The sequence below is a fragment of the Bubalus kerabau genome, chromosome 2 (genome assembly GCF_029407905.1).
Source record: "Bubalus kerabau isolate K-KA32 ecotype Philippines breed swamp buffalo chromosome 2, PCC_UOA_SB_1v2, whole genome shotgun sequence".
NCBI classification, from domain to species: domain Eukaryota; kingdom Metazoa; phylum Chordata; class Mammalia; order Artiodactyla; family Bovidae; genus Bubalus; species Bubalus kerabau.
The window spans coordinates 39,055,093-39,198,802 of NC_073625.1; the positions used below are offsets into that span (position 1 = coordinate 39,055,093).

The following is a 143,710-nucleotide window of genomic DNA, read 5'->3' on the forward strand; positions in this document are numbered from 1 at the left end:
GTGACGCGAGGTAACCAGCAGGAGCTTTCCCGCCAGAAGAATAAGAAAAGGCAGAGCAGCTCGGTTAAGGGAATGTACTGAGCTGCTGGGGCGATTGTTCCCCAAGCAGAGGGACATGCAGATCATGCAGCAGAAGCTAAAAAGGCAAAAGGGAAGGGGGAAGCCAAGTAGCTTTGTGGCTTCCTGTGCAACCCTCTTGCCCTTGGACTGTGTGCCTGAAGCCAGTGCCCCCACGCTGGTGTTTCCTGTCGCAGGGCTCCTGGGCCCCACGACCGATGGTGTTCCCTTTGCCCTGAGTCTGCAGCGGGTCCCTTTTGTGCTTCCTTCCCCTCAGGTAGCCTCTCTCCCTTTCAGCCACTCCCAGAGGGTGAGGGGGTTATCCTTTCCCAGTCTTTTTTATTCCTGTGGAGTTCACCCCAAATCTTTAAAATTAGCTTTGTAATTGCAAAAAAAAAAGACAAATGAAACATCTAATATTCACATCAACGTTTACTCAATTTAAAAAGTAAAATTATAAAGTTCAAGACACCTTACCCTATTGCCAGGCCAAACCACTACATAAGTTTATATGGACTTTTGTTCTGAGCGATATGCTGAACACCAGCTTTAAAAAGCAAACCATCCTAAAATCCAGCTGTGCTCCTCCTCTCTGTAGGAGATGGTCAGAGAGGTGGGGAAGGAATGCCCTCATTGAGGGAGATGCAGCTTTGTTGGTGGCTGAGGACCAGTCCCCTTCTCCTCCTGACCCCAATCCCTTCCAGCATCAGGGTCTTTTCCAATGAGTCAACTCTTCGCATGAGGTGCCCAAAGTACTGGAGTTTCAGCTTTAGCATTATTCCTTCTAAAGAACAGCCAGGACTTATCTCCTTTAGAATTCCATAGGCATTTGAAAATCAAAAATATTTTTTAATTTGCTAATTTAAAAAAACTGTACCCTCCCAACTGACATCAGGGAAATCAATTTTCAGACTCAAATTCACTTACCCAAATTATTGTCTTCTCTCCTGTTTTCTGAATCTTTCATCCTCAGTGTCTCATTTTTACCTAGTTAATAATAATGTGAAATATATTTTTCAATGAACAATGAACAAATAATTTTTTAAGCTTTCAGTGCCTACAGACAATAGCATTGAGTTTTCATAACTGCTTATCCAGTATCCCACATCAATCAGAATGTTAAGATGCTAAATTCCTTAGAATTTGAATCTTCACATAATATTAGTATTCAGAAGGATGTATTTTATCAGCCTCTGTTCTTAAATTTACTGAGATTAAGTGATCTAGATCATTGTATTTGTGTGTTCATTCACTAAGTTGAGTCTGAGTCTTTGCGATCTGATGGACTGCAGCATGCCAGGCTTCCCTGTCCTCCACCATCTCCCAGAGTTTGCTCAAGGTCATGTCCATTGAGTTGGTGATTCAATATAACCATTTCATCCTTTGATGCACCCTTCTCCTTTTGCCTTTAATCTTTCCCAGCATCACAGTCTAAATCTAGATCCTTATTTGGCACCATACCTAAAACTGAACCCAGAGTTGATTAAAGATTTGAAGATAACACCTAAGAATGTAAAACTCCTAGAAGAAAACAAAAGTAATATGCTCTTTTTCATAGTTCCCAATCAAGGGAAAAGGGGGTAAGGAAAAAAAAAATTGTGTGCATATTCAACGGAAATCTAATCAGCCTTTAAGAAAAGTTCTTTTCCAGAACATGGATAGACCTTGTTATGATGCTAATGAACTAAGTCAGAGGCTGAAGGCAAACACCAAAGGACTTCACTCCTGGGTAGAACAGTAAGAACAAATAAGAAAGAAACAAACCAGATGACAAAAAGAAACACACAGATATACACAACAGAGTAGTGAATACCAGTGAGGAGGTTTCAGAGGTAAAGGCATGATGGTAAAGTCATCAAATGTGTAGTGACAGTGAGAGGAAAATTTGGGTGGTGAGCATGTAAGGTTTACTAAAGTTGATGTGTGAAGCACATCTAACCTTAACACACAATGTTAACTCAATTTATAAACTTAAATTATAAAGACACCTTACCCTATTGTCAGGCAAAATCACTATGTATCTTTACTATGGACGTCTTTTTCTGAGCAATATGCTGAACACCAAATTGAAAGCAAACTATCCTAAAATCCAGTTGTGCTCCTCCTCTCTGTAGGAGATGATCAGAGAGGTGGGGGAGGAATGCCTCTACTGGAGGAGATGCAGCTTTGAAGGTGGCTGAGGACCAGTGAAGGAGGAATGTCCCTTTCCTAGCTGACCTGAGGCTGCTCCAAGGTCGCATGACCTTGTTGAAAGTTTCTTAGCCAAGTGACATCGTCTATTCCCTTTGGTCTAACCACATCTGAAGACATGTTAAGAGAAAGAAATAATTCACAATTTCACTCTTGTGTGAAACACAAAAAAAAAAGAAAACAAGCAAAAAGAATTTTAAGGAAGAAAAAAGTTGACAGGATAACAAGTACAAAGATACACAGACCTGAGTAGTGGAAATCAGAGGAGAAGCCTCAGACAAAATGGGGCAGCAAATAGTAACAGAGGAAAACTGCATGTTTGGTGCTGAGGACATGTGTGCTTCACAGAAGCTGAAATGTATGGCTGTGCATCTATAAACTCAATAATACTATAATGGAATGATACCTAAGTTTAAAAAATTTTTAAATTAAGTTGAAAGAAATTAAAGAATCAGTTCCCAACTGTCTAAAGCCACATCAGTATATAATTTTACTCTTGTTGTATTTCCCTGAGGGACTAGCCGAACACCAAATTTAAACCACACAGCTGTGAACCTCTAGTCAGCTGTGAGCCTCTAGTCTGTTAGCACATGCTCAAAATCATGAGTGCTGGACACTCCAGCTGAGGAGATGCACTTTCCAGGGTGGCTGAGTAGAGTCAGTGGGGAAATTTCCCTTTCATGCTGACTTTATACTATCCTAAGGTCACATGACCTTGATGAGGTTTTCTTAACCAATCAAGGTTAGGTAAGCTATAATCTAGGAGGTTGAAAAGAGTCACACATCTTAGTGACTGAACAACAACAATCACCCTGTATCTATCAACATCTTGAAGACACATTTAGAAGAGAAATAGCTTACAAATTCATTTATATGTGGAACACTAAACATATATTTAAAAAGCAAATAAGTAAAAAAAAAAAAATGAGGAAAACAAATGATACAAAAACAAACACATATTCTCAGAGAACAGAGCAGTTGATGTCAGAGGGTAGCAGCAAGTGGACAGCCAATGAGTAAAATAGGTCCACAGAATGGTAACAACAACAAAAAAAAATTTTTGGTGCTAAGCAATTTTATGATATGCTGGAGCTGAAATATATTGTTACACACATGAAACTTGTCTAATATTGTGACCAGTGATAACCTAGAAAAGAATAATTAAATTAAAATTTAAAGTATCTGTGGCCCATCACTTAAACCACATCAATACGTAATAATATCTGGTTTACTGTCCCATTTCTCTGATGGACAGGCTGAATGCCAAATTTCTTTTTCATATAATAGTAAGTTTATTCAAGTCAACAGCACTAAGCAGGTGTATCAAATAATGTCAAAATGGACAAGTAAGTGAACTCCAAATTTACATAAAACAACCTTAAATCCTCTACTCTGCTGCACCCCAGCTGGGTTGGTCCCTAACCGTAACCCCTGTTGATCAGTAGATGTTCAGAATGGCAGATGCTGGACACTCTTGAGTCCATTTGAAAGTGGTTGAGGAGGACCAGTGGGAAATTTCACTTTCCTACTGCCTTTGATTCTGCTCTGAGGTCGCATGACCTTAATGAGGTTTTTCTTAACCCAATCAAGGTTATTTATCAACTTTTGACCCTTTCATGTCTTGTAGACACATCTAGAAGAGAAATACCTTGTGAATCCACATATATGGAACACTAAAAACAAAGAAAAAGAACACATACAGTAAAAAATATTAAAGACAGTCAATGGCACAAAAACAAATCCATATATTCACAGAACAGAGCAGTTGATAGCAGACAGTAGCAGCAGAGGGATGGCTGATGGCTCCTCTGTCCATGGGATTCTCCAGGCAAGGATACAGTGGTGTGCCATGCCCTCCTCCAGGGGATATTCCCTACCCAGGGATCAAACCTAGGTCTTCTGCATTGCAGGTGGATTTTTTACCATCTGAGTCACCAGGGAAGCCCCGAAATAGGTCAACAGGATGGTAAAAGTAAAACCTCTACTTTCTTGGTGTTGATCAGTTTTATAGCATACTAAAACTGAAATATAATCCTACGCAAGTAAAACATGTAATATTGTAACCCAATCATACCCTAGAAAAATAATTAGTTTAAAATTTTAAATTATCCATGCCTCAGTGCATAAAGCCACATCTATGCATATTTTGTCTATGTCCAGGTTCTCTGGGGAATACACTGAACACCAAAACAAATTTAAAAAAAAAAAAAACAACCTGAAATCCAGCTGGGTACCTCCCATCTGTCAGTAGACGCTCAGAATGGTAGGTCCTGGACACCCTCCACTGGAGGAGATACAGCCTCGGAGGTGGCTGAAGGTCAGTGGGGAGAATTCCCTTTCTTAGCTGCCTTTTTTACTGCCTCTGTGGTCCTGTGACCTTGTTAAGATTTCTCCTGGCCAATTAAAGTCATGTATCAGCTTGTTTCATCTGTGCCTGAAAACAAACTAGGAGAATCTTGATAGGAACAATAGGAACACACCTGATCCCAGTGGATATCTGGGAAGACTCCCTGGAAATTTCAGTTCAATGTAGGTATGTATCAAAGGATAACTTTCCAAGTCCTGCAGACAAGTGGGGACATCTGCTTTGTGACAGTATTTCTTTCTTTCTTTGGAAACAGACATTGCACTAGTTATTTTCAAAACTGACTTGTGTTAAGGCTGATAGTTTGGGGCATTTTATATTCCTGCAGCTTTATTCCATGAGCTTATGTGGTAGTAACAAGGCTGGGTTCCTGTTTAGTGAGAATGCTGGGTGCATAATTCAGTAATCAGCTAAGTAAGACAGACAGTATGATCATGGAAGGAAGTTTTCATCCACTTGGCTCAATTCAGAGGTTTGGGGGCAAAGTAACAAAGAGATTTCTGAGGTCTAGGAGGGAAGAGATGTCTGTTTCTTGAGCCCTGGGTGGTTTCTCTCTGCAGACATAGGTTGAAGGGCTCAAATAATGTAAGACCAGATGTCTCTGAGACTCCCCCAGGACCTTGCATGAGCAGGGTCAATATTCTGGGAAACCTGACCAGTGGAGCTGAAGATCAGAGCTGTGTCACCCCCAGGGCCTGAATGGGGTACATGGGGATAGAGGGACATTGGAATGAGTGGAGTTGAGTTGTGTACAAAGAGCTGTGGAGAAAGAGGGAACTCAGAGAATGGGGCTGAGTCTCTGCCCACTTTCCCAGAGTGTAAACCTGTGTCCTTTGTTTATAGGGGCTCAAAGAAATCAAACAGCAACTCTGAGCTTCTTTAGCCATGGACTTTATTGTTTGAATATTTGCAATTATTATTCTATACACAAATGTTAATTTCTTACAAAACTCTGTATTCCATATTGCTAGGTCACTTCACTCTTCATTTTATGTCACATTTCCATCAAGAACTATTTCCGCAAATCACCATCTGCCTGATTGTGTGTTGTTGTTGTTCAGTTGCTAAGTTGCGTACGACTCTGCGATGCCAGACACTAGTCCACCAGGCTCATCTGTCCATGAGATTTTCCAGGCAAGAATACTGGAGTGGGTTGCCATTTCCTTCTCCAGGGTTTCTTCCTGGAACCAGGATCGAACCTGTGTCTCCTGCATTCACAGGCAGATTCTTTACCATTGAGCCACTTGGGAAGCCTGATTGTGTGTTACAGTTTTCTTTCAGGGGTTCCCCCTCCCATACATGATCATTTTTTTCTGATGTGAAATCTAGCTGTAGCTCCACTGTGGTTTTTAGGATTGCTATATCCTCAGTGTGAGAATTTCACATTAACTGAAAAATAAGTGATCACTGAAGACTTCTCTTCCTTCTTCCTTCATGACACTGAGGGTGTGTTATATAGTCTGAGCACAGGTGAACCCGTGGGCTGGCTCTATGGAGAAAGAATTTCTCATAACTTTCCATGAAATCAATTCTCAAGGATAAATTATTTAGAAGTATGCTTTGATGTTGCTCAACATACTTTGGTGTTTCTCAAGTCTTAATCTTTGTTCTTATTTTAGTGCTTATTTTCACTGAGTTGCTTGTGCACATCAAGCCTGGGGCTCACCTGAATATATGTTAAGAGTGATTATAGCCCCAGTGACTCTCCACATCGAGTGTGTGTGTGTGTATTAGTTGCTCAGTCGTGTCCAACTCTTTGTGACTGCATGGACTGTAGCCCACCAGGCTCCTCTGTCCATGGAATTCTCCAAGCAAGAATCCTAGAACGGATTGCTGTTTCTTTCTCCAGGCCACATGGAGCAGCCTCATACTGAACAATTAATCGTGAAAGAAGAACTAGGGTTGCTTATCCTCTCCTCACATACTCTAGGGTCTATAAAGTTGGAAGATGCTGCTGAAAACACTCATATTGTGTTTACAGAGTGAGTTCTGCTAAGTTACCTGAGGTCAGGCAATTGACTAAAGGCATAGACAGCGCACATATAGGTCCACTTCCACAGGTGATGCCTGTCTGGACTGTGGATGGAGTATGACGCCTGTAGGAGCCTCCATGTTGATTAAGTCACCTCAGGTTAGAACATCTATGGAGGGCTCTTCTGCTTTTCTCTCCTGTGCTGGGTTCCCTCGTGTTGTCTAAGGGAAAAAGCAGGAGCAAAGTGTTCTCCACCGAGCTGACACTCATAGGGCTGCTCTCTGCTCTGGGTTCTCTCGTGTTCTCTCAGTTTATTACGTTTACTGAAGGCCTTCTTACACACATGGCAAACATGCTTTCACTCCTGTGTGGATTTTCTTGTGCATACAAAGCCCAGAACTATAATGGAAGAACTTCCCACACTCAAGACATAGATATGGTTTCTCTCCAGTGTGAATTTTATTGTGTGAATTAAGGTCCCTTCTTTGAGGAAAGGCTTTTCCACACTGATGACACTCATAGGGCTTCTCTCCTGTGTGAGTTCTCTCATGTCCTTTCAAGGAGGAATTTCGATTGAAGACTTTCCCACACAGTTGGCATTTGAATGGCTTCTCTCCAGTGTGAATCATGCTGTGTCTCTTGAGGCTAGCACATCTACTAAAGGCTTTACAACACTGATGACATTTATAAGTCTTCTCTTCTGTGTGACTTTCCTCATGTTGTTTCAAGGAGATATTTTGATTGAAAGCCTTCCCACACAGTTGACATTTGAATGGTTTCTCTCCAGTGTGACTCTCCTTGTGTCTTATGAGCTTAGAGCAATGACTAAAGACTTTTTCACACTGATGACATTCATAGCCATCCTCTCCTCTGTGAGTTTTCTCATGTTCTTTCAAGGAGAATCTTCCATTGACGATTTTTCCACACAGTCGACATTCAAATGGTTTCTTTCCAGTGTGAATCCTCTTGTGTTTGCTGAGGCTACTACATCTACTAAAGGCTTTTCCACATAGAGGACATTTATAGGGCTTCTCTCCTGTATGAGTTCTCTTATGGTCTTTCAAGGAGCAACTTTGACTGAAGACTTTCCCACAGAGTTGACATTTGAATGGTTTCTCTCCAGTGTGAATCTTCTTGTGGCTGCTGAGGTTAGAGTAATTTCTAAAGGCTTTTCCACATAGAGGACATTCACAGGGCTTCTCTCCTGTATGAATTCTCTAATGCTCTTTCAAAAAGAATCTTTGATTGAAGACTTTGCCACAGTGTTGACATTTGAATGGTTTCTCTCCAGTGTGAATCATCTTGTGTTGTCTGAGTCTAAAGCAATTACTAAAGACTTTTCCACACAGAGCACATTGACATGATTTACCTCTAGTGTGAATGTGACCCTGTCTATTAAGGAATGACCCTTGACTAAGTGATTTTTCACACTGTTTGCTGACATTATGTTTCCTTCTTAAGGGAACTGTTGAATATTGAGGTGAAGATTGAGGAGTAAATTCATCACTCAGATCAGTACATCCAGCAGAATTCCCTTGCGAGTGAGAAACCTGCTTTGGAGAAGGAGATATGAGACTGTTACTGGTTTGCCCGAGACCAGGCAGACATTCATTTGTCTGCATGTTCACCATAGAGCATCAGCTGGTAAGTTTCCTGTTAAAATGTCTCCAGTGTTAGATGTAAACATGTGTTGTGCTACTCCCCTGCAGGCACAAACTTTTGCTTTTATAGTTTCCTACCTCAGATATCAGATTAATTTTGAAGATGAGCAATGTTTGTATAACTGGCTTTTTCCCCTTAATTCACTGGTTGTGGTTTTGAGCTCATATTGATTCTTAACTGATTTCAGACTACCCCAAATTTTTTTCAAAAAGAGCTCAATCTCAAATTACACATAGGCAATGGTTCTCAATTGCCAACTTATCTCACTGCCAGGTCTTTAATTTGGATGACTGGGGTTCCCACCCATGAAACTTACCATTGCCATGGCAGGGGATATGTGTTTCCTGTAGACACTTGGCATGAGTATAATTTCTTGTTGTCTAAGGGGTCTTTCACTGCCTAAATAAATGGAAAAAATATAGATTTTAGAATGGCATTCAGTCAGTCAGTCAGTTCAGTCGCTCAGTTGTGTCCAACTATTTGCAACCCCATGAATCGCAGCACGGCAGGCCTCCCTGTCCATCACCAACTCCCGGAGTTCACTCAGACTCATGTCCATCGAGTCAGTGACTCCATCCAGCCATCTCATCCTCTGTCGTCCCCTTCTCCTCCTGCCCCCAATCCCTCCCAGCATCAGAGTCTTTTGCAATGAGTCAACTCTTCACATGAGGTGACCAAAGTACTGGAGTTTCTGCTTTAGCATCATTAGGAAAATAGAAATATAGATAAATACCAAGTCCTCCATGTGAGTATGTTTCAAAAATAGGCACTCACATGGAGAAACTGTGTATATAACAAAGAAATACTCAAGGTAGTAGAATACTTTAAAAGTCATTGTCTATTAGACAAAACCAGGATTAAAATATAAAAATGTAGTGTGGGGAAGAGATAGTGTGTCAGAAAATGATGGAAAAAAACATTAAATGAGAGGATCAGGACAGGAATCACTATGTGTAAGTTTAAGTGCAGCAAGTCCACAAGTATTTAAAGAAAAGAAAGTGGCAGGAAGACACATGATTTGGGATAACAGGTGCACAAAATGGTAAAAATGTGAGGAATATGCCCCAATGTCCTCACTTTCATTTAGGATAGATCACTCATGTCTCATGGAGAAGGCAATGGCACCCCACTTCAGTACTCTTGCTTGGAAAATCCCATGGATGGAGGAGCCTGGTAGGCTGCAGTCCATGGGGTCGTGAAGAGTTGGACACGACTGAGCAACTTCACTTTCACTTTTCATTTTCATGCATTGGAGAAGGAAATGGCAACCCACTCCAGTGTTCTTGCCTGGAGAATCCCAGGGATGGGGGAGCCTGGTGGCTGCCGTCTATGGGGTCACACAGTCGGACACGACTGAAGTGACTTAGCAGTAGCAGCACTCATGTCTCAAAACCTTCAGTTCTGCTTCCAAGGACTTAGTCACTCAATGACCAGAACCTCTTTGCAGTGAAGCCCAGGCCCCTGATGTTCACCTGGTCTTTGACCTTGGAAGCCTCCTGCTGCTTTACTCCACAACTCTTTTCCCTGTTCCAGCTGGGAAATCACATCTGATTTGCTGATCTGATAGCCTGTTTGATTTAAAAAAAAAAAAAAAAGTGTGGATTTTGAGTCTGGCCTAATTATCTTTTGGTATGCTGAAGTCCAAGGTAAGGGTACTGAGGAAAATAAAGAGATAATTGAAGGTCAGTGCACGCAACAACATCTTTACTGGACAGAACAGTGAAGGTCCTTCAGCAGACCAGGAGGAAACCCAGAGCAGCAGCAAGAACAGTGAGGTTGTCTAAGGGATGATGCCCATGTACCAGTTCAGAGAGAGGACACAGAATCCTCAGTCTTTTGCAAATGGGAAAGATCAAAAGACTCTACAGTGGGCTGAATATGTCAAACAGGATCCAGTAATGATCCACCTTATAGGAAGAATCAAAATTATGTCATATACAGGACTCTGCTCTCAAGCCTTCAAAAAGTGATTCAGTTCAGTTCAGTTCAGTCGATCAGTTGTGTCCGACTCTTTGCAACCCCATGAATTGCAGCACACCAGGCCTCCCTGTCCATCACCAACTCCCAGAGTTCACCCAGACTCACGTCCACTGAGTCAGTGATGCCATCCAGCCATCTCATCCTCTGTCGTCCCCTTCTCCTCCTCCCCCAATCCCTCCCAACATCAGAGTCTTTTCCAATGAGTCAACTCTTCGCATGAGGTGGCCAAAGTACTGGAGTTTCAGCTTTAGCATCATTCCTTCCAAAGAAATCCCAGGGCTGATCTCCTTCAGAATGGACTGGTTGGATCTCCTTGCAGTCCAAGGGACGCCCAAGAGTCTTCTCCAACACCACACTTCAAAAGCGTCAATTCTTTGGCACTCAGCCTGCTTCACAGTCCAACTCTCACATCCATACATGACCACTGGAAAAACCATAGCCTTGACTAGATGGACCTTTGTTGGCAAAGGAATCTCTCTGCTTTTGAATATGCTATCTAGGTTGGTCATAACTTTCCTTCCAAGGAGTAAGCGTCTTTTAATTTCATGGCTGCAGTCACCATCTGCAGTGATTTTGGAGCCCAAAAAAATAAAGTCTGACACTGTTTCCACTGTTTCCCCATCTATTTCCCATGAACTGATGAGACCAGATGCCATGATCTTCATTTTCTGCATGTTGAGCTTTAAGCCAACTTTTTCACTCTCCACTTTCACGTTCATCAAAAGGCTTTTGAGTTCCTCTTCACTTTCTGCCATAAGGGTGGTGTCATCTGCATATTTGAGGTTATTGATATTTCTCCCGGCAATCTTGATTCCAGCTTGTGTTTCTTCCAGCCCAGCGTTTCCCATGATGTACTCTGCATATAAGTTAAATAAGCAGGGTGACAATATACATACAGCCTTGACATAGTCCTTTTCCTATTTGGAACCAGTCTGTTGTTCCATGTTCAGTTCTAACTGTTGCTTCCTGACCTGCATATAGATTTCTCAAAAGGCAGATCAGGTGGTCTGGTATTCCCATCTCTTGAAGAATTTTCCAGTTTATTGTGATCCACACAGTCAAAGGCTTTGGCATAGTCAAGAAAGCAGAAATAGATGTTTTTCTGGAACTCTCTTGCTTTTTCCATGATCCAGCGGATGTTGGCAATTTGATCTCTGGTTCCTCTGCCTTTTCTAAAACCAGATTGAGCATCAGGAAGTTCACGGTTCACATATTGCTGAAGCCTGGCTTGGAGAATTTTGAGCATTACTTTACTAGCGTGTGAGATGAGTGCAAGATGGCAAGAATACACAGAAGAACTGAACAAAAAAGATCTTCACGACCCAGATAATCACGATGGTGTGATCACTGACCTAGAGCCAGACATCCTGGAATGTGAAGTCAAGTGGGCCTTAGAAAGCATCACTACGAACAAAGCTAGTGGAGGTGATGGAATTCCAGTTGAGCTCTTTCAAATTCTGAAAGATGATGCTGTGAAAGTGCTGCACTCAATATGCCAGCAAATTTGGAAAACTCAGCAGTGGCCACAGGACTGGAAAAGGTCAGTTTTCATTCCAATCCCAAAGAAAGGCAATGCCAAAAAATGCTCAAACTACCGCACAAGAAGTGATTGGAACAGAATAATTATTTGTAAAATATCAAATCCTTTTACTTATGCATTAAAATATCCACTGAATCCCCAGTTCTGTTCTGACTCTAGAGACTGAGTCGCAACAAAGATGAAACCTTGCCAATAAAACCTTTCAGTGTGGTGATGAAAAGTGTCCCATAAAGAAACATCTTCCTTTTAAGTGGTCATGAAGAATATCAGAGAATGAGGAAACAGTTGCAGTGGGATACAAGGAAGCTGTTTTAAATGCTTGTTCAGCGAATGAATGAATGCAATGGACACAGATGCATGTACATCTGTGTTGACAGACTCACCTACAGAGACCAGATGATGGATAGTTTCCATCATCACATTTCTGAACAGGTTTTTCTGGGACTTGTCTAGCAGGCTCCACTCTTCCTGGGTGAAGTCAACAGCTACATCTTCAAATGTCACCAATTCCTAAAACATCAGGGATATTCCGATTTAGACAGAGCAGCCTCTACTGCTGTGAAGGTTCAGCTGAGGAAGGATGGGGACTGGGTGGATGATGATCATGTTCCATGTGGGGTTCCCCTGGTTCCCTGCAGCACTGAGCTGGTGTCTGCCTTTCAGGTACATTCATGGACACCTATACACTCAAGAATCCTTATTTTACAGAAATATCACATGAAGTGTGTTTTAGTGTAATTTGGAAGTTTTTCAATAACCTTGTAATTAGGACTTCTAGACAGGTGATTATGAAATATTCACTTGAAAATGTATAATTAAGTTTCTCTTTTTTATTAACTGGACACATTTCCAACAAGACAAACAATAACCATGATGAACTACTTTTAAACCATGGCTATTGGTTTAAATTATGTCCCTTGGTGCTTCCCTGGTGGCTCAGAAGGTAAATTATGTCCCTAAGGGAACTTTTGATTCTCCAAATAGAAACTGTTTTCATAACTTGTTATGATGTTGAATCGCCCAATATATTGTGGTATGAACTGTTTCTGGCCTAGCAAACCTATGTTAAATACAAAACATTATTCTACTAATCATGCAAATGTCAGAGAATCATGAAGAGCTGTCTACAGTGTTCTCAGAACCGAACAGGGTTCATAAAGAACTCATACAGAATACCAGGAGATGTCTCTCTCAGCACTGTGGGACTCAGGTGTTCAGAACACACTCTGAGGTCAGACAGTTCAGGGGCATGAGTCATGGACTCTTGGGCTGGAGTGAAGGACAGACTGAGACTGGCTATTCCTGTGGTGGGAGGACTCCCACTCTCAGCATTCTCAGGGACCTTGACCTTAGTTATCCCTATTTCTCTTGTAATCTAACATTGCCTGTATGGTGAAGGATGAAAGGAGCCTAGTTATTGGCTTGTTTTCTCCAGTTTTTAAAAAATCTATACAAGAGCCTAGTTTAACTCTATCTACTCTAGTCTTTCTCTTTTCTTTGCAGACAATACTCTTCCCTACACATTCCTTCCAGACTTCCCTGGTGGCTCAGTGGTAAAGAACCTAACAGTGCAGAAGACTCAGGTATGACCACTGTGTCAGGAAGATCCCCGGAGAAGGAAATAGCAGTCCATTTCAGTATCCTTGCCTGGGAAATCCCATGGACAAAGGAGTCTGGTGGGCTACAATTCATGGGGTTGCAGAGTCAGATAAAACTGAGCAATTAAACAGTAACAATAGCACATTCGTTTCAGTTCTCAAATATGAGTACAAGTCAGACATCTTGGAATGTGTAGTCAAGTGGGCCTTAGAAAGCATCACTACGAACAAAGCTAGTGGAGGTGATGGAATTCCAGTTGAGCTATATCAAATCCTAAAAGATGAGGCTGTGAAAGTGCTGCACTCAATATGTCAGCAAATTTGGAAAACTCAGCAGTGGTCACAGGACTGGAAAAAGTCAGTTTTCATTCCAATCCCAAAAAAAAGCAATGCCAAAGAATGCTCAAACTACTACTGCACAATTGCACTCATCTCACATGCTAGCAAAGTAATGCTTAAAATTCTCCAAACCAGGCTTCAACAGTATGTGAACCATGAACTTCCAGATGTTCAAGCTGGATTTAGAAAAGGCAGAGGAACCAAATATCAAATTGCCAACATCCACTGGATCACTGAAAAATCAAGAGAGTTCGAAAAACATCTACTTCTGCTTTATTGACTATGCCAAAGTCCTTGACTATGTGGATCACAATAAACTGTGGAAAATTCTTCAAGAGATGGGAATACCAGACCACCTGATCTGCCTCTTGAGAAACCTGTATGCAGGTCAGGAAGCAACAGTTAGAACTGGACATGGAAAAACAGCCCGGTTCCAAATAGGAAAAGGAGTACATCAAGGCTGTATATTATCACCCTGTTTATTTAACTTATATGCAGAGGACATCATGGGAAATGCTGGGCTGGAAGAAGCACAAGCTGGAATCAAGATTGCCAGGAGAAATATCAATAACCTCAGATATGCAGATGATACCACCCTTATGGCAGAAAGTGAAGAACTAAAGAGCCTCTTGATGAAAGTAAAAGAGGAGAGTGAAAAAGTTGGCTTAAAGCTCAACATTCAGAAAACGAAGATCATGGCATCTGGTCCTATCACTTCATGGCAAATATATGGGGAAACAGTGTCAGACTTTATTTTTGGGGGCTCCAAATTCACTGCAGATGGTGATTGCAGCCATGAAATTAAAAGACGCTTGCTCCTTGGAAAAAAAGTTATGACCAAACTAGATAGCATATTAAAAAGCAGAGACATTACTTTGCCAACAAAGGTCCATCTAGTCAAGGCTATGGTTTTTCCAGTGGTCATCTATGGATGTGAGAGTTGGACTATAAAGGAAGCTGAGCACCGAAGAATTGATGCTTTTGAAGTATGATGTTGGGTAAGACTCTTGAGAGTCCCTTGGCCTGCAAGGAGATCCAACCAGTCCATCCTAAAGGAAATCAGTCCTGAATATTCATTAGAAGGACTGATGCTGAAGCTGAAACTCCAATACTTTGGGCACCTGACTCATTTGAAAAGACCCTGATGCTTGGCAAGATTGAAGTCAGGAGGAGAAGGGGATGACAGAGGATGAGATGGCTGGATGGCATCACGGACTCAATGGACATGTTTGAGTAAACTCTGGTAGTTGGTGATAGACAGGGCAGCCTGGTGTGCTGCAGTCCATGGGCTCCCAGAGTCAGACATGACTGAACAGAACTGAAAATGTGTGATTTGGGGAAAGAATGCTAATGATAGTTTGTTGACTTTTTCAGTAATTTTCAATAGTGCATATGTACTGAGTAGAGGTTAAAAACTGAAAAAAAGTAAAATGATTCTCTTTTAGTCCCAAACCTGAAAGACAGGAACCTTCTGTTCCTGTCAACACTGAACAGCTTCACATCAGGTGGTATAACACTAGATTAGCTACACTCAGGGCTGTAACCTCTGACTCTCCAGGGCTTGTGATGTCTTCTCCTCACTGATCTCTACTACTTTGTCATTACTGCTCCTAAGCCCCTCATGTCCAAAAATAGCCAACAAATTAATCTTTCGCCAATCAGGACAAGGGTTGAATAAGTAAAAAGAAATTTTATTATCTCTTCTGTAAACACACAAGATTAGTGCAAGCTCTCATAAATTTGTTTACTGTAAAGAATGAGATTAGTTTATTATTATTGATAGACCTGACCAATGATAACTATCCCAGAGTCCTGGACAAAGGTAATTTGAGCTCAGATATCTGAACCCTGCCTGCTTGTGCTTGGAACATAGAAGCCAGTGTGGAAACCTTGTCCATCGAATGGCACTTGGGGTGTAATTTCAGGAGGAGGCATCACTACTTACCAGGGGCTCCATCTTCAACAGTTCAGTCACCAGGAGCCTTTCTCACGATTTCACTCACAACCAATCCAAGCACGAGGCAGGTCAATCTGAGGATGAAGAAGAAGCCTTGAGACTCCAGACTTCCAGACCCATCAGAATTCAAGCCCCAACCTTCACCTGGACATGACCTCCAGCCCCTCAAACCAAAATAAGTGATGCACCCTAAGAATCTTCTCTGCAGGATCACAGGTAAGATGGCAATAGCCGTTGTGAAATGAAAATATCTCCTGCCATATTAATAAACAAGAAATGTCACAGCCATCAGTAATTTCTGGCCTCCATATGTGAATAGTTCAGTTCAGTTCAGTCGCTCAGTCGTGTCCGACTCTTTGCAACCCCATGAATCACAGCACGCCAGGCCTCCCTGTCCATCACCAACTCCCAGAGTTCACTCAGACTCGCGTCCATCAAGTCAGTGATGCCATCCAGCCATCTCATCCTCTGTCGTCCCCTTCTCCTCCTGCCCCCAATCCCTCCCAACATCAGAGTCTTTTCCAATGAGTCAACTCTTCGCATGAGGTGGCCAAAGTACTGGAGTTTCAGCTTTAGCATCAGTCCTTCCAAAGAAATCCCAGGGCTGATCTCCTTCAGAATGGGCTGGTTGGATCTCCTTGCAGTCCAAGGGACTCTCAAGAGTCTTCTCCAACACCACAGTTCAAAAGCATCAATTCTTCAGCGCTCAGCCTTCTTCACAGTCCAACTCTCACATGCATACACGACCACTGGAAAAACCATAGCCTTAACTAGACAGACCTTTGTTGGCAAAGTAGTATCTCTGCTTTTGAATATGCTATCTAGGTTGGTCATAACTTTCCTTCCAAGGAGTAAGCGTCTTTTAATTTCATGGCTGCAGTCACCATCTGCAGTGATTTTGGAGCCCAAAAAAATAAAGTCTGACACTGTTTCCACTGTTTCCCCATCTATTTCCCATGAAGTGATGGGACCGGATGCCATGATCTTCGTTTTCTGAATGTTGAGCTTTAAGCCAACTTTTTCACTCTCCACTTTCACCTTCATCAAGAGGCTTTTTAGTTCCTCTTCAATTTCTGCCATAAGGGTGGTGTCATCTGCATATCTGAGGTTATTGATATTTCCCCCAGCAATCTTGATTCCAGCTTGTGCTTCTTCCAGTCCAGCGTTTCTCATGATGTACTCTGCATATAAGTTAAATAAGCAGGGTGACAATATACAGCCTTGACGTACTCCTTTTCCTATTTGGAACCGGGCTGTTGTTCCATGTCCAGTTCTCACTGTTGCTTCCTGACCTGCATACAGGTTTCTCAAGAGACAGATCAGGTGGTCTGGTATTCCCATCTCTTGAAGAATTTTCCAGTTTATTGTGATCCACACAGTCAAAGGCTTTGGCATAGTCAATAAAGCAGAAATAGATGTTTTTCTGGAACTCTCTTGCTTTTTCCATGATCCAGTGGATGTTGGCAATTGGATCTCTGGTTCCTCTGCCTTTTCTAAAACCAGCTTGAACATCAGGATGTTCACAGTTCACATATTGCTGAAGCCTGGCTTGGAGAATTTTGAGCATTACTTTACTAGCATGTGAGATGAGTGCAATTGTGCGGTAGTTTGAGCATTTTTTAGCATTGCCTTTCTTTGGGATTGGAATGAAAACTGACCTTTTCCAGTCCTGTGGCCACTGCTGAGTTTTCCAAATTTGCTGGCATATTGAGTGCAGCACTTTCACAGCATCATCTTTCAGAATTTGAAAGAGCTCAACTGGAATTCCATCACCTCCACTAGCTTTGTTCGTAGTGATGCTTTCTAAGGCCCACTTGACTTCACATTCCAGGATGTCTGGCTCTAGGTCAGTGATCACACCATCGTGATTATCTGGGTTGTGAAGATCTTTTTTGTACAGTTCTTCTGTGTATTCTTGCCACCTCTTCTTAATCTCTTCTGCTTCTGTTAGGTCCATACCATTTCTGTCCTTTATCGAGCCCATCTTTGCATGAAATGTTCCCTTGGTATCTCTAATTTTCTTGAAGAGATCTCTAGACTTTTCCTCTATTTCTTTGCATTGATCACTAAGGAAGGCTTTCTTATCTCTTGAATAAGAGCTCCCTAAATTCCAATCAAGCAGATGCTGCCACCCCACCACGTTCCTCCCTCCACCCACTCCCTGCCAAGCCATGGTGATTACTGAGAAGCTGGGGAAATACAGGCAGCAAGATGAACAAGGAAACAGGATTAGCCCCAGGGAGCTGAAGTGCATATGAAGGCAAAGAATTCAGTGAGGCCAGAGGCTTGCATCTTCCCGTACACAGAGTGCTAAATTTCTAATTTGATACCTGATTTTTGATGTTCAGAGTGCCTGCTCCCTTTGTTAAAAACTTTATATAGCCTGACTTCCCCTCTGGCTTCCTTGGAGCAATCTCTCAGAACTAACTGAGGCACTGGCTCTTAGGCTGCAGTCCTCATTTTGCCCCAAATAAAACTTAACTTGCAACTCTCAAGTTGTGCATATTTTTAAATCGACAATGCCATAGGCTGCTGAACATAGAAAACTCAAGGCTTATCTTGTCTTATTTGTAAGATGTCTGTAGTTTGACCTTCTTTATTAGCATCCACAGTATCGACTACAAAATACAGTCATAACCTGAAAGTAGAGAGTTATTGTATTTCGTGGCAATGTTTAGGACTCTGAGCCCGGAGACAGCATCTCAGTAGTTCTGAGAAAACTGCTCCAAGGAGGCAGGAGGGGAAGTCAGACTATATACAAATTTTGTAACAAAGGGAGCAGGCAGGCTAAAGGGACTGAAGAACTCCCAGTGCTGGGATGCTCATCCCAGATCAGGTGAAGGTCCTTGTTGATATGTCAATCCAAGTGTTAATTTCCAGATTAGGCCTATTGATAAATAATAAAAGATTCTCTGGATCCCTTATTTTCTAACCTAATAGGATCCAGAGATATTTCCCTTGTTGCCTATTACCATACCTAGAATCACACTATTACAATTATTCTATATTATAAATGTGATCTATTTCTTCAAGATGTTTAGCTATCATTAATTTGGCAGGAGGCCTGGTTATACATCATGTAATACAAAAGACAACAATCATAAAACAGGTTATAAGTAATACTGTTAATAATGGGATGAAAGTTACAAATAGGGATTTAAGCTGTGAGCTTTCAGAATCAAACCATCTTCCTAAAACATCACCCATTAGAGGATTCATGTGGTTTGTAAACAAAACACTCAGTTTGAATTATAGCACAGGTGCCCCCTTGAGATGCTGTAAGGATATTAAAGGCCGTATCATTTTGTAAGACAGCTTTTCTTATCATAGAAACCTCAGAATTTAGTAGGCTAATAGACTGGTTGCATTAATTATTGAATGCCTTGAAAGGCTTCAATGTGAGAAATAACAATTTCCAATCCTACGGAAGGTGCCAAAATAGCTGCTAAGTGGTCATACCCATGAAATATAGATCTCTTGGCCCATTGGGCTCATATTGATGGTAAATTTAGAGTCACATCTAAGTTTGTACATAAGTGCCCAAGGGAATCCTAAAACAGATGTTTCTAGCCAGCCTGTTGGAGGCCAGGGACATAGATTGGACCCACACAGCCATGGAGTCCCGTTAGGTGCCAGCCAGTATATTTCTGGTCTTCTGACCTAATCTGTTCCATATCAGTCATTGTCTTTAAGAAGAATGGTACACTGGCAGTTTTCACGACACCCAGCCTAATTTTCTAGTGCTGTTAGGTTGATTATCTTTGATATGATTAAATTGTTCCCAGCATAGGGGGACCTTTAGGCTTAGATGACCATAGTCTGGTGTTAGCTAGATAAAATCATCCCAAAACTGAGGAAGTGTCCCTCCTAATAGTCTAGAGTTTACCTAGCCCCTAAGAGAGAATTCGTGTTTATGGCTATGGTTAGAATAAGTATGTTTGATTGGTCAAGTGAGTGGGTCCCATCTAGTGATATTAGCTGTAGCCCAAACAGAATTATAATTCCTTTATTCTAAAATAAACTTTCTAAGAGTCGTAAACCAATGAGAGCCTTGGAGGGAAGAAAGCCACCAAGGTAAACCAGAGGTACTGGATCCTGGTAATTAACCACAACAACTCAACTATTTGATTGATTTCTAAAATTTGCATAAGATTGTGCCCATGATAGAAAAACATGTGATTCATGTGTAAGAGTCCAAGAAACTAAGAATAAAACTTACAATCATATGGGTCAGGCCAACATCTTGGATCAGCTGTCTACTTCTGATGGTGTCTTCTTCTTCTCCTGGGCTTTGCTGTTTCCTTATTGTCAGAGTATCACTTTAATGTGAGTTTGAAGCCAGCAGTTCTCCCTACAGACGAGTCTGGTACAAGAACCCTTTTTAGGTGGAAAATACGAATCCAAGAGTCAATTCCCTTCCATTTCACTGCACATGAGCTAGTCAAAAGAACCAGATAAGAGCCCTTTCATCTAGTTTGGAGGGAGTCCTTTAAATGATGTCTTTTTTCCCATGCATAATCTCCTGGTTGGGCTTCCCAGATGGCGCTAGTGGTAAAGAACCTGACTGCCAATGCAGGAGACATAAGAGATATGGGTTTGATTCCTGGGTTAGGAAGATCCCCTGGAGGGGAATGGCAACCCACTCCAGTATTCCTGCCTGGAGAATCCCATGGAGAGAGGAGCCAGCAGGCTACAATCCATGGGGTTGCAAAGAGTCAGACATAACTGAAGCGACTTAATCTCCTGGTTAATCTCTCATAGGACATCTGATCTTCCTTTGAGGATCGATTACTGTAATAAGCTTCAGAAACAAGTTTAGAATGACTTGTCAATACTTTGATTAAACCCTTAAAATAATATATCTCCCTAAGTAATATAGGATCATAATCTTTCCTTCAGTCTCATCGGTCTCCCTGTAACAGTCTCAAAGGGAAACAAATGATGTTTGTCAGAGAAGATCTGAGGTTGAGGAGAACCAATGGAAGAGCTTTAGGCTGAGAAGGAATAAACATCCATCATTTTAGCCATCTGAGTTTTAGTTTAATTGTTCCATTTGTCCTTTCCACTAGCCCAGAAGACTGGGGGTGACAGGTACAATGGAAATGTTGCGTAATCGGCCAACTTTTACACATTTCCTTAACAATTTGTCCAGTAAAATGGGTTCTTTGGTCACTGTGTAGTTCAGAGGGGATTCCCCAGATGGGAATCACTCTTTCTAAAAGCAGCTTCCCTACTGATTGTGCCTTGGCCCTTCTGCATGGTTGAAGATTTGAGTACAATGTAGTTGGGAAACTTGGATATTTCTGCAACATATAACATTTTAGTATAATCACCAAAATTATGAGTAATAACACTGTATCAGGACATGTCAGATGTTAGAGATATTTGGAGTATCTGTATTAATGATATTTACCTATACATCACAATCTCAAGTTTACTTTCCATCACTTGACAGTGTTTTTGAATTAAAAATACCAAATAAAAAACTTAGCCTAATATTTATCTCTGAGATTCCTCAGAGATGTTTCTTTGAAGTATCCATCCCAGAGTCAGCTGGAAACTAAAAAGCTTAGTTAGGTTTTGATATTTGGGAAGTTTATTAGAAATATCAAAAGGATTTTAAAACACAGGATCATAGGTCACTGAAAAAATACCTATCCATTTAATCAAGGTCACAAAGAAGATAAATATAAAACATTTAAGGGCACAGAAACTCACACAATCTTTTATTAGGAGGAGCACTTATCACAGACAGAAATAAAAATTCCAGTCTTGCATTAGCTCACTTAAGAAAGTCCATTTACTTAGTTAACTTCAATCTAAATTCAAGTTAATCCTGACTAGGAATAAAACTTTTTCCTCAGGTTCCACTTTTTGTATCCAGCCTTTCATGTTTCAACTAAATAAAATTAACTAGCTCATTCTTTTTCTTTAACTAAAATGTAGTTTCATTGCTCATATCTTCTTTATTGGAAACACATTTTATTTCCTACTGTATTCTGAAAAGTTACTTTATTATTTCCAACAGCTTTAATTACATGTTTAAATTAGAATCCTCAGCTCTTAAAACCTTGATTTTAGTAAAATTAAGAAGTAAGCATTATGCAGTCTTTACATTGGCATTTTATAAATTGATGAGCTTACACATAGTGATAATTTAAAAACTAAAACATTTGTTTTCCTATAGAGAACATCTTAGGTGGTATCAAAATTTTCATTAATATTCTCAAATACTTTTAATTTTTTTTTTAATTTAGTAATTGATGTCTTGTACATCAGTGTTCAGTCACTTCAGTCATGTCCAACTCTGTGCAACCCTATGGACTGTAGCCTGCCAGTCTCCTCTGTCCATGGGATTCTCCAAGGCAAGAGTACTAGAGAGGTTTGCCATGCCCTCCTTCAGGGGATCTTCCCAACACAGGGATCAAGCCAGTGGAGTCTCCTGCATCTTCTGCACTGCAGGCAGATTCTTTACCAATGAGCTGCTCCCCTAACCCCAGAAGTCCCAATTGATATCTCAGTATCTTTTAAATAAACTTCCACCACTAAGCTTAAATTGGCCCAGCTTTAGAATCTTAAGTTACAAAACATCTGGAAAGATCATTTTAAATAGACATTTTTACTTTATGATTACTTTAAAGCTTTTATCCTAAAGTTTTTAATCTCATTTACATTTATGTGAAGTTTCATCATGTCCAGTTATTTTCTTGCAAGAGATTAGTAAGGTCTTATTTATTAAACCTAGGTATAATAAAGTATAATAGTTAATTTTGATGACTATTAATGACATCTATATTAATTTAGATCCACAAACTTAAACACTAATATCAGGTATCAACTTAATATTGAATATTTCCCAGTTCATGTGAGCCTGAAAGCCATCTTGGCCAGTTTTCTTTAAATGTAAGAGTTTATTAATATTAAATAGATCTCTTCATAAATCCAATTCTAATAAGATCTTTTAGAATTAAAAATATCTCATATGTATAATGTGTACACAAACAAACTAGAGATCTCATGGTTTTAATAAAGTTTAGATATGAACCAAGTATTACAATATTAATATAAACTTACTAGTTAACAAACAGCTGGAGTACCTTAAAGTTGCTTTCTCAGATGAGTAAGGCTTACTATCTGTAAGTTTTGGCTGAACTAACAGTCTCATCAGTTTAGATTTAAAACTGCCACTTTTTTCCCTTGGCTTGGTCTTGTAGGTCTTGCCTTTTTAACTGGGCTTAGTCTAGGTCCTTGCGGCTTCCCTGGTGTCTCAGACGGTAAAGCATTCACCTGCAATTCGAGAGACCTGGGTTCGATCCTCGGGTTGGGAAGATCCGCTGGAGGGCATGGCAACCCACTCCAGTATTCTTGCCTGGAGAACCCCCATGGACTGAGAAGCCCGGCAGGCAATGGTCCATGGGGTCACAAAGAGTCAGACATGACTGAGCAACTAAGCACAGCACTAGGCCCTTGCCGCTTGTATTCATTTTCTGGATTAAACATTTGAGAGAGAAAGGCAGTTGTTTAGTTTTTTAAAGAATTGTTTTGTCACCCTAAAGTTACTAAAATCAGTGGCAAGATTTTTATCAAACTGAAATGTAATTAACGAAGGTCTATGGAGGGAGTGGGTGCAGGAGGAGAAGGGGATGACAGAGGATGAGATGGCTGGATGGCCTCATCGACTCGATGGACGTGAGTCTGGGTGAACTCTGGGAGTTGGTGATGGACAGGGAGGCCTGGCGTGCTGCGGTTCATGGGGTTGCAAAGAGTCGGACACGACTGAGCAACTGAACTAAACTGAACTGATGCTCTGTAACTTTAGAGTTTTAATTTATCACATTATCAAAGGTTTGTATAAGGCATTTAGCAAACGCCTTTCTGAGTTTACAAATTAAACCAAAGCAAAATCACTATTTTTATTTTATTAACACTTGCATGATAGTTCCCAATTTAGTTATTTTGTATGACTCAAGTAACTATTGGTTTCCTCAGTACATTTAGTTATTATTTCCTTAGTGGCAATCTATATGCCTTGTTTACCCCACAATATTAATTAAATAAGAGCTGTAACCACCTTATATAAAGCCCACTTAAATGTACTCATTTATATACCTTTTTACCTAGATTCCACCAACTTCTGTATCTTTAGCTTCCATAAGGATCCAATCAACAAGCTTTGGTCTTAGGGGAGAGTTTAGAAGGCTTCTTCTTTTTGTTCCCTATTTTACCTACTTTTACATAAAAGGCTCTGGAATCCCCAGAGTCAAGTAAGTCAGGCCATTTAGCTTAACTGTCCCAAAATAACTGTTAAGCTATCTCAGTGTAAATTTTTCTAGCCCCTTAAATACATAACTTAAAACTGGGGTAAATAGAACAGACTTGTTTAGCTTTTAATGTTGGGGACGAGTAGGGGGTCCCCCTTGGCTCATTAACTTTAGGTAGTGTAGTAATACCAAATCTTGTTTAATAATGTAAATGCCTATTTTATTTATCCCATTCTAAATAACCATCCAAAGAATTATTTATTCATTTGAGGTGAAAGTGAAAATCAATCAGTTGTGTCCGACTCTTTGTGATCCCATGGACTGTATAGTCCATGGAATTTTCCAGGCCACAATACTGGAGTGGGTAGCCCTTCCCTTCTCCAGGGGATCTTCCCAACCCAGGGATTGAACCCAGGTCTCCCACATTGCAGGCGGATTCTTTACCAACTAAGCCACAAGGGAAATAACCCCCTTTATAAAGAAAAAAAAATTTTTTTATTTCATTGAAATAATAGCTAGACCTCTTCCCACCCCCCACCCCCCCAACCCAGTTTTTTGTTGATAGTCTTAATTGCTCTTATTAACATCTGTAGACCCCATTGAGAAGGTCTCAATGAAGCTTCCTAAACCAGTTTTTCTTGTTCAAAAAAGTTCTTTGGTTAATTTGACTTTTGTTTTATAGGTACCAACAAAACAGTTGTTTACAATGAGAACACTCTAGATTAAATAATTTGTTAGTTTCTCTAATTTCCAAAGGATCCATCATCTGGCCACCAATAAATTATATCTTCATAGAGATGCAAGTGATTAATGCAAAAAACTATTCATTGAGTGGAAAAGCTGGCTTAAAACTCAACATTCAAAAAACTAAGATCATGGCATCTGGTGCCATCACTTCATGGCACATAGATGGAGTAACAATGGAAACAGTGACAGACTTTATTTTCTTGGGCTCCAAAATCACTGCAGATGGTGACTGCAGCCATGAAATTAAAAGATGCTTGCTTCTTAGAGGAAAAGCTATGACCAACCTAGACAGCATATTAAAAGCAGAGACAAACATAGACAAAGGTCTGTCTAGTCAAAGCTATGGTTTCTCCAGTAGTCATGTACAGATGTGAGAGCTGTACTATTAAAGAAAGCTAAATGCCAAAGAATTGATGCTTTTGAACTGTGGTGTTGGAGGAGACCTTGAGAGTCCCTTGGACAGCAAGGAGATTAAAAAAAAAAGTCAATCCAAAAGGAAATCAGTCCTGAATGTTCATTGGAAGGATTGATGCTGAAGCTCCAATACTTTGGCCACTTGATGTGAAGAACTGACTCATTGGAAAAGACCCTGATGCTGCGAAAGATTGAGGACAGGAGGAAAAGGGGCCAACAGAGGACGAGGTCATTGGGTGGCATCACCGACTCAATGGACATGAATTTGAGCAAGCTCCGGGAAATGGTGAAGGACAGGAAAGCCTGGTGTGCTACAGTCCATGGGGTTGCAAAGAGTTGGACACGACTGAGTAACTGAATGACTGAGCGACTGAACAGCAACAACAAAAATGCAAAAAGATCTCTTATAGGCCTAACGTGAACAAACAAATACACAAAAGAACCACCTATGAAGATCAGATAGGACATTTACAATTCAAAGACACAGAGAAATCTGAGCTTCCCCCAGAAGGTCTTGCTTAAGGTTTTACCAAGCCAGCTTTTATTTTTTAACTGTGTGCGCATTAAAGAGCCCCCACAATATTTAGGACAAGATTTAATGTCTCCAATTAACTAGGTACTTGCAAGTATGAGTTCCGTTCTTATGTCTTTCTACAATGGAACCACCTTTTACGGCTCTCAACTAAGCCCCAAGTATTACTGAATTTCTTTCCTTCGAGCCCCCTGCCCCCAGCACCTTTCCATTAGGTGGGTAATCACCTGTTGTTGTTTTTTTTTCCCCCAAAATGGCCCTCATCCAGTGGGAATTTCTTGATATCCTTCAACCAAGCCCCACTCAGTATCTAGACTATGAGTGGGTATGCCCAGGATATTCCATCCACGCCCTGTCCCGGTATCTTTCCCACTGGAAGGGGGCAGATAACCTGCTCCACCACCAAATAAAACTCAGAATCTCAACCAGTATGAGAGATTTGAGAACCAGAAGAGACTTACGCAAATTCATCTGTACTTCCTAGGAGGTGGACGGGTGCAAGGGGCCACTGCCGGTACCAAAGCTCCTGTTCCTCATGGAGTTTCAGGCGAAGGAGGGAAGCCCACTCTGGGTCACTTCATTGGTCACCCAACTGTCAACTAAAAAATATGCACAACTTGAGATTGCAAGTTTCTTTGGGGCAAAATGAGTACTGCAGCCCAGGAGACAGCACCCCAGTTAGTTCTGAGAGACGGACTGCTCCAAGGGGGCAGGAAGGGAAGTCAGGCCATACACACATTTGTAAGGAAGGGAGCAGGCAGTTGGAAGATCAAAGACCAGGTATCAAATTAAGGAATTTAGCACTCTGTATATGGAAAGGTACAAGCCTCGGGCTCATTGAATTCATTCTATTCATATGCACCTAAGCTATCTGGGGCCAATCCGGTTTCCTTAAGGTGTGGCAGATGGCTGCCTCTTGTATACTCCCAGCTCCTTAGCAATCACCACGGGGGTTAGCAGCATCTGTTGGATCTCAATTTTGTGAGCCCTCATTCACATTTAAAGGCCAGATAGCAATGATGGCCGTGACATTTCTTGTTTATTGATATGGCAGGAGATATTTTCATTTCACAGTGTCCAGAATTATTCAATGTCCTCCTTGATTCAAAACCTAGGACAGCAATCAATCCCCTTGCTATGTCGCTTTAGTTTGCGTCTGACTCTTTGTGACACCGTAGACTGTAGCCTACCAGGCTCTTCTGTCCATGGGATTTCCCAGGCAAGAACACTGGAGTGGGGTTGCCATTTCCTTCTCTAGAGGATCAGCCCGACTCAGGGATCTAACCCGTGTCTCCTCCAATGGCAGGCAGATTCTTTACTGCTGAACCACCAGGAAGCTCCTGCAGAAACACTTCCAGTACCCAGGACAATTCAGCATGCCTTAGGGACCCCTGAGAAATACTATGTAGCAATTGGATTAGCCAGAGCACAAGAGAGTGTCCAAGAAGGGAAGGAAGATCTAGAAAAACGAAATCTGACTTGGCTATGGATTATGTTTTGTTTTGACTTCAAGGCAAATTCAGAGTGAAATGAACTGTTATTTTTCACTCTCGGGATTTTTACTCTATACAAAGATAAGACTATGTACATTTCTATTTGGTATTCAAGAAGCCCCCAGGTATATGCAACAGGGCATCCTAATGAGCAGAAAGGACCCAGGTACCAGGAATCCCTGTGCTGCATCCATCTCCCAAGCATCAAAACATCAGAGAAGGTCCATATTTATTAATGTTTTAAAATAATTAAATATCTCAAGAGGTTTATTTAATCCTCAGATGCTTATTGTAAAATATCTATCTCAAGACATGGAATAAATAAAACGAAGAAAATCGCTAGATGCAAGCCATAAGAGGAAATTAATTCAGAGAACCAGGAAATTAAGTATTTACAGCGACAAAAAATTATAAAAACATAAGATACGGATCAAGGTGTGAATAGAACTTTCCAGGGTGTAGGAAATGGTCTGTATCCACATTACAAGAGAGTAACTGCCCCACACATGGTTATGTAACACTTGAAATTTAAGTAACACTAGAGAGGTGGTGAAGTATAGCTATTTCACTTAATTAATTTAAATTTTATAGCCACTTGTGGCTGCTTGCCGGGAGCCGGCATATTGCATATTGAGTGCATATTGCATATTGAGTGCAGCACTTTCCACAGCATCATCTTTCTGGATCTGGAATAGCTCAACTGGAATTCTATCACTGCCGGGAGCCAGCGTGAGGAACTCCGCCCATGGCAAAGGTCATGAGGAAGGAGGCTCGGCATACGCAAAGGCAGGATCAAGCCTCAGGAGTCCCCCTGGAAATTCTCGAGCATCTACCCCCAAAACCAGAGTCTGCCTACTTTCTGCTTTGCGCTTTCACCTACACCTCTGACTTTACAGGGGGCTGTCCCCCACTACCTCTCTCTGAAAAAAGAGTTAGCTTACAGCTCCAGTTAATAATTCCTGGGTGTGACAGTGTTTCAACCTACAAACTTCTTTGGAAGTCCTCTAGCCTGCCTGAATAGGTTTTTCCGGCCACATGTGATTGTTCAGAGCCTCCCAACTGTGAGAGGCAGGAGATGTTCTAAACTGTCTAAACACAGATTCTTTTGAGTAGTTAAAAGATTGATTAGAAATTGTATTGGTGAAGGGTTTTTCACTTATTGAGCCAATGTTTGCTGCTAAGTCTCCATACTCCTTACCTACTGTGTCCTTGGCAGTGTATTGATTGATATAATGGGTGTATAGAAATGTAAGTAGTAGCCTCAATGTTTGTAACGTTGGACCCTTGAGTTAATTCTTTTCTTGATTGAGCCCACCTCACCTTTGCCCTATAGGAATGCAGTTTTGTCCAATGCTTTTTTGGAGGCTGGTGCCTGACTTTGGAATAATCACCTTTAGAGAAAGATAAGTTTCTTAAAATGTTAACAGGCCTCCTGGCCAGAAGATGATGTAATTCACCTGAACTTTTGCATATGATAAGTTTGAAAGCCTGGCTTTGATTAGGACCAGGAACTGCTGTCCTTGCATGACTCCACCCCTTCCCCCATTATCCTCTATGCACAACTTTAGGTATAAAAACTACTTTGGAAAATAAAGTGCGGGCCTTGTTCACTGAAACTTGGTCTCCCCATGTCGCTCTCTCTCTCAAATTCTGGCTGAGTCTCCATCTGGAGCGCGGAACCCGCCATGCTTGCTAATTATGCCTGGGCTTCTAAGATCCGACTGGGGAGGCCTCAGTGTCTCCTCTCCTTCGGGAGAACGGAAGGACGCCTGCGGCCTACGTAAGTGGTGCAAACTTCTTGTCTTGAAGTTTTATTGGTCTCCTGCGTAAACCAAGCTACTCAGCCTCTTTTCTCCACTGAATTTTCCTACTGAGCTATCCTCATTCTATTACTCTTTATATCTTTGATAAATATTTATAAATAAATAGGTCGCCGACACCGTCCCCGCTTCAAATACCCTGGATCAGCCGGGGCTGGACCCCGGCAGCTGCTAGTGACTGTGTTGTTGGGACTAAAAAGAAAAAGAGGGGGGAAAGGGGGGACACAAATACTTGGAGCCTTACAAGACCATATAGCTCAGTTGGTAAAGAATCCATCTGCAATGCAGGAGACCCCGGTTTGATTCCTGGGTTGGGAAGATCTCCTGGAGAAGGGATAGGCTACACACTCCAGTATTATTGGGCTTTCCTGGTGGCTCAGCTGGTAAAGAATCCACCTGCAATGCGGGAGACCTGGGTTCGATCCCTGGGTTGGGAAGATCCCCTGGAGAAGAGAAAGGCTACCCACTCCAATCTTCTGGGCTGGAGAATTCCATGGCCTATATAGGCCTTGGGGTCGCAAAGAGTTGGACACACGGAGCGACTTTTACTCACACCGAGCTTGGCTTCCCAGTGGCTCAGTGGTGAAGAATCTGCCTTCCATACAGGAGACAGTTTTGATCCCTGGGTTGGGAAGATCCCCTGGAGAAAGACATGGCAACCCATTCCAGTATTCTTGCCTGGGAAATTCCATGGACAGAGGAGTTTGGTGGGATACAGTCCACAGGGTCACAAAAGATTCAGACATGACTTAGTGACTAAATAATACCAAGGCCACCGTTGCAGAGCCCCGCACCAAGTGACTGACCTACCCGCATGGCAACCCTTGCCTTGAGGCCTCCTGCTCTAACCCAGTCAGCTCTCGGAGGCCATATTAGGTAAACAAACAAAACCTAACCAATTACCTAATGCCATCCTTCCAGCAGGAATTTTCTTTGTCTTGAGACTATAAAAATTGGTTACTAAGCCACAAAAAGCATCTGTTCTCCCTGGCCAGACAGGAGGTCGGCAGGCTGTGCTCCCAGTGTCCTTACCTTTGCTTTGTGTTCTGAATAAACTCACTCCTTTCTGAAATACTCTGTGACTGGAAATTCTTTTCAAACCCACGCAGAGACCACAACAAAATAGTCAAAACTAGAATTATGAGGGTGATGGAATAAATTTTGGCACAATAACATTCAAAGACCATAAGAAACTGCTGTAATAAGACAAAAGTCTAAAGACAGACAGGACTTAAGACAGTTTTAAGGGGATGAAGCCACCTCACAACTCACTGTTTGGAGAATTTACCAGAATTCAAAAATCAGAGGAGCTGGTGAAACCAAATCGATTCAGAGACAAGCCCTTTCCTCTTCCTCCAACTTCCTCCTAAACCGTTCCTGTTCAGTTTCTCCTTCTCACAGCAAATGCCTCCTCTGTTTGACTTTTTCCTTTTACTGAAGCTCTAATCTGGCTACATTCCAGGGACACGCCCTAACTAGATTCTCATAGGGCTTCAGCCTGCGAGCCACACCCTATTCAACTGGATCGGATTTTCCAGACTAATATAATAAGCAAAGGTGAAAGGATATTGTGAAGGGATTAGGAAAATCCATTCACCCTTCATTCATCCATAAATATTCTGAAAGTGAAAGTGAAAGTGAAGTCTCAAGGTCGTGTCAGACTCTTTGCAACCCCATGGACTGTAGCCTATCAGGCTCCTCAGTCCATGGAATTTTCCAGGCAAGAGTATTGGAGTGGGTTGCCATTTCCTTCTCCAGGGGATCTTCCCGGCCCAGGGATCGAACCCGCGTTTCCAGCATTGCGGCAGAAGGCATACGGCCCCACCACGGAGCTGGCGCACCCATTCCCCTCCCACAGAGGGGAGGGGGGTTTCTGCCCACGTGCTCTGGCAGTCGCCGCTGTGGTCACTGCGCACTCGGGAGGGCCAGCGGCTGGGGGGTCTGGTACCCCAAGGTACCCCAATATTTCTGAGTGCACTCTATATACCAGAAAACATTCTGTGTCTTGGAAATAGAACAGACACAATGGAATTCTATGTACATAAAGCTGGAGTTCCCTAGAGGAAACAAATACTTACAAATAAAATGAAAGATGAGAAATACAAAAAATTGAAATATAAACAATGAGGGGGCAACAATGTTGGGATGGAGAACTTGACTCTTAAAACACTGGCCATGTAGTACTTTAGAGAGCATGTTAATAATTTGTTAAGTGTCCAAAGAAAATGGGAAGACAGTTTTATACTTTATTTCTTGCTTAGCGGGAAAACAAATAAAAATGTCCTTACATAGTACAATATAGTTAATAATTTTTACTTCCATGTCATTCACAGTTTTACATTTATACATCTGAGTGGAATTCTTACAGTTGTATAAATGGCTCTTTAAACTTAAAATTCCTGATTCCCAAGAGGAAATAATTAAGCTAGGCAACACAGTAGGTATTTCATTGTATCTGAGGACATTTTGGTTATTTCTCAGAAAAATGCCTGGCAATCCTATTAGGTTATTTTGCCAATTTTGTCTCTCATTCTCTTTAAAGATTACTTCAAACCTTCCCCATTACCATTCATTCTCTATGGACTCACCTTTTTCCTCACATTCACAGGCTATATGTAAACTATTTCACAAAGGAAATAATTTTGGATATAGATACATCCTACCACTAGATTTAAATTATTTTGGTACTGTCGTTCATTATTTATGCAATCTCTTTCATAACCAGCTTCCAGCCAATGCAGAAGACATGAGACTTGGGTTCAATCCCTGGGTTGGGAAGATCTCCCAGCATGCACTCACTCATGACAGAAAAAGTGAAAGTCACTCAGTCGTGTCCAACTCTTAATGACCCCATGGACTGTCCTGCCAGGCTCCTTTGTCCACCGGATTCTCCAAGCAAGAATCCTGTAGTGGGTTGATGTTCATTCCTCCAGGGGATCTTCCTGACCCAGGGATCGAACCCAGGTCTTCTGCATTGCAAGAGGATTCTTTACCATCTGAGTATTGCCTTTAATCTCAATTTCATAGTTTATTTCTACATTTGTATTCAGTTCCTATTATCTCCTGCCTCATCATGAATTTTATGCTACTATTTACACTACTTTATTTTAAACTACTCCCTCTCTATGAAGCCCCCTCTTAGCAATATGTTTTGCCCCCTCTTTAAATATGTTACAATATCATCCAATCCAAAAGTTGAATTGAAAAGAAAGAAAAATCATCCTTGTTGCTGTTGTTCATCATTATATTCATTTTTATCTTTCTTGCTATGAATTATTTTTGTGGTTTTTCCTACACTTTGAAGAGAGACTCTCTACAAGGAAGTGTTTCCTGCTGTACCACCTGCAGGATCCTGAGCAGCATCCAGAAATATTCCAAGTCAGCCTCCAGAAGCAGAACCAGAGGTTGAGAGTATATGGGCATATATAATGAGAGAGAAGAGTGTATATTTTGCAGGCTTGTGTCTCTATTAAATTTTAGTAGATAAATTTTAAAAATTTAAAAACATCAAAAATAGAAAGAGAACCCAGCTGTACCAGTCTTTGCAGACACTGTTGTAGGAAAATCCTTACTAGTTGGCCAGTTTTGCTCTGAGCCACAAGATCATCTGAGGGCTTCCCAGATAGCTCAGTTGGTAAAGAATCCACCTGCAACTCAGGAGACATGGGTTCAATCCCTGGGTTGGGAAGATCCGCTGGAGAAGGGAAAGACTACCCACTCCAGTATTCTGGCCTGGAGAATTCCATGGGCTGTATAGACCCTGGGGTAGCAAAGAGTTGGACATGACTGAGCAACTTTCACTTTACATGAGATCATCCAGAGGTGAAAGGTTAAGGCCACTTCAGATCTTTTCAGAGTGTGCTTCTTGCCTGGACTTACACATGCTTTCTAAAACTCCCAGTATATATTGCTGCTTTTGAATGGCTTAATAACCTAAAGATTTTGAACCAGAGTTTACATAAGAATCCCTGTGATTACCAAAACCAGACAAAGATGCTACAAAAAAAGAAAACTACAGACCAATATCACTGATGAACATAGATGCAAAAATCCTTAACAAAATTCTAGCAAACGGAATCCAACAACATATTAAAATGATCATACATCATGACCAAGTGGGCTTTATCCCAGGGAGTCAAGGATTCTTTAATACCCACAAATCAATCAATGTGATACACATTAACAAGTTGAAAGATAAAAACTATATGATTATCTCAATAGATGCAGAGAAAGCCTTTGACAAAATTCAACATCCATTTATCATAAAAACCCTACAGAAAGCAGGAATAGAAGGAACATTCCTCAACATAATAAAAGCCATATATGATAAACCCACAGCAAACATTATCCTCAATGGTGAAAAATTGAAAGCATTTCCCCTATAGTCAGAAACAAGACAGGGGTGCCCACTCTCACCACTACTATTCAACATAGTTTTGGAAGTTTTAGCCACAGCAATCAGAGAAGAAAAAAAAATAAAATGAATACAGATTGGAAAAGAAGAAAGTAAAACTCTCACTGTTTGCAGATGACATCATCCTCTATATAGAAAACCCTAAAGACTCCACCAGAAAATAACTAGAGCTAATCAGTGAATATAGTAAAGTTGCAGGATATAAAATCAACACACAGAAATCCCTTGCATTCCTATACACTAACAATGAGAAAACAGAAAGTGAAATTAAGGAAACAATTCTATTCACCATTGCAACAAAAAGAATAGAATACTTAGGAATAAATCTACCTAAAGAAACAAAAGACCTATATATAGAAAACTATAAAACACTGATGAAAGAAATCAAAGATGACACAAATGGATGGAGAAATATACCATGGATATGTATGGATCAGAAGACTCAATATAGTGAAAATAAGTATACTACCAAAGCAATCTATAGATTCAATGCAATCCCTATCAAGCTATCAATGGTATTTTTCAGAGAACTAGAACAAATAATTTCATAATCTGTATGGAAATACAAAAAACCTCACATAGCCAAAGCAATCTTGAGAAAGAAGAATGGAACTGGAGGAATCAACCTGCTTGACTTCAGACTATACTACAAAGTTACAGTCTTCAAGACAGTATGGTACTGGCACAAAGACAGAAATATAGATCAATGGAACAAAATAGAAAGCCCAGAGATAAATTCATGCACATATGGACACCTTATTTTTGACAAAGGAGGCAAGAATATACAATGGAGAAAAGACAATCCCTTTAACAAGTGGTGCTGGGAAAACTGGTCAACCACTTGTAAAAGAATGAAACTAGAACACTTTCTAACACCATACACAAAAATAAACTCAAAATGGATTAAAGATCTAAATGTAAGACCAGAAACTTAAAACTCTTAGAGGAAGACATAGGCAAAACACTCTCTGACATAAATCACAGTAGGATCCTCTATGACCCACCTCCCAGAGTAATGGAAATGAAAGCAAAAATAAACAAACGTGACCTAATTAAACTTAATAGCTTTTGCACAACGAAGGAAACTATAAGCAAGGTGAAAAGACAGCCTTCAGAATGGGAGAAAATAATAGCAAATGAAGCAACTGACAAAAAATTAATATACAAGCAACTCCTGCAGCTCAATTCCAGAAAAATAAACCACCCAATCAAAAAATGGGCCAAAGAACTAAACAGACATTTCTCCAAAGAAGACCTACAGATGGCTAACAAACACATGAAAAGATGCTCAACATTACTCATTATCAGAGAAATGCAAATCAAAACCACAATGAGGTACCATCTCATGCTGGTCAGAATGGATGCAATCAAAAAGTCTACAAACAATAAATGTTGGAGAGGTTGTAGAGAAACGAGATACCTCTTACACTGTTGGTGGGAATGCAAACTAGTACAGCCACTATGGAGAACAGTGTGGAGATTCCTTAAAAAACTGAAAATAGAACTGCCATATGACCCATCAATCCCACTGCTGGGCATACAGACTGAGAAAACCAGAATTGAAAGAGACACATGTACCCCAATGTTCATCATAGCACTGTTTACAATAGCCAGGACATGGAAGCAACCTAGATGTCCATTGGCAGATGAATGGATAAGAAAGCTGTGGTACATATACACAATGGAATATTACTCAGCCATTAAAAAGAATGCATTTGAATCAGTTCTAATGATGTGGATGAAACTGGAGCCTATTATACAGAGTGGAGTAAGGCAGAAAGAAAAACACCAATACAGTATACTAATGCATATATATGGACTTTAGAAAGATGGCAATGGTGACCCTATATGAGAGACAGCAAAAGAGGCACAGATATAAAGAACAGTCTTTTGGACTCTGTGGGAGAGGGTGAGGGTGGGATGATTTGAGAGAATAGCATTGAAACATATATATTATCATATGTGAAACAGATTGCTAGTCCAGGTTAGATGCATGAGGCAGGGTGCTCAGGGCTGGTGCACTGGGATGATCCTGAGGGATGGGATGGGGCAGGAGGTGGGAGGGGAGTTCAGGATAGGGAACACATGTACACCCATGGCTGATTCATGTCAATGTATGGCAAAAACCACTACAATATTGTAAAGTAATTAGCCTCCAATTAGAATTTTTTTAAAAAAAAGAAAAGAATCCCTGTGATTGCACATGTGGAAATTGGCCTTGCATTTCTGTTGCCTCCTGGCGTTAGTAGTCCTTGCCTTCAGGGGACACTTTTCATTGTGTAACTGACACTGTGATTCCAACCATCTCCAAGAAGTCCAGGATCTGTACTTGTCATTCGCTTAAGGGAACCTGTACTCTTGTCTTCCCTCTTTGTAGTTTGAGTGCTATTGTCAGAATTATATCGTTAGTATCACTAGGATGATAATGATCACAGTTACTGTTGACATTCATGATGATTTTTATTAATGCATATGTTGCCTTTATGTATTGTGTTTCAGTTATATTCATAAAAAATGAATAGAGTCTCTTTATTCATCAAGGGTGTCTGATTTTCTGAAAATGTCTGTGAGGGGTCCCCAACACAAATACTCATACATTGCGGCTCCGAGCTCCTGATACACCTGACTGAACCCTTCGGTTGGAAGACACTCCTGAAATACACCTTGTTCCCCTTCTGGGGCAGAGGTTCTCCATGTTGGGATCTGAGGACCAAGGATGACATCATGGGCCCTTCTGAGACTGGAAAGATTCACAAGTCCCTGTGAAGCCCAGCAACTGTTTGTAGACATTTGGGATCTCCAGCTGAGGGCATCTTTATACATCTCGAGAAACCACTACATTTCTTACTTCAACTCAGGGACCCAGAAGCAGCTTTTGATGACACAGAATGTGAGGGAGTGAATGGTGGGCATAATACTCCAGAAATCTTTCTCAGATGCCCCTAACGACACAAGAACCATCTTGGAAAGGCTACCGAGAAAACTTTTCTCCCTCTTCAGAAATTTTTACTTCAGCTTAAAAGCCAGGGAACTGCCATTGGTCAAAATGGCTGCTCAGAGACAGCTACCTACCTCCTCTTAAGTAGATGAAAACTTTCTAGGTCACCTCTGGTGTTAGGAAATGTTGATACTGGCCTGGAAGTCCTGAAGAAAGTGACCAGCTCTCTCGGGCAACTGCAGAACTTTGTAAGTACTCCAGGGAATCTTGGAATTTTGTGGAATTTAGTTCATTGGGATATAGCCAATGATTTTTATTATGATCACATTGGCTTTTGTGTTTTATTGTTTGTTGGGTTTTAAAAATAATTTTTAAAATTATTTATTTTTGGCTGTGCTGGGTCTTTGTTACTATATGGACTTTTCTCTAGTTGTTGCAAGATGGAGCTACTCTCTACTTGCGGTGTGAGGGCTTCTCATTGCTGAGGCATCTCTTGTTGCCAAACACAGGCTCTACAGCAGTCAGACTTCAGCAGTTGTGGCCCATGAGCTTAGTTGCTCTGTGGCATGTAGGATCTTCCTGGACTGGGGACAGAACAAATTCTTTACCACTAAGCCACCTGGAAGCCCCTGTTTGTTGGATTTTTATTTAATTTGTTTTTTGAGGAAGATGGCAGAGGTACCATCCACCATTCTCATCATTTTATTTCAAGGCTACAAGTCTGAAACGACTTAATACTAGGATACTAGTGTTGTTAGTCCAGCTACTTAGATTAGGTTTCTCCAGTGTAAAGTTATGCTTATATCATGTCCAAAAATGTGTTGTTTTGGAAGAACTTCACTACGTACAGCCTTTGAGGCGTGGAGAGTTATGCTCCACCTCCTTGATTGCTGATATCCGCATGAATTATCAGGAATTCCTCTCCACGGGAGATTTGTACTGTCCTCCAATTTGTTTATATAGATAATCCTTTATACATTTATTTATTTATTTTGGCTACACCATGCAGCATGTGGGATCTTAGTTACCTGACCAGGGATCAAACTGTGTCCCCTGCCTTGAGAGAGCAGGATCTTAACCACTGGACCACCAGGGAAGTCCCATTTTTTATTTAAATCAGTATGAACTCTTGGATATTTACTTTGTATCCTAGGATATAGTGAGTACAACTTTATCCTGTTGCTCAAAATGTTCCAGTTTGGGCCCTTGGGAACTCTTTTAGTTGACTTCTGTTTTCTTGTGACATAATCCCTTCTATGCCTCTATGTGTGTGCGTGTGAGTGTGTGTGTGTGTGTGTGTATGTGTGTGTGTAGCTGTTTTGTTGAATTAACAGTTCCTCACTTTCTGGAACTACAAGAATCTACAAATCTGTATATTTCCTGCTCCAACCCTATGCTATGCTATGCTATGCTAAGTCACTTCAGTCGTGTCCGACTCTGTGTGACCCCATAGACGGCAGCCCACCAAGCTCCCCCGTCCCTGGGATTCTCCAGGCAAGAACGCTGGAATGGGTTGCCATTTCCTTCTCCAATGCATGAAAGTGAAAGGTGAAAGTGAAGTCACTCAGTCGTGTCCAACTCTTAGTGACCCCATGGACTGCAGCCCACCAGGCTCCTCCATCCATGGAATTTTCCAGGCAAGAGTACTGAAGTGGGGTGCCATTGCCTTCTCCTGCTCCAACCCTAGAATGAACTATTTATCCAAGGAATATGGTTTTGTTTTTATTAGCAAATATGATTTCAAAAACAACAGCACAGGTCTGAATGTGTTCATTGCTAGAGGGGAGTTCTTGTTTCTTGGCTTTTCAGCAGACAGTGTGAGGAAATTTTTGTTTGTCCTGACCTGTGTATTCCCACCTAAGTTGTGTCTATCAATCCACTGATCAATATATACAAATAGACAAAGACATGGCTTCCCTAGTGGCTCAGATAGTAAAGAATCTGCCTGCAATGCGGGAGGCGGGTCTCAAAAAGTCAGACACAGCTGAGTGACTAACACACACAGAGAGATGCATGTCCGTAAAGAATAACTGTCGTTTATATTAACATAGACCGAGCTTAATAATTCATCCTGATGTTCACGTCTGTCATCCACGGGCACACAGGCTCTTCTAGCCGGCCCCCGCCCCCCACGCCCCCCCGCCACGCCCCACCCGGGGCCCCCTCCCCCGCCCCCCACGCCCCACCCGGGCCACCCTCCCCCACTTCCGGGCATCCTGTACTGCGCCCGGCCGCCAGCAGAGGGCACCAGAGCGCGCCACGTGGAGAATGCGTCGCAGCGCGGGGAGCTTGACACCATCTCCTGGCGAGATGACAGGAGCTGTGAACCCTCGGGACCCACAGGGACCAGAAGGTATTTCTCTCAAATAGAGGGAATGTGCTTTTCATTTTCTGGACTTTTTCCGTGTCCTATTCACGTTCTCGTGCACTATAAATTAGACTCCTATGCACTATTAACCGGAGAAGGCAATGGCGACCCACTCCAGTACTCTTGCCTGGAAAATTCCATGGATGGAGGAGCCTGGTAGGCTGCAGTTCATGGGGTCGCTAAGAGTCGGACACGACTGAGCGACTTCACTTTCATTCTTCACTTTCATGCACTGGAGAAGGACATGGCAACCCACTCCAGTATTCTTGCCTGGAGAATCCCAGGGACGGGGGAGCCTGGTGGGCTGCCGTCTATGCGGTCGCACAGAGTCGGACACGACTGAAGCAACTTAGCAGCAATAGCAGCAGCACTATGAACAAGACTTCTTTTACAGAAGTATTCTTTCATTAAGTGGTTTGGGGTGAAAAATCACAGCCTGCTTTAGTATTTTTATAGATTCGGGATGGCTTCTGGGGAGAAATCTCTCTACAAGTTTGGAGGAAGGGAACCTTGTAGACGTGTGGATGGTGGGAGCAACCATGAGCGGCGGTTCGTTGCATGTCTCGGGGACGCGGAAGGATCTGGTCAGCAGTCACGCGGTCTCAGGGGGAAGGGAAGTGTTTGCAACACTACAAGTGTTGGTTTATTTTTAGAGAGTAATTTTTCTGTAAAGTGGAAATAGTTGGAATATTGAAAAATTGAAGAGTGGGTGTTTTAAAACTTCCAACCATATTTAAATATTGATTCCCCTCCCCCCACATCCAAATCAGAATTAAGTTCCCTTTACAGGCTTTAAAGAAAAATGTCTTCTCTCTCATACCTTTAAAGTAATGCTTCTCCACGTATCTCAGTTTCAAGTTGAATTATTGCATGATTAACTTTTTTTGTGTTGTGACCCAATAACAATTTTTTATAATTCTGAGTTAATTTCATCTTAGGACAGGTCTTCTGCAGAACCTCGGTGTGGTAGGAATTGTTGAAAGAAACCTAGGACACTTGGAAGTTTATAAAATTGTCATAAAAAGAAATGAAGGGAAAATACTGATTTTGAAACAAAAGCTTAGACTCAAAATGATAATCGGTTAACACTTTTTCAGAATTGCGTGTTCTTTCTTGAGACCGACAGCGGAGGGCAGGAGGAGGGGTCGGCAGGAATGGCGAACAGGAAAGACCTGCCAGGCCGCCATCACAGCCGGATAGCCTGAGACATCGCAGTTCCATTTTTTTTTTTTTTTTTTAAGGAAAAATATTTATTTATTTTTGGCTGCCCTGGGTCTTCATTGCTGCATAACAGCTTTCTCTAGTTGCTGTGAGCGGGGCTTATTGTCTAGTTGCGGTTTGAGGGCTTAGTTGCTCAGTGGCAAGTGGAATCTTCCTGGGTCAGGGATTGAACCCATGTCTCCTGCACTGGCAGGCAGATTCTTAACCACTGGACCACCAGGGAAGTCCCTAAGTTTTACTTTCTAAAATATTAGTTAAGACACACTTTATTTATACCAAAAACATTTGTAAGTTGTGATTCAATTATTCTGAAAGGGCATAATATTTTAAAAATTTGTAGTAGTGATTTACATAGTTAGGGTGTAGCTAAATATTCTTGCAGAAATGCATCCTGGGTTGACTCTCTTACTTTGCATTAAAATATGAACTCTTCATAATCACCAAAATGTTTGCTTCTTGGCAGTGTCCCCAGTGTGTTTTTATCTGAAAAAAAATTTTTTAACAATTTCAAATCAGGTGACAGAAAACCAGCTAAAGGCTCAGAGTTGCTGAATAAAGTTAGTCATTTTTGTTTTACTTCTTTTTTTTTTTCTGTGACTAAGAGAATCTCCACATGGCAGGAGTCAGGTTCTCTTAGGATTTGCTGCCAGTGAAAGTGAGTGAAGTGAAAGTCACTAAGTCATGTCCAACTCTTTGCGACCCCATGGACTATACAGTCCATGGAATTCTCCAGGCCAGAATACTGGAGTGGGTAGCCTTTCCCTTCTCCAGGGGATCTTCCCAACCCCAGGAATCTAACCAGGGTCTCCTGCATTGCAGGTGGATTCTTTACCAATTGAGCTATCAGAGAAGCCCTGATAGCTGCCAGGGATGGGATTAAATAATCCATCTGAATAACATGTCTAATTAAACCATAAAGCCCCATGCTTCTGCTTTGTTATCTTTTTAATGAGGATGTTAATATCTTCTTTATGACTGTCAAGAGCCAAAGACTTATTGCCGACCCTTCTAGAGGAGAGCCCCCTCCCCATTTGTCTTTGCTCCCTCTCTCTGCAGGTACCTGTGGGTTATACTGAGGTGGGGAGCATTACCATGTGAAGGTTTGCAGATTCAAGATGGTGGGCTTTTCTGGGGATGTTAGAAATGACTGGAGTCTCTCGGCTTCTTTCTCTTTCCTCAACTTTGTCTGTTTAGTCATTGAACTGTCCTTTGGTGAGAATATACACGAAGACAGGGCGACCAAGTTCCAGACAATGGAACCCCAGGTGAGTAGGACTTGCTCCTTCTTGTCAATTGATACCTATCTTTTCTTTTTTTTCCCCCCAGGGATGAGTGGGTTTTGAGTCTTGGCCTGGATTTCCTGGGGCCCCCATGAAATTAAATTACTGTCAGTCATTTTTCCTCAGGACTCTGGGAGGCTTAGGGCAGGTCGGGGGCTAATCGAGAAATAATTCCCTACCCAATATTTACACTGCTTTATTCCATTCCTCACTCCCTTAAGGATGTCCTTGAAGAAAAGGTAAAAAGTTGTTTCTTTGAATTTATCCCATGTTAGTGTCTGCTGTGGGCTTAGGCATGTGGTGAACATAGGCAGCAGAAACGAGTAAGAGCAAAAGTGTCTAGTCCTGCAGGGAGGCAGCTGTTTGTTTTTCAAGTGAGTTTAGTCCATCCAGTAATTTGGATGCTGCAGAGGAGGGCTCTGCAGCATGGAGATTGGGGTGAGAGAAGGCAAGCAAGAGAGCAATAAGGAATCATTATTTTCCCCCAATTTTAAATTTATTCAAAATTTTATAGCATATACTCGCACATTTAAATAACTTAAAAAAAGAAAAAAAAAATCTCCTTATCCCTTTTGTCCCCAACAACCCAGTTTCCATCTTTGTAATCAAAACTGCAAACAGAAAGAAATGTCTGGTACTGTTTTCTTATTTTGGGCTGTGCATTAAGAAGAAGGATTATATCAGCATAAACCTAGGGTCCTGTAGCAATGTTTGAAGGGCTGGAAAGATCAGGTTCCACTGAGAGGCCTCTATTTCCTGTTAGCATATAAACAGTTTGGTGGTACAGGAGGGACCGTGATAACCCATGCTTGAAGGTCCCAGAGAAGATGGAGATGCAAGGTCCCATCACAGGAGGGTCGGGGCAGGACACTCCTTCTGTGTGGCAGTTTTAGGGCCCCTTTGGGCTTTGCTTCTGAACTGTACGTCTTATTCTTGGCCATGAACATGTGAGTTGTGCAGAGATGGGAGAAGCCACCTAATTATCATGTTCTCCAGGAGGGTGTTCAGTTCTGCAGAATTTGGCCATTGCTTTGCCAGGTTATTTCCACTACAGTTACCTCATTCACTGTAATGACGTTTTGTTTTCAAAGAAAGTGAAAGTGACTCAGTCGTGTCCGACTCTTTGCGACCCCATGGGTTATACGGTCCCTGGAATTCTCCCAGGCAGAATACTGGAGTGGGTAGCCTTTGCTTTCTCCAGGGGATCTTCCCAACCCAGGGATTGAACCCAGGTCTCCTGTAATGCAGGAGGATTCTTTACCAGCTGAGCCATAAGCCACTTTGAAAACAAAGTGGTGCGTCTTTCTGTGAGTATGTGTGAGAGACACACGGCATGTCAGTCTAGAGAAATGTTTGACCAGAACCCCAAACAAGGTTGAGCTTTTTCTTACACAGCAATCTAAACGCAGCCCTACTGCATACAGTATCTTCCCATGGCACTTTGTGGGGAAGGCCCTGGCTGCACAAAATGTCCATGTTTTAGGAAACAGTGACCCTCAAGGATATCGCTATAGACTTCACCGAGGAAGAGTGGGCCCTGCTGGACACCTCCCAGAGAAAGCTGTTCAGAGAAGTGATGCTGGAGAGCATTAGTCATCTGGTCTCTGTGGGTGAGTCTGTCAACATTGATGCATTTTTAAAACAAGTATCCAGAACAGCTTCTACATATTCCCCTCCCTTCTCAGCCCTCAATCACATTCTTTCATGGTTCTCAAAACTCCTTGAAGTTAATTCGTTTATTTATTTATTTACTTACACCTGTTTTTTGTCAGCCCCAAAGAATATAGTTTTCCTGACCACTCTTCCCTGTCTTTCTTGCTTCTTTTTTTTATTTTTATTTTTTAACTTTACAATATTGTATTGGTTTTGCCATATATCAAAATGAATCCGCCACAGGTATACATGTGTTCCCCATCCTGAACCCTCCTCCCTCCTCCCTCCCCATACCATCCCTCTGGGTCGTCCCAGTGCACCAGTCCCAAGCATCCAGTATCGTGCATTAAACCTGGACTGGCAACTCGTTTCATATATGACATTATACATGTTTCAATGCCATTCTCCCAAATCATCCCACCCTCTCCATATTTCTAAATAAATGCAAGTGTTAAATATTTACTAACTAACTCTGTTTACTTACCTGATAGTTAAAAATGCATTAATGAAAATTATACCAGCGATCTATTTCCAAAGAGAAATTAGATTGTTCCTGTGGAGCTTCTGTGTTTTAGATTCTTTTTTAAAAGTAAAGTTTATCTTACTGTTGTTGTTCAGTCGCTTAGTCGTGTTCGACTCTGCGACCCCATGGACCTATCCTACTGTGGGAAGATTTAATTTCTCCATTGAAAACACTGAGGCTTCTTCACTCTAGCTTTGACCTCATGCCCACACATCAGCAAGAAGAGCCACCTGTGTTGGCCCAGTGCCAGGATGTTGTTCCTGCTCAGAAGGAACAGCTTCCTGAAAGAACCTTTAGTGTTGTCAGGGGTGCTCTTCCTGGGCTGTTCTCCGGTATTCACCATGTCCTTCCTTGGCAGCCTGCCCTGAAATGAAAGAATGCGCATAGTTCTTTAACCCTGAATTAAATCCAAGACAAAAATACTTTTCCCCCCCTCTAAACAGGGCATCAACTCTGCAAATCAGATGTGATTTCCCAGCTGAAGCAGGGAGCAGAGTTGTGGAAGGAAGAGAAAGGATTTCCCCAGTGCCCGAGTTCAGGTGAGTTCCAGGCTCCCGTGTGGTCAGTATCAGGAAGATCCTGACACTAGGGGAGCAGATGCTTGGAAATGTCAGCGGCAGAGGTTCCTGAGTGAATTCTGTTTTCAGGAAAGCGGTGGAGGCCACTGGGACCTGTACTCTCTTTCACATTTTCTTTGGGCCTCAGAAAGGAACTATTCACGTCCTCTTAAAGTTTTGTATAATGTTCTTTGTCCTGTTTTCTTACCTTTGACAAATTTCCTTCTCTTTACCTTATCAACAACCAATCTTGACTTTATTTTGTCTCTTATTTAAATCCTGAAAATACTTTTTAATTTTCAGTTTTCTAAAATGGGTTTTAACTCACTTTACCTCCTTTCCACATTCTTGCTCTGTGTCAGGGTCAGTATTTGAAACATACTCACGCAGGCCTTGCATGCTTTCAACTGTTTTCTTCCTCCAGTGCCACACTAGCATTTTTTTTTAACATTATTTTAGACAGGAAAGGTGACCCTGTGAGACAAGAAGAAATATTCCTGCAAGATACCTGCAAGGAAGACTTACTTAATTGTAAATGGTAAGTCTCAAGGGGGTGAACCCATCCCTTTTCATTAAAGGCATGGGAACTGAAAGGCTTTAGAATGTAGGACACCATGGTTATTTGAGGTGAACGTAAATGCTGCTGCAGCAGAAAGTTTTAGATAGGTTCAATTTAGGGAAAAAAATTAATTCATACTTGCAACCATAACCTGAGTACTTATAAAATAATTGCATAAACATGGCTTCGAAACTAATGAAATATTTAATAGATTTGCAGTTGAGATGTTATGAAACAGGAAATCTCTCTGTGTTGTAGAAAATAACACACAATGAGTATGTAAATAGCATTCAACAGGAGCCTATTCGTGGCATGGTCAAACTAGAAGTCGTGTAGAGAAAAATTAATGTCTGTGAGATCTCTTTAATAGCCTCTTGTCTCCTTGGAACAGGAGAGATTTCACACTAGAGAGGATATACATGGATATAATGATTTGGGGGACATTTTCACTCACAGATCTACAGTGGCAAGACATGTGCTAAATCATATGGGGGGAAAAAAACTGTAAATGTAATAAACATGGGAAAGAATTCCACCAGAGCACTCAGTTCTCTATACATGAAAGGACACACACTGGAGAAAAACCCTATAAACCTAACAAATGTGGTAAATGCTTCAGCCATCAATTCAGTTCAGTTGCTCAGTTGTCTCCGAATCTTTGCAACCCCACGGACTGCAGCGCACCAGGCTTCCCTGTCCATCACCAACTCCTGGAGCTTGCTCAAACTCATGTCCATTGAGTCGGTGATTCCATCCAGCCATCTCATCCTCTGTCGTCCCCTTCTCCTCCTGCCTTCAATCTTTCCCAGCATCAGAATCTTTTCCAATGAGTCAATTCTTTGCATCAGGGGGCCAGAGTATTGGAGTTTCAGCTTCAGCAACAGTCCTTCCAAAGAATATTCAGGACTGATTTCCTTTAGGACTGACTGGTTTGATCTCCTTGCAGTCCAAGGGACTCTCAAGTCTTCTCCAACAGCTTCAGCCATAGGGCTAATGTTTACTTGCATGAAGAATTCATGTGGGAGAGAAACCATGTAAATGTAAGGTATGTGGGAAGCAGTTCAGCCAAAGCACTTACTTATATTCACACAGAACAACTCACCCAGGAGAAAAACCCTATAAATGCAACGCATGTGGCAAAGAATTCCATCAGTGCACTCAGCTTTGTATACACCGAAGAACACACACTACAGAGAAACCCTATAAATGTCATGAATATGGGAAGTGTTTCAGTCAAAAGGCTAACTTACATTCATACAAAAGAAATCCTTTGTCTGTAATAAACATGGTAAAGCTTTCTGTCATCCTTTCCTTCATCTGTAGTCAACAAAAGAGAATCACACTGGGGAAAAACTAGGAATCCTTTGGTTAAAACTCTGGCCTTAGATAGCACGAGAGAATTCACACCAAAGAAGAATCCTACATATGAAATAAATGTGGCCAAAATTCCAGGCATATGTCCAATCCTTAAATAAAATAATCACGTTATGGAAAAGCCTTCAAATAGTTCTTTAACCTTAGTTGATGTGAAAGAACTCACACTATAAATGTAATGAAGGACTGTCTTCATCCTCAATTTTAATATTTATATACACCAGAGAACCTACACAGGGACAAATTGTGTGTCTGCAATTAATGTGGAAATGCCCTCAAAGAAGATGAGGGCAGCAGGTGAGCTAGAGCTTTCAGGGTGTCTGCTCTGCACTCTAGGTCCAAGAGAAAACAGAAATGGAGTAAACACCTGATGGAAAATATGGGAGCCAGAGAGCCTACTGGAGGAGGATGGGAGCTGGGCTGGTGGTAACAGCGACCTTCAGCAAAGGGATGAGCCAGGGTCCAGGCAGCCCGTGAGCCCTGGTTCATTCCCCTTAGGGCTGATCCCTCCACAGTTTCTCCTGATGTTGGTCTCTCACCTTCCCTTGCACTAGGAACATATGTCAATTTTCTCTCAGCACCCCAACTCTACCCTGCCCATTCTCATACCCACTGCACTCAGCTCAGTCTCAGAAGCTGTTTTAATGCCCGCCCTGTCGGATTCAGGGCTGGTAAATGCAGAGCCTGCCTTACTCCAGATGCCAGCTTGGAGTGAGTGAGATATTCAAAGGCTGATCAGTGACCTACATTTATGTGCCACAGTGGCTTCCCTAGTCTCATTTGAGAACATTTAAGTAGTAAGTGAATTGATACAAAATAGACATTTCTATCACAAAATTCATTTTGTATGGAGCATTCATGACAGTGAAAAACTAGTTGAAATGAAAACAAACAAAAAACCTCTTTGGCTTTTACTCTGAATGTGTAAACTGTATGTGATGTAACAATGAAATGGCAGTGCACGTGGGATCCACCAGGCCTGTGTGGGTGTGATGGCGGGCACGCTCACAGCACACGCTCTGGGCACTGTGGCACTCACCTGGGCCTAGTGGGCTGAATCTCCCAAAGGAAAATGGCCTCAAGTGCTTACAGTTTATCTCACCAACTATCGTACAATAATACGTTCACTCCTGCTTTCTGGGGATCAGTGGTCATTTTCTCCAACAGAAAGGTGAACTTTCTATTTCCCAAACTTCTCTAGTTTTTTAATTTGATTGAGGAGAATAACAAGGAAAGTTATGAATGATTGCTAAGTCACTTCAGTCGTGTCCAACTCTGTGTGACCCCATAGACGGCAGCCCATAAGGCTCCCCTGTTCCTGGGATTCTCCAGGCAAGAATACTGGAGTCAGTTGCCATTTCCTTCTCCAGTGCATGAAAGTGAAGAGTGAAGGTGAAGTCGCTCAGTCTTGTCCGACTCTTAGCGACCCCATGTACTGCAGCCTAACAGGCTCCTCCATCCATGGGATTTTCCAAGCAAGAGTACTGGAGTGGGGTGCCATTGCCTTCTCCGTATGAATGATTACTAAATGCTATTGTATGCTCTGTAACATAGTATAGGAATGTGTGCTGTTTTGTTATTGTCACTATTAAATCTGGATTATCGTATTTAGAATATACATTAAAAGTTTACTTTTTTGTGCCACATGGTTTGAAGGATCTTAAGTTTCCCATTTAGGGATTGAACCTAGGCCAGGGTAGTGAAAGCACCAAGTCCCTAACTACTGGACCATCAGGGAATTCCCAAAAGCTGATTTTGGAAATCTATTAGAGCTTATTTTTTAGAGAGCCAGCATAGTGGAAAAATAAATGTGTTTTGATTTATGCATAATGTACCCTGCTAATTCATGTGATAATACGTGGATTTTTATGTTCCAGGCATATAAAGAATAAAATAATGTCTATTTTTAATTCTATCTTAGGGTCTGTCATCTAGCAACATTTCATGCTAGGTTCATTCACGTACCCACATAACTGTCGATGTACAGAGGACATTCCTCCAAAAGAACTGAAATCAAAAAATTACATAAAATGAAAATTTTACATCAAAATATAATCAATTATTATGAAATTTAAAATCAATGGTATTAACAAATATTTTTTTTAGCACACATAGATTAAGTTGTAGATTAAGATAAGCTAGTTAATAGTAATAAAACATTCAGATAAAGTGTTCTTTACCAAGAAATTATATATGTAAAGTATGTCAGAGTGTGACTTGACATTTCAGATGAGAACCAATACTAGGAATTCTTCATAAATAAATGGTGGCAATAATTTTATTACATGGAAAATTAAAGCTATTAAAATATAACTTCAGATAACTCATTCTTTTGTAAATGTACACTTTTTAAAAAGTTAATCAACAAAGAGGACTTTTAGAGCAGTGAAAATACTCTGTATGACATTATAATGGTGGACACATGTCATCATACATTTGTCCAAATTCACAGAATGCACAACACCAAGAGCAAACTGTAACGCAAACTGTAGACCATGGAGGATTATGAGGCGTCAGTGCAGGTTCATCTTTATTAACAATGTACCGTCTATAGTGGTGTCCACAATGTGGGAGACTGCATGGTTTGGGGGAAGGAGCAGTCTCTGTACCTTCTCAATTTTGTTGTAAACCTAAAACTGATGTTGAGAAATATTACTTTATTTGTTGAATAAATAATATCTCACACAACTTCTATATAACTATTACTGAGAATGTTAGAAAGCATTCTATTAAAATTTTATTAACATCTTTCAAATTCTAATATACTAGTAATGTAGACTATGTTAACAGTACTTCATTATTTGATATTATCATTAATTACTGCATAATTCAGTATAAGCACATATTACATGATAATGAAATTGAAATTTATGTTTACCATTAAAATATTCCATCATTATTTAATGTTTTCATTAATTACTGTATCAATATTGTAATTACTGTCATTTAAATTCACCTTCTACTTTAATACTGGAAGTTCTAGTATAGGTTTTCCAAAATCTTATTGGTTTTTCTTTTGAATTCCAGACATGACTGTAGTCAACCTGTCATCAAATCCTGTTCTAGTCTCTGAGAGCTCTCACTGCCTGGGGGCTACAAGAAGAAGTTCACTTTGTTTTCATCTCAATCATATTTGACTTGTAACACTGTAATTAAAAGTTTTTAAAATGTGAAAATCCCTAAGAAATACTGTCTTTATTCAATGCAGTTTAACTTGAATACAACTATAGTTCTCAGTCAGTTCAGAGATGCTTTTCAGAAGGTTCCATACACATGTGATCATGAATCACCAGTTCTCTGGGCTAGTTTTCCCTAAAGGACAGATTTGTCTTCAGGAACTAATAAACTGAGTAAGGGGTACCTTTGAATATTAAATGTGGTGGTGATATTAGTCTTCTGAGTCCAGTAATCACCTGGAGGTTGTCCTCCCATATGGAAAAGGCTGGAGACCCGGTGGTTGCTCTCTTGCCGCAGTTATGGCTGACTGCTCACAAGGCTGTGACTAGACTCTGGGCGTTGTGATGAGGAGGGTCACAGAGCGGTGGGGAAGGGGAGACCCGTGCACGTGGATGGCTTTTTCTCTGATGTGGCAACACTACAGCCAGCTTTAGAGGCAGTTCTGCGTATCCTTCAATCTCTCATGTATTTAAACTTAGAGTTTCTAGATCTTACACATGTCATATAGAAGAACTTCTCAAAGGATTTGAGGATCTGCTTTCTTACCTATTTCTAGGTTTTAGTTCATGTTATTGGGGAGGCCTCTCACTGCTGTTTTCCACACAGGAAATGAAAACCACCTGCCGGGGTCCAGCCCCGGTGGATCCAGGAAATTCGAAGCGGGGACGGCGTCGGCGAGGATCAGGAAACAACTGCTTAATTAAACTTTAATTAAGGATATAAAGAGTAATAGAATAAGGATAGCTCAGTGAGGAAATTCAGTGGAGAAAAGAGGCTGAAATAAGGATAGCTCAGTGAGGAAATTCAGTGGAGAAAAGAGGCTGAATAATTCAGCCAGAAGGTGAGAGAAAGAACGACATGGGGAGACCAAGTTTTGGTGAACAAGGCCCGCACTTTATTTTTCAAAGTAGTTTTTATACCTTAAGTTATGCATAGAGGATAATGGGGGAAGGGGTAGAGTCATGCAGCAAGCCAGACTTTCTTCCTGCAAACTTATCATATGCAAAAGCTTAGGTGATTTGCATCATCTTCTGGCCCGGAGGCCTGTTAACATTTTAAGACCCTTTCTTCAGAAAACTTACTTTTCTCTAAAGGTGATTGGTCAGGAGCCACCCTCCAAAAGCATTAGATAAAGTTGCATTCCTACAGAAAAAAGGTGTGGTGGGCTATAACAAGAAAAAGAGTTAACTCAAGGGTCCCAGGTTACAAACATTAAAGCTACTACTTACACCAATTATATTAATCAATACACTGCCAGGGACACAGCAGGTAAGGGATATGGAGACTTAGCAGCAAACATTGGCCCAACAAGTGAAAATCCCTTCACCAATACAATTTCTAATCAATCTTTTAACTGCTCAAAGGAATCTGTGTTTAGACAGTTTAGAACATCTCCTGCCTCTCACAGTTGGGAGGCTCTGAGCAATCACATGTGGCCGGAAAAACCTATTCAGGCAGGCTAGAGGATTTCCAAAGGAGTTTGTAGGTTGAAACACTGTCACACCCAGGAATTGTTAACTGGAGCTGTAAGCTAACTCTTTTTTCAGAGAGAGGTAGTGGGGAACAGCCCCCGTAAAGTCAGAGGTGTAGGTGAAAGCACAAAGCAGAAAGTAGGCAGACTCTGGTTTGGGGGTAGATGCTCGAGAATTTCCAGGGGGACTCCTGAGGCTCGATCCCGCCTTTGCGTATGCCGAGCCTCCTTCCTCATGACCTTTGTCATGGGTGGAGTTCCTCACACTGGCTCCCAGCAGTGATAGAATTCCTGTTGAGCTATTCCAGATCCTGAAAGATGATGCTGTGGAAAGTGCTGCACTCAATATGCAATATGCACTCAATATGCAATATGCCGGCTCCCGGCATCTCCCCCTTTTTTATTTCTTAAAACAGCCAGATGCAGCTCAGTCGCGAGCTTCTGAATGTTCTGCCGAGGAATCCTGACAATACAAGGAAGAATGATTATGAGAAGATTAGACAAAATGTTTTTTCCAGAAATAAAAGTTAGAGAAGGTGTGAAATAAGTCATTAGCTGCTCCAGCGGTGGTAAAATCCAGTCGAGAGTGTTCCAGGGTCTGTATTTGATTATGAAGTTTCCCTAAAACCAGGCCAATGTCAGAGCTGTTCCAAACACCTGATATGATTTTTGATTTTTTCCCATTCATAATCTGTCTCGTTTACCTTTAAAGATGTCACGCATATCCACTGGTAATCAGCGTGGCAAGACAGAGCCATTTTCACTTTTAAAGCCTGTAAATCAGTCCCAATATGCATTATTGCCTCTTCCAAGGCATCTACCCTCATCTCCAACTTTCTATCTATAGCTTCCTGTGTTGCTAGAGTTAGAGAAATATTTTTAGACATGGTATCAACATATTGGGCAGTATGCAGTTGTTGAGTCAATGATATTGCTGCCACAGTAACAGAAGTAATTGTGGTTATTAAAGCTGATATTCCTAAAATAAGTAAGCCCACAAATCGTCGCAATCGCATTAAATCCTGAAGTTGTTGTAATACAGCAAGACTATAGTTATATCAATAAGTGGTTACATCATAAGATAAGGTGGACGTTGTAACACTACAAAGGAGCAAACATTATATTGAGGGTTTAAACAAGATGAGAGCATACATTGTTCACAGGTCACTACATTGGGTCCACCAGTGAAAAGTCACATGTACATTAAGTTTTCCAGAATCGTTGGTAAAGAGAAAAACATAAGGAGAGGGTAGACAAGCCAAAACAGAATAAGTAGAATTATTTTCTGGTTGGAGTTCGCGCTGCAGCAGCCTCGTCAGTCTCGCCGGGACCTCGATGTTTATCTTGCCTCCCCTTCTGGCGGGCTCCTCTTTTGTGATCGAAGCAATGGGGGAACTGGATGTCTGGGGGTCTGCAACATGGTGAATCAGCCTGTCTAAATTGGAGAATCTGCATCCTGTGGAAAAATATAAGCACATCCTCGACCGCTAGTTAATAATGGGTCAGGACCCTTCCATTGTCCTGAGAGGTCCTTCCATTTGACTAATGGTTTTGCATTTAATTGCTCCAGGCACCAATGACGAAGCATTGCAGTAGTTCCGGCTGGATCAGTATTTAGAATATTTATTACGAAAAGAGCATGTTGCAAGATTTGATGGGGAGAACTATACTTAAACTCCCCTTCTTTTAATTTTTGAATTTGGATTTTTAATGTTTGATGCGCTCTTTCAACAATGGCCTGTCCCTGGGGATTATAAGGGATGACAGTATTATGTTTAATTTGAAACTTTATACAAAATTTCTGAAAAGACTTAGAAGTGTAAGCAGGAGCATTGTCAGTTTTCAGCGTTTTTGGCAGGCCCAAATACAAAAAACAAGTAAAGAGATGTTGTATCGCATCTTAACCTGCCTCTCTGGTACGAGCAGTTGCAATAATAACGTGATAAAAGGTATCTACAGTTATATGAACAAAAGACAGTTTTCCAAATGAAGAGACATGAGTTACATCCATCTGCCAGAGTACGTTAGGTTTGAGACCACGAGGATTAACTCCCATAGGTAGACTATTATAAACAGTGGGGCAGTGTAAGCAAGAACGCACAATCTCTCGAGCAGTCTCTCTGGGAATTTGGAATTGATATCTTAAAGCAGTAGCGTATTGATGATGAAGTGAGTGAGAGGCTCTGGCCTCCTCAATCACAGTAGCCACTGTATTTCTGGTTAACAAGTCAGCCAAATCATTAAAGGCATTTAAAGGGCTGGGCAATCCGGAATGAGCCCGAATGTGTCCAATGAAAAATATCTTATTTCTTTTCCAAATTTGTTGCTGTAATTTAGTTAACAAATGAAATATGGTAGTTTTATTTTCAGGCAAAACCGCAGTTTCAATATGTGGGAACAACCTGACAATATACTGAGAATCAGAATAAAGATTAAATTCTTCATCTGTAAACATAGCAAAAGCCTCTATGACTGCTGTTATTTCAGCTCTTTTAGCTGAAGTTTTTTGTGTTTTTAAAACTTTTTGGTGATTTTTAGTTAACTATGGAGGCTTTACCGTTTGCTGCCCGTCAGTAAAGGCTATCTGAGCATTTGGAATAGGAGACTGTTTACATCTGACAGGAAAAATAACTGGGTGTCTGGATATAAAATTCAGCAAAACATGTGAAGGTAAACGATGCAAAAATTTTGACCAAAATAGTTTCCTATAGCAATCTGCCAATTTTCATCAAAATTAGAAGCACATCAACATTGGGACCTATAGATCAAGATTCCTCCCAGCTGGATGAACCTGTGGTTGACCAGCAGCCCAGTGTTGAGCAACCTCAACAAGGAGAACCACCAGCTGAGATTCAGGATATCACACCTGGAAAGGAGGAAGTACATGGAGAAGATCCAGTTAATCGTGATGAAGAGGAGGAGAAGGATGCCTCTGAAGATTCTGACCTGGAAGCTGCTCTCCAGCAATTGGCTTTGGCAAAGACTGGGGGTGAATGTGGAGATGGTCCTGATGTCAGGGAGGAGTTTGCATCAAATATAGAGCCTGTTGAAATGCCAGAAGCAGGTGAAGAGCAACCATTTGCTTGAAAGAAGATAAACTGAAGCCATCTCTGCTGTTCTTATGGTGTATATTTGACTGTTAATGTTCTGTCAATAAAGCTTCATTTTCTACTTGCAAAAAAAAAAAAAAAAAAATAGAAGCACATCAAGTTGTTCTTTATTATATGGAATTACAATTTCTGATGGCTCTTTACCAAATAATTCAATGTTCCGCTTTTTTCCTTTAATATCAAACTAGCTGTCAATCCTGAATAAGAAGCCGCTACCTTTTTAGTTTGAGTGGGAAGATGGACCCACTCTAGGGGGCCGTTTTGCTATAAAACCAATTTTTTGTCTGGCTTCCCCAATTACACCTATGGGGGTTTTATGGCAAAGGAATTGTCAAGCAGTTGTCAAATTAATTTAAAAAAAATTTTTTTTTAATTTACATTTTAACAACATAAATTTAGATATATATTAATTTAGGTCTAATGTTTAGTTTAGGTCTCTGTATAAATTTAAATAATAAATGTATAACCTCCTTATCTCATTTTGGTATACAGATATACCTAAATGCAAAATGTATTTATATATGGCAACAAGTATAAACTTATTGACATATAATATATATAAATCAATATACTTGAATTAATCTTTATAATTAACATGTTAATTAATATATATTACAGCAATACAACACACACACAGCTAATACCAACCAATACAAATCAATGTACTGCAATAGTACATGTCACACATATATAATTATACAGTATATAGAACATATATCATCACAGCGCATCAATCCATACCAATTAATATCAGCCACTCACACATTATATTACTGCAATATATATTTAATTATACAGTAAATATATAATATGCATATATAGTATACATATTAATTTATATACAAATTAATCAAGTATAGATCTATAAATAGAATTAGGTATACCTTTATTATATTTTATTTGTACCCATACCCAATTAGGCAAACTGTAATTAGGCAAATATATTTATATTATGTATTTATAACAATATATAAAGTATTGTTAATTGTACCGCCTGTTGATAACTAAGAAATTGAGAAAACCCTTCTCTGAGTATCTCCTATTTGAGACAGCAAGTCCCTCCCCCATAGGGTAAAGGGGAGCGTAGGAACTACATAGGGTTGGAAAGTTCCACAGGTATCCTCAAACTTCCAATCTAACATTTTTGAACTTTTAACTACTGTGGGGGCTTGAGGGCAAATGAAACAAAATTTGACCCCTGAAATCTATCAGGGCAACTTGCCAATCATCACTATTTTGTAAAAGACTTGCAGTTGATCCTTATTGAATGGAATTATTATATTTGCTACGTCTTTTCTAAAAAGTTCCACACTTCTTTTTTCCTCTTTTTATAATTAATTGTGCCACCGAGCTGGGATAAGATAAAACTATTTTTCTTGGGGTCACTGGTAGATGGAACCAATGGGCCTTTTTGTCACAAGCACCTTGTAGGTGTATGTTTTGTGGCAAGAATAATTTAATCTCATCTTTTGGTAATATTAATCCTAATTAACTGATCATTTAAAGTCTCATCTACTTTAACAAGAGCCGACTCTGTCTCATTAGTCAACTTTCTCTTAGAACTGGAATTAGGATCACTTTTTAAGCAATCAAACAAAGGCTTTAAATCTGCAGTAGTCAGTTTTAAATGTAGGCGTATCCAATTAATGTCCCCTAATAATTTTTGGAAATCATTTAAAGTTAGTAAACAATCTCTCCGCAGCTTCAAAGGGGCATTATCAGTTTTTAAAACTTTTGGCAGACCTAAATATGAGAAGCAAGTAAAGAGTTGTTGCACAACATCTTTATAAGCTTCTCCAGTTATCATTTTGTAACCTAAATCTGGTCTATAGCTTTTTAGATAACAAGCAACCATTTAATCTTTGCTTGAATACTTCCAGCAACGGGGAACTCACTATTCTTCAAGGTTTTAAACTCTCTCTCACCTTTTTCTCTACAGCATTCCCACCCTGCATACCACTTTCTCTAATCCTACCAACTCATTTTCAGTAGTATGTGTTGGCCAGGAGCTGGGTCAGTCTTTCCCATAAATGTTAAGAGATGTCTGTTCCTGTGTCTAATAGCCCTGACATTTTACTTTCTTGAATTAAAAGATCTTTTAAAGGCCTTGGAGCTGTAATTTCCTGCACCCAAAAGGCTAGATCACTAGATCTAAATGCTCTGCGGCTCTTAGCTTGAGAAGTCAAGAGTTTTCTTGTCTGATAGTAAGGTAAAAGCAAAAACTGTGTTATTCTTTGACCTTTATTAATTTGCACAGTTTTGGTAGGTGGCGAGATCAAAACTTCAATTTCTCCAATATAATCAGAATCTACTACACCGTGCACCACCAAAATTTTTTGAAAAGAAAGCGAGCTACGCCCTAGCACAAGTCCTACAATGCCCTCAGGCAGGGGGCCAGCCACTCCCATTGGAATGGCATGTCAGGGGTTAATATTGTTGTTAAATCCCCTTAGCCTGGGTGAGACCCCCCCGAGGGGGTTTTTTCCAAGGAGCATGCTCTAGATATTGTGCATGCAGTCTGTTTTAAAAGCTCCACTGTTCAAAAACTTTTTATCTTCTTCAGGCTTAGGCAACACTTTGAGAGGCTTTGGGGGCAAAGTGGGGAACTCTTGGGCCCTAGAAGGCGCAAACTGAGGCGGCAGCGATCGCCTTAAATCGGAAAGTGGTGTGTAAGTTGTTTTTTTTTTTTTTTTTTTTAAAGGTTTGTGCAGAGCGGGAGGGAGCTCGCCAGGGCGCCTGGTCACAGTGTCTCTTACTGTCTCTCTCTCTCCCCCTCTCTTCCTGCCTTTCTCACTTTTCTGTCCCCCTTCCTTTTTCGCTACCCTTCTCTTTCTTTCGTTTCTTTCCCTTTACCCTCTTTCTCTCTTTTTCTTCCCTCCTCCCTCTTTCTCTCTGTATCTCTTTTTCTAACTTCCTTTCTTCCTTTCTCAATCTTGCTGCTTTCCCTGATTCCTTCCTTCTCCGTTCCTCTCTCCTTTTCACTCTTTAGCTCTTTCTCTATCTTTAGATCTTTCTCTATTTTCTTTCCTTTTTTCTTTTTCAGTTTTTTCTTTTTTCTTTTTTCTTTTTTTTCGCTTGGGTGAGGCCCCCCTGAGGGGGTTTTCTGCAATGAGCAGGCTCTGTATATTGTGTATTCTTTCAAAGCTCCTTTGTTTAAAAGAATTTTTTTTTTTTTTTTATCTTTTTCAGCCTTAGGCAATGCTCTGGGAGGCTTTGGATATAAACTGGGGAACTCCTAGGTCCTGGGAGGTGCAAGCGGAGGTGGGGTAGTTGACTTAAATCAGAAATTGTTGGATAAATTTTTAAAGGTTTGTGTAGAGGGGGAGGGGGCTCACCAGGGCGCCCGGCCGCAGCGTCCTGTAAGCCCTCTCCTTACTCGGGAGGTAGAACACAGTCTCCCTCGTTTTGTTCATCAATGGCAGAAAATATGATCTGCACAGAAGGTGGAGACCCACTACCATCCACCGCTATAGCCTCTCCCATAGGCTATCCCACAGCCTCATGAGGGGGGTCCAGAACATTTTTAATCATATTTATAAGATAAGTTTTTAGTTGTTTTTTGCCTTCACCCAAGTATCTAAATTAACAGTAGCCTCTTTAACAGCTTCAAGATTACTTGTATAAAGAGTTGCCATTTTTAGTTTCAGTGTTACCCATGTCAGAAAATTAAGTATAATAGAAGATAAAGCTTTTAGCTTTTAAAAGATCAGGCTTTTTTTTGGCCTTTTAACTCTAGAAACCGAGTTTTCTCTCCAACCCCTTTGACACTTGTGCTGCACTCAATATACAATATGCACTCAATATGCAATATGCTGGCTCCCGGCAACCACCCGCTGTGCTACCTACCTCTGTGTTTTCAGATGGTGCAGGCTTTCTATCCTTGGTGTAGTCCATCATCTCACACTATAGTTATATATACAAGGGCAGTGCTTCTCAAATAAGAAGGTGGATCCTCAAATCCTGCACAGTGATGCAAGATAGTAAGAGCAAGCAGTGAGTGAAGGGTGAGACAGAGTTGTAAACTTCCTGGCTAAGCTTTAAGCACCAACACGGAGATCTGTTAATACTGGCAGAGTATTTTGTGCGGGGGGCGGGCTTTTGGTTTTGGCTCTAGTATTTAAGGAGATCTCACTCAAATCACAAGGTGGCCACCAAACTAATACAGACCTCAATAGCATATCATACATAACAAAACCTTTTACACAAAGTTCAGAAAATAATTAAACAAATAAGCACAAACCACATAAAATGTCAACAAATCTTAGGAAGGCAGGACAGTCTCATTTCTAGACACATTATAATATTCAAAATATCCAGTATTTCATGCAAAGAGACAAGAAAATACATCCCATCCTTAGGAGAAAAAGAAAACTAATGGATACTGTCCCTGAGGAAGGACAGACATTGAAGCTACTAGAAAAAGGCTTTAAATAACTGTCTCAATGTTGCTCAAAGAAGTAAACCAGGCAAATGATGCTTCATCAAATCACAAGTTTCAATTAAGAGGTTTTTGGGGTTTTTTTGGCTGTGCCCTTGGGATGTGGGATTTTAGTTCTCCATTCAGGGATTGAAACTGGGCCCTCTGCAATCAGATCACAGTTCTAATCCCTGGACCACAAGGGAATTCCCAACATAGAGATCATAAAATGGAGTCAAATAGATATTCTGGAGCTAAAAGTACTATGGGCTTTCACCTGTGTTTATTATATAAAATATTAATAGGGACTTCCCTGATCACAGCCGATCCCTCTTCCACCAGAATACCAAGATGTTGAATTTTGCTCATCATCCTCACACATGACCTGTTTTCACCCTAGTTGAACAGTACAATCACTTTTCAAAAAAATTATGTCAGTTTCACCCTGGGATGTGCTTATTTAATTGGCCTCAGGCTATGATCTGGTAATTGTGTTAGTTTGGGAAGAACACCCATCTGCTTAGTATTGAGAGCACTTCCCCTATAGATATAGGTTCAGTGTGGAAGTCTGTTGAAAGCCAATCCATTTCCAATCCTTGGGAGCAAAGCAGGGGAGACCTCCTTTGAAAAAACTTTCATTTTTGCTTGGGGAAAAGAACATTAAGTTAATGATAAGAAGGGCTTCTGTGGTGTCTGAGAGGTTAGGGGATATTATAATATATTGCTTGGATCTTCTTTCCAGGGCTGCTATGTGGGGGGAGGGCAGGGGTGGCACAGCAGTGACTCTTTGGAGGGTGCTGCTGCTGCTGCTAAGTCCCATCAGTCGTGTCCAACTCTGCAACCCCACAAACGGCAGCCCACCAGGCTCCCCCGTCCCTGGGATTCTCCAGGCAAGAACACTGGAGTGGGTTGCCATTTCCTTCTCCAGGAAGTGAATAGGTGCATAACTAAGGACTCACCTGAATAAAATGTGGAATGGGGTCATAACAATGAACTCTGCCCCCAATTAGTTCAACTCAGAGGCTTCACAGAAAAATTCTACTAAGGAGTGTTCTTGGCCTGGAACGACAGAGCTGGCTGTCTCTCTGGCCCCATGTAGCTGCCCCAGGGCAGAGACAGGCTGGGGACTGCCCAGCGGTTTACACTCGGTGTCTATGACACTGTGCACAAGGTCGGCCAGGGTCACGCGCCTGAGAAACCAGCCAGCGGGGTGAATATTGTCACCAGGGTGTGGATGGAGACAGCTGATGGTGGTGGGAAGCTGGAATGAGTGGAGCTGAGCTGTGTGGAAGGAGCTATTAGAGAAACAGGGAAGACTCAGAGTTAGGCTGAATCTTACCCACATGTCACCAAGTGCAGAGCCAGATCTGTGTTTACAGCTGCATGAAGAAAAGTAGAACTTCATCAACATACTAGATTTTTCAGCAACAGACTTTATTATTTAAATATTTACAAATAATAATCTATTGAAAAAAGTTTCGTTTCTTATAAAATTTGGCATTCAGTGTTCCCAGATCACTTTACTATCTTGTATTTATGTCCGACTTTTCTTCATAAATAGTTCACTCAAAATCCTGAATTACTTGCTAAATTGTACATTAAAAGCTCTTTTAAAGGGTTTTTCACCCCACCTTAGTTTTCTGAAATCTAGATTAAGTTTTCTCCACTTGACTCTAGGATCACTGTTTCTTCAACATGAAAACCTTAATGTTGATTATGAAATGAGGCCACTGAAGACTTTCCTTCTTTCATGACAGAGTGTTTTGTACAGTCTGAATCCACACATGTACCTCAGGTGTGGTTCTTATGAATAAAGGATTTGTCATATTTTTCAGTGAATCACTTCTTTAGGATGAATTACTTGGTATTTCTCAAGAGCCTTCACCCTCTTACTTCCTGTCATAGTGATTACTCCTTCACGGAGCTTTCTCATGCACATCGACTATGCTTGGCTTAATGTTTGTTCAGTGATTAGACCTAGAGGCTTTCCCAGATGGAGTCTGTTCATGTTGTTTACCATGAATTATAAATGAAAGCATTTTCACACTGATTGCAGACTTGGATTCTCCCCTGTGCAAATCCTCCAGTATGTTCAAAGTTTAGAGCTGTTGTTAAAGACGTCCACATTCCTTATATTTACAGTGCAAGTTCTCTCATGACATCTACGGCCACACAACAGACTGAAGGTTTTGCTATATAAATGTCACACATGTGGATTCTCTTTCATATAAATGTGCATATGTCAAATGGAGTAAGGATGACTGAAGGGTCTTCCCCACTGATCAGTGTTGTACAGTGATTTACAGCTTTCTTTGATGTGACTCTCTGATGTGTTCAAATATTAAAGCTATGGTTGAAGTCTTGTCCATGTTTATTACATTTATAATACCATGTCATCTAAGGTCAGAATACCTACTGAAAACATTCATAATTTTCTCTCCATTGTGGGTTCCCTCATGTCGCCTAAGGGCGGAACACTGACTGAAGGCTTTTCCACAGAGATGACATTCATACGGCTTCTCTCCAGTGTGAGTTCTCTCGTGACGTCTAAGAGCAGAACATTTACTGAAGGTTTTCCCACAGAGCTGACATTCATACGGTTGCTCTCCAGTGTGCGTCCTTTCATGCTGTCTGAGGTTGGAGGACTGACTAAAGGCTTTTCCACAGAGATGACATTCATACGGCTTCTCTCCAGTGTGAGTCAGATTGTGTTTTCTAAGGTCAGAGCTTTGAATAAAGGCATTCCCACAGATATGGCATTCATAAGGTTTTTCTCCAGTATGGGTCATCTCATGTCTTCTAAGGCTAGAGCAATTGCTGAAGGCTTTACCACACAGATGGCACTCGCATGATTTACCTCTGCTATGGATCTGCTTATGTGGATTAAGGTATGACTGGTCACTCTGGGATTTTTGATACTGTTTGCTGATATTGGGTATCTTTTCTGTGTGAGTTAACAAATGTTGACTCAGTGTGGAGCTAGGACTGAAATCTTCTCCCAAATCATTACATTCACAGGGATCCTCTGGAGTGTGAAATGTCTGCTTTTAGAAAGGAGATGAAAGGCTATTAGTGGTTTGTCTACATACATTCATACACTCCTTGCTCTACATACGAATCCAAAACAAATCATTCAGTGAGAGCTTCCATTTACAATCTTTCCAATATTACCTGCATACACAGTGATTTGCTTTTTATGTGTTGTAAAGACTTTCTCTAAATAGTATCCCAACTTCAGTTTGAGCTTATAGGTTAATTTTGAAGACTGCAATATGTTTCAAAAACTAGACATATGAACAATATTTATTCATTTGCCCACCCCCTCTTTTGTTTTTTTTTTTTTTTAAAGATCTGAGCTTATGGTTTTGAGGTCAGGTTAATTTCTCCACTAAATTCAAACCATTTAAAACTTTTTGCTCAGATATACCTTAATCCAAATTATTAATACCCACTGCCAGGTTTTTAATGTTTATAACCAGGGTTAACACTCAGGAAACTGACCATTGGGATGATTGTAGATGTGTCCTTCTTGCTGATATGCTGTGTGGCTAACAATTCTTCTTTAAAGGCACTTTCCCTGCCTAAAATAATTGGGAAAAAAAATTAGAATGGCATTAGTGAAATGAAAATGTTGAAAAACTCTGACCTCTATGTTTCAAAAACTGGTATGTCGATGGAGAACACTCCAAGAAACAAAAACACATTTATAGGGCATTGACAATTAGTAAAGATTTTCAGGAATGAAATATGAAAAAATGGAGATGAGATGCTGAGTAGGTAAAGAGGGTAAACCTTCAGAGGAGAGGATGAGAACAAGAGTTATTATGTGAAAGTTTAATAAGTACATGAATGCCCTTTTCCCTAAAGCCAAAAAAAAGATAATGGCAGGAGGACACATGAGTGAGCCTGAAATATGTAAGGAATAACAACATTTAAAGAATTTTGCACCTACATCTTAGAAAATATCACTCAGTTAACAAAATCTTCAGTTGATGTTTGCTAAGTATGTACTCACTCACTGACTAGGCACAGGCCCCTGATGCATACCTGGACTGTGGCTTTGGAAAAATCCTCTTCCTTCAATCCACAGCTCTTCACCTTGCTCCAACTGGAAAATCACATCCAATTTGCAATGCTGATACCCTGTTCATGGAAAAAAGGTGGATTTTGAGTTTTGTGTTACTAAAAGCACATTATCATCAAGTCCAGGACAGGCTACTGAGAAATAAGGAGGCTGACCACTGAAGTTCGGCTCAGGCAACAACACCTTGAACACAGAAAACACTGAAATACAGATCGTGTGTCCAAAATAGTGAAGACCTCTAGATGCTAATGTCCATGTTCAAAGACAGGACACACAGAATCCCTTAGTCTTTTCAAAAATGGAAAAATTAAATGTCCCCATAGTGGGTTGAATATTATTTTCAAACAGATGCCAGTAAGTTCCACGAGTATAATCAAGGTTTTACTATTTTCTCTAGTCTGCTGTCAATCCTCAGCACAGTGACTAAAGCAGAATAATTAGAAAATATTTACTCAATTTATTGATACATCAAAAATACTAAGTTCCCAGGTCTGTTCTGAATATTAGAGACTGAATAGGAAGAAAGAGATTAAACTGTGGTCAAGATTACATTTAGTGGGCTGACAAACTAGATGTAAGTATTACATAAAGAAACAATTTGAATGTAGTTATAAGACCTACAAAAGAATCAGGACAGAGACTGGGTGAGTATGTAGAAGCTGTTCTAGATACTTTTTGACTGAATCAATAAATATCTACCTACCTACCTACCAACCAACCTACCTACCTACCAACCAACCTACCTACCTACTTATCTACTCAGTGCATACATACATAAATGTTGACAGACTCACCCACGAAGACCAGGTGACTGATATTTTCCAGCATCACATCTCTGAATAGCTTTCTCTGGGATGTGTCCAGCAGGGCCCACTCTTCCTGGGTGAAGTCTACAGCTACATCTTCAAATGTCACCGATTCCTACAACATGGATATTATGGTTCTGACAGAACAATCTCTATTAATGTCCAGGGCAGGAGGGTTGATATGGCAGCGCTGAGTAAGGGGGTGGAGACGCTGGGTGTACAGAAGGATCAAACCAAGTTTGGGTTCTTGCTGAGCTGGTATTTGCTTTTCAGATATGTCACAGAGATATACACAGCCTGAATTAATACAACTTTGTCATAAAGAAATATCACATGAAGTGTGGTATGATAAAACCTGAAAAATCTCCCCCAAACTGGTAATTATGAGTTCAGACATGTAATTAAAACTTTCACTTGAAAATTCATAACTCTCTTGATTAATTTCAAATAACTTACAGACATATCACAAGGCAAACATTAACCATGATTTGCCACCTTTAAACCATAACTATGGTTATATCATTCCCCTAAAAGAACTTCAGACTCCTCATCTATTAAATGGTGTACTAACCAACCTAGATAGCATATTCAAAAGCAGAGACATTACTTTGCCAACAAAGGTCCGTCTAGTCAAGGCTATGGTTTTTCCAGTAGTCATGTATGGATGTAAGAGGTGGACTGTGAAGAAGGCTGAGCGCCAAAGAATTGATGCTTTTGAACTGTAGTGTTGGAGAAGACTCTTGAGAGTACCTTGGACTGCAAGGAGATCCAAGCAGTCCATTCTGAAGGAGATCAGCCCTGGGATTTCTTTGGAAGGAATGATGCTAAAGCTGAAACTCCAGTACTTTGGCCACCTCATGTGAAGAGTTGACTCATTGGAAAAGGCCCTGATGCTGGGAGGGATTGGGGGTAGGAGGAGAAGGGGACAACAGAGGATGAGATGGCTGGATGGCATCACTGACTCGACAGACGTGAGTCTGGGTGAACTCCGAGAGTTGGTGATGGACAGGGAGGCCTGGTGTGCTGCGATTCATGGGGTCGCAAAGAGTCGGACACGACTGAGCGACTGAACTGAACTGAATGTGCTATGAGTACTGAATGATCTGATGAACTAATGGATGAAGTTCTTCCTATCTAAGTAAACATGCATTAAATACAAACCTCAGTCTATTACTCAGTAAAGTGTCCAAGAACCTTGAAACCATCTCCATCATTCTTCAGAAATGAACAAGTTTCATATAGAACTTGGGATCAGTAAATGTGGTCTCACTGAACTCAGTAAGAGTTGGATGTTCATAATAAGGTATGAAGTCAGATGGTTCAGCAGCATAGGTCAGGGACTCTGAGAGAGCTCTCTTGAAGGACAGTCCTAGCCTGACCATGCCTGTTGTCAATTTTCTCTGGGACCTCAAACACCACTCATTACTCTCTCCTGTCTTCGGCTTGCCTCTCTGCTAAAGGATAATAGAAGCCTCTTGATTGGGTTTGGGCTATCTAGCTCTTCAGAACTATCCACAGGGTCTTAAATTTTTACTCTGCTATCCTCCTCCTGAACATGCAGCCACAGTAAAGGAAATAATACCCCCCTATATATTAATTTCAGTTACCAAGTATGAAAAAAGGGTTAATTTTCTTTTTAAGAAGTTCCTAAAAGAGCAGATATATTCTATCAAAACTTTAAAATTAGAAAAAAATAAATGAATGATTCCTCATGCCTTCTCTGAACTCAACTTCTCTCGTCCTCCTTTCAGAGCCCCCACCCAGGACCGGTGAAGACCGGACTCAACTGAATTCAGGTGATGAGACCTCAGCCTCTCCACTGGATGGTAATCTTCTGCTCCTCCCTCATCTCTGGTCACCACAACCTTAGCCCATTATAGCCAATAACATGATTAACAAGTGAATTATTCCCTGATGAGATCAGGGACAGATTAGAGAAAGAATACTTCTCTCACCTCTTCTATAAATACACAAGCTGCACGGAGGCTGAAATAAATCAGTGTGATGTTAGGAAGGATACTAGTTACTACATTTCACTGGTACTCAGACCCATGAATACTTTTTGATTGCGCTTAGAACATCCATCCAATAAGAGAAACCTGCCCATTTCCTCTCAGGAGCAGGGTATGCAGTTTCAGCAGAAAAAGGCATTCCCTACTCACCAATGGCTGCATTGTCAATAACTCAGTTGCCAGCAGTCTTTCTCTGGGTTTTCACTCACAGACAGTCCAAGCATTAAGCAGGCAAAGCTGAGGATGGAGAGAAAAGTCGAAAGACTCCAGTCTTGTGCACAAGTTCCAGTCCAACATCTCATGAAACCCCAAATCTTCACCTGGTTGTTGACTCACAGTCATACCAACAAACATGCAGTGCACATTCTATGAGAAACACACAGAGGATGCTACTCCTCTCCCAGGGTCAAAACTAAGAAGACTGTAACTATGGTCATTAACAACAACGGAAGAAACACAGATAACTTATGGACATTTATGGACAAGAACATCAAAGCTCAAAGTATTGAGCTTCATATCAATAAGTAACTTCAATAACTCTGTGATATCCAGAGTTATTCAATTCTCTCCCTGACTCCAAACCACAGTGACCCCTGACTCATGCCACATGTAGATTTTGGTTTTCATTTGTAGGTAACACTATAGACATTCTCAGATTTCATTATTCTTGATTTATGCACCCACAATGGTTCTTCAGCATTTACGGTGGCTCTCTGAAAACTCACTCCCTTCCAGCTCTCCCTTCAACTCTTCTAGATCTGTCCCCCATGAACTCAGAAGTCAGTTAACTAAAAATCTGCATTATGATGGAATTAATTTAAGAATTTATTCCATTTGGAGGAATCATGGCACCTATCCTGCCAGCCTTGTCCTTAACATCCTCTGCGCCAGAAAGTAGCAGGAGTCCAAGAGTCATAGTGTTACCATCATGGACTGTTTCAACCCTGTAGGTCAAGGGTGGTTGGAGTTTAGGAGGAAATCTAGTTAAGGCCACGTGATTATCTTAGTAAAGGGGTAGCCAAAATTCTTGAAATCCCTGCATTAATCTTCATTGGCTGCCATATGCCTGCATTTCATTATATACAAACACACATATGTGTATAGGCATACATATACATATGCACACAAATGTGTGTGAGACACATAGAGAAAGCATTTATAAAGTGTAAATTCTCCCCTTTGTTGTTCAGTTGCTAAGTCATGTCCAACTCTTGTGATGCCATGAACTGCAACCCCAGGCAAGAATGGGTCAAAACTAGAGTGGGTTGCCACTTCCTTCTCCACCATCCTAGGTACTGAACCCATGTCTCCTGCATTGGCAGGCAGATTCTTTACCACTGATCCACCAGGGAATTCTCCTCTAAAATACCAATAATAACTAAATATATTTTATGGAAAAATGATGATAATGGATCATAAATAAAAGTAAAATTAACTCACCCATTTGTACCTGAGGTCCACAAAAGACAAAAAAAAAAAAAACGATACAGTCACATCAAATATGACTCTGTGCTTGGATATTTACATACTCACTTAGTCCTCACAGTAACCTGGCGATTTTATCAATTTAACAGATGACATGGATAGTTTACACCTCAACTAGCAGAGACTTTCACTAAATCCAACCAGAGCTAAACCTTTCCCTTCCCCTCTGCCCTGATCTCCATAGAACTCTACCACTCCCTGAGGCCATTCATCTCACTAGTCACTAGGTATTTATTTATGCTCTGTCCTCCCAATGGTCTAAGTCTACCTAAGAATGATACGATTAAGCAAGTTCACCTCTGACCATTATGTATGAATTATAAATACAGAGAAATGTCCACCGTAAGGTAACTTGCGCTCAGTGCCTTGCCCACAAGTGGCTGCAGTCCTGTAAACAATTATTTTCTGATTATAAACTCCTTTCCAAAATAATGGAGTCTGTTCTTCCTGGTAAAAATTCTAATATTTACCCCAGCCCATGGAAAAGCTAAAGAAGCCAACTATTAGGGATACAGTCATTCACCACCCAAAACTACACAGCATATAACTGGTTAACTATCTTTCAGGCTCACATGTATCTGGCTCCAAAGTCTATTCCCTGACCACAGTTTAATGTGAGTTATGTCCTTCCATGGTTTAAAATGCCTCTGAAAAATCAGAACCCCAGAGGGATAAACATTCAGGGATAAACATTCATCCTCTCCCTAGGGGATGGATAAAATTGGCGCAGGGTGTGTAGGTGAGCTGGGATGATTTCAGAAGGCTTTATGCTTGAGATCACAAAGAGTTCCATACTCAGTGACCAGAACCTGAATCCCATGAATCTTTGGAAGAGAAGCCTGACAAATGGGGCCTCTCCCTCTAACAACCAAATACTCTGATGACCAAAGGACTAAAACCAACTGCCTTCAACCAGAATCAGGGAGAGGAATGACTGAGATTCTGGGCCTTTGGACAACATCCAAGCTGCACTAAGCCATCATATATATCCCCTCCCCACTCCAAGGAGCCCAGCGTGGGTTCTGTGTCAGAACTGCCACGCCCGGTTTAGAGCAGAGACCTTTGATCACTTTCCCAAGTAGAATCCATACATACTCGGTAAGATGTCAGGCACATGTCTCCATGGAGCAGACTGTTCGGCTAGCATCTTCCAAAACTGACAGACTCTGCAGAGGGAGAAAACGGACATTCCTTCATTCTCTGAAACTGAGGCAAGTCTGTGGTTTCACCTCTGAGCTCCTGCCGTCCTACACACAAGGCCAGGAAGTGGCTGGATGCCCTGCTCCAGGTGGGCCCTAAGCTCTATCCCCTGTTCCTCCTCACTGCGTGTGGACTGGGTCCTATGCTCTACACCCCTTAGACACCTGCCTCTACCCTGAGCTCTTCAGAAGAATGAGGACACCCCTCCCCCCGACACTGGTCCATACCTGGAAACCTGAATCTTCTCTGTGATACACAGGAGGGAGAATGTTGTCAGCATCCCAGAGACAAGCAGTGCCAGGGTGGTTCCCAGGCTTGCTCTCTGCCTGTTGTAGGCACACACTCTGAAGAGTAACTGGAATCTTCTGGGGCGAATTGAGGGGACTAAGGATCTGGAGGGTGATTTAAATGTCTGGGGGTGGGGTGAGAAATAGAATTCTGGGCACTGTTTCCTCTTATTTTCCTCTGTGAGTCACCCAACAAGGACAGTACTGTCAATCAGATCTGTAAGAAAAGCCCCAGATTAATACAAGGATCTGATAACTGGGGAACGGCTGTCAATATTGAGGACAGTTCACAATATCTGGAAGCTACTCTGTCAACATAGTTTACCTACTGAGTCATAAAGAGAAGGAAGATCTAGTAAGACTACTCGGGCATTGTCAATGGGGTTAGGTTAGGTTTTGACCTCAAGGCAGATTTAAATTGAAATGTAAAATAATTTTTTTACCTTTAGAGTTTTTCTTCTAAGGACATAAGATATCCAGGGAAGCCCTCTACACACAAAACAGAACAGCCCTGTGAATGGGAAGGAACATATCTAGCTGTCACTGCGCTTTGCCCACACTTCCAAACAGAAGGCATCAAAGGTCACCAGTAGGTGAGAACTATAAATAAAGGTAGCCCTGCTGGAGCTGATATCTTTCTCCAAACTATCACCATGTATGTATGTGGCTTAAGGAGAACCCAACTCAATGAAAAAGTCTTAGAAAAAATAACCAAAGCAATAATAATTAAAAAGACTAAAGCATAAGACCCCGCGTCCGAGGTAAGGAGCAGCGGCTGTGCTTTGCTGGGGCAGCTGTGAAGACAGACCCCAAGTCCAAGGTAAGAGAAACCCAGGTAAGACAGTAGGCACTGAGAGAGGGGATCAGGGGGCAGACTGAAACTACAGTCACGGAAAACTAGCCAATCTGATCACACAGACCACAGCCTTGTCTAACTCAATGAAACTAAGCCATGCCGTGTGGGGCCGCCCAAGACGGACAGGTCATGGTGGAGAGGTCTGACAGAAGGTGGTCCACTGGAGAAGGGAATGGCAAACCACTTTAGTATTCTTGCCTTGAGAACCCCATGAACAGTCTGAAAAGGCAAAAAGTAGGACACTGAAAGAGGAACTCCCCAGGTTGGTAGGTGCCCAACATGCTAGTGGAGATCAGTGGAGAAATAACTCCAGAAAGAAGGAAGGGATGGAGCCAAAGCAAAAACAACACCCAGTTGTGAATGGGACTGGTGATAGAAGCAAGATTCGTAATGCTGTAAAGAGCAATATTGCATAGGAACCTGGAATGTCAGGTCCGTGAATCAAGGCAAATAGGAAGTGGTCCAACAGGAGATGACAAGAGTGAACGTCGACATTCTAGGAATCAGCGAACTAAGATGGACTGAAATCGGTGAATTTAACTCAGATGGACCATTATATCTACTCCTGTAGGCAGGAATCCCTTAGAAGAAATGGAGTAGCCATCATAGTCAAGAAAAGAGTCCGAAATGCAGTACTTGGATGCACTCTCAAAAACGACAGAATGATCTCTGTTCGTTTCCAAGGCAAACCATTCAATATCACGGTATTCCAAGCCTATGCCCCAAACCAGTAACGCTGAAGATACTGAAGTTGAACAGTTCTATGAAGACCTACAAGACCTTCTGGAACTAACACCCAAAAAATATGTCCTTTTCATTATAGGGGACTGAAATGCAAAAGTAGAAAGTCAAGAAACACCTGGAGTAATAGTGAAATTTGGCCTTGGAGTACAGAATGAAGCAGGGCAAAGGCTAATAGAGTTCTGCCAAGAGAACGCACTGGTCATAGCAAACACCCTCTTCCAACAACACAAGAGAAGACTCTACACATGGACATCACCAGATGGTCAACACCGAAATCAGACTGATTATATTCTTTGCAGCCAAAGATGGAGAAGCTCTATACAGTTAGAAAAAACAAGACTGGGAGCTGACTGTGGCTTGGATCATGAACTCCTTCTTGCCAAATTCAGACTGAAATTGAAGAAACTGGAGAAAACCACTAGACCATTCAGGTATGACCTAAATCAAATCTCTTATGACTATACAGTAGAAGTGAGAAATAGAGTTAAAGGACTAGATCTGATAGATACAGTGCCTGAGGAACTATGGACAGAGGTTTGTGACATTGTACAGGAGACAGGGATCAAGACCATCCCCATGGAAAAGAAACGCAAAAAAGCAAAATGGCTGTCGGAGGAGGCCTTACAAATAGCTGTGAAAAGACAGGAAATGAAAAGCAAAGGAGAAAAGGAAAGATATAAGCATCTGAATGCAGAGTTCCAAAGAATAGCAAGGAGAGATAAGAAAGCCTTCCTCAGTGATCAATGCAAAGAAATAGAGGAAAACAATAGAATGGGAAACACTAGAGATCTCTTGAAGAAAATTAGAGATACCAAGGGGACATTTCATGCAAAGATGGGCTCGATAAAGGACAGAAATGGTATGGACCTAACAGAAGCAGAAGATACTAAGAAGAGGTGGCAAGAATACACAGAAGAACTATACAAAAAAGATCTTCAGGACCCAGATAATCACAAGGGTGTGCTCACTTCCCTAGAGCCAGACATGTTGGAATGTGAAGTCAAATGGGCCTTAGGAACCATCACTACAAATAAAGCTAGTGGAGGTGATTGCATTCCAGTTGAGCTATTTCAAATCCTGAAAAATGATGCTGTGAAAGTGCTGCATTCAATATGCCAGCAAATTGGGGAAACTCAGCAGTGGCCACAGGACTGGAAAAGGTCAGCTTTCATTCCAATCCCAAAGAAAGGCAATGCCAAAGAATGCTCAAACTACCACACAATTGCACTCATCTCACATGCTAGTAAAGTAATGCTCAAAATTCTCCAAGCCAGGCTTCTGCAATACGTGAACCGTGAACTTCCAGATGTTCAAGCTGGTTTTAGACAAGGCAGAGGAATCAAAAATCAAATTGCCAACATCCGCTGGATCATGGAAAAAGCGAGCGAGTTCCAGAAAAACATCTATTTCTGCTTTATTGACTATGCCAAAGCCTTTGACTGTGTGGATCACAATAAACTGTGGAAAATTCTAAAAAGAGATGGGAATACCAGACCACCTGATCTGCCTCTCGAGAAACCTGTATGCAGGTCAGGAAGCAACAGTTAGAACTGGACATGGAACAACAGACTGGTTCCAAATAGGAAAAGGAGTACATCAAGGCTGTATATTGTCACCCTGCTTATTTAACTTATATGCAGAATACATCATGAGAAATGCTGGGCTGGAGGAAGCACAAGCTGGAATCAAGATTGCCAGGAGAAATATCAATAACCTCAGATATACAGATGACACCACCCTTATGGCAGAAAGTGAAGAGGAACTCAAAAGCCTCTTGATGAAAGTGAAGGAGAGTGAAAAAGTTGGCTTAAAGCTCAACATTTAGAAAACAAAGATTATGGCATCTGGTCCCATCACTTCATGGCAGGTAGATGGGGAAACAGTGGAAACAGTGGCTGACTTAATTTTTCTGGGCTCCAATATAACTGCAGATGGTGATTGCAGCCATGAAATTAAAAGACACTTACTCCTTGGAAGGAAAGTTATGACCAACCTAGATAGCATATTCAAAAGCAGAGACATTACTTTGTCAGCAAAGGTCTGTCTAGTCAAGGCTATGGTTTTTTTCAGTGGTCATGTATGGATGTGAGAGTTGGACTATAAAGAAAGCTGAGTGCTGAAGAATTGATGCTTTTGTACTGTGGTGTTGGAGAAGACTCTTGAGAGTCCCTTGGACTGCAAGGAGATCCAATCAGTCCATTCTAAAGGAGATCAGTCCTGGGTGTTCATTGGAAGGACTGATGCTGAAGCTGAAACTCCAATACTGTGGCCACCTGATGCGAAGAGCTGACTCACTGGAAAAGATCCTGATGCCGGGAAAGATTGAGGGCAGAAAGAGAAGGGGATGACAGAGCATGAGATGGTTGGATGGCATCATCAACTCAATGGACATAGGTATGGGTGGACTCCGGGAGTTGGTGATGGACAGGGATGCCTGGAGTGCTGCAGTTCATGGGGTCACAAAGAGTCGGACATGACTGAGCGACTGAACTGAACTGAAATGAAAGCGTAAGAGAGACTGGCATGGAAAAGAGATTGAATATTAATATTCAGATTCCTTTGCCTTGGAGCAGAACATCATTTAAAAATTATATAACAATTTTAGTGATAAGACTACAAACTATTAAAAACCTTAATTAATACAACTTCAAAGCTTAAGTACAGGACTAAAAATAAGAGATTATAAGACATCAGAAGGAAAATTGACTTGCAGGGCTCCAAAACTTCTGAAGTAAAATAAAGATTTATTAGTAATTTGAGAAGAGACCATATTGGGAGATCAGAGAGAAGAGAACAGTCAGTGCTAAAAACTCATTCATTTATGTGGATGACAGGCTTTAAAATGAGCAAAAGATAAAAGAATTAAGTAAAAATCAAGTAAAAACTATTGAAAGGATCAGAGAGAAATTGAAAACTGTGAAAGACAAGTCTGCAACTTATAAAATCCACATTAATGGTAAAGATAACAAAGGAAATGATATGACAAACAATTATGATTTATCATTGATGTTAATAAACAGTGACTCACCTTTCTCTGTTCACACAGGGCACCAAGTTTCCTGAACAGACTACAGAGGGTTCCACAAATATATACAAATACACTGATCCTTTCAAGTCATCCCAGGCCCCTTTCCAGAAACGAGTGTCCATCATTTCCCAAGTTTCTCTCAGGAGGCCGGAAGCGGCCATTTTGACAGAAAAGACTAGATGAGGACATCCTGGCCTGCCTGAGCCTCTGGAAAATGTTCTAAGTCATATTGGGGACCAGCAACCATTTGATCCTGCCTGCAAGGCTTGGGAAGGAAGCCCACGACTGGCCAGGCTCAGTGAAAATTTTCCTACAGTCCTTGGAGGCCCTGGAATAGGCACAACAGGAGAAGCATGAAAACTACAGAGGAGGTCCTTGCCACCTGAAGGCTCTGCAGCATTTTCTAGGTGTGCCCAGAACCAGGCAACTGCTCACCTGCTCTACATCCTACAAGTATAGAGGAGGGCAAGAAGGGACCATCTGGCTGCCCACTCACAGGCCCAGGCTTGGAAGCAAGATCTCAAAGTACATACCTCTAGGCTGTAGGGTGGAGCAGATGGCAGAATGTGTAGCAAGACAGTCCGACTGAGAAAGGCTCTAGTCTTATTGTTCAGAGTAGGTGGGGCCCTGGAGGGCTGGGGAACAGGGCAGAGTCCCTGAGTCTGGCCTTCTTCCCGGGAGGCCGGATTCCCTGGAAGACACATACACACATACTTAAATGAACATAAATGTACATTTAAACTGTGGAGACTTTTTATCTCCATTTATCCCAAAGGAGAGACTTCAGTTCACTCACTGCATCCATCAAATTTGACTGTGTAATTAGCCCCAGAGAAGATGTTAGCTAAATGCAAGCGAGTATGTCAAATAGGCCACATAGGCTTATCGCAGTAAAGTTAAAGTGAAAAAATACACAATAATCTGTAGTAGAAACAAACTATTCTAAAGACAATGACAGTTTAAACAATAGGGTTACAATACAATCAAATGACCAATTAACGGTTACAGTTACTGTCACCATGGAGAATGAACATGATCAATACAACAGAACAGGGCCACGGTTGTTATCTTGAAAAAAATGTTTAACTTTAAATATACTTAACAGAAATAAAGGGCTTGAAAATGAATGAGCCAGTTGTTCAACCTTATAAATCAAGAGAAACTAAAAGGAAACAAGAGTAAATTGACATTTCAAATTGTTAGGAATTAAGACATTAGTAAAAGTTAAAAGAAATACAAAAGATTAAATAAAAGAGTAAAGAATAAAATGAAGAAACAGATTATTTGACAGAAATCAATTAAGTAAAAGTTTTGATAGTCAAATCAAGGAATTAAAAAAGACACATGAAAAGCTTCTTTCTCAGGCAAGATCAGTCCTGTGATCACTCCAAAGAGTGGAGAACATGCCTTCAAGGCTTCCACTCAACACACCCTTTCTAATGCCACAACCACACAGGGGAAGGAATTTACTGAGTGGCACAGATAGTCTCCTGGGGCTTCCCTGGTGGCTCAGGCGGTAAAGTGTCTGTCTGCAATGCAGGAGACTGGGGTTCAATCCCTGGGTTGGGAAGATCCCCTGAAGAAGGCAATGGCAACCCTCTCCAGTACTCTTGCCTGGAGAATCCCGTGGAGGGAGGAGCCTGGTGGGCTACAGTCCATGGGGTCGCAGAGTCAGACACGACTGAGCAACTTCACTTCACTTATAGTCTCCTGCTGTCTAAAGATTCAAAAGGATTCACAGGGATTCAGAAGCAGTAAACACGAGATGAACAGGTGGATTTTTCTGTCCATTTCTTCAGAACACCCTCCCACCCTACAAGAAGCCCCACATATTTGGTGGCAGCAGTGGGTATGGGAGCTGGACTGGCCATCCCTATTAGTCACAGACCCCACGGTCTCCTTAGCATCTGCCAAGCACAGGGTCACCTCAGGGGAGGATGGAAGAGATTTCCCTTCCTCTGGCTCCTGAGCTTCTCAGTCTCCCTCCCATTCCTGGCTCCTTAACCCCTCAACAGCACTCCTGTTCTTTCTTCCAGCTACCTTCACAGAGGCAAGCGCCCTCTAAGCCCTTCTCATTGGACAGATACTTTTGACCTGCGCTTAGTTTAAAAAGTCTAGACGTGGACTTCCCTGGTGACACAGTGGATAAGAAGCCGCCTGCCAATGCAGGGGACATCCTGGACTGGGAAGATTCTGCATTTGGTGGAGCAACTAAGCCCATGAGCCACAACTACTGAAGCCCGTGCCCCAGACCCAGTGCGACAACAACAAAAGCCTAGATCCTCCCTTATCAAGCAGACTCATGACTTCCGCTTGATGGAGTCAAGTGATGGCAGGCTAGGGGGTCAGCAGGAGAGGCCCTTAGAGAGGAACCAGCACTGTCCCCATGGGAATGACATGGCCTGACTGGGACAGTCACAGGGTCTGCCCTTCTCAACCCTGCCTGCCCCTAAAAATCACATCTCCTTATTCTGAGCAAGAGCTACTTCCTTTCATGACTTTAATCCCAGTAATCTCAAAGGTTGATGCTTTTGAACTGTGGTGTTGGAGAAGACTCTTGAGAGTCCCTTGGACTGCAAGGAGATGCAACCAGTCCATTCTGAAGGAGATCAGCCCTGGGATTTCTTTGGAAGGAATGATGCTAAAGCTGAGACTCCAGTACTTTGGCCAGCTCATGCGAAGAGCTGACTCACTGGAAAAGACTCTGATGCTGGGAGGGATTGGGGGCAGGAGGAGAAGGGGACGACAGAGGATGAGATGGCTGGATGGCATCGCTGACTCGATGGACGTGAGTCTCAGTGAACTCCGGGAGTTGGTGATGGACAGGGAGGCCTGGCGTGCTGCGGTTCATGGGGTCACAAAGAGTCGGACACGACCGAGCGACTGAACTGAATCTTAAAGGATTTAACTCCTCTTTCCCAGAATATCACACTACAGCTATCAAAAAACATATTAAGAAGACCTAATCAGCAGCACTGGAAAACATGAAAGAAAGGAGTAGTATTGGAAAACATGCAACGGAAAGAGCTCAGCAGCTTATTCACCACGAGCAGAAGCACTCTCTTCCAACTAATTCTGAGAACAATCCAGCTCACCCTTAATCACTTTCCAAGACAAGAAGAAAGGATGTCTAGGGGGGGTCTCTGAAGAGGAGACTGTGAAGAGATGCCCTGGGGAGCAGCAGGGCCCCAGGACCAGGCGAGGCTGGGGAGGGGGACCCAGGAGAGGACAGGGGTCGGCAGAATCCAGAAAAAGGGCCCAGACTTGGTTGGAAACCTCAGTTCACAGCCCACTAAACTAAAAGCTCATCTAAGGGGATAAAGATGTTGAATATTAGACTAAGTGGTTAATTCAGGGTTTGACTGTGAATATAAAAATTACCAACATCTTTAGCAAGAACACATTGAGATAGCATAAATTTATTTAGCACTAAGGAATATTTTCAATATATGAAATGATATACATTGGAAAATCAACTGAATCTGACACAATACATGTGAAAGGGAATTAAGTTGGAAATTTAAGAACAAAATGAATGAATCTGGGATCTACTTTTCTTTTGCACCCTGCTGCTAGAGTGGCTCATAACCCCCTCCTCCCATTCTGTCCTTTTCTGTCTGTGGATCATCTTTTTCTGTCTTTTCGTTCATCCCCCTGCTTTTTGCCCAGGTCACTCTCCTTCACTCTTTACTGTGTCTTTCTAAGCCCAGGGGACCTACTCCCCCAAGCTCAACTGCCCCCTGCTTCTATCTCACGCTGTCCCCCTGGTTCTCCCTCGATCTCCCTTTCTCCTCATCCCCTTGCCCCACGCATTCACAGGACGAGCACGCCTTCCAGTGGGGCCCTGGGAACGTAAACACACCCTGACAGGCACTGCCAATGGGATGGGATATGAAACCGCCCCCACCCCGGGTCTCGGGGGCCTCTCTGAGGAGGTGACTGCGAAAAGACCGCCTGGGCAGCAGTAGGGCTGGGGCCCAGGACGAAGCAAGGCTGCAAAGGAGGACTCCAGGGAGGACAGGGGTCTGCGGGACCCGCGGTCAGGGGCAGGCGTGACGGCCCGACTCCGCCCACCAGGGCCGGGGGACACGCCGGGAGGGACCTGACCAGGCGCGGGGAGTGGAAGGAAGACGGGGACGAGGACCGAGGCTGGAAGGTCGGGGCGAGGACCAGGCGCGAAGCGGTTTTACCAGAAATAGGTGTGGGTCCGGCCCCCGCGGCAGAGCGCCTCCAGACTAGGCGGGGCTCCCCGCGGCTGGGACGGTAACAGCCGCGGGGGCCCGGGAGTGTGGAGGACCCGGCGCTGAGCGCGTCAGCGCGCGAGTTTGGACGCGAACTACTGAAACTCACTCGGTGAACCGGGCCGCCAGTCCTGGAGATCTGCTTCCCGGTTGGCAGGAAATGGCGCCGCCGGGGGCGTGACCAGGGGGCGTGGCCTTAGGCGTGGCCACCCTCCTCCCCGCCCGTGGGCGTTTCCGGTCGTTGGGTACCGCGTCTCTGAGTCTCCATCGCCTTGGGACCTTGTCTCATGTCCAGCCACTGGCGCCGCGCCCACGTTCCCTCCAGTCAGATGTTTCCGGTGCTTTCAGGTAAAAACCTAAGGTCGTGAGGCCACTTATACTGAATGCAGAGATCTTTCTTTCTCAAAAAATAGAAAATGATTTAAGTCAAAAATCCTTTCTGGGAGCGTGTCCTGTGAGTCCTGTGATACGTTTGACATTTGGGTGGAAATGACATCCCACATGTTGTGTAAATCATTACTCTCTTAATATATTGTAGTTTCACATTTTCGTTCGTGTTTATTATCGCAGTTACTTGAAAGTAACAAGGGACACCAAGTGGCCCCTCCCAGAACCAAACTCTGACCATGCCTCCCCCCGCCCCCCCGCCCCCCCCGCAGCCCCTGACAGCAGCTGTAGGACATAAATGTCCAGCCCAAATCCTGCTCATGTGCCCTAAGGTCTCCTTAGAGTACCCGGCCCCCTACCTCCCCGTTCCAGGATCTTCAGCAACAGGATGATTTGTTCACTAACAAGTGGTCTAGTGGGCTCTAGACCACTCAACCATTGATATGGTGCTATGAACTGAATTGTGACCCCCCTGTCCCCAGTTTTCATACATTAAAACCCTGTCCCCCCAGTGTGATGGTGTTTGGAAATGAGGTCTCTAGGAGGTAGGTAGAGTTAGATGAAGACTTGGGCGGGGTGGGGGTGGGGGGGGTGGGCGTTGGAGGAGGTCACCAAGAGAAGATGGAACCACTGGTCGACTCAAGAACTGGACCTAGGCAATTAGAGGTCCCTCATCCCCTCCCCTGTCTTTGAAATGTATATTCTGCTCTGTTCCCTCACTAGGGTCATTTCTAGGAGGCAGCTTTGAGAGTAATGTGGTGTCGAGACCATATGGATGGTGTGTGTGACTGAGGCTCCATTAAGGCCTCTCTAAGTGCTTAAGATTCTGGGAGATGGGTGTGGAGATCTACTCACCTTGTAGCTGCCCAAGACAACCCTCAAATGTAAGTTCCCTTTCTTATTAAAATAGTCGCCTACTGTTCTCGGGCCAGGCTTCCTTCATAGCTCAGTTGGTAAATCATCTGCCTGCAATGCAGGAGGCCGAAGTTCGATTCCTGGGTGGGAAAGATTCCCTAGAGAAGGAAATGGCAACCTACTCCAGTATCCTTGCCTGGAGAATCCCATGGACAGAGGAGCCTGGCGGGCTACAGTCCACAGGATTTTAAGAGTTGGACACAACCTAGCAACTAAACCACCACCATTCTCAGGCCAGAGGGTACCCAGATATTTGGTTAAATATTGTTGTGGGTGTGTCTCAAGGGTGTTTCTGGGTAAGATGGACATCTGTGCTACCAAACTGAAAGAAGCAAAGTTGCCCTTTCCAGGGTTGGGGAGGAGAAGCTCATCCAAGCCTTTGAAAGTCTGAATGGAACAAAAGGCTGAACAAAAGGGAACTTGCTCTCTCTCTGCCTTTTTGTCTTCAAGCTGGGAAATCTCTATTCTCCTGTGTTCAGATTTGGACTGTGTCAACTGAAAAGTTGCTCAACTTGAGAGCTGCGAGTTAAGTTTTATTTGGGGCAAAACGAGGACTGCGGCCTGGGAGACAGCACCTCAGGTAGTTCTGAGAGACTGCTCCAAAGAGGCAGTGGGGAACGTCAATACATAAGATTTTGGTGAAGGGGGAGTTCAATATAATTATTTCAGTTCAGTTCAGTCACTCAATCATGTCCAACTCTCTGCAACCCTATGGACTGCAGCACCCCAGGCTTCCCTGTCCATCATGAACTCCCGGAGCTTGCTCAAACTCATGTCCATTGAGTCAGTGATGCCATCCAACCATCTCATCCTCTGTCATCCCCTTCTCCTCAATACCATTAAACACTCATTTTACAAAAGGTTTTCTGCTAGTCAGGTGGAGCTGATGTGATCATGAAGGGATTTAGTGCTTTTCTAGATATGAAGAGATGCAAGGTTTGGGATCATGAAATCAGCTTCTGAAAACATCTTAAATATCTAAAGACCTGTTTGTTAGGGAAATTAAATGAATAGTTTTGTTTAGGCTTCAGAGGCAAAGCAGAGCAGACCTCTGACCTTGCTTCTAACCTTCCTGGACACTGCCCTGGGAGTGACTATGAGTGACTATCTGCTATGAGTGCAAGACTTGCAGCACTGTAGATAAAATGGGAGAGAAATCTTGAGATTCTTGAGACCCTGGAGGAGGCCTGGCCAACCAAGCCCCAGGCTTAACTACATTTCAAGTTTTATACAACAAAACAAACAGCATTAACATGAAACCAGAGCTGCACTGCCAAAGCATGCTCAAACTACCTCACAATTGCACTCATCTCACATGCTAGTAAAATGATGCTTAAAATTCTCCAAGCCAGGCTTCAACAGTAACTTCCAAATGTTCAAGCTGTTTTTAGACAAAGCAGAGGAACCAGAGATCAAATTGCCAACATCCGCTGGATCGTGGAAAAAGCAAGAGAGTTCCAGAAAAACATCTATTTCTGCTTTACTGACTATGCCAAAGCCTTTGACTGTATGGATCACAATAAACTGTGGAAAATTCTTAAAGAGATGGGAATACCAGACCACCTGACCTGCCTCTTGAGAAACCTGTATGCAGGTCAGGAAGCAACAGTTAGAACTGGACATGGAACAATAGACTGGTTCCAAATAGGAAAAGGAGTACGTCAAGGCTGTATATTGTCATCTTGCTTATTTAACTTATATGCAGAGTACATTATGAGAAGTGCTGGGCTGGAAGAAGCACAAGTTGGAATCAAGATTACCGGGAGAAATATCAATAACCTCAGATATGCAGATGACACCACCCTTATGGCAGAAAGTGAAGAAGAACTAAAGAGCCTCTTGATGAAAGTGAAAAAGGAGAGTAAAAATTAGCTTAAAGCTCAACATTCAGAAAACTAAGATCATGGCATCTGGTCCCATCACTTCATGGCAGGTAGATGGGGAAACAGTGGAAACAGTGGCTGACTTTATTTTTCTGGGCTCCAAAATCACTGCAGATGGTGACTGCAGCCATGAAATTAAAAGACACTTGCTCCTTGGAAGAAAAGTTATGACCAACCTAGATAGCATATTAAAAACCAGAAATATTACTTTGCCAACAAAGGTCCGTCTAGTCAAGGCTGTGGTTTTTCCAGTGGTCATGTATGGATGTGAGAGTTGTGAGACAGTCAGTTCCTAGGCATGTTGATAAGGAGGCTAGGGGTCCCCAAGGAGAGAGGGGTGTGGAATTCTCAAGGAGGAAGAAAGGACAAATCTTTTTTTCTTTCTCTACATTCCTTAGGATTATATAACAATAATGTATCCTGCCTAAGGACAGTCTCTGGATTAAACTTTCTGTTATCTTAAAATGTAAATTATGGGAGTAGGTCTGGTGAGGTCTTTATGACCTCCAGACATTCTTTGGATTCATTGGAGAGTATATAACTTCATTGCTAACACTAGCAAGTGGGTACTCTTTCTGCCCCCTTCTGATGCCTATGTCAAAAGCTTTCTCTATCTCCTTTATACTTTAATAAAACTTTATTACACAAAAGCTCTGAGCGATCAAGCCTCGTCTCTGGACCCAGATTGAATTCTTCTCCGCCGGGGGCCAAGAATCCCGGTGTCTTCACGTGATTCAACAACAACCTTTCAGTTGGGCCATAAAGAAAGCTGAGTGCCAAAGAATTGATGCCTTTGAACTGTGGTGTTGGAGAAGATTCTTGAGAGTCCTTGAACAGCAAGGAGATACAACCAGTCCTTCCTAAAGGAAATCAGTCCTGAATATTCATTGGAAGGACTGATGTTGAAGCTGAAGCTTCGATACTTTGGCCACTGATGCAAAGATCTTACTCATTTGAAAAGACCCTGATGCTGGGAAAGATTGAAGGTGGGAGGAGAAGGGAACGACAGAGGATGAGATGGTTGGATGGCATCACTGACTCAATGGACATGAGTTTGAGTAAACTCTGGGAGTTGGTGATGGACAGGGAGGCCTGGCGTGCTGCAGTCCATGGGGTCACAAAGAGTCAGACATGACTGAGCGACTGAACTGAGAGCTGCACAAATTGATGATGATAACAGTTTGTGACCCTCCTGGGATTATAAGCGGGAACCCAAACTGCAATCTTTTAAGTCTCACCCATGGAGTGGCCATGCTGCCTGGGACCTTTTCCCAGTTGGGACTCCAGATATGCTGTGCCATGGGACTCCCCAGCACTGATTAAGTCTGGATGTTGATCAAAACCCAATTTAATGTTAGTAGTTGAATTAATATTCATTCATTCATTAATTATCAATACCCATTAATTAATATGAGTTAATATTAATAAATATTGAATTAATATTTGTATTATTTATTTGTATATAATGAATGGCTTACTTTGTTAACAAATTCTTTGAATCTGAGATGAAAGTGAAAACTTTTGGAAAAACAAACACAAATTTACAATGACCTATGATAACCAAAATGTTAAGATTTTTAATAGTATATGTCTTGTGGCGAGTTTTACGTTTCTTTGTAAGACTTTTTTTTTTTCTTAAGATTTCACCCCAGTTTGAGTACATATCCAAAATCCACTGTTCTATTTTACCATGTTTGAATTACTACTTCTCGTATTCCTCTGAGCGGCCTAGCAAAGGAGTCCTGGTCCCCTGAGAGGCCCTGGACTGTGAGAAAATACATTTCTGTCCTTCTGAATCACCAAGTTTGTGGTAATTTGTTATGGCAACCTTAGGAAATCAAGGTTGCCTAAAATGTCCTAAGTAAGATGCCATTTGTGATATCTTTCATTAAAAAAATTTTTTGTTGTTGTTATTTTTGGCTGCATTGGGTCTTTGTTGCTCGGAATTGACTTTCTGTAGTGTGGTGAGCGGGGCCTGCTCTCTAGCTTTGGTGTGCGGGCTTTTTGTGGGAATGCCTTCTCTTGTTGCAGAGCATGGGCTCTAAGGCATGCCGGGCTCACTATTGTGGTGCTCAGGCTTGCTTACTTTCCCTGTAGCATGAATCCCCTGGGACCAGGGATGGAACCTGTGTCACCTGCATTGGCAGGTGGATTCTTAACCACTGGACCACCAGGGAAGTCCCCATCTTTCAGTTTTTAATTAAAAGATTTTTAAGTTGATTAAATCAAATTGATTTTAGACTTTGAAGTGATTTCCTAAATTTTGCAGAATCTTAGGTAAGATGCAAATAGTATACACACACAGGAGCTGTAAAGGAAAAAGCTTACAGTAAATCCAGCAGATACAGGTCAACTTGTGGAAATTTTGGTGTCCAGTATTTTCTTCCTGTATTTACATCTGCCTTAACACACAGTGTCAGACTTTATTTTTTGGGGCTCCAAAATCACTGCAGATGGTGACTGCAGCCATGAAATTAAAAGATGCTTACTCCTTGGAAGGAAAGTTATGAACAACCAGATAGCATATTGAAAAGCAGAGACATTACTTTGCCAACAAAGGTCCATCTAGTCAAGGCTATGGTTTTTCCGGTGGTCATGTATGGATGTGAGAGTTAGACTGTGAAGAAAGCTGAGCACCAAAGAATTGATGCTTTTGAACTGTGGTGTTGGGGAAGACTCTTGAGAGTCCCTTGGACTGCAAGGAGATCCAACCAGTCCATTCTGAAGGAGATCACCCCTGGGTGTTCTTTGGAAGGAATGATGCTAAAGCTGAAACTCCAGTACTTTGGCCACCTCATGGGAAGAGTTGACTCATTGGAAAAGACTCTGATGCTGGGAGGGATTGGGGGCAGGAGGAGAAGGAGACGACAGAGGATGAGATGGCTGGATGGCATCACCGACTCAATGGACATGAGTTTGAGTGAACTCTGGGAGTTGGTGATGGACAAGGAGGCCTGGCGTGCTGCAATTCATGGGGTCGCAAAGAGTTGGACACGACTGAGCGACTGAACTGAACTGAACTAACACATGCACGCACACACACTCACACACACACACTTGATTTGAATGATATTACACCATCCATAAGCACCCATTAAGCCCCACACCATACTGCAGCCAGCACCTCCTCGCTGACCTTCTGCCATCTGTTCTGCCCAGACCTGCAGAAGTCCAGACACCTGGGTTTGCATTCTATTAGAGAAGGTGTAGACAAGAGTTGTGCATGGTGCTTCTGACCAGCAGGGGTGTCAGTGGCCTGCACAAGCATTTCATAGGCTTCCTAGAGGACAGAAAATTGTGCAGTGGCTCAGGCTGGCACGGCCCCATCTCCATGCCTTGAAGTGCAGCACAGGCATTTCTTGGGCCAATAAGGGGCTCAGGTGCAGAGGCTCAGGTGAGCCCAGGACTCCCACCTTGTGCCTCTGCTTTTGGCAACAATGATCCTGGGTCCTTAGCTACAGTAGAAAATCTCAGGATTCTCAGGCAGTCGGTAACATATTTTTCAGCCTTTCCAGGATGGCAAGAACAGTGCCAGGACCCACTGGTGGAGTTAGAAGTTTGGGGTGGCTCTGGAGAACGAAGGAGGCTTCCTGGGTCTTCCAGGCCTGCACAAGACAGTGCTAATCCCTGGAGGGAACTTGCTCACACCCTAGAGGCTCAGCCAACCTGGGGATGTCCTCCACTGAACCCCCCACCAACAGGGTACCTCAGGAGGGGGACCAGGAACATTGCAGGGGGCTAGTCTCACGAGAGGAGACCGAGTGATAAAGCTTCGGTGTACATGTCTGAATTTGGGGGAAACATCAGTAGTGGTCTCTAGTGAATGGGACCCTCCTCCTGAACAGAGAAAGTGTAGTCAACGTTATACAACAACCACCACTGAAATAATCCACCCTAAGACTCATAGTAAATATACTGATGGAAACAACAGCAATAATAGGGTGCTGGTCACAGTGACATTAATGTAATGATAATAACAAACCCAAGGGGATGGGAGATTAGAGCACAGACTCCTCAAAGTAAATGACTAGGTACCCAAACCTAGTCCTTGTCGGGTGTTTTAGACCGGGACTCCTAGATTTTCACACAGGAAATTATGCCTTAAAGCAAACACAGGCAGCCTGCTGGGATAAGAAATCAACCAGGCCCAAGGCATTGGTGAACTTGCTGTAAGGCATGTCTGGGCAGGATGGCTCATGCCTTCAGTTCCTGGTCCCCCCACCCACCCACCCCCAAATGTAGACAGGCATGCACAATTTTGGGGTTACCTTGAAACTCTATGTGTAGCTTCTATTTTAGAAGAGCAGGGCTTGAAAGGGAAGATAGAGAACCAAGGTTTGGAATAAGGCCACCGGGACAGAGTCAAGCTCTAAAGATGTTTAGTCCTTGGTCAGTTTACTTAGACTCATAGTAATCCTTCCAAGTAGGGCCCTGTTGCTTCCCTTTGTCCAGGTCCACAAGACTTTGTCATGGCTCTCTCTTACCAGCATTTTAGAACCACTAACTCTTGGAGAACTTGAGCAGAGGAGTTTTTGAGACAAAAGAATTATTAGGAAAATGTCCCGTTTTCTATGACTCTGATCCTATTCATTTTCTTTCTTTTTAAAAAATACTTATTTGGCTGCACCAGGTCTTAGTTGTGACATGCGGGATCTTTTTTAAGTTGCTTAAAAAGGTCCCACTTTTTTAAAAATTTTTTGATTAATATTATTATTTTTTTTTTTACTTTACAATATTGTATTGGTTTTGCCATACATCAACATGCATCCACCACGGGTGTACACGTGTTCCCCATCCTGAACCCCTCTCCCACCTCCCTCCCCATACCATCCCTCTAGGTCATCCCAGTGCACCAGCCCCAAGCTTCCTGTATCCTGCATCGAACCTGGACTGGTGATTTGTTTCTTATATGATATTATACATGTTTTAATGCCATTCTCCCAAATCATCCCCCCACCACAGAGTCCAAAAGACTGTTCTATACATCTGTGTCTCTTTTGCTGTCTTGCATATAGGGTTGTCTTACCATCTTTATAAATTCCATATATATGCGTTAGTATACTGTATTGGTGTTTTTCTTTCTGGCTTACTTCACTCTGTATAATGGCTCCAGTTTAATCACCTCATTAGAACTGATTCAAATGTATTCTTTTTAATGGCTGAGTAATACTCCATTGTGTATATGTACCACAGCTTTCTTATCCATTCGTCTGCTGATGGACATCTAATAGCCAGGACATGGAAGATCTCAGTGGGATCTAGTTCTCTGAGCAGAAATTGAACCCAGGCCCCCTGCAATGGGATCATGGAGTCTTAGCTACTGGACCACCAGGGAAGTCCCTGATCCTGTTCATTTTCACTGATGGGACAGAGATAGTTCCAGAGCCCTGCAAAGCCTCTGACAGCCACTTCACCTACGTCAGCCTTCACCTGACCTGGTGTGTGGTTCATAACAATCAGAAGCAATGATTCCAAGGTCAGGTGACTTTCCACGGGACTCCTCTGTGTGTAAGTCCTGGGGATTTTGTCTTGGGTGCAGGATTCTCTCAAGCTCTCATGTTCTCTAAACTTAACCAGGGGGTTTTTTTTGTTTGTTTGTTTTTTAATTATTTATTTGTTTATTTTGGCTGTCCTGGGTCTTCATTGCTTTGAGGGCTTTTCTCAGGCGGCGGTGAGCAGGGGCTATTCTTTGTTGTGGTGCTTGGACTTCTTATTGCGGTGGCTTCTCTTGTTGCAGAGCACAGGCTTTAGGGCACACGGACTTCATAGTCCTGGCTCATGGGCTCAGGAGTTGCGGTCCCCCCTCCAGAGTGCAGGCTCAGCAGTTGTGATGCACAGGCTCAGTTGCTCTGCAGCGTGTGGGATCCTCCAGGACCAGGAATCGAATCTGCGTCTCCTGCATTGGCAGATGGACTCTCCACCACTGAGCCACCAGGGAACTCCCTTCCCGTGCTTTTATAAATTTGTTCTGTTACTTGGGGAGATGTGGTTCAAGAAAGAATAAAGCGGCAGAGGAGAACAACAGAAGTTCCTGTGCGTGAACAGATGGCATGATGTCCCTCGGCAGCACACTAGGGCCAGTGGAATGTCTTTGTTTGGATAATGAGGACATTTAATACTTAGTTAGGTATATCCAGGGTCATGAAGGTCCCATGAGAGCAGAATGGGCTTCCAGGGAGGACAGGGAGTCCTGGTTATGCTGGCTGCTCCATTCTTCAGTGATGGGAATAGGCAGTTTGAATGGAAATGATTGTCAAATGGGAATATACTATGTTTATATTGACAATAGAATGGAAGATTACCAACAGCTGAACTTCTTTTTCAGTTCAAGTGACTTAGGCTAGTTTGAGGAACCCATGGTTTTAAAGAGTGACTAGGCCTCTTTTCTGTGAACCCTCTCGAGACTCCAGTAACTAGTCAGGGGCTCCTCTCCTGTTCTGAGCTCTCCTGGGGCTCCCATCAGCTTGTGGAACTTGCCACCACGTATGTTAGTTTGCTGGACATGGATCTGTCATGACAACTAAAATGGCGCTTCCACCCCTTAAGCTGAGCAGGAAGGTGAGCCATTTGTTCATTTCCATTCAGCATCTCTTTTCCAAATGGAAAAGTGCACGGCAGTGAAGTAGCAGTGGGTACAAAGCCCAGACTTCGGATCTGAGTTGTGCCTCTTGATTCTGGGACTCCCTGGAGGTAAGGGGCAAGAGCAGTGACCAGAGTGCATCTCAGATGCTCCTTTGTTCATCAGTTTCAGATGTTACGGGGCTGGAGACTTGGTTAGAAAACTTGTTTTAAAAATTTATTTTGTTTGCTGAGGATTTCCTAGTATGAAGCATTAAAGTGGGCACAGAGCTCTGATTTTATACATATTCTAGGTGATTAGAATCAACTTCGTTCTGGAAACATTGACCTAGATGAAGGCTACTTCTAGCTCTGCTATTGTAGTGTTCCAAGTATTCCTATAAAACTGAGTATGAATCTAATACCAGTTTCTATGATTGAACAACTCACATGGTGTGTGTGTGTGTGTGTGTGTGCTCATGCACACACATGCAGCATGAAAAGGTGAAACTACAAAGCCCAAACCCAAATGTATAAGTAAACCTTAGGTAACTGACAGTGAGAATTCACTAGTTTGATAGAATGTAGAGACTGAAGATGGTGCAGCTCTGAACACCCAACACCTTTAGTGAGGAGAGAGAAGGGAGGATGATAATTACAATTTTCAGATTCTAATGAGCAATTTATGTAGATTAATGTAATGAGTGAATTGTGTGATTTATGAGGCAAAGAAAGCTTTCCTGAGGAAGCCATTTTTCACCTGAGTGTCTGAGTAAAGGGCAACAATATTGACTAAGATCTAGAATATTAAATGAAGATCAGTTGTGGAAAGAAAGTAATATATTGAAATAAAGGTAAGTTACTTTTGAGGTATCTATCAGAAATCCATTTAGATAAGACCTAACCCTGGTGGCTCAGCTGGTAAAGAATCTCCCTGCAGTGTGGGAGACCTGGGTTCTATTCCTGGGTTGGGAAGATCCCCTGGGGAAGGGGAAGGCTACCCACTCCAGTATTCTGGCCTGCAGAATTCCATGGACTGTATAGTCCAGAGGGTCACAAAGAGTTGGAAATGACTGAGCAACTTTCACCAATAAACTTCGGCAAGAAGTTCAAGTTGGAAACATAGTGTAGTTTTTCTTAAACAGGCTTCACTCAGGTGAGCAGAAACCATACTGAATATTTGAAACAGAGTGGATCTACTGCAGGTAACCGGTTGCACAGGGACTGACAGGTCAAAAGGGCACAGAGACTAAAAACCAGAGGACAGAGTTACCACCTCCATGCCACAAGGACGAATGATGATCAGAGATCTTTGGAGTTGACTCTGACATCTTTTTTTTTTTTTTTTTTTTGGCCACACTGTGCGGCTTGTGGGATTTTAGTTCCTGGACCAGGTTTTGAACATGGGCCACAGCACTGAAAGCGCCAAGTCCCAACCTCTAGGTCATCAGGAAACTCCTGACCCTGGTATCTTTAAGATAAAAGAGTGACTAAGAGGCGTCTAAGAGGTCCCTTGTCTCTCAGTAGACAAGTCCCAGCAGTGTGATGAAGGCTGAAGATGTTTCTATAGATTAAGAAGCAACTAGGGTGACAGAAAACATATAGTACCTTTCAAGTCATTTGGTGAGGAAAGGGAGAAAAGAGAAGAGGAGAGAAGGGGGAGAGAAAATCTAGGTAAATTTAGATTCTCAAAGGTAGTTGGTTTTATCACAGTCTGTTGATCAGGCACTGCTGGGAAAGCCAGAACCGGAGACCATTCCTCTGATTCCTATAGGTCATGTCCTCAACCTGTTGCAGTTTTCAGAAATGAGCCATAAAGATAAGGGATAATACCAGAATATTTTCCCAAAAAAGTGTATTTCTCAAAGCCTTTTACAAATTGTCTTGCCCCGGGAAAGTTTGTTTTGCTGCATTGTCTCCTATGTATTAATATATCTTTATAGGAAGCAAGCTTAACCCAGGAGATGAGGGAATTGTCTAGAGCAGAGCTGAAGGATTTTTGCCTTCTTCTGCTTTGAAAGGGTATGGTGTCAGTCTTCTAGGATGAAAATGGCCCATGAGATAGGTTTTGCTCTGCCTGAAATCTGGGACTCCATATTTTGGCAAAACAGGATAAAGGCAAGCCTCAATTTGCTCCAAAGAGCAAGGATCTCAGGAGAGATTTTGGAAAGTGTCCACTTTTTTTTTTTGCAGCTGCTTTCAACTTTTTGTTCAATCTAACTTCTCATTTGAGCTGCTAAAAACTGTTCCGTCTTTAGTGTTGACCTTGTTCTGTGCTCATCTAGCAGTTTTCTGTGGATATGCTGAGAACACAAGACCAAATGAGAAGTCTGAATAGAGGAGTAACTAAGCCTGTAACTAGGTGGTCTTGAACTTGGATCGCTTCACCTATAATGAGGGTGTTGAATTAGATAATCTCGTTGGACTGTGAAGAAGGCTGAGCGCCGAAGAATTGATGCTTTTTAACTGTGGTGTTGGAGAAGACTCTTGAGAGTCCCTTGGACTGCAAGGAGATCCAACCAGTCCATTCTGAAGGAGATCAGCCCTGGGATTTCTTTGGAAGGAATGATGCTAAAGCTGAAACTCCAGTACTTTGGCCACCTCATGGGAAGAGTTGACTCATTGGAAAAGACTCTGATGCTGGGAGGGATTGGGGGCAGGAGGAGAAGGGGACGACAGAGGATGAGATGGCTGGATGGCATCACTGACTCGATGGACGTGAGTCTGGGTGAACTCCGGGAGTTGGTGATGGACAGGGAGGCCTGGCATGCTGCGATTCATGGGGTCGCAAAGAGTCGGACACGACTGAGCGACTGAACTAACTGACTGAGGGAGCTTAGTGCTTGAATAGACCATGATTTAATCAGCTCTCACTGCAAGTGGCCAGAATGAGGATGCTACTTAGTCTGTGGCCAGCTTAAATTTGGACAAGGTCCAAATCTTTGTGGAACTCAATGTTCTAGATCAGACAGGGAACAGGAGACATTTTAAATAATTCCTCCATATAAAGGAGAGAGAGGAGGGTGCTGCTGAGGAGGTCACAGTTGGTGTCCAGCAAGGGGTCTGTTTACCACAGAGTTGAGTCTCCTCACATTGCAAATAGCAGAATCTCGGTGGAGACAGCCCCAGGTCACATGTCTGGTAGAAGCCAGGAGTATAACCTTAGAACTCAATTCATTAACTTGCTCTTCAACCTTTCCTTTCTACCTCATTTATTAATTAGTTTACTAACTTTATCCATCAATAAAGTAACTTAACAGCCCCTATATGAGGAAGGGGGATGCAAAGCAAACAAGACAGAGAGCTTCCTGCCCCGCCCCCAACTTCTCCCCACCCCAGAAGCTTGCAGCCTAGAAAAGGTATTTCCTGCAGCATCAGAGACTGGACTGACGACTTCAGAGAATCCCGACGTAGATGTCAAGGAGAGAAGATCTAGAGAGGTTTGCTGCACTGAGATCAAAGACAGAGCTACACCTCTTTGATTTGTGTAGCTGCTGCTTAGCTTTTAATTATTGATTCTTTTTCTGCAGCAAAATGGTGTCAGTTCAGCTCTGCAGCCCCCTATCTTATCCTCAAAGGAAAGGCATTCGACTTCACAGCGACCATCCATTTTCAGACAGTGTATCTGTCTTTTAAGGCTTCTTGGGGCTAGAAAGCAAAGAAAGCAATTAGTCTTCAGTTATCTAGTACTTAATTACCAAAAACTTTGCCATCCAGGCCAGCTTAGAATTCCCTGTCACCCGAATTCCAAGGAGATACGGATTGTGAATCTAGCTATCAGATAAAGCAGATGTGACCTAAACAGCTGTTGTCTGAACTCACATCCCTGGTTCAGTATATACAGTGTCCTCCCATTGTATTCAATTAGGAAAAATGAAAAAGAGTTCCCTCTGCTGTTGTCTTTATTGGACATATACAAACAGAATGTTTCTTCCTGGGAGGAGACGATATACTTTTGAATTCCAGTGAACAATCTTTTCCAAGAAATAGTTTGTTTTTTTTTTCTTGTCTCCAAAATAATAGTCTCTGATAAATAATAAAAGATAAAGCTCGTTCTATTTACATTATAGGCAAATTAGTACTTTGGCATATGGTTGTGGAATTCCACACTTTTGCTATAAAGATCAAAAGAAGCATAGTGCACTAACCTGCTCCATAAATACCATCGACAGAATATTATAATATTATCTTTACCAGCAACCTTAGGGCGCCTGAGGCAGTGTGTGCTCATTCAGAACAAAGAGACTAAGCTGAAAAGAGTAAAGTGTTTCAAGAGAGGAGTGATCGAAAAAATATTCTCTGGAAAAATAATTGAAAGAGCTGACAGTTATTCTCAAAAGGTGTAATGCTTATGCTTGCAAAGCCACTCTGGGAGGGAAGTGTGTATATTAGCTGTCACACATCTCAGACATTACCATGTTGAAAGCTTGTTGATGCCCAGGGTAGGACTAACCAATGGAAAAAAAAAAAATGTCAAGAACTTAGATTTCTGCTCAGAGTAAAAGGAAACATTTTCAATAGTCCAAAGTTGAACTTGGGATATTGTGAGTTATAGATCACTGAAATTTATCAAGCATCAGAGCAGTCAATTGACATGTCATATGTTTACATTGAATTGGGGCAAAGAATAACAATAATAATGATAAGAACAATGAGAACTGAATATAAATAGTTAACTCCATCAAGTGCGCCTGGCACTGTTTAAGCAGTGTATATAGAGACTGTCCCCAAGAAGTCATTTTCACCTTCCATCTGTTAGTAAGTAGTAGAACCTCTGAGTTTTGGCTGGCTGCTCAGGGAAGATTCCCCTGGAGAAAGAAATGGCAACCCACTCTAGTACTCTTGCCTGGAAAATTCCATGGGATACAATCCATGGGATTGCAAAGAGTCACAGGACTGAGCTACTTCACTTTCACTTTCACTTTTCAGATCCTTAGCTAAAGATGACTGTTTCTGGTTTTCTATTTCCGTCTAGCCTCGTGAATGAGTTTGAACCAATGAAATAGGACTGGTGTGATACGAGCTGTTTCTGTGTAATCTTTTACTCAATTTTTATTCCTTCCTTTTAGAGCATCTTAGAATCAGTGACATAGTCACCTGTTTGGGATGGCAAGACTGACCTTCCTCCCTAATCCCAGCATGGCTTACCTGATGGAGAAGAGCCTTCTTCCCAACCTACTCAATTACCTCTTTTGGAACTTTTACATGAGAGAGAAATAAACTTCCTTTTTTCTATTACTCTAGTTTAAGGCTTTTGTTTTCTTTTTAATTAAAACCAGTTAGCCTCTACTCTAATTAATATAATAAAATGTCTTAATCTTGAAAAAAAATGCCCTATTGTTATTATTATTTCCATTTATAGGAAATAAATTGAAACATAGAGTTCATAAATCTTATGAGGACTGGAGCTGAGATAGGCCTCAAATATGTTGGCATTATAGTCTGTGTTCATCACCTCTTTTATTAATCATTAAACCCACGTGCAATGCTGAGGTTCTGTGTGATTGCTGTGGTGGTGGCCCTAGACTGTGCTCCTTATTGAGGAACAAGCATGTCTGAGCTGAGTTTTAGAAATAAGAAGCTCTTACACATCTCCTTCTACAGTTGATTCGAATCAGCTGGAGTCTGGATGGAAGGAGATGGAGCTGCTGCTGCTGCTGCTAAGTTGCTTCAGTCGTGTCCGACTCTGTGCAACCCCATAGACAGCAGCCCACCAGGCTCCCCCATCCCTGGGATTCTCCAGGCAAGAACACTGGAGTGGGTTGCCATTTCCTTCTCCAATACATGAAAGTGAAAAGTGCAAGTGATGTTGCTCAGTCGTGTCCGACCCTTGGCAACCCCATAGACGGCAGTCCACCAGGCTCCTCTGTCCATGGGATTCTCCAGGCAAGAGTACTGGAGTGGGGTGCCATTGCCTTCTCCAAGGAGATGGAGAGAACAGCTTAAAACTTGTTTCCTTAGCCTGGATTCGTTGTCTGACTTCACCCCCCGGCCCCACTCCCACCCCCGGCACCCCAAGAAAGAGACTGAGGCCGAAGTTAAGAAACTGACTTTACAAGAGATGCTTTGAAACATGAGGGCAATGTTCCTCAGCTCTGTTCTTTATTTCTAGTCCTGCAGGTTTTCAAAATTTTCAAAAGTGCAGTGAAAACAACGACCTTCCAGGAAGCCTTTCCTGGTCTCCCCATTTGGAAACGAACTTCTGCTTCTGTGGCTTCTCTTTTACTTTTCTTCTTCATGGCACTTGTGAGCACTGTTTTGTATCATAGTTATTTGTGATATATTTGCATTCTAAACTTATTGCATGCTTATTTGTTATTATGGGCAACCTATTTTTGATTAACACAGAAATAATAGACTAATAAACAGTAAGTAAATTAAGAGCAAAGGCCACACTCTAATGTTTACCTCCACTTTACCTCCTTTTGTTGTAGTCCCTAGAACAATTTCTTATTAGTGGTAACATACATTCAGTAGATGTTGGGACAGGGAAGCTTGGCATGCTGCAGTCCATGGGGTTGCAGAGAGTCAGACAGGACTGAGCAACTGAACAACAAAAAACTAGGTACTGAGACCAGATTGTGCAGTAAGTAAGTGTAGCAATTCAGAAACCATGAAGAAGAAATAGACAAGATGCTGTCTGATGCATGGAGAACCCCATGAGGAAAGGCGTCATAACAGAAGGAATGAAGGATGGTTGAGAAGGGAATGAACATAAAAGTTGATTAAAGTCTTGACTTTATGGAGTAAAGTCTTGGCTGTATGGAGTAAAAAGTCTATGGGATAAAGTCTTGGCTGTATGGAGTAAAAAGAACCCATTTCTAAGGACTCAAGGACTTCAAAGAAAACTAATCGAGGTGTTAGTGCTTTAAAGGATATAATTTTCCATCCATGTGTAAGAGCCAGTCCAAGATAATCTAGGACTAGGAGATTTGCACCAGATAGTTAGACTTGAAAAAATAGACTAAGGACCATCATAAGTTTAGTTTCTCTTAGGCTACAGAGGTTATATTTCTCTAAATTAACAAGTTCTTTTGGAGTTTGTCTCTAACATTTTCTCTCATTTTAAAGCAATCACTTTGTCATACTTTGCAGTTAGGTCAAAGTTTATAGGAGGAAAGAGATTTAAACATAAAGAGAACTCTGAACCCCTTTGTAGAGCTTTTAGGGAAATTAATGAGATACTCTTCTGGTTGAAGGTGGCCTGGATCAGTGTGGCCACATTGATTTGTGTCTAAGGTTAAGAAAAGATTTCCTGGTTTGTTCTGGGACCTTTTCAGGACATAGGGCTGAGTCATGTACTCTTCTGAAAGCTGAGCTTTCTTCTTAAAAGACAGATCTTGAACACACTGCCATCCTTACATCAATAAAGATTTCCCGCTTACCTGAGAAGATCTGAGCAAGAAGAATCATGACAGCAAACATTAAGAAGAAGGTTTTCATGGCTCCAGGCATCAGTGGAGAGAGGATGAAGGAGGTAGAGTGGCAGGAATCTAGCTGTTTTATTGAGGGAAATTGATTAAAACAAGTTCTACAACTCTGAAACAGTGGAACGTCAATTTTGGTTTGTAGTGTTCATTAAGAGTGAACTATTTTCCATGCTCCACTGAATAATATGTGGGCTGCTGGGTCAGGTTTTACCTAAGTAAACACTTAGGAGAGAGTGCCTTGTCTTCTCCTGTCTTCCTACCTAGAATGCTGTCTTCTACATTTCTGTCCAGATTTCTCCTATGTTCCCAAAACCCCTTCTCAAGCCCTACCACTTCCATAGGGTCCATAACCACCATTCCTTTTATCCTTATCTAAGATTTTACATGCAATTTGCTTTTATAAGATTCACTCAGCCATTATTGATTGGCACCTGGTATATAACTTTTTCAAAGTATACTCTATGAAAAAAATTGATCTCCTCATTTGTATTATAAACTCCATAAAGGAAAATAACTTTCTTCTCATCTTTTTTCTTCCCATTCATCCTTTACAACAGTATTTTTAACAATAGGTGCTCAAAATATATGTATTTGACTTGGTTGATAACTGGCTGGTTAGAGGAATCCATGAATAATCAAACAATCAGTATGAGAACTGTCATTAAATGTTCAAAGTTTTTACACATGTACGATATTATTACTCAGGATAATAATGTTAGTATTACATATGCCTATAGTTTATATTTTCTGGGAATAGTATTCATTCAACCAATATTGTTGGACAGTAAATACCACGTGTATTTGTATGTTACTAAGAAATTTGAATTTTATCCTAAAATCAAAGGAAAGTCATCAAAGGGTTTTAAGTAAGGGGGTTATCCGAAAGATTTGACATGAAATAGATATAAAGGATTTTATAAATCATTAAGAGAAGAATAAACATTTCTATAGAAAAATGGACTAAACACATGAAAGAGCAATTAAATAAAGGAAAGTGAAAATGTGAAAGTAGTGTCCAACTCTTTGGAGTTCCCATGATCTATGTAGTCTGTGGAATTCTCTCGGCCAGAATACTGGAGTGGGTAGCTGTTCCCTTCTCCAGGGGATCTTCCCAACCCATGGATCAAACCTGGGTCTCCCACATTGCAGGCAGATTCTTTACCAGCTGAGCCACAAGGGAAGCCCAAGAATATTGGAGTGGGTAGCCTATCCCTTTTCTCCAATGGATCTTCCCAACCCAGGAATCAAACTAGGGTCTCCTGCATTGCAGGTGGATTCTTCACTAACTCAGCTATCAGAGAAGCCCAATTCATAAAGGAAGAAACATGAAAAAAATCAAATGAGGAATTCCATTTCTAATAAACTGAAATGAGCTCCTAACAGATGATCGTTTCCATTGATAACAAGTGAAAGTCTGGAGGACAAAAACAACCTACCCGAAGGATATGAAACTTACAATGAAGACAGACATGTTTTGGAGAAAAGTCAAACTTGGAAAAATGGACCAGAATGGAATGAGTTCTCTGATTGCAGTGTGGCATGAAGCAGTTAAAGCTCCAAAAATAAATACATAAAAATAATCTGCCACCTTGCTAAACTTAGGACAGGCACGAGGACAGAATCAAAGTTACTTAAAGCTGGGGACTTCCCTGGCGGTTCAGTGGTTAAGACTCCACTCTTCCAATGCAGGGGGCATGGGTTCAGTGTCTGGTTGAGGAAATAAGATCCTGCATGCAGTGTGGCCAAAAAGAATAAGAAAATAAAAGAGCATTCTAGAGGCCTGAAAGAGGGGCAGGTATTCCCACGCAAGGTTACAAGCCCAGTACAGGCTGTGTGGGCTTTTTATCTCTCGATAAAGAAGTGTCCCAGCCTGAACTTGCCTTTTGTTGCTGAGTAGAGGTCAAAAGACTACACACGCAAGACTGCCATTACCAGCAAAATAATAGAAAATGTTATTAACAACTGTATGCCTAAACATTCAACTGCTTACATAAAATAGGAATATTATTATTAATCAAAAGATGGCTTTGAAAGGGCATCTTTTCACTCCAAAATACAGAATGAGCTCCAAATACTAAAAAAAAAAGTTTAGTTGGCTCTTCATTTTTAGTTTCTAAAGGTAGAAAATGAGTTTATTGATTTGATATCTTTCTTCTTTCTAAATACAGGCATTTGAAACTATAATTTTTTCCTCTAAGCATTGGTTTAGCTGCATCCCATAAGTTTTGTGGGGTTTTTGTTTGTTTGTTTTGTTTTTTACATTTTCATTCACCTTGAAATATTTTCTAATTTTTCTTACGATTTTTTTCTTTGGCTCATTATTTATTTGGGAGGGTGTGTGGTTTAATTTTAGGAGAAGGCAATGACACCCCACTCCAGTACTCTTGCCTGGAAAATCCCATGGACGGAAGAGCCTGGTAGGCTGCAGTCCATGGGGTCGCATAGAGTCAGACACGACTGAGCGACTTAGCAGCAGCAGCAGCAGCGGTTTAATTTTAACACGTTTGAGACTTTCCTAAGTGTGCTTCTGTTATTCCCTTGTGGTTGGAGAGCATATTTTCTATGATTTCAACTCTTTTTATTGAGGATGTTTTCTGCCTAACATATGGCCTGTCCTCGAGAATACTTCATGTGAACTCGAGAGAATCTGTGTTTTCCTGTTGTTGGATGGGCTGGGCCGTAGATGAGGTCTCATGGGGTTTACTTTTTATAAAAATGTTCTTTTGTCTCTAGTGGCCGGTTTGTCTTAAAGTCTGTTTTGTCTGCTTTTAGTGTAACCATTACAGCTCTCTTTTGGTGACTGTGTGCATGGTGTATCTCTTCCACCCTTTTCCTTTCTGTGGTCCGTGAGAATCACACCCATCTCTCTGCCTAATATCCTAAGGGCAGCTACCCGGCGCTGTTCTGCTCTTGTCCTGCCGTCGGAGGCCGCCCCAGCCACAGCTCTTTTCAGATGTGAGCACCACAGGGTGACTTGTCTAGCTCTCCAGGCAGCCTTCCTTGAATTCAGTCTCTTAAGCATTGATGTGAACGTGATATTTTCCTCACCTTTCCCCATGAGAGGCTGAGTGAAGTCACAGTCACAGCACCACAGAGAAACCCTGTCCCTGCCTTCTCTAGTTTTCTTTTATACGCTCCAGTAGGTACAAGGGTAAGTGTTTCAGAACGCGTTTTGAGGTTAGCCTCTTTACTCTCCTTACCTTTGTGGTTTAGCACCTCAGTCAGGACTGTGGAAGTTAATGATGCTTAGTGTTTTGTCCTCTGCCTTTTGGGAATTCGGGCCATACTGATCCGTCTTGCTCTGTAGGCACTGTTGTTTCCTTTCAGTTATTGTGAGAGGGCTTTCAAGTGGAACCCAGAACCAGGAAAGGGTACTAGCCATCTAGCATAAGGCCTACAAAAGCTACAGCTTCGGAATTGATGGAGTTCAGCGCTTGCTAACCAGGAGCATTATGTAGACCAACTCAAGTGGGGACACTGTAGGAGACGCCCAGCCCCAGGGTCTCTCTTCCTTGCCACTTCTCTCTGCCCCATCCATCACCTAGAACCTTCCTCTTCAGAAGATTCAGCGGAAACCAATAATCAGAGATCTCCATAATTTACTGAGGAATCAACAGACACTTATCTGAGGCATCCGCTTGACATGTGAAAGGACTGACTTTTCAAGTAACAAGAAGCTAGTGTGAGCTGAGACTATATTATTCTGTAGGAAGGACCGGGTGTCTCAGGGAAAAAGAGGTAACTGAATACAGAAGTTCTAAAAGGAGCAAAGTATGGAAGAGAGGAGAGAGCAAGAGGAAGAAGGGAAATTTGTGAATGGTTGAGTGTTTATGAGAGGTGCCCTTTGAGACCATAAGCCGTCTGACTCTGGATGCTGTTTAAGGTCATGATTAAGGTAATAGCAGGGCACAACCACAGGTCCTCCACTCCCTAGCACCCTGAGACACGTGCATGAGTTCTGTAAAAGAGCATTAGTTCAGATCCAGAATACTTTGTTTTGGAGTCAAGCAGTATGGGATGTGGGATGAGTAAGGAGTACCCTGGCTTTGTGATGTTCTATGAGTCATCAGCTGCATGCTCACTGTGGAGATCAGAGGAGAAGGACCATCCTCTGGCAGATGGTGACTCACCCAGATTTTTAGGACCAGATCCTCCACTTGCCACTTCCCTGAACTGTTCCCTGTGAAAATGAAGGAAACACTGTAGAGTCCCACAAGCATTCTGTCTTAGATCTCTTCTGGAGAACAACTGATCAAATGTAAATATTCAGGCTCTGTTGTCTGATCTATTTACATTCATGTCAGACATGAAATGGTTCCCTCACCAGAAGCTTGAAGAAATAATTTAATTTGGACAGCTGGTGATAAAGTGTTGGAAGAACTGAACTTGTATAATGGGAGCAATGAGGCAACCCTAACATTCAGTCAGTCAGTTCAGTCACTCAGTCATGTCCGACTCTTTGCAACCCCATGAATCACAGCACGCCAGGCCTCCCTGTCCATCACCAATTCCCGGAGTTCACTCAGACTCACGTCCATCGAGTCAGTGATGCCATCCAGCCATCTCATCCTCTGTCGTCCCCTTCTCCTCCTGCCCCCAATCCCTCCCAGCATCAGAGTCTTTTCCAATGAGTCAACTCTTCCCATGAGGTGGCCAAAGTACTGGAGTTTCAGCTTTAGCATCATTCCTTCCAAAGAAATCCCAGGGCTGATCTCCTTCAGAATGGACTGGTTGGATCTCCTTGCAGTCCAAGGGACTCTCAAGAGTCTTCTCCAACACCACGGTTCCCTAACATTAGCCACAGCTGAAATACCCCTCTGCTGGAAGGTTGGAGGAAAAACAAGAGGCTCTGGTGTGACCTCAGGAGCAAGGACGAGATGGTGAGAGCTGGGCCTGAATGCAGAAGCTGAAACCAAAAGAGATAGTGAGGGAGGGAAACCCTGAGTTCTCCTGTTCTCTTATCCACCATTCAACTGCCAGGCACTTGCAATAGAGTGATACCAGCCAGAAAAACCAGAAAGCTTAGAGAATGTACTTTGCAGACAATACGCCAGTTATACAGAGCAAAGTAGGAAAAGACAGGCATGGATCTGAGCGCAGAAAGACCAATGAGGCCATGGTCCTCTCAAATGTGGAGCAACATAGTTACATATTAAAACTGGGTGAGCAAGTTTGAGTAGGGCCTATCATTTTGACCTTTCTTTTGTGAACTGCAAATTTTTTCATAAGGCAAAGTTATAGAGTTAACCATTTATACATATCCCATGTTGAACCTTTTAAATTAATTTGCAGCATTTCACCCATTGGCAGGAAGAGAAGGGCTTCCTTGGTGCCTCAGAAGGTAAAGAATCTGCCTGTAATACTGGAGACCTGGGTTCGATTCCTGAGTTGGGACGATCCCCTGGAGGAGGGCATGGTGACCCACTCCAGTATTCTTGCCTGGAGAATTCCATGGACAGAGGAGCCTAGCAGGCTACAGTCCATGGGATCGCAAGAGAAGAGAAACATAAAGTTGGTGTCCTGGACCTTAACTGAGCAGATGTGAGATGTTTTTAAAAAATACACATCATGCACTCTAACACCCATTGTTTTGTGTCTTCTTGATTATAGCCATGCTGAGTGGTGTGAGGTGTGGTTCTGAGTTGCATTTCCCTGAGGAGTAGTGATGTTAATCCTCTTTTCAAGTACCTGTTGGCCATTTTAATGCCATGTAGATGGACCTTGAACACATTATGCTAAGTGAGATCATCAAAAAAAGACAAGTACTGAATGCTATCTATTATATGTGGACTCTAAAAAAGCCAAACATGTGAAACACAGAGTAAAATGGTAGTTACCAGGAGATGGGAGTGGAGGGCTGAAGTCAATGTTGTTTAAGGGCACCAACCTGCAACAGGTAGTAAATAAGCCATAGAGATCTAATGCACAGTATAATGAATACAGATGACAATTTTGCTGAGAGACTAAAACTTAATTATCCAAACAGTATAAAGAAAGGATAAGTATGTCCTGTGATAGAGGTTCTCAACATCACTACAACAGAATCATATTATAATGTAGAAATGTATCAAACTAATATGTATGTCTTAAATTTACATAGTTTTATGTCAAAGATAGTCAATAAAAATACACCATAAGTACTAGAGTAAGTGAGTGACAACATATTGGCACAAAAAGAAATGATGTGGAAAAAAGTAATTTGTTACAGAACTATAACTCCATTAACAGTGATGCGGATGCCATGTCCATTTATTTTGTGTTAGAATTAGTCCATAAGGATGAATACACAGAACATGGAGGTGGTCTGCACATCCTTTGCTGGTTTCCAACTATGACCTTGAGCAAATGACAACCTCCCTGGTCTCAGTTTCTTCAAATATATACGAGGACAATAAAATCTACCATATAAGATGTTTGTGAGTTGTATGAGAAAGTATATGGGCAAGATTCATAAGTTATAAGGGACTCTATAAATATATAGTAATAGTATCTGACTGTGTGAGTAGCTGTTAGCTATCAACTCATGTCTTGACTTTTTTTAAATTTAAGTATAGTTGGTTTACAGTATTACATTTTTTCAAGTGTACAACATAGAGATTCCATGTTTTATAGATTATACTACATTTAAAGGTATTATAAAATATTTTTATTTTCTGTGCCGTACAATATATACTTATAGCTTATTTATTTTATACATAACAGTTTATACCTCTTAACCCCCCAACTGCTACTCCCCCCTTTCTTGCCTTCTCTTTCCCCACTGGCAACCTTTTTAGAGATTATCTTCAAAAAAAAGCAAAGGAACAAAACAAAGGGAGAAGGAAATGAGAATGATCCTGAATTCACACTCACTGTGTGACTAGGTTAAGCTACATAACTTCTCTCCACCTTCCTTGAACATCCAGTCCCATTTCCGAAGCCAGAAGAGAGCTGGTGTGGCTTACAGGATCCTCCGCCGGCAGCAGAAAAAGTTCACTTTGCAATTTCCAACAATCTTCTCATCCTCAGTGCATATTTTCCTGCATTTGCCCCGACCGAGCCAGCACGACTCACAGGGAGATACATCACCTGCACCAAGAAAGAGCTGCTGACTTGACTTTCCTGAGGACTCTCTAGGAATGGGGGAAGGTCCCAAGGCCATAGAAGAAGGGAGGGTTTGTGTTTATGACTATAAAGAGTGTTTTCAAGAAACAGCCTGGACTTCTCCAAAGACCTCCACTTTTTTCAGAATAGAGTTGGGGAGTTTAATGTTTAAGCAAGTGGAAGATGCAATCCCTTTCTCTCTATGTATAACAACTGCATGGGTCAAAAGTATAAGCACAGTTGGACAATGTCATGTATGTTACAGAACTATAAAAAAATACATACCTGATGCTGCTGCAAAAGTTACAAAATGAAAATGGGAGAGAGATCTTGTGGTTTTGAAAGATCTTTGAGGGTAGAGTTTCAAGACTTAGCTTCAGTTTTGTTTGGGCCAGGTAATGGCCATGTGTCCTCACTAAACTGCTTAGTCTCGTCTTCTATAAAAATGGTGGTTATGATAGTATCTGCCTCAAAGGGATGTTTTGAAGATCAAATGACATAATGCGCATAGAGTTGTTAAGAGCTTGCCTGGGACATAGTAAGCACTCAGCGATAGAGGCAACTTTAGTCGCTCTCCCACTCTGAAATTCTGTCTGGACACTTTTAAATGTTTAGAATTACCCAGGAATATTTCTTTCAGTTCTGTTTATAATATGCTTTTTTCCTATACTGGGTGAGTTTACAAAAAAGATCACTGGGCTATTCATTATGAATAGGTCATCTGCAGTGGTGATGGATTTTCACTGAACCACCCTGACCCACTTCTTAGACCACTGGTATACATTCGGGACACAGTTTACTGGATTTAGGAGCAGAGGCTGTTAAGAGTTGGGTAAGCGTGCTCTCAGAGCAGAGTTAATTGGCTGGTACACGCTTGGTCCTGTGACCTTGGTTTAGTTAGTACCATGATCTCATGAGAACAGCCATGAAATCCAAAGCTCCATGACCAAAATGACAAACCAGTAACAAAGAGGTTTCTCTGTGAAATGGAAAAATCCAGATATGACACTTAGAACAAGAGGAAGAAAAGGTGGAGTTAGTCTGGTTACCAGCTGGTCTGAGATATCAGGCAGTTCTATTATCACGGCTTCCTTGTCCCTGGAAGTTCGAGATACCCGACAGGGCCAGAGTTCCTAAAAGTAAAAAAGGGATTTATCTTACCTGCTGAAAGTGGCTGGGAATACTGGAGTCCTGCCTGGCACCCTAAATTCAAAACAAAGCACATTTTGAATATGAAAACCAATGCAGGGAAATAACACTGGGAAAACTTTTACACAACACTCTGTAAGAGTTTTCCCAGCTCACAGAGGTTGAATCTTTATTCTGTTTTTGAAGGCTGGAACTCCTGGTATCCAATAAGTTTCTTTTCTTTTTTTAAAGGAATCATAGTTTGCTTTTAGAAAACACTACTGCTAGTTCAAGAATTGCCATGAGAAATGCAGTGGGGAGCTGACTGTCTCTCCTCTTTAGGGTGGTACATAGAAGAGTCATCGAGCTTTATGATCTGCCCCGTCAAAATCCCATCTACTCTCATTTACCTGACGGAAATTGAGCCAGCATGAAGGAAAAGGCCAAGACAAAATAAAACATCTTCCTGCCTGGCGCCATCTCTGCAGGAAGACTCTTCAGAAGGGAGATTTGGGATTCCTTTGAGAGGACGAGAGGCTGCCTTGTATTTGAAAGTAATGCGATGTGCTCTTGGTCAGTGAAGTGAATCCATAAAGAAAGCACACTTACATGCTCCGTTTCCCAGGATCAAGGACCAGGGTGATGCCCTTGGCCTCCACAGGTCCTTGTGTTGGGGGAATGCCTACTGGGCTGGTAGAAGGGATGCCAGGCCAGGAGCTGAGAGACCGGGGCAGCTCAGTCCTGGTGCGGGGAGTAGGAGGAAGCCCCACCCCACTCTCCCAGCTCAGTGAGTTCATCTGTCAAGCAAGGACCAGCTCACAGTTGTTGAGAGTGAGCACAGTCACTCTCCTACCTCTTCCTGCTGGTCTGAGGATCTGGTGTGATGATGGCAAGAATGTTTTGAGCACATGGAATGCTCCCAGGAGCCCTGGTGCCCTGTGAGAGCTCGATAAGCATGGAGTGTCACTTCCCTGGCTTTCAGGTGTGCTGTCCCTAACTTTCCCAAGGAGAAAGGGAGGTTTAGCAGTCATTTTGCCAAGTTATTTCTGAGTCCTTGAACCTGTAACAACCCCACTGAGAAGACCAAAGTCATAACTACCACACCTCTTTAATTCATTAAGAACACGGGTATTGGGACTTCCTTGGTGGTCTGGTGGTTAGCACTCCTTGCTTCCACTGCAGAGAACCTGGGTTGTATCCCTGGTTGGGGAACTAAGATACCACAAGCCTCAAGGTTTGGACAAAAAATAAGTAAAGCTACGAAAATGGATGAAATAACCTAGGGAGCTAATAGACCAAACACACACACACACACACACACACAACCATGGGTATTAAAAGTTATACCCATATCAGGCTTCCCTAGTGGCTCAGTGGTATAGAATTTGCCTGCCAATGCAGGAGACATGGATTCAATCCCTGGTCTAGGAAGATCCCACATGCCCCAGAGCAAGCCAGCCCATTAGCCACAACTACTGAGCTGGTGCTCTAGAGCCCGTGCTCCACAGCAAGAGAAGCCACTGCACTGAGGCGCCCCGCACCGCAACTAGAGAGTAGCCCCTACTTGCCACAATGAGAGAAAGCCCGCATGCAGCAATGAAGACCCAGTGCAACCAAAAAACAAATAAATGTAAAAAATCAACAAGATGACAAGATAATAGATAAGATAAATCAAACTGTGTATCACTGAAAATATCCAGAAGTTTGTCTTTTCTTGGGGGCTTCAGTCTGCTTAGGTGAGGCTAGAAGGAAATAGGAGAAAACACATTGTTTTGGTCAATCATTCCTAACTGGATATGCATAAAGAAATATCTAACAAAAGCATGCTGACCAAGGCCGAAGTTAGATAGGATATTCCCCAATTGCTTTTTAAAATACAGTTTTTAGTTTGGAAAAATTTTAGATTTCCTGCAAAGTTGCAAAGACAGTATAGAATGTGACCACCTACCCACTGTCCCCAGCGCCTCCAGTGTTAATGTCCATGTTGAAAGTTACTCATGTTAATAACCGTGGTTCACTTGTCAAAACAGAGAAAGTCACAGTAGGACATGACTACATGGTAAACGCCAGGATTCCAGTTTCTCTGATGTTTTCTCCCGAGGGGGACTGGGTTTGGGGTTTGGAGAAGGAGAACACAGAGTGGTGTGTCCTTCCCAACCCATTCATCACATCAGGGTTACATAATGCGAATGTGACGGACCCCTCCTGAGATGACCTTGACCACCTGATAGGCTCTCCTGCCAGGCTCCCCCAGTCTTACATGATCTTCTCCTTCCACAGTCTCTTCTTTGAAAGCAACTCACTTTCCTTTAAACTGAAATAATTAAGCTCCAGCTCCTGGATCGGGAGTATCCACAAATACCGATTGGAATTCTTCTGCTCAGAAACATGTCTGTTTTCTCGAATGTATTTATATGTTCAGTCACTTACTGATTTCAGCAGAACATGAGGAAGTGAACTGGTGAACTTATCCAGATCACATATGAAAACCACCTTTCCATAACATAGCTTTTGAGGCGTTTGTGGTTGGCCTGCTGTTGTTGATTTAATTAATTTTTATGGGAGTATAGTTTTTCTACAATGTTGTATTAGTTTCTGCTGTGCAGCAAAGTGAATCAGTCATATGTATGCATATTGGGGGAGGTTTATGGTTGTTTCAACAAATGCTTCTAAGGTATCCTGACATTAGCAATCATAGCAGTGGGACGATACGGATGGATGCATAGCCCCCTAATTACACGTTGTCCTAAAGAGAGGCATCGCACTCCCTCTCTCCCAAGGGGGAGGGTTAAATTGGACAGTTCAGGTCTTCCTCTCCACCAGGTGTCCGTGGGCTGCCTTGAGAGGAGCACAGGCACATCTTTGCTTCTGCCACGCCTCACTGATCAAGAAGTTATCGGGCTGGAGAAATTTATAAATGTGGGTGCTTGCTGCTCCTTCCTCGTGGGCACTGTGCTGATCTCTCGAGACCTGCAAGTCATGAGGACGTCCCTCTTTCTCTTTGCTGTCTTCTTCTTTCTGGCCCCAGGTAAAACGAGCACTTTGGCAGGGAAGGTTATCGGAGGTGGAGACCCGGAGAGAGGATCTGTCTCAGTGAGCTCCCGGGCACAGCTAGCTCTAGAATGCTGTGACCCTCCTCGGCCCAGGAGCCCTGCAGAGGGGACCAGAGGCTATTTTCCTCTAATGCCTCTGCTGGAAATCCTTTGCACTTGTTGTTGTCTAGGATGGGCTGTCACAGGTTTGAAGACATCATGATATGCCAGGAAAGATACCTTTTGGTTCTCCCCAGTCTTACACTCACTAACAAAAACTTGGAAAAAAAATTAAAAGCAAGGTTAGCTATTGGTGGATCTCTTTAAAAATAGTTGTGATAGAGATTAAGACTGGGAGGGAAGAGAGACAGAGGAAGGAAGAAATGGATAAGAAAAGGGGGTGGAGCTTGGAGACACTGTGTATCACGCTGGTCATGGTGTTAGCACTTAAAACAGGAAAGCTTAAACTGCCGTTCCTTAATCATAGACTGTAGTGCTGGATGCTGAGATGAAGCTGTCATGTAATGAAATGCATTTCTCTCTCCAGTGCCAGAGCCTTTAAGGGAGACTCCGTTTTACCTCTAATTTAGTGATATTCATAGCAACCCTCTTTGGCTTAGAAGGCCAAGCCAATTACATATTACATGTTACATACACATTACATAATTCAATATATGAATACATGTTACATGTATTTCATAGCTGTAGAAGTTAAACTTTAAATAGGCTGAGCAGCTCCTCAAAGTCCAGCAGAGAAGCAGGAGTGAAGCCAGGACATGAAGCTGGGTCTGTCTCGACCCAGTGAGGGGAAAGGTCCTTTCCCAATCAGAACCCCCGTCATCAACCCCAGGACCTCCAAGGGCTCCATTTGGATCCCACCCAAAATTATAGTCCAAGGCTAGGCCTGTCCGACATCCTGGAGAGCTGATTGAAGGGGTTTCTAGAAGAGACAGTGAGTCCGAGTTTGTACCAAATACCAGTGATACCCCTGACATGATGCTCAGAAGTCCCATGGCAGCTGTGCATGTCTCTGGTCTGCTCTGCTGCAGTCACCCTGTGTGAGCGGATTCTGCGACAAGTACACATGTGGGGATCTAGCACCTAAACTCTTCCTTCCACTGGCTTTGGTGGACACATTGGAAACTGACCAAGGTACTCTTTCTAGATCACTCATACTTAGTGAACACAAGATGATATACTATAAAGTTATCTAATGTAACTAAATGAAACTGACCTATCAATGAGCCATGCATGCACACACAGGCAGGCATGGGGTTATGTCACCCTTTAGATGGTGTCTGTAATGATCCAGAAGAAGCCCTATAGGCACGAGGGCGCGTGCTCATTCCAGAGGCGTTCTCTTTCTGGGCCATCACTGTGAACTGGACCTAACACAAGGACTCTTGTCAGAGTGAGGTCCAGCGCCCCTGGCCTGAGACAGCCCTCTGCTGTTAGGACGGCAGAAGGAGTGTAGTTTCCTGGGGTGGGAGCCAGCGTTCACTGAGCTTTGAAATACTGTGGTATTTAAACTTATAAACTTACATGCTGATGCTCATATGATTAGCACACATGCTGACACTAATCCATCTGGTTTTAATTTTATAGGTATGTGAATTAGGTGCCTTTATAAGTTGACGTGAATTGCAATTTGTGTACATCTGACACTTTCATTACATATACCCAAATTGTGCAACTCTAAAATGTTGATACTGCTAAGATGCACCACCTGGGGAATCCTCTGGCAGGCCAAACTTCCACTGCAGGGTCACGGGTTTGATCCCTGGTTGGGGAACTAAGATATTCCATGGGATGGCATGGCCAAAAACATAAAAAATAAGCAAAACAAAATGTTAAAAAAAGAAAAGATGCGCTGCCTGTCTTTAAGTTGAAACTGGCTACTCCAGTGATTGCTCTTCATCAAGTCCTAAGGCCAGAACTGGCCTCCAGTGCAGAGCAGCAGAAGGAAAGTCTGGGAGAACCACTCCCAACAGAGTCCACCTTCCTGGTCTTGAACACTTTTGATGGAATGTGGCCAGAAAATGAGACTGAGCCTCTTAAAGCAATCTCTCAACTTCTATCCACTACAGTAAGCGTTTTGCTTTCTATGCATTTACTTCGTTTCACTGTAGTCCTGGGACATCTCCCTAGCCTCAGGTCTTGCTCCACCCTCACCCAATAGCACTTCAAGAGTGTGTTGGGGAAGCTTACCAACACAGGTGTTTATAAGAACAAGTTGATGATGTCCCAACAGATTTTGATAAAAGAACATTAGCTTCTGTTTCCCAAAGGTCCCCCCACCCCCCTCCCCAACCCAACCTAATCCAACATGCTGGAAGACAGATCTGTCCTTCCTGGGCTTTCATCCTGAGTGACAAAACAACAGGGAAGTCAAATGGGAAACATTCGCCCACTGCCATCTCACTTACTGAGATGAGGCACTATAACAACTCATAAAGAAATCCTCATTGGTTAATTAAATGACTGTACCTGGTAAGTAGGCATCTATGAGAGAATTAATCCAGGTGGCTCTTTCTTCCTTGTGTAGCCAGGAGTGGATTTTTTGATGAGAAGTGCTACAAGCTTAAAGGGAAATGCATCGAGTCTTGTCAGATAAATGAAGAACTTATAGGTCTCTGCCAGAAGTCTCTGAAATGCTGTGTGGCACTCCAACCATGTCGGATAAATAAGGAAGGCAGTTAAGATCCCAGAGCAACACGGATGACCCAGCTCCATCTTGCTTTTACTCTGGCTTCCAGTAAGAAGACACTTTAATAAAAATAAATCACTGTCTTTGATCCCTTTGTCAAGTGCTTCACTTAGAAGGGGAATATGAGTAGCTAACCTTGATGGTTCCCGACTCTTAGCTTAATTTTCTGTAGTTTTTTGATAAGGAGCTTGTCCCTAAGCCACCTGATATTTCTTTCTAAAAGGGGACTAGAAGTTACTGTAATCAACAAACCTCTAGTTCGCTCTCAGGCCGTCATCAACCTCTACCAACCTACTGAGATAGATAGATGACAGATGATGGGTATTCAGAGAAATGAACACATATCTAGATGGATTATTAATGATATATGAATAGACAATCAATTTTTCAAGGACTCTCCTGTGTTACACACCTGTCTAAATTTATCATCTTGACTCCTTGCCTTTAATTGTAATTGGAGACAGTTCCTATGGACTTGTTTCTTATCTATAAGTCTGGAATCAAATTTGCTGCTGGGCACAGAGATTGTCAATATCTCTATAATTGCTAGTAGCTCCAGTGACCAGGATTCGGGTCCCACATTGACTTTCTACTATTTTCCCAGGCACTGGCTAACCGCCAGATCACCTTCTGACTCTAGACTCTCATGTTACCTAGTTCAGTCCTTACCTGAACTAGGTAATAGGAGAGCTAAGGACTCATGACAAGTAAGGACTCCCTGTCATGTTCCCTAGGCTTAAGATCCAACCTGGGTTCCCTGCTGGGTCAGAAATCTTGCCTTACCTCCCTTTTAATTCCTCAAGGTCAATGTGCTTAATCCTATCGGAACCAATGTCCCTTTTAATGACATCTTTCTGTTTCGAGACAACTGAGGAGTCACACATGACTGTAAACAACACAGGAACATCTTCAGCAGGTAGGGCTACACAAAAAGTTCTTAGACTTGCTAAAAAACAAAGATCCATAAAAAGAAAATACACGCGATCTCACAAAATTTGCTCTGCAAAATATCCTGTTAAGAGTTTGAAAAGATGAACCGTGGACTGGGGATAAGTGTCTGAAAACCATATATCCAAACAAATAACTAATGTCAAGAATATATCAGGGACTCTCAAAACTCATTAGTAAAAACAAACAAAAAGCAACCCAATTAGAAAATAAACATGTGACAGATATTTTACTGACAGATGTTAAATATCACTAACATTTAGAGAGTTGCAAATTAAACTCACAATGAACCATTAATATACTCTTACCAGAATGGCCAAAAAAAAAAAAAATGGTGACCACTATTTCTAGATAATCCTGGCTAGAATGTGGACAAGCTAGATCACTCTTACATTGTTGATAGCAATGTGGAATGGTGCAGGCATTCTGGAAAAGAGTTTGGTATGCTCTTTAAAAACTTAACTTCTAGCACCCAAAGGATGCAGCAGTTGTACCCTAAGACATTTATCTCAGAACTGAACTGCACTGATGAGAACTTGCGTGAGGTTTTATGTTAATCTGACTGGGAGTTGGGCTGGGTTTACTCTTTCTTGCAGCTGTAGGTGTCAGAAGCTTCAGCTTCCTCTGACATCCTTGTTTTTGTCTTCCCTGGTATTTTGAGGTTCCCTGGAAGCAACTCCTTTTTATTTATGTTTTATTTAACTTTTTATTTTGTACTGCAATATAGCTGATTGGAGGAGGGCATGGCAACCCACTCCAGTAAAAGAGCTTCTCTGGTGGCTCAGTGGTAAAGAATCTGCCTGCAATGTAGGAGACCCAGGTTGGATCCCTGGGTCAGGAAGATCCCCTGGAAGAGGGCATGGCAACCCACTCCGGTATTCTTGCCTGGAGAATCCCATGGACAGAGGAGCCTGACTGGCTATGGTCCATAGTGTTGCAAAGAATCAGACATGACTGAAGCAACTTAGCACTCATAGCTGATTAACAATGCTGTGATAGTGTCAAGTGAACAGTGAAGGGATTCAGCCAAACCTCTTTGCAGCCCCGTGGACTGTAGCCCTCCAGGCTGGAATGAGTTGGCATGTTCTTCTTCAAGGGGTCTTCCTAACCCAGGAATTGAACCCATGTATCTTGCATTGGTAGGCAGATTCTTTACCACTGAGCCACCTGGGAAGCCCATACATGTATCCATTCTTTCCCATTTCCCCTCCCATCCAAGCTGCCACATGACATTGAGCAGAATTCCCTCTTCTATACAGGTCCTTTTTTGTTATCCGTTTTAAATGGAGCAGTGTGTGCATGTCCATCGCAAACTTCCCCTGGCAACCATAAGTTCATTCTCTAAGTCTGTGAGTCTGTTTCTCTTTTGTACATAAGTTCATTTGTATCATGTCTTTTTAGATTCTGCATATAAGGGATATCATATGATGTTTCTACTTCCCTGTCTGACTCACTCCACTCACACAAGTCCTTTTTAAATAGTTTGTATATGCAGCTTTTGCATCTGTGACCTGTTGTTCCTACACTGGAGCCCCATGGATATGGGGAAGGGAAGCAGTTTATAATCTTACAATTAAAGCCCAGTCCTCTCCTGTCCTGTGTCTCTGCAAAGCCACCTTCACAAGATTTCTCAGCCTATCCCTGCCCCCCGCCCCCGCACTGAGGTGAGGCAGGAAGGCTGGTGCGGCGAGCCCCTTCTTCAGGGTGGGTTGTGGCTCTAGTGATGCTCTCCCCGGGAGTGAGCTCTTGTAGAGAATTCTCTGGACATATTTCACACAATTACTCTTCCTTTCTTCCTGCCAGAGTCAGTGGGGGTGTGTTTTTGTTTTTTCCACTGGGATAACTTGGTGGGTTTCCTGGAGTTAAAACCCAAGAGGAGGGAGCTCGGTCTTGGCCTGGGGCATTCAGGACTTTCCACCTCTCCTGCTTGTCAGACTCTCACAGCTTGTCAGACCTTGAATTTAGGCTGTCTTTTCCCTGAGGCTCATCATCAAAGATCACTAGGCCTAAGCTGTTGACTGGAGAAGGAAATGGCAACCCGCTCCAGTATTTTTGCCTAGAGAATCCCGTGGACAGAGAAGCCTGGTGGGCTGCTGTCCACAGGGTCGCACAGAGTCAGATGCGACTGAAGCGACTTAGCATGCATGCATGCATGCAAGCTGTTGACGGTCAGGCAGAGTCCATGGATTACACCCATGGACGTTCCATTTTGTCTGCTGCACTGCAGTCCCAGGCTCTTCCGACCCGCCCCCACCTGGGGGTCAGGCCCAAAACAGGGTCGCAGACTCTCCCTGCCCAGTCCTGCTGCCCCTCCTTTAGCCTCCACAGGCACGTGCTGTGCCAGCATCTTTCTCTCCTGATCCCTTTCACTTGCTCCTTGGAGATGCCCGTTGTCCTCATCCCACAGGTTTTCTGTCCCCGAAATGTGCTGAGCTCTCTCCCGCCTTCACACCATCCTTCTCTTTCACATTATGTGCTTATCGATCTCTGTATGTTTGTTTCAGAGTGGTCCTGGGAATGACAGACTGCGTCCCCATTTGCCTCTGCTATAATGTCAACAAGAAGCCCCAGGCTGCAATTTACCTGGGGCAATTTAATGCCAGTTGAACTGAAACAGAACTGCAAGTCCTTTCATCTGAATCAAAGAATATCTTAGAGATCCTCTAGATCCAATTCTTGTTTCAGATGGGGAAACAAGTGGAGGCACAAACAACTCCTCATGGAGGGTCTTTCCCCCACCTCCCCATCCTGAGCACTGTCTCCAGGCCACTAGGGTTGTCCCTAGCACCTGCCTTCATGCTGCGTGAGTGCTCACCAGTAAATGCTGCTTTTTAAAATTCTTCTGGCCATGTTGCACTACATGTGAGATCTTAGTTCCTGGACCAGAGATCAGACCTGCATCTCCTGCATTGAAAGCATAGAGTTTTAATGACTAGACCACCAAGGAAATCCCAATAAATGCTGTTTTTGATAAGCATGGGCAGTCTACAGCATCGCTCTGCCGTAACCAGATCTGCTCCTCTCCTGCCCTGTGGTGACTCCTGCAGACTCAATTCTGTGTCTCTCCAGCGACCAAGGAACCATGAGGATCCTTGTCCTGCTCTTAAACACTTTTCTTCTGCTCTCCCAAGGTTCTCCAAGTAAAAAGAGACTCTCAGCTAGAAATCTAGGGAACTACAGAGGACAGGGGGTGAATAAAAAGCTTGACTAAGAATAAACATCCTGCAGGGGCTGCAATCTTCTTCCATCAATCTTTAATCTCAGCCCTGATTGAGACCAGGAGTAATCTGCAGTGAAACGCTGGGCTGGTGTACACCTCCCAGCAGCGAGCTTCATGACTCAGAAACACAGGGACTTTAGATGTCACTGGCAGATTCACTAACCGTCCTGACTGCATTGCAGGAGTTGCAGTTATTCACTTGGGATTTTGTGGAAAGAGATGCCTGCCTCTCCCCTTCCCATTGATGGCCCCCATCTGCTCCTTAAAACCTTTGATCTGCACAGAAAGGGACCCCACTCACACTCCTAAAATTTTCATATCAAGTCTGAGGGTTAGGATGAAGAGAAATACTGTGATTTCTGTAGGCAGAACAGAAACGTATGGATAACACAAATAGCAGGTGCTTTGGACACTGATGAGGAAGTTTCTAAATTACATTGAGACGTCAGCAATCTCCTGATCCCTGTGGTAATCTGTGTACCCAGAGGCAAACCATTAGCTTCGGCAGGGACTCTAACTCCCGCCTCCTACTGCTGCTGCTGCTGCTAAGTCGCTTCAGTCATGTCCGACTCTGTGCGACCCCAGAGACGGCAGCCCACCAGGCTTCCCCGTCCCTGGGATTCTCCAGGCATGAACACTGGAGTGGGTTGCCATTTCCTTCTCCAATGCATGAAAGGGAAAAGTGAAAGTGAAGTCGTTCAGTCCTTCACGACTCTTCGCGACCCCATGGACTGCCACCTATCAAGCTCCTCTGTCCATGGATTTTCCAGGCAAGAGTACTGGAGTGGGGTGCCATTGCCTTCTCCGCCCGCCTCCTAAAGGCTGAGCCAAATGCTCTACAGCACAGTGAGGGCAAGTCAGGTCCTCTGAGCCTCAAGTCCAGCTGTGCTGGGATGACACCGATTGTTTGACTCAGAGAAACTCCCTGATCCTCTCCAAACCACTTGGTGGATTTCCAAAGCTCCAAAGGGTACCCAACCTTGTCCCCATCTAGAGTGAGTTCCTGCAGTAATTCACATGGGTTATTTCTTTATCCTGGAGGATTCACGTTTAGCTTAACTCTTGCTTCCTTGTTCTTTCTTTCTGGGCTGTTTCCCACGGACATCTCTTTGAAGTCCTGCTATCAGCATATTCTAGGCCTGTCAAAGTATGGTGGTAATTTATTTATCAAAAACCAGCTTCCCTTTGACCTGTAATCACACAACCAAGAACCCATTGCGACAGTAACCTGGGTCTGGGGTCCCTCCAGGACCAGGGGATGTTCACGTCCAGCTGGTCACCATTGCCTGAGTTTGGCTACTGAGGGCTAGGGCAGGGTAACCACTAGAGTCTGAGCCTGAGAAAGGCCCTAGGATGCCAGCGATGTTGGGGGTGAGTGGGGGAGTGGAGTCCAGATTGCCATGACCAGCCGCCCACATCTCTGCCGCTCCTCCTCTCGGTGACTCTGGCTCTTACATACCTGCAGCCCTTTGAAATGCCCATGAAGCAGGAAAGTTGGTACATAGGAGGATGATCAGTTATATAAGAAAGACCTAGGATCACTTGGTCTACCCTGAAATGCATTCGTCTGGTTCCTGCTGAAGGCACGAAGCATCTGGCTGTAGATCCGCCTTAAGCAAAGTTCCAGAGGGAGGCTCTTTCAATCCACCATCCACCTTCCCACCATCGTCACCTGCGCTTCCAGGGCTCTCCTGGCTCCGCTGTGAGATGCGACCAGCTTGTCATGTGAGAGCTGACTGTTCAGCCTCAGAGCACACACTGAGTGAGGAAACAGCCTCTCCCACTTCTGCTCTCGGTCAAGGGTCACAGGATCAGGATTCCACCTCCTTCTCCCCAGTCCTATACTCCTCTACTCATTCCAGTCCAGTCTCTCCAGGCATGTGCCCAGAAGGTCACTATGAAGCACACGTGTGTACCTGTCCTGGGTGTGCAATCGTGAGCATGAACACAACATCCTCCTCCCACTCAGGGAACCTGGAATTCAATTGAGAAGACCAAATTACTTAAAACACACACACACACACACACACACTACAATTTGGGATACAGGTTATGAAAGAATAAAAAAAAAAATTCCATCAGGAAGAGAATAGTTCTGGGGCACTGAGCCACATGAGGAGGACCAGGCAGAGTTCCCTGCCATTGACACTGAGGTGGAGAGCAGAAGGTTCAGAGAGGGTATTTGTGGGAAGAGGAGGAAAGTGTTCCAGACAAAGGGAAGGGTGCGGGTTGGGGGGCCCTGAGACAGACAGGGGCTGGTGTGCAGGAGCCCGCGGAGTCCAGGAAGTCTGGATGTGGGGGAGCGAGGGCCGCTGGGGAACAGCTGGAGTCTGAAGAGAAGGCCCTGGCTCTGAGCAGCCAGCTCTGCGGGCGAAGCTAACAGGCTTGGCTGGATTTAATTTAAAAATTAATAGCAAACTTTTGCAGCGATTTTAAAAAGAAGTGTGACATGAACCAGTTAACTTATAAATAAATAATAAAGCCATGCTGGAAGCAAATCAGATGGTGCAGTCGATCGGCGAGGGCGGTGGAGGGGTGCGGTCGCCGGGGAGGCCGCCACCTTGCGTCTGTGCCACCGCCGCTCCCCGCGTCGTCCTGTCAGCTTCAGTCTCCGCGCTAAAGCTGCTGCCAGAGCCTTGCCTCTTGGTCCTCGGGTACAGTTAATCACACCCTGCCTTGTTCTGTTATTTAGTGGGAAGTGACCTTGACGCAGGCAGGATATGCGGCTACGGGACTGCTCGCTGCCGGAGGAACTGTAAGAGACAAGAGTTGAGAGTTGGAAAATGCCCCAACACCTATCCGTGCTGTTTGAAAAAGTGGAAGGTCAACTCAATGAATCCTCAGAAGGACACAAAGCCGAGGGGAGCTTGGCTTCTAGAAATGGCCACAAGCCAGACCTCTGAGCCCCCCTTCTCCGGGCCTTCCCGCTGGGCCTTCCCGCTGGACCGTCCCCAGCGGAAGCAGTCGTCTGGTTGAGTGAGGACCGGCCGGGGGCGCTCGCGCGTGCAGAGCCGAGGCAGGAGACGCAGTGAGCACAAGGCCTCTGCCTGAAGGCGGAGGGCAGCAGCGCAGGTTACATGAAGGTCTCAGTACTTCAAAAGATGAGCCAGAAGCGGGTCCAGTCCGCCACAAGCCTAAGTGAACATCATTTTATTCTTTTGCCTGAATCATACTGATTGATCTTGTAACATTGGGTTTCTTTTCTGATCAGCAGTTCTGCTCAATAGTTATACGTGTCTTTTATTAATTAAAATGGAATAAATCAATACTGAGTGCAATTTGTCTGGCATACACTGCAGTTCAAAATACAGACCCTCCAGGGAGACAAACCAGAGATGCGCTTTGAGAAGGGTTGACCTCAGTGGATGTGCGTGGAGGGTTCCATCCGGCAGATGACAGCAGAGAGCGATTCCGCCCCTGGCTAGGTGCACGCTCCCGGCCTCTTTAGCCTGAAAAGTGAGAGATGTGATAAAACACTGGACCTGGGTTTCCTGCCCAAACTGTACTTTACTGAGTAGTCCAGCTAATAAATGAAGGAGAGGTGATACAGAATATCACTATTTTGCAAACACCCAGGGAAAGAGTGATCTGCTAACAAATGTCAACAGCCACTAAAATGAGAACAACAATCCTGCATTTGGTGTCTCCTAATAGAGGTACTCAATGCCACCTATGAGCTGTGAGGCTGATTGTGCCCTTTCTCCCCCAAAAGAAAAGTGACCCTTCCTGTTAGTGTTACCCAGTGTCAACACGGGCTCAGTCTTTTTTCTTCCTCGATAAGCTCCCCTTCCTGGGTTGTTTCCAAAAACACTCACCATGTTCTATCACATCGGAAAATACTTTGAAATATATAACTCAGCGAAAGGAACTTTTTTTTCTTTTTAATGTGACCAGAGGGTTCTTACCATACTTGGAAAATTCAGTGCTAACTCCTTAACACAGTTTAAGAGCCAACCAGAGTTCAAATGACGCTGGTCTGCTTCAGTCGGAGTTGTTTTCTTATAGGCAAAGGAAACGTGTAGAAATAAGTTGCCCATATACTGTAAAACTTGCATCATTTTTGAAGATACATTCTGAGGACAAGGTAGCAGTTCTGTGACAGCTTTGTTTATGTCATTTTAATGAACAGCAGTGCTTTAGCCAAAAGCACTTGAAACTGGTGATTTAGTTTTCTTGCCTCTCTCCTCTTCCTCCCTCCTCCTCTCTTCCCCTGACATATCTTATTCACTAAACCTACCCAAGGCATTCAGGCATATTATTTACTTCCTGAGAAAAATGGCTCAATGTTTGTTCCACTAGCGGTGGGAAAATAATGCACCACCTGTGTGCTTTTGTGAGTAGGAAGTTACTGCGGCTGCAGCCCTCCCAGCCGGCACCCCCCAGCCCGGCTATAAAGGAAGCCCTCCCTGCCGCCCACCCGCCCTCGGCCAGCCCTGGACATCCCAGCTGCAGCTCCCTTGGCGACATGAAGCAATTCCTTGCTCCATCCACTCTTCTCCTTGTGGTTCTTCTCTTTCCAGGTAAATCAGAAACGGGACCTAGGCCTGAGGGCCAGGGTCTCTCTGCGATGGTCATTTCCAGGGTAGGAGTCCCCTGGGCCTTGAGCAACTCAGCTCTGGGAGCCCAGCTCCTGGTGGGTTGCTCAGCAGGTGTCTCTGCCTAAGTTTGTGAACAACAGTTTTTTTTTTTTGGTGCGCCCTGAAGCTTGTGGGATCTTAGTTCCCAGACCAGGGATCAAACCCACACCCCCTGCACTGGAAGGCGGAGTCTTAGCCACTAGACCTCCAGGGGAGTGCTGTCAATGACACTCTGAAGGTGCTGGTGGCGCAGCTTCCCAGGAGAGAGGCTGCCAGTGCTGACTGTGCTTTCCTATTCTTTTAGCACCTCCTTCCCTTACAGAGAAGGACAGTGTGTTTCAGGAAGGACTTTGACATTCAGGGGGTCTCTACGACTACCTTGGTGACAGCCTGGCAGCTGCTCAGCTTGACTTCCATGGGGACTCAGGCTCCGCCACTTCCCATTTCAGACACCGCTCATCTCTGTCTCTGCCTCTGACACACACAGGTCACGTTTCCCCCTCTTCCAGCCCACTCCATCCATCCTCCCCTTTCTGTTTCTGCAGCTTTGTTGAAGTATGGTCCTCACACAGGGCACTGCACCTACGTACTGTGCACAATGTGATGAGTTTGGACGTGTGCAAACACCCGTGGCCCTGTCCCCATGGCCAAGGGGATGGACACTTCTGTGCCTCCCAGAGCTTCTGTGTCACTCTCTGTGCTGTCGTTTTCCTGTGGTTACAACACTTAACATGAGATCTTCCCACCTAGCAAATTTGGAAGCGCACAGGCCATGTTGTCACCTAAGCTGGACAGCAGGCCTGGGACATGTCTGTCCTGCATGACCATTGATGGCTGATTCCCCCGCCCCTCTCACTTCCACTCTCCGCTCGTCTCTTGGAGTATAAGCCCCTCACTCTCCTGGGTCTGTGAACATTCTCTGCTGTGTGTTTACCCTGAAATAGGACTTTCCAGAGTCACACATGCTAACCACCAGGACCCCGAAGGTCCCAGGAAACAAGAAGAATCCCCGGGACGGGGAACAAACAGGTCTCACCCACTTCACCACCAAGTAAAGCGCTACCTCGTGCCTCGCGAGCCCCCCTTCCCGGGTAAGTGACAGAGCCCGGGATGGGTCGGTCCGTGGGCAGGACCTTCAGAGGGAGAATGGATGGGAGGTGACTGTGGGGGCGGGTGGGCTGAGCAGTGGAGTGTCCTGAGACAATACATGCATGACTCAGTCTGCTCTGCCTGTGGGGAAGGTTAGGGAGGGGTATGACAGGCCCCCAGGGCAGGACCCCCGAAGATCTCGTGAAACGTGGGAGCATCAAGCCAAGAGAGTGCAAGCAGAGTGTGACACAGTTGGCTTGGAGACTGACTGCGGTGCTCTCAGAGTGGTCCACATACTGTGGTCTGCCTGCTGGAGGTTCTGGACCACATGACTTTTGTGTCCCCAGTGTGCTTGCCCTATGTCTCCAAAGTCACATGCAAACGAATGGAGAATGTAAACCTGAGCAGAGAGTTAGAGATCAGCTGCCACGTTCGCTGTGTAAAACCCAACACGCAGAGCAGGACTTAGCATGTTACAGGTTCAGTAACGATGTCTTGAGTCAATACTCAGGTGAATTGGTTTTGCTTCATGAAAACAGTGCTCAGTGTACAAAATATTGTTATGAACTTGCCTTTATTGTACAAGAGACTCATAACACTGGATCATTTTGCCTTATAACTTACAGAGGCAATCCAGAAGACTAGGACGTTATCACAAACGATAATATTTACATTCTGCTCACTTAATGTGGGTCTGTTCCAACTGCTTCCCATAATTTCATTTAATCTTCACAATAGGCTTAGGAGATAAGCCCTATTATTGTCCCCATTTTGCAGATGAGTAAACTGAGAAGAACAAGTGGACTGTCCCCAGGGGATGACAGAGCTGTTAGCAGCTGGGCCAGTCAAAGGTCTCCAAATACTCTGCCATCTTTCCTCTGGTTGCTCCTACCGATTGTTTAGAAGATTCCAGAGCTGGAGGCTTCTAGGATCAAAGTATGTCCCACCTGTTTTAATTAATAGGATAATGATTTGTGTATAATAAGCACCTGTGATGTCCTGGGTGCTTTGCTAGAACTCACATACAATTAGAAGATAGGCTTTATCACCTCCTTTTGAAGGTCAGGCAACTCTCAGCTCCTTGAAGAGTTTCTTTCTTAAATCACAGCCACCTAAGCAGCAGAAAAGTCGTGTGGATTCAGAACTTCTTCCTCCAGAGCCTGCAATATTATCTTCTCTTGTTTCCATTCAGAGCACTAGTTTTCTGAATGTTTTATAATTCATTTTGGTGACTAGAGATGCAGATTGAATAGGGGTCTGGACTGTGTGTAGGTGCAGTGAGAGTGAGCTCCTCTGTTGGGTGACAGGTGTGTGTCGCTTCTGTCTCCCACTGGAAGGACCTGGAGAGGACAACCAGACAGTACAAACGCCTGCTCCAGAATAACCTGAAATCAAGCACCTGTGTCATCCTGAGACTGGAGCACTTGGAGGGATACAGCAGCTCCCCTAAGACAAGATCATTTTGAGTAGATTTGAACACTAGACAAAGCCACAGAGTGAACATCATAGACAGTGTTGGATCCCCCAAAGAAAGGGATCCCTAACAATGACTATTGCACAGCTTAGTCTGCCTAGGGTGCCATTAGGCACAGGGCACCCTAAACATGACATTTCTCAGCAGCGTTGAGACAATTCTGGGATCATCTGCCATCGAAGCCATAATGCAAACAATCTTTGGATTGTGTTGGGGTTTAACTCAATGAATAATAGATCTGAGGAGATAACTCTGTCTCTTGGAAGAAGCAGAGTTATGTACCTGGACTTGATTTTACAGTTTTGAACTTGAAACCATGAACCTTACGGGGTATTGAAAACTATCAAAGACAGAGGAGTAGGCAATAGCAACGTCTCTGGGGTTCCCAGAGGAAGCAGGTAGCGAAGTCAGTGGAACTGTTGTTCATTAGGATTAAAATTTCAGTGATGCTAGAGGCGTGCTGTGCATCATAGAGCCTATAGCTAATGGTGTGGGCTGTGCATTTAAATAGCCGTTAACAGAGTAGATCTTATATTCTCACCACAAGAGAAACAAAAACAAAACAAAAAGGGACACAGGGAAATTTTTGGAGGTGATGAATATGTTTATGACTTCGATTATGGTGATAGTATCAGGGTTTCTTTCTTTCTTTTTCTTGCAGGGTGGGGGATGGCTGTGTTGCATGGCTTGCAGGATCTTAATTCCCCAACCTGGGATCAAACCCAGGGCCTTGGCAATGGAAATACTGAATCCTAACCACTGGACTGCCAGGGAATTCCCTACATTCAGGTTTTTATAGGTTAAAAAAAAAAAAAGACTATTGTTCTGAAAATGAAGTGATAAAATAATTTGATTGATCAATTGATTCATTGATCTAATCAAATAATTGTAAAGCTTATTGATGACAGAAATTAGGACAGGAAGAGGGTAACACCTCTTCAAATCTCAATGGTCAAATCTCACATCAGCGACCGTGCCTCTGATAAACAGAGCACCCTGGGCATGGTATCCATCAGAAACCTTCCCCACTTACTTCTAAGTCTCTGATATTGTGCCTCTGCTTTCATTGTGTTCATCAACTTTTTCTTTTTTTTTAATTTATTTATTTCTTTGGCTGAGTCAGGTCTCAGTCACAGCATGCAGGAGGCTTAGTTGCTCAGAGGCAGGTGGGATCTTAGTTCCCAGACCAGGAACCAAACCTATGTCCCTGCATTGCCAAGTTGGACTCCTAACCACTGTACCACCAGGGAAGTCTCCCAGCTTTTTCTTTCATCATTGCACCATAATATATTTTTTAAGAGAAAAATTTGTTTACCAATTTCAGTACTTGAAGTACAGAGTGAGATATCAATACAATTACTCCGGTAACTTGACTCCTGTTTAAGGTATCGAATCCAGGCACTCTCTCACAGCAGTGGGGAGAAAGTACGTCTTTTTAACTCTTTGCAGTTCTACCCTCTGCCGCTCCTGCCGGGCCCAGGTGTGTCATCCCCCTTGCAGGGTGGCTCCGCCCACTTTCCTCAGGGACCCCTGCACTTAGGACTTGTCTCGTGAGGCCATGGCGCTTCACACTTGGCCTCAGCAAGTCCTTCTTTGTCCCTCTACACAACTTCTAGATTATTTAAATTACAACCTTTGTATCCTAAAGTATCCCTCACCATTTCTCTTGCCAGTTGCCTCTGAATTAAAAGTTCATTTTTCAGGGAGAGTGAAAGTGACTTTTAAGCCAGAATCAAGGATCTGAGTTTGATGGTAGATCATATACAAAAGAAGTCCATTTCCTATCCCTTGCCGTCCTCCACTGTACGCCTTTGGGTTAAGACAACTAGTGTTTGGTTCTTGAGATGGTCTTAAGATGCTAACGTTGACTGTTTCTTTATACAGATACAGACCCAGGATTCAAAGTTGTCAGGTGCATAAAAGGCGATGGCAAATGTCAAAAATTTTGTAATTACATGGAATTCCAATTAGGCTATTGCTCTAAAAAAAAGGACGCTTGCTGCTTACCTTTGAACTGAGGTGTTGACATGGAAGCCAAAACTCTGTCTGCTGCCTCCTGGGCCATCCATCCTAATGCAGGTGTTTTGGACAAGAGCTGAAAGGCTGAGCAGAGAGGAACTGAGGCTTTGTCTGTGGCGCCAATCTAAATTTTCACTGCAGCAAAGGAAAAGATGAAAACTGCCACACGGCCACACGTGATCTTTTGACCTGATCTTAGAGAAAACGGCTAGCTTGAGATATACAATATTTTCCAGATCAACACAATTTTTACTGGTAGATGTGGATGTAATAAACTCTCCCAGGAAAACATTCAAATCATTTGTTCTTAAACATATTTTTGAGTACCTCCTTTGGTTCCTAGGCACTGGGAAATGTAATGAATTGGAAGTAGGACTATGTGGGGAGAAAGATATCTCAATAAATAAAAACAACAGGATGCTACTTATTCTAAAATGTGTGTGTATCCAGCATGTGGGGAAGATAAATACAAATAGAATTAAGAAAGGATTCCTGAGAAAATTTGAGCAGGATTTTGGAGTATGATTAGGAGTTTGTTAAGGGAAAGAGAAGCAGAGATTCTCAGGCAAAGGATGCAGTTGGAAGGAAGTTGCGGAATCTTGAAAGAATGATTTGCTAAGAAAATGTGGGAAAGCTCAGCATAACTGTAGAAGAGAGGGACTGATTACAAGTATCACATGAGGAGGGTGCAGGAAAAGCCTGTGACATTGTCAAAGAAAGAACAAATATTATACTCAAGACTTGGGACGGCTAAACAAGAGAAGGTTCCCAGGTGCTCCAGGGGTGTGAACATAATCATCATTGAGTGTTGGAATGTTCATTCCAACAAAAGAATTGGGCTTGGACTGGAAGTGTGGGAGACCAGAGGCCGGAAAGGAAGAGGTGATCCTGACAGTGGAGGCCACGGTCAGTGACTGTAGTAGAGACAGTGCTCTGAAGAGGCAACAATTAAGGGATTTCTGCAGAGACTGGGGTTACGCCTTGCTGATGGAGGAGAAGGAAGGGAGGGAAAAAGTCCTGGGGATCAGGCAACATCAGGAACGAGGAGAGCAGGAGGAGCAAGGGGCTGGCTAGACGGGTCTAGGGAATGTTGGATTTGAAGCCTGCAGCATTCACCACATCCAACTGGGACCTGGAGGAACTTGATGGATTCCAAGAGAGAGGAGACAAGAAATAAGAAAGTTAGCCATAGATGAAATTAAAAAAAAAAAGGATAAATAACTGGACAAATGGCATTATTTGTCCATAATAATGCCAACAGGATACAGTTTTTGTATATTTGATGTAAAATTAATTGTGAAAAATATGTCCAAAAGCAAACAAAAATATTTTCATTTCCAGTGTTAAGATTATTGGTGATTTTAAGTGATTTTATCTTTAAAAAATGACTCTGTCAAGTTATTGAAGTACTCTTCAATTTTACATTTAAAAAGACAGAATTGATGTACCTAAGGGAAATGGCAACCTACTCCAGTATTCTTGCCTGGAGAATCCTACGGACAGAGGAGCCTGACGGGCTACAGTCCATGGGGGTTGCAAAGAGTTGGACATGACTGAAGCCACTTAGCATTAGCAAGGATAAATAAGTATGTATGTGTAAACAAAGACTACTTCAACCCTAGGCAGAGCCAGTCTACAGTAGACTTAAAATGACCTCAAGAAAGTCATAAATTTAACATAAGGAAGGACTTCCTGGGCATTATGAAATAGTAAAGCATGTTATCCAGAGAGGATTTTGCATTTCTGCCTGGAGACAAGGGAGTGAGCCCCCGGGCTCCTCAGGGTCAGTTCTGAGTCAGCAGCTCTGTTAGTCACCTTGTCTGTCTTTTCAGGGAAGCAATCGAGCACAGGCCCCCGGGCCTGGCCAGGCTTATAGACACCTGCTGTACTCTGGTGGGAAGAGACCCTTTAGGCAGCAGGTTGCTCTGGGTCATTGCAGAGCCAGTCATAACACACCTGACTGCCTGCTGTCTGCTCCCCTCGCCCACTGTGTCCTCTCTGCCCACTGCACCCGGAGAAGCCTTCCCCCAGAAGGCTTTGATCACTCGGCTCCCACTGGCTCATCCACCGCCCAGAGCTTCCTGATCATCAGGAAGCCCAGGGTGGCCCGGCTCTGTCACTCACATCCCCATTTGGCTTCCTATGACTAATAATGGCCACACCTAATCTCTCCTTCCTGTCCACACATGCGGTGGTCATCACGGCCCTGCAGGTTTGGCCTGCTCTGAGCTAGTTTGCCCTTATCTCTTGGGTCATAGGAGGAGATCTTACTAGACCCAGGGAAGCTTTTAGCAATAAAAACAAAAATTAAAATTAGTCTGTCCTAATGAAGAGAGTCAGACATGACTGAGCAGTTAACACACTGACTTTAACACTAATGAAGAGAAATTGAGTTCATTAACACAGCATCTTTCTTGATGGACCAGAGAGGTTTCCTGGGGTCACACAAGTCACATCAGTGTTACTGTTACAGCAGAGATGGGATTGACCCCAGCATCCAGGGGCAGGGGTGCGCCCCACAGGGGACTGATGGAATGGCTCTGTTAGGTCTATGTGTACAAGCGGGCATGGGCTTCCCTGGTGGCTCAGAAGGTAAAGACCCCACCTACAATGTAGGATACCTGGGTTTCAGCCCTGGGTCAGGAAGATCCCCTGGAGAAGGAAATGGCAACCCACTCCAGTATTTTTGCTTGGAGAATCCCATGGACGGAGGAGCCTGGAGGGCTATAGCCCATGGAGTTGCCAAGAGTCAGACCCAACTGAGCACACATGCCTCAGTGGGCACTGTGGTGAAGCTTTCGGGAGAACAAGAAGGCCTCAGAGGATCTGTTGTTGTTTCTCTTCCAGCAGCTTCCTCCTTTCTCTGAGTTTTGAGAGCTCCTCTAGGAAAGCTAGGAGCTACTTCCTGCCTGTCCATCCAAGGCTCCTGTAATGGGTAGTTCTCATGTCTGCCTCATTGTAGGACAAATTAAGAGCAGAGTTTGTTGAGCCAACCTAGATGACGTGGCGATCAGGTGACATGCCAGGACCCTGACCCAGCTTACTTTGAGCCAAAAGTCTCAAGGTATGGGTGTGGGCTTTTCTGCCTTACACAACTTTGCTCTACCTAAGACGACACACATTCCTTTCTCAGGATGTTTCCTGGCAGCACTGACTGGGACAGGCTTCTTAACAAGCCCTGGACAAGGGCTTTCCGGGCTGGAAGGCTTGTGGCCCTGTGAGTCCCCGATGACTGTGGATCTGAGTGTGTGAGTACAAGCAGCACTTGTAGGAAGGCCAGGTACTTGGAATCTAGTCTCAACTCCAATGATGATTGTGTTGATGCCCTGGGTAACTCTTGATGAGCACAGTGGGCAAAAATGTCCTGAGCCCAGCGACTTGTGATTGTGTAAATGAGTAATTCATCCTGGGAAGCAAGTAGCATGACCACAGTTGGTGAAGACCATGAAACAGACAGCCTTTCTGGAGACATATTTCCATCAGTTATTTGAGAACCTCGGGAGACAAAGGAAACGTGACTGTATGGGCTTGGTGTGTTCCCCTGCAAAGAATCATGTTGAGCCTGGAAGAGAAAAAAGACCTGCAAGACACATGAGACAAGAGTTTGGTGTAAAATGTTAATAAAATGGTAAATAATCCCCCCAACTTTCTCCCTGGCTTAACCGAGGATCGGGTTAGCTGTACAGGGGGTTTGTGTAAAATGGGGGATTATAGGAAGTAACTGAAGAATTGAGTTAGGATAGTGAAAAGAAAGCCCAAAGGAGTTTCCAGGGCTTGGAGGAAAGGAGGCTGGTTATGCTGACCAGTCGCTCCTTAACTGAAGTTCCCAGATGGCTTAATGGTAAAGAATCTGCCTGCTAATGTGGGAGATGCAGGTTCGATCCCTGAGTTAGGAAGGTCGCCTGGAAGGAGGAAATGGCAACCTACTCCAGTATGCTTGCCTGGGAAATCCCATGGACAGAGGAGCATGGTGGGCTACAGTCCGTGGGGTCACAAAGAGTCAGACACGACAGCACAACAGCACACTACAGCAGGAATAAATACAAAAGAAAGATACACCAGATGGATTCTAGGATGAGAGGAAGTCAGTGGGAAGATCACTTCAAATGGATATTGTGGCAAGAATCCTTAGCCACAAATAAGAACAACTGCCCTCAGCCAAAGTCAGGTGGTGGGGACCCAGTGTATTATTTCACTTAGTCTACATGCAAGGGCTGTGTTGATGTAATTCATGTAGCTGGGAACCAAGCCAGCTGGTTTGGTGGAAGCCAGCTGATGAAGCCTCTGATGGAAGAGGATGGAAGCCTCTGATGAACAGAGAAATTGGTCTTATTATAGATAATCAAGACTCTCACTATGGCTTTTATGGGAGTGTGAGATAATTCCATTGGGATACCGAAGGCTGAAAATTCTGCTTATTTCTTCGGGAATAAAAGGGAGATTATGAAACACTCTGTGTGGTGAAATAGACATATGGTGAGTAAGAAATGCTTCAGTAAAAGTGAAAAGCCAGTTTGGACAGAGAAAACACAAGTACGAACCTAAGCATGACTTGGAGAGGGAAAAGATGAATTTAGCCAACCACTAAATACTTTTCGCTAGTAGCTGTTACTTCCTGAACCAACAGAATGGCAAAGCCACAGAGTTTTAACATTGAAGGTCCTGCTTTCTGTCCTTTGTTACAAGGACACCTGAAAATGAGTTTGAAAATGGCAAATCTAAAGGTGGAAAATAACATCTGGTATTCCTTTTCTTAAAAACAAACAGCCACCGTAGTATAGAAAAAAAGGTAAATTTTACAACATTTTCAAAAATAGAATTTGGATGTAATATTTTCTGATTCCTTGAATATTTTAGGATGATTTTCTTTCTTTCTTTTTTAAACCCATAAGAGATAATCAGTTATGGAACCAAAGCGTGGCAACACCATTTTCCTCTTTAAATCTCAAAAGTGCCAGTTCCTCATCTAGCATTTAGAATTGCGTGAAAGATACATAAGGCAGGTTTGCTTTTGTTCTCTAACAGGACTCCTGATTTTTGTAGGCTTTCATTTCTTTTTGTTTATGCTTTCAACATTTCATTAAGATATATGTAACTGCAATTCTCATTTAATTGGTTTTACCTGAAAATTGGTAAGTCTTATCAACTGGCTTATTTCATTAATTTTCTACTTTATAAACTATTTTTAAATTGTATTTTAGCACTATTTCCTTTTTAAAAAGTAATTTTATTATGATAAAAACACTTAGCATCATATCTACCATATATATGTTAAGAGTACAATGTATCATCGTTGACCGCAGGCACAGTTTGAATAGCAGATCTCTAGCACTTATTCATCTGAAATGTCACACATGTTGATTAATAAATTCCTTCCCTCTAGCTCACATTATATCTTCTCTGAAAATTCTGTTTCCTTCTCAGGAATGCCATAATCTTTAGGTAGGTTGACTTGCCTTCCTCTGACTTTTGTGTCTCACCATCTCTAACAATTTTCATGTCTGTGTCTCTTTCCTCTTCCACCTGGATTGCCAACCAGTGAAAAGGGGAAAGACACTCCCTCCTCATGCTGCAGAGTTTTGGTACCTGGACGCTCCAGTGCCTTGCTGTCGTTGACAATCAAAAGAGCAACAGCCTGTTCTTTCAGGAGGCTGCAGCAGACCTCCAGTTCATTGGGCTGTCCCCAGCAGGCGGCTGTTATCTACCAAATATGCCTTATTGCAAACGTGGCGTCTGGAGTTTTACTTCCCTTATTTGTAGTCCCCAAATAATCCCTTGAGGAAACTCTTATTGATTCCCTTACTCAGATACAGAAACCAAGGTCATAATCAGTGGGCAAATTAACGCTTTTTTTTTTTTAAAGAATGGAATTCTCCTTACAGGTTCTAAAGTAATAGAGGACTGGATTAAGCTTGCTAAGAATGGGACAGAGGGAAGGTCTTGTCCTTTTATAGGGTCTTCTAGTGATTACAGTCACATCCTTAATGTATAGAATATTGTATCTTTGCTCAGTCACTTCAGTCGTTTCTGACTCTTTTGCAAGCCCATACTAGCCCACCAGGCTTCTCTGTTCATGGGATTCTCCAGGCAAGAATACTGGAGTGGGTTGCCATGCTCTCCTCCAGGGGATCTTCCTGGCCCTGGGATCAAACCTGCATTATCTCCTGTGTCTCCTGCATTGCAGGTGGATTCTTTACCTGCTGAGCCATCAGGGAAGCCCAATGTATAGAATATTGATATCAACCAACTAATGATGAAGCTTCTCCTGCTAAGGAATTCCCAGATGCTGGGCTACTAGTGTTAAGAGTCTGTTAGTTAAGTGACAAGGTAACAAAAGTGTGACAATATAATTAACACATTAGGATGATAGAGTTTAAATTATGACCAGGTATGTAGGCAATGAATATTGCACAAGGAACCAAAAGATCCCCATGCTAAAACCTATGGTTATACAATATATGTAAACTTATACCCATGTAAACTTATACCCATGCTTCTGTTTCTTAACTATTAAAACTGGAATAGTGATAACTACTCTTGTCTAGATTATGAAATTGCTAAAGAGATAAAGCTTATGAAAGTCAATTTTTAATAATAAAAATGCACAAAAGAAAGATATTATGATTAATCTATAAAATAACTTCATCATTTAACTTCTAAATTCTGCTATTCCATGTTTCTCACAAGGCCAAAAAGAAGTGTAGAAATATCATGGAAATATGTACCATTTGGGGGTCCAAAGTGCATTTTCATTATGATAGTATGTCAAATAGGAATTTTTCTGCCATTTAAATCATTAGGTAAATCTTTAGGTCAATTTTTAAATTATTATTTTTATTTATTATATTCCCCTGGAGAAGGAAATGGCAAGTCACTCAGATATTCTTGCCTGTGAAATCTCATGCACAGAGGAGCCTGAAGGCTACAGTCCAATGGGTTCACTAAGAGTTGGACACAACTTAAATAAACAACAACAACAAACAATTTATTATATTATTGAATTTTAGAGGTAGGATCAAAAATTGCATATCTTTCAGCCTCTTAAAGATTTAAAAATCACAAGGTTTCATTCCATAGATAGAGAGATGGAGACTCTGGCCTGAAATTTATTAAGATTTTAGAGACTATTGCATTGGTGATGCTACATCCTCAATTTTGTAAGGGTAGTGAAATATATTTCATTTTGTTTGGATATGTTGTGACTGAACATTCCATAAAGAATGAATTCTACAAATAATGTGACTGAACATGAATCCACAAAGAATTCTTTTCTCTTTATGGAATTCTACATAATTTTATCAAGAAGTCCTTTGTCTTCAGGTCCAAAAGTATCACAAATTGCCACCTATAGACATAAAGGTGGGATGAAAGAGTTTTACTTTATATTTCACAAATAAAATCAGAGCACATTCTATTTGGAATGAAAACTGACCTTTTCCAGTCCTGTGGCCACTGCTGAGTTTTCCAAATGTGCTGGCATATTGAGTGCAGCACTTTCACAGCATCATCTTTTAGGATTTGAAATAGCTCAACTGGAATTCCATCTCCTCCACTAGCTTTATTGGCAGTAATGCCTTCTAAGGCCCACTTGACTTCATATTCCAGGATGTCTGGCTCTAGGTGAGTGATCACACCATTATGATTATCTGGGTCTTTAAGATCTTTTTTGTATAGTTCTTCTGTGTATTCTTGCCACCTCTTCTTAATATCTTCTGCTTCTGTTAGGTCCATCAGCTTCCAAATCAGCAAAGGAGTACATCAAGGCTGTATATTGTCACCCTCATTATTTAACGTATATGCAGAGCACATCATGAGAAACACTGGACTGGATGAAGCACAAGCTGGAATCAAAATTGCTGGGAGAAAATATCAATAACCTCAGATATGCAGATGACACCACCCTTATGGCAGAAAGCAAAGAAGAACTAAAGAGCCTCTTGATGAAAGTGAAAAAGGAGAGTGAAAAAGTTGGATTAAAAGTCAACATTCAGAAAACTAAGATCATGGCATCTGGCCCCATCAGTTCAGTTCAGTTCAGTTCAGTCACTCAGTCATGTCTGAGTCTTTGTGACCCTATGAACCATGGCATGCCAGGCCTCCCTGTCCATCACCAACTCCCGGAGTTTACCCAAACTCATATCGACTGAGTCAGTGATGCCATCCAACCATCTCATTCTCTGTCGTCCCCTTCTCCGACTGCCCTCAATTTTTCCCAGCATCTGGGTCTTTTCAAATGAGTCAGCCCTTTGCATCAGGTGGCCAAAGTATTGGAGTTTCAGTTTCAACATCAGTCCTTCCAATGAACACCCAGGACTGATCTCCTTTAGGATGGACTGGTTGGATCTCCTTGTAGTCCAGGGACTCTCAAGAGTCTTCTCCAACACCACAGTTCAAAAGCATCAATTCTTCAGCACTCAGCTTTCTTTATAGTCCAACTCTAACATCCATACATGGCTACTGGAAAAACCATAGCCTTGACTAGGTGGACCTTTGTTGACAAAGTGATGTCTCTGCTTTTTAATATGCTGTCTAGGTTGGTCCTAACTTTCCTTCCAAGGAGTAAGCATCTTTTAATTTCATGGCTGCAGTCACCATCTGCAGTAATTTTGGAGCCCAGAAAAATAAAGTATCTCACTGCTTCCACTGTTTCCCCATCTATTTGCCATGAAGTGATGTGACCAGATGCCATGATCTTTGTTTTCTGGCCCCATCACTTCTTGGCAAATAGATGGGGGAAAAATGGAAACAGTGACAGAATTTATTTTGGGGGGCTCCACAATCTGCAGATGGTGACTGCAGCCATGAAATTCAAAGACGCTTGCTCATTGAAAGAAAAGTTATGACCAACCTAGATTTTGCATATTAAAAAGCAGAGACATCACTTTGTCAACATAGGTCTGTCTAGTCAAGGCTATGGTTTTTCCAGTAGTCATGTATGGATGTGAGAGTTGGACTATAAAGAAAGCTGAACGCTGAAGAATTGATGCTTTTGAACTGTGGTGTTGGAGAAGACCCTTGAGAATCCCTTGGACTGCAAGGAGATCCAAGCAGTCCATCCTAAAGGAGACCAGTCCTGAATATTCATTGGAAGGACTGATGTTGAAGCTGAAACTCCGATACTTTGGGCACCTGATGTGAAGAACTGACTCATTTGAAAAGACCCTGATGCTGGGAAAGATTGAGGGCAGGAGGATAAGGGGATGACGGAGGATGAGCTGGTTGGATGACATCACTGACTCAATGGACATTAATTTGAATAAACTCCAGGAGTTGCTGATGGACAGGGAGGTCTGGTGTGCTGCAGTCCATGGGGTCACAAGGAGTCGGACACGACTGAGCGACTGACCTCAACTGAATTGAACTGTATGCTATTTTATATGGTGAGGGATAGAGTGGTTTGTGTGTGCATGTGTGTGTATGTACTTAGCATCACAACTCATCGCATTAGTGGAAGAAATACCTTTTGGCTGTTCAAGGATCTGGTTCCTGGGACTAAAAGTAACCATCCTGTCCTTAGGTGAATTATTTTCTCTAAGATGAGGTGATTTTAACAACACAATTATTAATTAACAATGTATTAGTTGTCTATTTTATATATAGTAGTGTGCATATGTCAGTCAATCTCCCAATTTATCCCTTCCTCCCCTTTCCCCCTTAGTAACCAATATCTGTAATTCTATTTCTGTTTTGTAAATAAGTTTATTTGTACCATTTTGTTAACATTCCACGTATAGCAATATCATATTATATTTGTCTTTCGCTGTCTGACTGACTTCACTCAGTATGACAATCTTTAGATCCATCCATGGTCCTTTATATGGCTACATCACAATTCATTTTTCCATTAATCCATTGAAGGACATTTGTATATTTCCATTTTTTGGTGATTGTGAATAGTAATGCTAAGAGCATTCATGTACAAGTTTTTTCAATAAATAAAATATTATTCAAATACATAAAATAAAAATAAGTATTTCCTAACCTAGATAGCATATTGAAAAGCAGAGACATTACTTTGCCAACAAAGGTTTATCTAGTCAAGGCTATGGTTTTTCCTGTGGTCATATATGGATGTGAGAGTTGGACTGTGAAGAAGGCTGAGCGCTGAAGAATTGATGCTTTTGGACTGTGGTGTTGGAGAGACTCTTGAGAGTCCCTTGGACTGCAAGGAGATCCAACCAGTCCATTCTGAAGGAGATCAGCCCTGGGATTTCTTTGGAAGGAATGATGCTAAAGCTGAAACTCCAGTACTTTGGCCACCTCATGCAAAGAGTTGACTCATTGGAAAAGACTCTGATGCTGGGAGGGATTAGGGGCAAGAGGAGAAGGGGACGACAGAGGATGAGATGGCTGGATGGCATCACTGACTCGATGGACGTGAGTCTGGGTGAACTCCGGGAGTTGGTGATGGACAGGGAGGCCTGGCGTGCTGCGATTCATGGGGTCACAAAGAGTCGGACACCAATGAGCGACTGAACTGAACTGAATTGAAACTTATTGAGGAACCATCAAACTTTTTCTACAAACTTTTTCTAGCTGCACCATTTCAGCAATGTATGAAGGTTCTGATTTTTCCACAGTTACTAATAGTGTCTACTTTCCAAAATATTATTTTTGTTACTTTTTTTTTAAACGACTTTTCTAGGGCAAGTGAAGTGGTATCTCTCTGAGGCTTTGATTGCATTTCCCAAATGATTAATGATGTTGAGCATCTTTTCATGTGCTTGTTGGCCATTTGTATTTCTTCTCTAGAGAAGTGTCTAAGTCCTGTGCCCAATTTTTAATTGGGTTGTTTGGCTAATTATCATTTAATTGTATCAAGTTTTTTTAATATATAAAAATGTTTGATGTTGTTTTCCAGTCTCTCAGTCATGTCTGATTCTTTGCAGCCCCATAGACTGCAGCACGCCAGGCTCCCCCACCCTTCACCATCCCCCAGAGCTTGCTCAAACTCATGTTCATTGAGTCGGTTATGCCATCCAACCATCTCATAATGGCATAAAAGTGTTTAGCTATTATCAAATGTTTCAAACCTGTGTATCTTTCATCTCTCCTTATACTGTTTTCTTCTAAGTATAATACACACCAGAATAATTATCTTCTGTGTTGGAACAAAATGCACTTTAGTTTCTTTCAACCCTGTAATTATAGAAACCAATGAACCTATGACCAGATTAGTAAGACCATTCAATGAACTTGATTTTCTACTTTAGCTTTCTTAAGAATGGCACACCTGATTCTCCAGGCTGTTTATGCAATTCTTCCTTAGCGGTTGCATTCCAAGTCTGTGACTGACTTGAAAATAGATTAAAGTATAGGGGGAAATGTGGGTGATAAAACCTGATACTGTTAATTTATTTCTCACCCAAATGAGCTGATTTTCCAACATAGTTCATGAAATTTCCAACTGTACAGAAAACAGTTTCCAAACTATAATTTCACAACTATTTGGGCTTTAATGCTAGAAAAAATATACCATACACCTTTACCTTAAATGTTCCCTACATTAGGTCGGTATAAATACCAAGGATGAATACAAATTATAAAGCATGCTTTTTATTGTGTCATTTATGAAGGTCACTTTTTAAAAAATGACCCATACAATTGAGTATATGCACTTTAGTGTTTTCATTGAACAATAATCCTTATCTCTTTAGAGAGATCCATTTAGAATTGTAATTATTCATCAGAATCCTTGAACTTTTAGGATGTATTGTTTTGGTATGGAAGCCTATTTACTCAGGGTTAAATCAATCTGTTTATACATTTAAATTTTCAGTTATTTTTAATTAGCAGATAATTGCTTCACAATATTGTGTTGGCTTCTGCAATACATCAGCATGAGTCAGCCATAGGTATGCATATGTCCCTTCCATCTTGAACCTCCCTCCTACCTCCCACCCGATCCCACCCCTCTAGGTTGGCAATTTTTACAACAGGTGATTTCAGACATAGGTTCAGAGCAATGAGCCATAAAAAAAGAGTTGCAAATTTTAATGTTTATTATTTACCATTTGAATCACACATAGACACTATCTTAATATCTACTTTATAATTACATAGTGCTTTGTGAACCTTTCTGTTGGCACAGAGAGGTAAAGTTCCCAAATAACTTCCCCTTAAGCCCTATTTTAATAGGTGCTTTTACAAAGTACAGACAAGCCAGTGAATAAGAGTATCCTTTGTTAGGACCCACTTCCTCTGCTTAATCTTTCTAGAACTGGAATCTCTGAACTGAATGTCTGTGCCCTCTTCTTCTGGATGCCTACTCTGCTCACCTGTGCCCTTACTCACCTCCAGAAGTATGGGACTGCCACCTGACATCTCTTTGTCAAAATCCATTTTCTCGGTAAGACTTGTGGTCAAACATGTTGGCAGCAAATTGGTTAAACAAGGGCAGGAGACCACCTATAAGTGGTCTTGTAGCTATTGTGCACCTGGGAGTGTGTCCATGTGTCCAACTGTGGTAGATGCTGGCCAGTCAGAAGCTACTAGAAGGCAGGGACCCCGTCTTTGCATGTCTCTGTCCTCATCACTTGGCCCAGCACCAGGTGCTAGGTAACCATCACCCCAGTGGTTCTTCTGCCACTGAAGCCAAGTTATTGGTCAGGTCCTGAATACGATGAAGCCTGTCTATTTTTAGGCAGAAAAGAGTATCCAGTGACTTCTGCCCACAGCCTTAGTCAGTAGACCAGATAAATGTGCTCATTCCTCATTAGTGTCCCCAAACCTATAAATGTCCCATCTTTGTGACCTGTCCTCTCCATTCCACTTGGCTCTTTCATCAGATTTACTTTTCTGCACAGCAGGGCGGGGAGACCTGAGGGAACTTTAAAACATGAAGGTCCTCTTTCTGTTCACTGTTCTCTTCTGTTTGGTCCAAATGAACTCAGGTAAATGTCTCCTGGTCAGGGTAGAAAGCTGCTCCCAGCCAGGAGGGATGAGCTGGGACAGGCTGGGGAAGGCTGCGCAGGAATTCCCTTGATGTGTGTGTCCCTGGCGGGGGTGGGTGGGAGGTGTCTGTGTGTTGGTGGTGGGTGCAGGTGGACCCCTCTGGGACTCAGCTCTGGACCATTTTGATCTTCCCTACAAAAAGGTTTTGAGAGGCTAAATATGAGTTTTCAGGGTCATAAAACAAGCCATAGAGGCATCTTTGCTCCAATACAAATAGAAAAGATTCATCACAGTCTGAGAAAAGTTCACAGAAAGAAATTACCGTCGCCCAAATGTCAAAGCTGGAAGGGAATGAATCTTCTATGGAAGCCCCACGCTTTACAGGGAGAGGAAACCACACTCCCGAGAAAGGCTGCTGCCTGCAGAGCAGTTTACAATCACTGTCACCGCAGCAGTTCCTACTGCCGATACCATTCCTCCAGTTTCCACAGAGAGCCTATTTTGCAGAGGAAATCCAAGGCACGAGCAGTTAAATGAGTTATCCAAGGAGAAATCATTAGCTACTGGGAGAAGTGAGGCCAGCTCTGATCTCCAGATTTCTGGGCTGTGGTTCTTTGACCTTCGTTAGGTATGTCGCCCATCGCTTCATTGGGCTCCTCTCCAAACCATGGTAGAGCTGAGATGACACAGGCTCCGAGAGTATACGCCATTTGGATATGAGATATTGTGCAAGGCTGTTTTTTTAAATCATGTAAGACCAACACTGTGAGTGTTTTGGTTTTTGAATACTTTTATTTATTTATTTATTTTGGGGTGAACTGAGTCCTCATCGCTGCACATGGGCTTTTCTCTAGTTGCAGCGAGCAGAGGCTACCTTTCATTGCAGTGTGCAGGCTTTTCATGATGATGATTTCTGTTGTTGGGGAGCATGGGCTCCAGGGTGCTCGGGCTTCAGTAGTTGCAGTGTTTGGGCTCAGGAGTTGTGGCTCCCAGGCTCTAGAGCACAGGCTCAATAGTTGTGGCACATGGGCCTAGCTGCTTCCTGGAATATGGGATCTTCCTGGATCAGGAATCGAACCTGTGTCTTCTGTATTGGCAGGTGGCTTCTTTACCACTGAGCCACCAGCAAAGCTTGTTTTTTTTTTTTGTTTTTTTGTTTTTTTGAGTCATGATAGATTGACTTTTGCAGATCTGATATAAGACCTTTCTTTCAACCACCTCATTACCAAATAGAAAATGCTGTTTTTGAAAAATTGAGATATATTCAACATAAAATATTAGTTTCAGGTGTACAACATAATGATTCCATATTTGTATAGATAGCAAAATAATCACCCTAAGTCCAGTCAACATCCATTACCACATGTAGTTCCTCTTTTTTTTTTTTTTTTTCTTCTTGTGACAAATAGAAAATGCTTTCCTTATGGAAACATTGGGTAGTTCTGCTTGACCTATAAATCCACAAGTCAGGGTGAGGAGAAGTCAGTTTTCTTTTCCTTATTTCATTTTAGGCTGTAAAACTGAAAATTAGGCCACAGACTGAGAATCAGAACACTTTCCTATTTTCCTAAAGACCAAGACTCATCCTTCCAATCATTCCATCCTATTCTCCAAAACTCCGTTTTTCCTTGTTGTATTAGCTCATATCCACACCAGGAGGCTTGAGAAGCCTGATATAATACAATAACATATACAAATACATGTATTATATAAAGCTTCCCAACAACTTTTAGAAGTATGTATTATTGTCCCTGATGCTGGGAAAGATTGAAGGCAAAAGAAGAAGAGGGCAGCAGAGGATGAGATGGTTAGTTTCATGTTCATTCACATTCATAGATTAACCATCAACCCAATGAACATGAATCTGAGCAAACTCTGGGAGATAGTAAAGGACAGAGGAGCCTGGCATGCTACAATCCATGAGGTTGCAAAGAATCAGACATGACTTAGCAACTGAACAACAACAAAAAAAGTTATTGTCCCTGTTTTATTTTTCCAGTTGAACTGGAACCTGTCCAGACAATTTTAAAAGAGTATGATAAACAGTGTGGAGGTGGCCTATGTTTATCCTTCATTTTTTGCTGTGTGAACTAATTTGTTAATTTGTTCTATCCATAGGGGATGTTCCACCTGGAATTAGAAATATTATCTGCCTTATGCAACATGGAACCTGCAGACTTTTTTTCTGCCGTTCTGGTGAGAAAAAATCTGAAATCTGCTCTGACCCCTGGAATAGGTGCTGCATACCACATTCAGAGGAAGAAAGAAAATACAGACCAGAGATGGACGGCAGATCAGGCACCTAGAACGTAAGCTTCCAGAAAGCAGGCGGGATCTTGAAGTATGCTAAGTGTTTAGAAGAATGTGTGACTCATAACAGGTGCTTAACAAACATTTGTTGAATGAATCCAGCATCAAGGGTGAAGGTCTGATAAAAGATTTTTCCCGAAAGCTTGCCTACTTTCTTTTTTTCTGTTTTTTTTTTTTTTCTTTTTCTTTAAAGACTCTCAGAATTTCATAATATTCACCTCCTTTCCAGGGACTTCTCACAGTTAGGGGTAGACCAGAAACCAAAGTACAAATCCAGCTCATCTTCAGAGAGTCAGAAATGCAGCTAGTCTACTGGCCTCTTTTCCACCGAATGACATCTTTCTTCTCATCAAACCTGAGCCCAGACTGATTGTCCTACTGATTTCCAGACTATCATGTGCCTGATCCCCTTTCCACAGCCTCAAGTCACAGTAACAATAAGTGACATGTAAATAGGATTTACAATTTTTTTCAAACAACCTGAGGTTATCTCGGTTGATCAACGCAGTCTTATGGAGTATATGATAAGGTTGAGGCAGTTCCATTCTAGGGATGGGCAGAAGATGGAAATCAGAAGGTTAAGTGAATGCCCCTAGGTTAGCAGTTCCCAAGTGGATTCCTGGCACTGGTATCACCAAACCAGTGCTCGTTGTTCTGTGTTCTTTCTAAAGAGCATATTCCTGAGTAAACAAAGCAAGGCAGGACTTGACGTTCACAACCCGCTGTCCTTTGTTTTTCTCTGAATCTGCTGAAACTTGTCACCCATCCCATATCTTTGAGCAGTCATCCGAAGGGCAGTAAATATTAATTACAGGTAAGAAATGTAAAGAGTGATAAAAGCAAGTGTCCTGATGTACGAGACCATGTGCCAGACTTTTTCTAGATCAGTTAGAGAGCCTGCTAAGGTACCTTCTTTCTGTGTCTGTGTTCACTGCCTGAATCCAGTTTGCTCTGCCATAAGCTGAATGTACTCTAAGAGTCACAAGGAAGATCTGCCTCTGGGCTCCTGTCTTGATTCCCAGCTCAGGTGTCCAGCCACACTTGGCGCAATGCCTTGGCTTCTCCCCAGGCCCTCCTACACTCACTCTTGGTTGATTCCTAAATATCATCAGACAGGCTCATTGGGTTGTGAGGAGTGGAGCCTGTCTTAATCACAGGCATCTCTGCGAAGCCCTTGGTCATCCCCTCAAAGGACTGAGGGCCAGTTCCAGATAGGCAAGGACTGTCTTCTTGGGGAGGGATCTCACTCAGGCTTAGGTCTTGCTCCCAAGTGAAACATGACGCTCTCCATGCTTCAGGGCAGGCCGACAGATACTCTGCCAAGAGTCCTGCCATTCCAAGTCCCACATCTCTGTCCCCTGGAGATTTCACACATGCATGCACACACACACACACACACACACACACACAAACATGGATGGGCCCATGTCCAGAATACTGGGGAACTGGGGTCTGGTTCTACCTCCTCTCTTGACCTTATTTTCTTCAAAAATAAAATGAGGGAGATGGTTTAGACCTCTGAGAGTCCTCACAGCTTCCCACGTGGGTGTAGAATCAGGGCCCCATCAATGATCAGGGATAACTGGGAGCAGGGCAGGGGGGACACCCAGGATTTGGGCAAGTCTCTTCTCTTGGTGGAAATGGAGTTGGGAGCATGGACCCTATACTGACCCAGGAGGGGCTGGACTCTTTCTGGTGGTGATCCTGGGCCATGGACAGCCAGGAGAGGACAGAGGGACTTGACTGGGACCAACAGCATCCAGCATTTCTACTCGGGAAGTCTATACACCTTCGCCATGGGTCTTTTTTTCTGAGCTAAATATAATTATCCCCACCATTCATCTCAAAGATGCAGCTTCCTCTTCTGAGATGGCTAACAAGTAACAGAGCAGGCCATCCCTAGACTCCAAAGGGCTCCAATGTCCCCCACTCAGGCCCCTCCCGGGCCCTCCCCTGCCCAGCATAGTGGAATCTATCACTATGGCTCATGGCCCTCAGGCTCCTTGGTGCTTCCCTCCTCACCTTTTTTGGACTCCCCTGGTGGCTTAGATGGTAAAGCAGAAGATCCCCTGGAGAAGGAAATGGCAACCTACTCCAGTACTCTTGCCTAGAAAATTCCATGGACGGAGGAGCCTGGTAGGCTACAGTCCATGGGGTCGCAAAGAGTCGGACACGACTGGGCCACTTCACGTCACTTCCTCCCCTTTTAGGACCTGTCACTGTGCTGCTGTGATTTACTCACAGGTCTGCTTTTCTCGCTGCACCTGGAAATCCTCAGGACAAGTCTGGGTCTTACTCCTCTGCAGGACTTTAGTGACCAGCCAAGCACAGTCAATGTGAAACAGATGAAGGAATGAATAATTCAAGCCTCAGACAGATCTCCAGTCCACCACTGCTGCTGTCCTTTCTGACTTGAGGACAGGACATGGGATGCCCCCCTGTGATGATCGCCACATCCCTGTCATAGCCTAATGCTCGCCTCCCCTCTTTTCTCTCACAAATGGCCAGAAAGTAGGACAAAGCTCTCAGCAGCTCTGCCCTGTTGCACTGTCTCACAGCTGAGCATGTGACCCTTTCATTTTCAGGGCTCCCTGCTCCCCGCTGTGAGCAGCAGGACTAGAGGAGCGAGGCTGGCAGAAGCCTGAAGAGTCTCCACCACGAATGTTCACCTGCCACCCCCTGCCCGTCAGACACAGAATCTTAGGCCAAAAAGGGCCCCGAAAGGTCATTTAACAAAACCACCCGCTCTCCCCACCCCCACATAGGCAACACAGTGTCATGGACTCTTCACTGGATCTTAGCCAAAAGGCCGAGAAGCAATCATGGAAAGACTCTTGAGCAAGGAGTCAAAACCCCCGAGTTCTAGTCCTGTAACTCATCCCTGTCAAGCTCTTCATTTGTGATGTGGTCATATGTTTGTATCCGCTGATCTCAAATGGGTCATTAAACCTTTGTTATTTAATGTTGGAATCTTCTTGATTCAAATAAGACACAGGGAGAGTGATTTGAGATTGTTTTTCAATGTGGAAATAGTACACATTATATTTGAATTCCTGTAGGTGGAGCAATTCAGTAATGAAAATACAGACATGCATGTACATGGACACATTTACACAAGCTCTTTCTCTGTACAGTTATAACATGAGAGGGTGTTTGAATCCTTCATGAATGAAACAGTCCCTCAGCTGAATGTCGATCATCTTTGTCATGTTCATCTGGACTCTTCAGACGAAGGCACTTGCTCTCCCCACGTCTTGGGGTCTTTGAAGTCAGAGCTGAGAGGGGCTTCCCAGGGGGGCTCAGTGGTAAAGAATCTGCCTGCCAAGCAGGAGACACAGAAGACATGGATTTGATCCCTGAGTCAGGAAGATCCCCCTCCCCCCCACACGGGGAGGAAATGGCAACCCACTCTAATATTCTTGCTGGGATAATCCCATTGACAGAGGAGCCTGGTATGTCCCTGGATTCGGACACATCTCAGTGACTCAACAACAACAAACCGCAGAGAAAAGTGAGAAGCTTGCCTCTGAAGATGACCTTTGCCACCAGATCCCACCTGTGAAACCTTGTGCTGGGGAGGTGAGTGTGCTCATCTCATGAAAAGTCTCTCAGGCCAGATGCCGCCTGCTTGTTTCCCAGAGCAATTCTGTGCCATCTGAAAATCACGCTGTCCTTGGAGGCAACGCGGCAATAAAAGACTGAGATGAAATTTAAACACCACCACCACAAACAAAAAAGAAAATCGTTCCAACTAGCTCTTGTGTAAGGCCACAGGCCGTACAGGCTCACAGTCATGTTGCGCTAGCTCAGCCTGTTAACCTTCCTCTTCCGGAACCGCCCGCAGAATCCTCCTCCATGAAACGCCCATAGCGTCATCTTCTCAGAAGATGCACTATCGTGTACGTAAAAGCCAAGGAAACCCAGGCCCCTAGAAGCTCAGAAATCCACCGTGGTCCCAGGCTCCATCTGTTACTTGGAGGTGAAGTAAGGAGCCTCCAAACTCAGGAATCTGCAGCCTGTCTCTGTGTCTGAGAACAAGAGTGAAGCACCGGCCTTGTCTTCAATGAGAGCTGTTGACCGCCCTGAGGTCAAGGCCCAGGACTCTAAGTTTCTCCTCAGGGAATGCTCTCTCTCTGTTTGGGATGGGGTGTTGCCCATCTGACATCTCTCCTCAGACCACTCTGTCTTTCTCTGTACAAATGAGCCCACCTCCCCTGGCCCCCAAGTGAGATATTTCTTCTAGAATGTGCCTGTCTGTCTGACATGAAGTGGATCATGTGACCGTCTCCTCTGAGGGCACCTTCTCTCTCTGAGGAGGAGGGCCAGCTTTTCCTCTCACAGGTTTTTAGGGGTCTGTGGGATCATGTGGTGAAATTATGTCTATCAGGGTTCACTGCAACTTCTCTGTGTTCCACTCACTTGGAGCCTTAGCTGTTGGGTGGCTGTGGTGTTGCCAGCGGTCATGTGATTGCAGGGATAGGTAGTGAATTGCTGGAGGGGGTTCCCGGGATCCCCAGCTCTCTACCTGAGGCCGTGGTTCTCAGTCTGGATACACAACAGTTTCATTCAGGTGCCATTACAGAGTCAGCTAAGGATCCACCCTAGATAATCCGTCAGACCCTATAGGTGGTGACTTGGGGGCCACATGTAATTCTTAAATGCTGCCAAGATGTCCCTGAGGACCACAGGGCTAGGGAAGACGATTGCTGAAGGGGGAGGACACCCGCCTAGACTTGGACTGAGAGCTGGTCCGTCTGAGCTCCCCCAGCTTCCTCCCAGGAGCAACACAGTGACAACAACAAGTGAAATGTGTGGCTTTTCCAGTTTCCCGTGGTGCTCACCTGGAACCGCACCACACCTGCAGCAGGCATCACACCTGAACGTCTTGTTCCGTGAGTCACCTCGGTGCAGCCGTCAGCTGGTCAGGCCGCAGTGGAGCCAGGGAGCTCCAGGCTGGCTCAGCCTGGGAACCCACATCCTGGGAGCCCGGGCGGCCCTCCCCTCATCCCCGTCATTCAGACATCTCCGCCCTCTGCTCATGTGCAGGGAGGACACCGTGAGTCTTGGGAAAGGAATTCAGTAGAGAGACAGCTCCTCTTGAAAAGAAGGATGGAACACCAAGATGGCAGAAAGCCTCGTTCCAGGATTTCTCACTCCAGCAGCTTTCCTCTTCAGGTGCCAGACCCTATAGGTGGTGCCTTGGGGGCCACATATAATTCTTAAATGTTGTCAAGATGTCCCTGAGGACCACAGGGCTAGAGAAGACAACCACCCCACAGTGGGCGAGGGTCTTGTGGTACCTGGTCCTCCCTTTCCTATGTTGTCCCCTTCCCGGTGGCATAGCTGATGCATCCCTCTGGAAGCCCTGCACCCCCGCTCCAATAACCAACTACGGAAGTGCCATTCGAGAAAAGACTTTAGGCTCTGGTTTTTGACTAGAAACTTTCCGTTGACACCTTCATTTAAGATTAAAAACATATCACCATGAAAATTTTCCTAATGGGTGTTGGCATCCTTTAAAAAAAGTCCAAGTTAAATAGTCTTATAAGAATTGCTTCCTTAACATGAACAGTAGTCTTGATACGAAAATACTTTTTTTTTAAAACTCATATAAAAGCATAAAATAAACTAAGTAATTATGTCTAAACAAATTTCAGAGTTCATTCAATAAATGTAAAGTTAAGGTTCCATGTGATAAAAATACATTGTTTGTAGTTCAACTTTTTTTTAATTAACGCATTAAAAAATGGTGCATTTTTATATTTGATGGCATCCATGGAGACAAAGAGTGAGAGCAGAGATTTGTGTCTAATAGGAAACCGCCTATTAGACAGCTCAGGAACTGTCTTCCAGGAAATCCCCCCTCTACCTCTTCCAGATAATTAGTCCCCTGCTAATAGGGGGACATTGACTCAAAGTTAGTTCTTCAGGAACTGACACCAATTTGCTCAATGTTCATTCCTGCCTGCCAGCAAGTTTGAAAGTCTGAAATCCTTTTCCTATAGACTTCCCAAGACCTCCAGAAACCCTAACTTGCTTGAGTCTCTAGTTTCCTCAAGAAGATATTAGGGAACCAATACAGGGCTTTAATCTGGAGGTAAAAGAATTTTTCTGCTGAAAGTGAAAATTCTTGGGGAAAGAAAGGAGATGCAGCCCAATTCACTTCTTCCCAGAATCTCTGCAGTCTGAGCAGCTGGTCCTGACTCATTGCCACTCTGGCCAAGTTTGAAATTTGTGTTCAAGGTTAGAGAGGAAGAAAGGAAACCAGGAAAATGTTTCTCACCTCCACCTCCAAAAAATATCTAGAAATGAGGTGATGAATGTGTTGATTAACTAGATGCGGGGAGTGGGTGGGGAATTCTTTCCAAATGTGCACATATTTTGAATCATCTTGATGTCAGTATCATGTGTGTGCTTAGTCACTCAGTCGTGTCCGACTCTTTGTGACCCTTTAGACTATAGCCCACCTGACTTCTCTGTCCATGGGATTCTCCAGACAACAACCCAATGGAGTGGGTTGCCATTTCTTTCTCCAGGGGATCTTCCCAACCCAGGGATGGAAACTGGGTCTCTCGAATTTCAGACAGATTCTTTAGCATCTGAACCACATCATGATCTTACAACTTTATTTGTCAACTATACCTCAAATTTAAAAATCAAAAGTCAAAAATTTTTTTTAAAAAGGACACAGTCTGACTAAAAAAGAAAGAAAATGAGAAGAGAAGAAGGGAAGAAAAAGGAAGGGAGGGAGATATTTGAGAACCAAGAACCAAGACAGGAACAATGAGACAAAAGTTGGGGAAGTGTATTTTGGCTCAATAAAGAGAAAAATAAAATAATAGACATAGCAGCTAAAAGTAAAATGAGATCCTCTTAGAAACAGTGAGTTCGCCAACATTAGAAGTGCTCAAAAAAGGCAGGATTTAACCATCACATAAAGCATTTTATTACTATGAACTTGAAGATCCCTTTAAATCTGGAGATTTTGTTGCTGTTAATAACAAAGCTAGAAAACAATCATCTTTAAAAAGTAAAGAAACTCCCCTAAAAGCTTGGCTTTGACTACATGAACTTGGTCATATTTTCTCATGTAGAGAGAAGACCCGAACATGGCCCTATGCTTGGCTCGTTTGGGATTTGAGAATGGTTAGTCGGAGAAGGCAATGGCACCCCACTCCAGTACTCTTGCCTGGAAAACCCCATGGATGAAGGAGCCTGGTAGGCTGCAGTTCGTGGGGTCGCTAAGAGTCGGACACGACTGAGCGACTTTGCTTTCACTTTTCACTTTCATGCATTGGAGAAGGAAATGGCAGTCCACTCCAGT

The 143,710-nt window shown here is 42.7% G+C and overlaps 6 protein-coding genes and 1 long non-coding RNA gene across 22 annotated transcripts; 2 read left to right on the forward strand and 5 right to left on the reverse strand.

Moving 5' to 3' along the window:
- Nucleotides 1-383: 383 nt before the first annotated feature.
- LOC129644680 (uncharacterized) lies at nt 384-4,410 on the reverse strand. Its single transcript, XR_008710925.1, has 3 exons — nt 2,051-4,410; nt 985-1,044; nt 384-866 (listed from the first exon to the last, which is right to left on the reverse strand). It is a non-coding gene; the product is annotated as an uncharacterized LOC129644680 (long non-coding RNA).
- Nucleotides 4,411-5,493: 1,083 nt separating this feature from the next.
- On the reverse strand, nt 5,494-30,925 carry LOC129643234 (zinc finger protein OZF-like). The gene is given in 8 exon segments (XM_055567487.1): nt 5,494-8,134; nt 8,563-8,645; nt 9,719-9,814; nt 12,150-12,276; nt 15,649-15,734; nt 19,880-20,037; nt 26,076-26,213; nt 30,216-30,925. Coding segments are annotated over 5 exon segments (1,533 nt in total). The 5' UTR covers nt 15,661-15,734; nt 19,880-20,037; nt 26,076-26,213; nt 30,216-30,925; the 3' UTR covers nt 5,494-6,919.
- Nucleotides 30,926-38,531: 7,606 nt separating this feature from the next.
- LOC129643238 (zinc finger protein 705A-like) lies at nt 38,532-48,990 on the forward strand. The gene is made up of 6 exons (XM_055567516.1): nt 38,532-38,632; nt 41,063-41,133; nt 42,632-42,758; nt 43,768-43,863; nt 44,341-44,419; nt 48,842-48,990. Coding segments are annotated over exons 1-6 (459 nt in total). The 5' UTR covers nt 38,532-38,547; the 3' UTR covers nt 48,843-48,990.
- An 873-nt stretch (nt 48,991-49,863) lies between these two features.
- Nucleotides 49,864-76,962, reverse strand: LOC129643236 (zinc finger protein 596-like). Of its 15 annotated transcripts, none has more exons than XM_055567511.1 (11): nt 76,682-76,835; nt 73,025-73,182; nt 67,804-68,080; nt 67,472-67,542; nt 62,868-62,994; nt 62,037-62,132; nt 61,491-61,570; nt 59,329-61,033; nt 57,419-57,532; nt 53,409-53,505; nt 49,864-50,925 (listed from the first exon to the last, which is right to left on the reverse strand). In XM_055567511.1, exons 4-8 carry the CDS (start codon nt 67,490-67,492, stop codon nt 60,383-60,385), a joined length of 975 nt encoding a protein of 324 aa, XP_055423486.1. In that variant the 5' UTR covers nt 67,493-67,542; nt 67,804-68,080; nt 73,025-73,182; nt 76,682-76,835; the 3' UTR covers nt 49,864-50,925; nt 53,409-53,505; nt 57,419-57,532; nt 59,329-60,382. The 15 variants fall into 15 exon arrangements, with proteins under 15 accessions (XP_055423486.1, XP_055423484.1, XP_055423483.1 ...); XM_055567509.1 differs by having other exon boundaries at nt 49,864-51,918; XM_055567508.1 differs by having other exon boundaries at nt 53,409-53,630.
- Nucleotides 76,963-89,980: 13,018 nt separating this feature from the next.
- Nucleotides 89,981-93,930, reverse strand: LOC129643242 (beta-defensin 107A-like). The gene is made up of 2 exons (XM_055567522.1): nt 93,861-93,930; nt 89,981-90,123 (listed from the first exon to the last, which is right to left on the reverse strand). Exons 1-2 carry the CDS (start codon nt 93,928-93,930, stop codon nt 89,981-89,983), a joined length of 213 nt encoding a protein of 70 aa, XP_055423497.1.
- A 6,674-nt stretch (nt 93,931-100,604) lies between these two features.
- Nucleotides 100,605-107,693, reverse strand: LOC129643243 (beta-defensin 105A-like). 2 transcript variants are annotated; one of them, XR_008710186.1, is made up of 3 exons: nt 107,636-107,693; nt 102,150-102,191; nt 100,892-100,973 (listed from the first exon to the last, which is right to left on the reverse strand). XR_008710186.1 is itself a non-coding variant. In XM_055567523.1 (2 exons), the coding sequence occupies exons 1-2, from the start codon at nt 102,211-102,213 to the stop codon at nt 100,846-100,848; spliced, it is 192 nt and encodes a 63-aa protein (XP_055423498.1). In that variant the 5' UTR covers nt 102,214-102,281; the 3' UTR covers nt 100,605-100,845. The 2 variants fall into 2 exon arrangements, 1 of the variants encoding a protein (XP_055423498.1); XM_055567523.1 differs by lacking the exon at nt 107,636-107,693 and having other exon boundaries at nt 100,605-100,973; nt 102,150-102,281.
- A 4,192-nt stretch (nt 107,694-111,885) lies between these two features.
- LOC129643239 (beta-defensin 104A-like) lies at nt 111,886-115,279 on the forward strand. The gene is made up of 2 exons (XM_055567517.1): nt 111,886-111,943; nt 114,716-115,279. Exons 1-2 carry the CDS (start codon nt 111,886-111,888, stop codon nt 114,997-114,999), a joined length of 342 nt encoding a protein of 113 aa, XP_055423492.1. The 3' UTR covers nt 115,000-115,279.
- Nucleotides 115,280-143,710: the final 28,431 nt, after the last annotated feature.

Coding starts and splice junctions, on each gene's coding strand:
- LOC129643243 (XM_055567523.1), bottom strand. CDS start 102,213: ATGTGCTTTGTTTTGAATTTAGGGTGCCAGGCAGGACTCCAGTATTCC. Junction 100,974..102,149: donor TTCCCAGCCACTTTCAGCAG/GTAAGATAAATC, acceptor TTCTTGGTGCAG/GTGATGTATCTCCCTGTGAG.
- LOC129643236 (XM_055567501.1), bottom strand. CDS start 67,492: ATGTGCCTGACATCTTACCGA. Junction 62,133..62,867: donor CAGTCACCTGGTCTTCGTGG/GTGAGTCTGTCA, acceptor TTCCATGAACAG/GGTATCAGCATTGCAAATTG. Junction 61,571..62,036: donor TTTCCAAAGCCACAGTCCAG/GTATGCATCAGG, acceptor CAATTATTTTAG/GCAGGGAAAGTGCCTTTAAA.
- LOC129643239 (XM_055567517.1), top strand. CDS start 111,886: ATGAGGATCCTTGTCCTGCTCTTAAACACTTTTCTTCTGCTCTCCCAA. Junction 111,944..114,715: donor GCTCTCCCAAGGTTCTCCAA/GTAAAAAGAGAC, acceptor TCTGTTATTTAG/TGGGAAGTGACCTTGACGCA.
- LOC129643238 (XM_055567516.1), top strand. CDS start 38,548: ATGCGTCGCAGCGCGGGGAGCTTGACACCATCTCCTGGCGAGATGACA. Junction 38,633..41,062: donor GGACCCACAGGGACCAGAAG/GTATTTCTCTCA, acceptor TTGTCTGTTTAG/TCATTGAACTGTCCTTTGGT. Junction 43,864..44,340: donor TCCCCAGTGCCCGAGTTCAG/GTGAGTTCCAGG, acceptor ACATTATTTTAG/ACAGGAAAGGTGACCCTGTG.
- LOC129643242 (XM_055567522.1), bottom strand. CDS start 93,930: ATGCCTGGAGCCATGAAAACCTTCTTCTTAATGTTTGCTGTCATGATT. Junction 90,124..93,860: donor TCTTGCTCAGATCTTCTCAG/GTAAGCGGGAAA, acceptor TTTGCTTTCTAG/CCCCAAGAAGCCTTAAAAGA.